At 40.2% G+C, this 115,664-nt stretch overlaps 1 protein-coding gene and 1 pseudogene across 13 annotated transcripts; both read left to right on the forward strand.

Moving 5' to 3' along the window:
• The first annotated feature begins 17,108 nt into the window (after positions 1–17,108).
• Positions 17,109–105,949, forward strand: TAB3 (TGF-beta activated kinase 1 (MAP3K7) binding protein 3). Of its 13 annotated transcripts, XM_072817133.1 has the most exons (13): positions 17,110–17,310; positions 48,068–48,170; positions 53,296–53,337; positions 54,522–54,598; positions 54,839–54,958; positions 63,165–63,268; positions 76,182–76,373; positions 81,264–82,725; positions 83,589–83,749; positions 89,448–89,541; positions 92,342–92,425; positions 98,058–98,159; positions 101,723–105,949. In XM_072817133.1, the coding sequence occupies exons 7-13, from the start codon at positions 76,272–76,274 to the stop codon at positions 101,869–101,871; spliced, it is 2,154 nt and encodes a 717-aa protein (XP_072673234.1). In that variant the 5' UTR covers positions 17,110–17,310; positions 48,068–48,170; positions 53,296–53,337; positions 54,522–54,598; positions 54,839–54,958; positions 63,165–63,268; positions 76,182–76,271; the 3' UTR covers positions 101,872–105,949. The 13 variants fall into 13 exon arrangements, with proteins under 13 accessions (XP_072673245.1, XP_072673234.1, XP_072673232.1 ...); XM_072817131.1 differs by lacking the exon at positions 63,165–63,268; XM_072817138.1 differs by lacking the exon at positions 54,839–54,958.
• Positions 51,574–53,259, forward strand: LOC140628137 (B-cell CLL/lymphoma 7 protein family member C pseudogene; annotated as a pseudogene).
• Positions 105,950–115,664: the final 9,715 nt, after the last annotated feature.

The following is a 115,664-nucleotide window of genomic DNA, read 5'->3' on the forward strand; positions in this document are numbered from 1 at the left end:
CCAATTATAAAAGAGATTAATAGGAGAAAAACAAACACACTGAATAACATGTGTACCCTCTGTACACAAGGGAGAGACCCAGGAAGACTGAGTAACTGACTGAAATGGCCAGAGCCACCCCCCTTAAATGCCTTCAGATAAAGACAAAAGAAAGACCTTGGGGGAGATGTGATGCCATTCATGGGAGGTGACCAGGAAAAGCACAGCGAACAAGGGTAAGGTTGTTATGCAGATTGAAATCTTTGCCTTCTCCATTGATAACAGTTTCTGGATTTTTTTTAAGATTATTTATTTACTTATTTGAGAGAGAGAGAGAGAGAGAGAGAGATCAAGAGAGGAGGGAGAGATGGAGGGAAAGAGAGAGAAGCAGACTCCCCATTGAGCAAGGAGCCAATATAGGGCTGGATCCCAGGAACCTGGGATCATGACCCGAGTCGAAGGCAGATGCTTAACTATCTGAGCCACTCAGGCACCCCTGAGTTTCTGCTTTTAGTCATCATCCTCTTCCTGGGAAAGAGAGACCCATGCTTATCAATAGAGATTTCCCTTATAAAGATAAATATCTCTCACAAAAGGGTAACCTCTACTAGGTTTTAGACCTTCTCCTGTATCTGCAGTTTTGTAAAAATAATTAGCTCTCAAGATGATCAATATGACCAAGAGGCATATTTTAGGGTGGCATAATCTGCTCCCCTTTGGTGGAAATGGGATCCTACGGGGGAGTTCTCTCCCTTAGCAATGGGTATGTTCTGTGTGTTGGAAGAAGCGTACACAGAAATGTTTGTGTCCAGAAAATCAGAACGGCAGAGGCTAATAGCTTGCCCCCCAAATCTGCTTGTCCCTCATATCATTATAGAATTTGGAGCTGAGTGGGATTCCTGGGTGGCTCAGCAGTTTAGCGCCGCCTTCAGCCCGGGGCGTGATCACGTCCCACATCAGGCTCCCTGCATGGAACCTGCTTCTCCCTGTGCCTGTGTCTCTGCCTCTCTCTCTGTGTGTCTCTCATGAATAAGTAAACAAAATCTTAAAAAAAAAAAAAAAAAAGAATTTTGAGCTGAGTATGTAGCACCTTAAAATAAGAACTTCATTTTCCGGTCTTCCTTGTAATCAGATGTGGTCATGAAACTAAGTTCTGGCCAATGGGATGTGAGATGGCATGCTGTGTGCAACTTTGAGGTGATACTCTGAAAGGGAAAGCACCGGACTTGCCCTCTCCTGCTTCCCATTACGTGGAATACGGAGGTGGGAGAGAGCCAACTGAGGTCAGGAGACTGGGATAGCATTCTAGAGATGGCGACCAAAGTACAAGGAGTCTGGTTTCCTGACACTGTAAAGCAACATACTAGCCTAGTCTTTTACAGAAGAGATTTTATTTATCTGTTATACACAAACTTATTCACTTATTAGTAGGCAATTATATATCATAATCTAGTTCTAGAAACCCAGAATGGAGTATTTTCCGGCTTTGTGTCAGAAAGGTAACTTTTGTAGCTTCAAGCAATATGAAATATGAAATGTGACAAAGAATTCATAACTCTACCATGTTAAGAAAGTCATTCAAGTTTATGACATCTCAACCCTGTAGTTAAAAGAATGAACAGTCGGCTAATAGCTGAGGAAATATATATGGTAAAGGAAAATCACTTGGAAAATGTTTACCCTATATAGATAACAAACAAGTGAAAATTAAACTGATCTACAGATTTCAGATTGCACTTCGTAAATTGTATTAGCTAGTATTTATTGAGAACTTCTTTCATGCTAGGCACTATGCTAAGTGTTTTATTTTATTTTTTTAAGATTTTATTTATTTATTAATGAGACACACAGAGAAAGAGAGAGGCAGAGACACAGGCAGAGGGAGAAACAGGCTCCATGCAGGGAGCCTGACGTGGGACTAGATCCCGGGTCTCCAGGATCACACCCTGGGCCAAAGGCAGCGCTAAACTGCTGAGCCACCCAGGCGTCCGGATGTCTGATTTTAGTCAGTACTTCAACTACTAAACAATATTGCCTCCCATGCCAAAAGAACATTTGTGATAATGACAACATACAATGCTAGAAAGACTAGTAAAGTAGTTGACTCATTCACTGCTGCTCAGTTGGCTCTCACTGCCTTCCTCCTGCTCTATTCTGTATCATAGGAAACCCAATTTCCCAGGTTCCTTTGTTCTCTGACTTCTGTGTAGTTTTACCCAGTGGACAGTAAATATTTGCAGAAGATTGGAAAGCAAGAACAAAGAGTTCAAAAAAAATTTTTTTAAATAAGAACAAGAACAAAGAGTTCAAAGTACTTTTCTCCCTCTTTCTGCTTCTTGTAGCATCTCTTTCATGGATCCAGCTTTGCTAGACCAAACCTCCCTAGATGGTTCAAGCTACTACTGGACAGTTCTGACCAGGCCTACCTAGCTGTGGTTCTAGTTCCCTTCAGATGGCTGGTTTCTGACCTTTGGTAATACTACCTCATCCAAAAAAAAAAAAAAAAATACTGCCTCATCCAAATGTCCCTTCATCCCTCGGGGTGGCAGCATGTTTCTGCTATTGCCAATATTTGAGTTAATTCATCATTGACTTTTCAACTTCTCCATTTTTTTGTAAAATCAATTTCCTGTTTTATTTTCCCTCTGTCAAAGGTACTAGAGTGTTTTTTATGGGCTTTTGATGGAACCTGACTTAATTACAGACAATAGACCCCTTTGGGGAATGAGAGCAATCTTGATGATCATACTTGTTGACCCAGTTTTCTACCCTCAAAAATTAGTTTTCTACCCTAAAGAAATAATTTAATAGAAATGATAACAGGGACACCTGGGTGGCTCAGCGATTGAGCATCTGCCTTTGGCTCAGGGTGTGATCCTGGAGACCTGGGATGGAGTACCACATTGGGCTCCCTGCATGGAGCCTGCTTCTCCCTCTGCCTGTGTCTCTGCCTCTCTCTCTCTCTCTGTCTCTCATGAATAAAAGAATAAAATCTTAAAAAAAAAAAGAAATGATAACAAAAATGTGCACACAGATGTCCATTTCAGCATTATTTATAATGGCCGAAAGTTGGAAACCCCCTAAATGTTCAATATTAGGATAACAGACTGGGACGCCTGGATGGCTCAGCAGTTGAGTGTCTGCCTTTGGCTCAGGGCGTGATCCTGGAGTCCAGGGATGGAGTGCCGGGTCGGGCTTCTTGCATGGAGCCTGCTTCTCCCTCTGCCTATGTCTCTGCCTCTGTCTCTCTGTGCTTCTCATAAAATCTTAAAAACAAACAAACAAACGGAAACAAACTAAAAAATTGGAATATATAACACAATGGAATAATTTGCAGCCATTATAATCATTGCATCAGTCAGCTTTTGCTAGATTATACCCCAGTAACAGATGATCCCCAAATCTCTGATTTATCACAGGTTTCTCATTCAGTTACCTATCCCTTGCAGGACAGCTGCAGCTCTGTTTCATTCCAGGTCACTAGCCTCATGTTGCTTTCAAGGTATTAGGGGAAAAAAAAGCAAGGACAGAATAATGTAATAGTTCTTAAAGCTTAAGCTCAGATGCGGGATATATCATTTCTGCATAAATTCCACTGGCAAAAGCAAGTCATATGACCAAACTTGGTATCAATGAGGCAGATACTGTTCCTATAGGGAGGCTCACAGGAACTGGCTTTGTAGAAAAAGTACCCTCAGGAAAGGGGCACCCAAATATTTTTGAACAATAATAAAATCTACTGCAATAATAAAGGCTATGAAGAAATATGGAAGGGCAGCCCCAGTGGCTCAGCAGTTTCGTGCCGCCTTCAGCCCAGGGCATGATCCTGGAGACCTGGGATCGAGTCCCACGTTGGGCTCCCTGCACGGAAACTGCTTCTCCCTCTGCCTGTGTCTCTGCCTCTCTCTCTCTCTCTCTGTGTGTGTGTGTGTGTCTCTCATGAATAAATAAATAAATAAATAAATAAAATCTTAAGAAAAAAAAGCTCTAATCAATGACACTATCTACCTGGAAATAGCAGCAGATCCCACAGGTTATGGGCTCAATCAGCAGGACTACTCCTTCCACCCTTGACACACCAATCACAGGTCCAGGTTGTCATCTGTGATTCTCATCAGCCAGCTATAGATCAGAGGTTTCCATGACTCCCCTTCTCAGGTTCAATTAATTTGCTAGAACAGCTCACAGAATTTAGGAAAACAGTTTACTTAACTGGATTATAAAAGGCTATAACTCAGGAACAGTTGATAGAAGATATGTGTAGAGAGTGGTATGGAGGTAGAGCTTCTGTACCCTCTCTGGAATGCAACCCACATGGCACTTCCACATAATCACCAGCCCAGAAGCAATCTAAGCCCTATCCTTTTGTGTTTTTTGGAGAGTTCATTAAATAGACACGATTTTTATAAATAAATAAATAAGTAAGTAAATAAGTAAATAAATAGACATGATTGATCCAATCATTGGCTTTTGGTGATTAATTCAACCTTTGGCCCCTCCCCTTCCCAGAGGTTTCCGGCTGGGGCTGAAAATTCCAAACCTTTAATTACAAGGTTGGTTCTCTTGGCAACCAACTCCCATCCTTAGGGGTTTTTCCAAAAGTTACCTTGTGGACATAAACTCAAGTGGTGGCTCAGCGGTTTAGCGCCTGCCTTTGGCCCAGGGGGTGATCCTGGAGACCCAGGATCCAGTCCCACGTTGGGTTCCCTGTATGGTGTCTGTTTGTGTCTCTGCCTCTCTCTCTCTGTGTCTATCATGAATAAACAAATAACATCTTAAAAAACAACAAAACAAAACTCAGGTGTGGTTGAGAGGAGCTTGTTATGAATAACAAAAGGCATGTTCACAGTTCTTTTGACCTGGGAATTCCAGGGCTTTTAGGATCTTTATGCCAGGAATGGGGAAAAAGACCAAATACGTATTTCTTATTATAAATTACAATATAAGGGTGCCTGAGTGGCTCAGTAGGTTGAGCATCTGCTTTTGGCTCAGGTCGTGATCTCAGGGTCCTGGGATGAAGCCCTACATCAGGGTCCCTGCTCAGCTTCTCCCTTTCTCTGTGTTCTCTCTCTCCCAAAAATCAATAAATAAAAGCTTTTTAAAAATCACAATATAACGAGGATCTATTCTCATGCACCCTGATTTATCATCTCGCAGCTATTCTCTCCCACATCTCTAGATTCACGACAGTGGGTTCAAAGCTTACAGAATGAGAAGTTTAAAAAGAATTCGTGTGACCTCATTGCTCTCTGATTGGGAGGATGAGATTTGAGAATAAACAAATGACCATTTTCGATACCAAAAAAGATGTTTTTTAAAACTATATATAATTTTTCTCTGGTAAAATTCAAATAATGATAAACTTTTATTTTGAATGTTTATTATTTATTTTTGTAATAACTGAACATATGTTCACTCATTTTCTTTTTTTTTTTTTTACAGTTTTTATTCACCTATTCATGAGAGACACAGAGAGAGAGAGAGGCAGAGACACAGGCAGAGGGAGAAGCAGGCTCCAGGCAGGGAGCCTGATGTGGGACTCGATCCCCGGGGCTCCAGGATCACGCCCTGGGCCAAAAGCAGGTGCCAAACTGCTGAGCCACCCAGGGATCCCATGTCAAGTATTTTTTTGTACTAGTCCATCTATGGTATCAAGGGCAGTTGGCCTCAAAATATGCTACTTTGGCATATTGATTTTTTTAAAAAGATTTTTACTTATTTATTCATGAGAGACACAGAGAGAAAGAGAGGCAGACACACAGGCAGAGGAAGAAGCAGGCTCCATGCAGGGAGCCCGACATGGGATTCGATCCCGGGACTCCAGGATCATGAACTGGGCTGAAGGCAGTGCCAAACTGAAGCACCCAGGGATCTCTGATTATTTTGAATTAACATTACTTAAGGGATGACTGACTGGCTCAGTTATTAGAGCATGTGTCTCTTGATCTCAGTGTCTCATGTTTGAGCCCCATGTTGGGTGTACAGATTACTTAAAAATATATTTTTTTTAATTTATGAATTAAAGTGACTTGAGAAACAGCCAATGCAAAAACACCCGGACCTTTGTTGGCAGAAAACAGAAAGTAAATCTCCCATGTGAAAGGTACCCTCCCTGTACCAGGAGGTAAAGAGATATTCTTATCACCAGAGATAGGGAATTCAGGTCCAAGAAGGCTGTCTGAACAAACTTAATTACTTTCACTAATTTTCTACCCCAGCCCAAAATCTGTTTTGAATTCCTTATTTGAAAAAAAAAAAAAATAAAAAAATAAAGAATTCCTTATTTGAAACTCTGAAACATAAGTTTTCTTTGTCCTGCCAATTTCTCCCAAATTTATTGTCTCTTTGTATAAAACTGGGTATAAAATATAAAAACTGGGCTGTCTAGCTGGCTCAGTTGGAAGAGTGTGTGACTCCTGATCTCAGGGTTGTAAGTTCAAGCCACAAATGGAGTGTAGCAATTACTTAAATAAATAAAACTTTAAAAAGAAAGTATGAAAATGGCCTGCTTTGGTCATTCTTTTAAGGTCTCAATTTTATTATTGGACCTCCATAGACACATAATTAAACTTCATTTTTTTCTCCTGTTATTCTTTGTCATGTCAATTTAATTCTTTTTTTTAAAGATTTTATTTATTTATTCATAGAGGCACACACAGAGAGAGAGAGAGAGAGAGAGAGAGAGGTAGAGACACAGGCAGAGGGAGAAGTGGGCTCCACGCAAGGAGTCCGACGTGGAATTCGATCCCGGGACTCCAGGATCACGCCCTGAGCCAAAGGCAGGTGCTAAACCACTGAGCCATCTAGGGATCCCCGTATTTTTTATAAAAGATTTTATTTATTTATTCATGAGAGACACAGAAAGAGAGAGGCAGAGACATAGGCCAGAGAAAGAAGCAGGTTCCATGCAGGGAGCCTGATGTGGGACTCGATCCCTGGACCCCAGGATCATGCCCTGGGCCGAAGGCAGGTGCTCAACTGCTGAGCCACCCAGGCATGCCTGTAGAATTACATTTAATTTAACAGATGCTTATGGAGCACTTATGTCTTAAGCAGTTGTATATTGAGACCTGAAAGTACTAGGAAAAGATAGGATTCATTTTATTAACACAGAATATAAATATTTTTGGTTAATTTGCTTCCCCATCTCAATCATGGTCTTGAGTGTTCCAACCATTCATTTCTTATACTCATTCATTCATGGTATATCAGTTTAGAATCTTTTGTTGGCAAGCAACAGAAAATTTACCTTAAACAGGCTTACTCAGGAAAGAAAATGTATTACTTCATGTAATTGAATGGTATAGGACATAGGGCTGGCTTTTTTGTTTTTTTAAGTTCTTAAAAAAATTTAAAGATTTTATTTATTTATTTATTTATTTATTTATTTATTTATTTATTATTTAGAGAGCTGGCATGAACAGGGGGAGGAGCTAAGGGAGAGGGAGAAAGAGAATCTCAAGCCGACTCCACGCTGAGCACAGAGCCCAATGCCACAACCCTAGAATCATGACCTGAGCCAAATCAAGAGTCAGACACTCCTCAGAATGAGCCACCCTGGTGCCCCTGGGCTGGCTTTAAGTATTGTATGAACAGGAGTTCAAATGATATCCTCAGACCTTCTTCCTTTTTTTCTCTCTTCATCTCTCAATTCACTTCCTTTGGGTTGTTACCATTCTTTAGACAGAAGTTCCCTCTGTAGTCATGAAATGGCTACTATAACTCCAGATCTTCCATCCTCTAGAAAAAAATGAGAATGTCTTCCCTGGATGTCTTTCAAAAGTCTTATTGCATCTGAGTTGCTCTGCATAAGTCACTTGCTCACTCCTGAACCAACTACTGTGGCCTAGGGATTATGAGGCTTTGATTAGCCGGACTAAATAATATTGATCACCTTTGGAACTGGAAGTGGAGGAATTTCATTAGAGGCACATAAACTAAAAAAAGGGGAGTAGTCTCCTTTATCCATCACCAAGGGAAATCTGGGACAATTATTAGAAGGGTTAGATACTATAAAAACAAGTCAGTCAAATACACATAGGTTTACTATATAGAGGACTTAGGTTGGCTTGTCTTTTGAAAGAGATTTTGAGACAAATAAGTGAGTGCAGGAGGTTCATTGAGAAATTCTCTTGGGAAACACACCAGTAAGGAAGAAAAACAAAATGGGACAGAGGGAAACAATGATCCATGATGACAATGCAACCAAGACTTCAGCCTATCTCATCTGGAGATCTGAAGCTGGAATGGTCCTTCAGAGTATTCCAAATTAATAAAAGGATGTTGAGTCTTTGTATTTCCACATCAGCCAGTCATTGGCTGTGTATCACCCACTAGGCAAGTGCATAACCTTTTTGAGGCAGATCCCTCAAGCAAAGGCAATTCCTAGTGAGATACATAGATGTCCACTGTCAGGAATCAATAGCTCCAGTAACTAGGAGATAGGTGCATTGGTCTGAACAGGGAATCTCAGTGGATTACCAGAGCATCCACTACAAATGCTCTCTACCATTGCTGTAATCTTTTTTTTTTTTAAGATTCTATTTTATTTTTATTTTTTTTTTAATTTTTTTGGGGGGATCCCTGGGTGGCGCAGCGGTTTGGCGCCTGCCTTTGGCCCAGGGCGCGATCCTGGAGACCCGGGATCGAATCCCACGTCGGGCTCCCTGCATGGAGCCTGCTTCTCCCTCTGCCTGTGTCTCTGCCTCTCTCTCTCTCTGTGACTATCATAAAAAAAATAAATAAATAAATAAATAAAATTTTAAAAATTTATTTATGATAGTCACACACACAGACTATCATAAATAAAAATAAATAAATAAATAAATAAATTTTTAAAAATTTATTTATGATAGTCACACACACAGACTATCATAAATAAAAATAAATAAATAAATAAATAAATTTTTAAAAATTTATTTATGATAGTCACACACACAGAGAGAGAGGCAGAGACACAGGCAGAGAGAGAAGCAGGCTCCATGCACCGGGAGCCTGACGTGGGATTCGATCCCGGATCTCCAGGATCGCGCCCTGGGCCAAAGGCAGGCGCCAAACCGCTGCGCCACCCAGGGATCCCAAGATTCTATTTTAAAAAAATATTTTATTTATTTATTCACAAGAGACACAGAGAGAGAGGCAGAGACACAGGCAGAGGGAGGAGAAGTAGGCTCCATGTAGGGAGCTCGATGTGGGACTCGATCCCAGGACTCCAGGATCACGCCCTGAACCAAAGGCAGACACCCAACCCCTGAGCCACCCAGGTGTCCCCATTGCTGTAATATTAGTGAGGTCACTCCACAAGAACTTTTCCTAATTTACCTACCCATTCATTCTCTTCTACCTGCCTAGCCAAACGTGGTGTTTACCTCTCCTGTTCTCCCCAAGCACTGTTACCTACCCACTGTATGTGTGTAAATCTACCTTACTGGCTCATTAGAGAAGAGATTTTTATTTATTTACTCACTTATTTTATTTTATTTTATTTTTAAAGATTTTATTTATTTATTCATGAGAAACACAGAGAGAGACAGGCAGAGACACAGGCAGAGGGAGAAGCAGGCTCCATGCAGGGAGCCCGACATGGGAGTCAATCCCGGGTCCCCAGGATCACGCCCTGGGCTGAAGGCGGCGCTAAACCGCTGAGCCACCTGGGCTGCCCCCTACTCACTTATTATAAAATACTATTTTTTTAGTAATCTCTATGACCAACACAGGGCTCGAACTCACAATCCCTGAGATCAAGAGTTGCATGCTCTGATGACTGAGCCAGCCAAGGCATCTCTAAAGAAGAGATTTTATTTTTTTTTAAGATTTTATTTATTTATTCATGAGAGAGAGAGAGAGAGAGAGGCAGAGACACAGGCAGAGGGAGAAGCAGGCTCCAGGTAGGGAGCCTGATGTGGGACCCGATCCCCGGACTCCAGGATCAAGCCCTGGGCTGAAGGCGGCGCTAAACTAAACCGTTGAGCCACTGGGGCTGCCCAAGAAGAGATTTTAAAAAGAAATCTATTTGCAAGTCTCTCAACTTGAGGGTTGAGGAAGGTGGGCAACTGGCAGCCTGTGCATTAGGATTCCCTCAGAGCACTGTTAAGCTTATCTAGCATTAAAGAAAGATATAAGGAGGGTTGTTGTGAATTTGTTTAGGAGTAGATACTGAACATGTTTTGTATTTGAAATTTACTTTTTTTGAAAAAAAGAATTAAATAATGTTTTTTAAGATTTTATTTATTTATTCATAGAGGCACAGAGAGAGAGAGAGAGAGAGAGGTAGAGACACAGGCAGAGGGAGAAGTGGGCTCCATGCAAAGAGTCCGACGTGGAACTCGATCCCGGGACTCCAGGATCACGCCCTGGGCCGAAGGCAGGAGCTAAACCGCTGAGCCACCCAGGGATCCCCAACTTTTCACTTTTAACAAGAAAAATACATTGAACCAATTTTGATTAAGTTGTATTTAAAGAGAGAGGTTTCTATTCCTGGGATGAAAACCTTGGTAGAGATGAACTAGCAGAGAGACTAGATGGGGGCATTGGTGGTTAGGAATGAGGACTAGGGCAGCCCTGGTGGCTCAGCGGTTTAGCACCGCCTTCAGCCGGGGGTGTGATCCTGGAGACCCAGGATCGAGTCCCACGTAAGGCTCCCTGCATGGGGCCTGCTTCTCCCTCTGCCTGTGTCTCTGCCTCTATCTCTCTCTGTGTGTCTCTCGTGAATAAATAAATAAAATCTTTAAAAAAAAAAAAAAGGAATGAGGACTAGCAAGGAGAGGAAGGATGTGAAAGGGTTGATCCTGGTCACCAGCTGGACTTGCTGAGATTGGTGTACTATATCTATCCAGTTCAGGTGATGGCCTGAGACCAATCTTATTTCTCTGGCTTGTTCTAAAAAGAGTGCTGGTGAGTATAGATGAGTCATGTTCCAGAAAGGGCACTAGCCCATTATCCATCACCAGATCACAACTCCCAAGTCAGAGAATGCTGAAACATGAGACAGTGAGTGTGTCCTGCCCTGGAACCAGGGGTGAAAGGGTGCTGGTGCTGGGCAACTGGTGTCTTTACCTTCTTGGACCTTTGCACTTAATTCATAATTTTATTTTTCTTTTTTAAATGTCTTGGTATAAGAGGGCTAAATCTTATTGTCCCTTGTGGTTATTTTCAGGACAATTAGATTCGGCTGCCTTTACTTTTTCCAGCAAGCTCAGAAAGCACTTTGACACTCTTGTTATTTAAAGTACTGGCCAGCACAGAGACAAGTGTTACATGAAGGCTAGGAGGGAAGCAAAACAGGAGGTAGAATGTAGGGTACAGTTTATGTTATGAGGAACTCTTTCCCACTGAGAATCACCAAATCACAAGGTAAAAAATCAATCAGGGGGTCTACATAGAACATTAACATAATTTAAAGAGGGTATTTTAGTACAAAGAGTCTGAAAGTCATTCTGAGAAATTATGCTGGTTTGCAGGTCAAAAGCTAACTAGAACCAGAGATCTGCCTTTCTCCCAGACAGATGGGTTGTACTCCAGCTTAGTCTCCCGTGGGACCTCCTCCTCTCACAAGAGGACCATAACATCCCATCAGCTTTAAGATCCTAGAAAATACTTCTATTTTAGAGACCAAATCCAAAATTGCCTGGTACCAAGCAGGCCAAGTAGTCCATCACCAGTAAGGTTCATCACGGGCTTGCTCCATAAGAAGGGTTCCTGCCAATGGAAGCCAGGCTCACCCTTCAGGTCCAACAAGAGTTCCCTCTCTAGAAGGCTCAATTAGTGACTACTGACCCAACCCACCACCTGCAGAAACTAACACTGAGCCACAGTATGGCACCATTTCTCAAGGAGACCAGCCAGCCACTTGGGCAAAATGATTACTTTGGATCTCTTCCACATGGGGTGTGTGTGACTGTGGGGCAGCAATTCATTCTTTCCAGGACTGATTCATACTTTAGTTATGAGTTTGCCTTTCCTATCTACAGTTCCCCCAGCAGGACTACCATTCAAGAATTTACAAAATGGTCACCCATTGACAAGGTATCCCATACAGTGTTGGCTAAAATCAACGATTGTGTTACTGCAAAGGAGCTGCACATGACCATTAGAACCAAGGGTCTCATTATATGCTTCATCATTCAGAAGCAGCCAGCTTAATGAAGTGGCCCCATTAAAGGCCCAGCTAACTTTTTAGCACTTGGTATATGTGCTGCCAAAGTGAGTACACTTCTTTTTTTTAAAGATTTATTTATTTATTCATGAGACATACACACACAGAGAGAAAGAAGCAGAGACACAGGCAGAGGGAGAAGCAGGCTCCATGTAGGGAGCCCGACATGGGACTCGATTCTGCGTCTCCAGGATCACGCCCGGGCTGAAGGCGGCACCAAACCGCTGAGCCACCGGGGCTGCCCGAGTATACCTTTTTAGCTCTTAGATGTACCCTGTGGAGCTGGGGTGACTTGGTGAGAGGGGCCCTTGTTTTTTTGTTTGTTTGTTTCGTTTTTAAAGATTTTTATTTATTCATGAGAGACAGAGACAGAGAGGCAGAGACATAGGCAGAGGGAGAAGGAGGCTCCCTGCAGGGAGGCCGATATGGGACTTGATCCTGGGACTCTGGGATCAATGCCCTGAGCCAAAGGCAGACGTTTAACCACTGAGCCACACAGGTGTCCTGAGGGGGCCCTTGTTAGTCCCATGAAGAGCCACTATTCTTGTCACTATGCGTTACCCTGGGTGATATCAGAAGAACAGCAGTCCAGCAGAGACCAATCTAAATTACTGACCTACTGGGGTGCCTGGCTGACTCAGTCGGTGGAGCATGCAACTCCTATAAATTCAAACCCCACAATGGGTGTAGAGATTACCAAACAACAACAACAAAAAATCCTTAAATTGCTGGCTTACTGTAAAATAAGCAAATAAAATGGTTATTAGTCTAGACTATTATGTTTTGGAATGGTTTGTTTTGTGGCAATAGATTATTGATACAAATGAGGCCAAAAATATCTGAAGTGGTACATAGATGGATCGAATGCAGCTGGAGAAAATACATGCTCAGTTCTATCACATTTCAGTGACAGCTTTGGCCCTTCCCTAAAGGCTCACCAAGATGCAGTAAAAACAGGATCTAGAACTATAACCCAAACATTTCTTCCAGCTGAAATAAGAGAAGAGAAGAAGGGAGATTTTGATTAGTTATTATCTCTCAGAGATTACCGTAGATTTTCTCTTCCACTGGAGAAGGCAAAGCCAAAGTGAGGGGACCTCTGAGAGCTGAGCTGAGTTAGGAGTGTCTTAAGGATGTATTACACTCCTGCTGCTTGACTGAACTGTAGCTATCTGAGAATTTTAGGGGAGACCCAGAGAATTTTAGGGAGGGCTGGCCACATATTTTTGGAGTTTCGAGAGCAGAAGCAGCACAGACATTGCTGCCTGCCTTTTGCCAGAAGAATTCTGAAGACAGGAATCTTGCCGGAGCAGTGATGACAGGGCAGCATAACTGTTACTCAGCATGGCAACGGTATATCTGTTTCCTATGGATCGAGTGATGGTCACAGAAAGCAAAAAAGCTTGAGCCTCTTGCTTGTGCCCTGCCCAAAGGCCCTGCTAATGGTTAAGAGGAGCCTGGCAGTAAGAAGCAGTGGGTATTCCACAAGGTGGTCTATATCAAAAAACTACGGCATGAGGAGGGTGTTGAAGAATCACACCTCATAAGAGAGCAAGCTTTTGGATGCCAGTCACACAGAAGGCATGGACAACCAAGAGAGGACTCTCAACAACATCAGACAATAAGAGTCCAGGGGTTGAGGAGAGAGAGGCCCAACAGAGGAAGCAGCATATGTGTCCTAGGATATGCTATCAGATCTTCCCAGTGGAAGCCTAAGAAGAACCTCCAAAAGCAACCAAGAGAGAAAGAGCCCATTTTAGGCATCTGCTGTGTCCAGAGAGGACAAAACCATCTTTTGACTGTAACCTGTAAAGCAGGACATCATCTACCTCCATTCCCACCCTCTTTATCCTTGGAGGAGAAGAAACTGTGGTTAGAAAAATGGGGACGGAGAAGCCTAAGGAACAGAAAGAGGATTATACTCACTTTGACTTTAAGCCCTTCACTGGTGGCAGAACCCAACTGAGAGAGAGGACCAGAAATAACTTTAAACCAAGTTCTGAGTTTTGATTATTTTATCTGGCTGCTGGCTCCTCCCTGTCCCCCAATCTTTTTTTAAAAGATTTTATTTATTTATTCGTGAGAGACACAGAGAGGCAGAGCAGAGGGAGAAGCTGGCTTCATGGAGGGAGCCCGATGAGGGACTTGATCCCCTGACTCGATCCCGGGACTCCAGGATCATGCCCTGGGTCAAAGGCAGGTGCTAAACCACTGAGCCACCCAGGGATCCCTAAAGTCATGGAATTTTTAGCTAGGTACAAGACTTCAGAGAATAAGAACACATTTCTCAGTCTCTCTCATAAGTAAAATAGATTAATGCGAATATGTTCTAGCCAACATGTTGTGAACATAAATGATGTTAACAACTTCTGGGTTGTACCCTAAAGGAAATGGGTAGATCTTTCCCCTTTCCAATGACTGGAATGTGATGTGGTACTGAGCCATTCGGGGACAGCACTCTAGGGATTGTGGAGCACAGAAAGAGACAAACTACAGCTCACTCTGTGGAACAGAGCTGCTCTTATTAGTCCACTTTTGCCTCGTAATAAGCAAAATCTCAGGGGCATACTACAAGGCACATTTATTTCTCACTCATGGGTTTGGGAGTGGGCTGGCCAGCTCTGTTTGGTATGGAACTCTCAATTCAAAACAGGTTTTTTATTTTTATTATTTTATTTTATTTATTTTTATTTTTTAAAAAGATTTTATTTATTCATGAAAGACACACAGAGAGGCAGAGACATAAGTAGAGGGAGAAGCAGGAGCCCCATGTGGGACTCGATTCCAGGACCTCAGGATGATGCCCTGAGCTGAAGGCAGATGCTCAACCGCTGAGACACCAGGCGGCCCAACAAAACAGGTTATTTACCGGTGCTTTAACACGACTGTGCCAGCTATGTGGGGTGGGTGACAGGTGTGAATGGACCCCTTTCTGATCACATCCAGTTTCTAAAATGAGTGGCTCTCAACACCGGAGCTGCTCTGGTCAAATTCAGCTCCACTGTAGTGTCTCTTTTTAATTCCTAGGTCAGAGGGAGAGTGCAGCTCTCAGGACAGTGCAAAAGTTCCTTCCCATAGCAGCAGTTGGATCCAGGTTGCAGTTTTTTCCAAATTTGCAAACACAGCATCTTGAGCCCTGATCCATCAGAGACACCAGCAGCCGTAGGGGCTGTTCCCTCCTCACAGGTCTGAGTTTCAGCTCCATACAGCTCCTCTAGAGTATCTAATTTTTTTAAAAGATTTTATTTATTTATTCATGAGAGAGAGAGAGAGAGAGAGAGAGGCAGAGACACAGGCAGGGGGAGAAGCAGGCTCCCTGCAGGGAGCCCGACGTGGGACTCAGTCCCAGGACTCCAGAATCACACCCTGGGCCATAGGCAGGCGCTCAACCCCTGAGCCACCCAGGGATCCCGAGTATCTAAATTTTAATAATTCAGGGACACCTGGGTGGCTCAGCGGTTGAGCCGCTGCCTTTGGCTCAGGTCATGATCCTGAGGTCCTGGGATCGAGTCCCACATCGGGCTCCCCGAGGGGAGCCTGCTTCTCCCCCTGCCTATGTCTCTGCCTCTTTCTCTGTGTCTCTGATGAACAAATAAAACCTTAAACAAAGAAATAAAAAAATAAATTTTAATAATCCCAACCTCTTCCCTTGGTCCCCCTAGCTCTGGGCATAGTAGCTACTATGCCAGTATAGCACAGTCGCTACGTCTGCCCCATATTGAGTTGTCTTCTTGCATTTTCGGTTATCTAATTATCACTTCTTTATACTAAATTCTGTTAGAATAATCAGGTGGTTTGTTTCCCGACATTCCCGACTGATTCAATGAACTAAATCCTATGCCTGTGAAGACTACCCTCAAGAATTTTCTCTTTAAAAAAAAAAAAAAAAAAAAGAATTTTCTCTTTGACATATTTCAAGATAGCTGCTCTCAGTACCCGTTCCTCCTCTCTCATTTTTGTTGTAGAATTTACTGTGCTGAACTGTCATCGTTGCTTTTTTTCTCATCCATCGCCATCCCAGGCTAAAAATTACTTGAGGTCAGAGCACATGTCCCTTTCTTCAGCACCTGGTACACAGGAAACTCTGAACAACACACATGTGAATGAATGAATGAATTCATTTTATTTTTCCGGCGAGGAAAAATCAAACAGGAACGGAAGCAGTTAATACTATGCGATCTGGGAGGCTCACATAGCGCCAAAACGAAAGAGAAAGTTAGATGGTGATGTGAGAAACAGGAGGGCTGTGGCTTCCAGCAGCAAGCCCGGCTCCGAGCGCCCGGCGAGCTCTCAATAAAAAACGCGAATCGACAATGGGATGAAAGGGCAGCTGAGACTTTGCAAAGAACGCTCGGGGACCGGGAGAGCCGGGAGAAGGAAAGGGTTAGCGGACTCCCAGGGACGCCAAATTGGCCGTTCGGGCTCCAGTGGGATGACCCAGCCTTGGGGGACGCCCCTTCTTCTCAAGCAGCCCTGCCCAACCCTTTCCCGGGTTTCAGTTCTGGTTTCTCCGCCCACTCCGTCTCCGCCCCGCGACTCTAGAAGGAAACGGGTAAAACACGGAGAACTGGGTCTTACTTCAGGAGCTGTTCTAGGCATGCGTCAAGCCCAGCCTCCGCGCAGGCGCAGTAACTTCCGCGGTAACTGGTACCACCCATTTTCGCTTTGGGGGAGCGTTTTCTCCCAGGCCAGCTCAGGCTGCCCTAATTGACCACTTTTCCTCTGGGCCCCCGCCCCCTAGTTTCTAGAGGGTGGGGTGGGGAAGTCTCGCGACATTGCCTTCGGCGGTCCCCGGCGGCGCCATCTTTGTGCCTGGCGAGCGACGGCGCCCGACAGGAGTCCTGAAGCTGGCGGTTCTCTTGCCGAGCTCTAGCCGAGACCGGATCCAGGAAATACGAGGCGGGCCTCGGTGGGAGGGACGCACTGAGGGAGGAGGGAGGAAAGGAAAGGGGGCGGCGGCGGCAGCGGCGGCAGCGGCAGCGGCAGCAGCGGCGGCGGTAGCGGCGGCGGCTCCGGCTCCGGCTCCGGCTCCGGCTCCTCTCACCGGATCCGGGCCCCGTGCAGGGCGCACCCGAGGGGGGTCGGGCGGGGAAGCGGCGCCAGCCCGGACCCCCCCGCGGGAGCAGGCGGCGGGCGAGAAGGCGAGGCAGCGGCACACAGGGAGCAGCGGCTGCCGGGTGAGTGTCCCCGAGGAGGGCCCGGCACCTGCCCGAGCTTGGGCGTCGGAGGTGGCTCTGGAGTCGTCTTGGTGACCCAGTGTCCAGGCGGTGGGCGTGCACGCAACTGCGGGAGTCCCGGGGGCTCGGCTCGGCCTGGGGTTGCGGTGGACACCGGGAACTGCGGGGCTGCCGAAGGTTTGCGCAGGGCCTGGCGCGCCCGCCCCAGACGCCCCGGGAGGCGGAGGAGAGAGGGAGTGGCCGGGGGCCTCGGTTGGCCTTCGCCCCTCGAACGCGGGGGATGATGTCTTTTCTCGCCGCACCCTGGACATTGCGGAGAGTGAACCTCTGTGGACGGGCTTCAAGCCCCCCAGCAAGGCGTTGGGGATGAGGACTAATGAGCATCAAGGTTGGGTCTGTTGAGGGTGTTGAGAGATGTAGAGGAAGATTACTAGTAATAGTAATTGTTTTATACGGGTTTTGTAAATTGGTGGCAGGTGTGGAGTAAGGCGAAAATATTTTCTTTCTTTGAACAAAGATCACCCAAGGAGCCCTCTGAGGTCCAAAGACAGAGTTATTCCCAGTTGGAGTTGTGTAGTTTAGTCCTGTGTGCCAGCTCATTAAAGTGCATAAAAACGATTTGGGGGGATAGGATGGGGGCAAGATGCGTTATAAAGTAGGGTGCATACAAAGCCAAAACCTCATAGTGTTGATGAAAAGCGTTTTTGTCCTTACTGTAACGTAATTTATTTAAATTGTTAAAAAAAAAAAATAAATTGTTTATGGACACTTGTCACCTTTGGTCCAGACAGGACTTGTCAATTCCATGTGTTCTTCAGTGACGTTTGTCAATCCGACAGTAATTTTGCTATCTGATGTATTCTGGTTTGTAAAAGAACAAGAATGAATGGAAAAGAACAATTTAACAAACGTAGCTTCCTTTTGCTCACTTTTTCATTTTGGAAGAATGAAAGAATTTTTTTTCTTTGCTTCGTAAATGTTTTGCAGTCATGTATCAGAACATTTGTAAGAAGAAATATTTCGATCAAGAAAAGATTTTTGAGATGAGAGTTTGGTTTTTCAGTGTTTTAAAGGGCATCATCGCCCACGGTAAATTTTGTGAGGGTGTCAAGAGTGCAAACAAATACACATACATATTTTTCTTAAAGATTATTTATTTGACACAGCACAAGCGGGTAGGTGGGGGTGGGGAGCGGCAGGCAGAGGGAGCCGCAGAAGCCGGCTCTCCTTTGAGCAGGGAGCCCCATGCTGGGCTTGATTCGGACCCCGGGGATCATGACCTGGGCTGAAGGCAGATGCTTAACCGACTGAACCACTCAGGCGCCCCCACATATATTTTTTAAAGCAGTGTCATACGAAGTTTTTCAGTTTTAGCCCCCTCTCCCCCCGTTTGCCTGTAACTGGCTTAATCAAAGGAAAGACTTTAGTGAAGATGAATATTAAATATATGACTTTGATCTTTACATTGGTCAAAACATAATCTTTGTTCTGTCACTGAGTTTTCTTCCATGTGTTGATTTGAGTCTTTTCAATTATCTAGATTTTTCATTACCAAATTCTGTACAATTTGTGTTTGAGCTAAGGGAGCTAATGTTGAGCATGTTCAGGCACTGGGTTTGTTAGGTTATGTACGTTTGCATTTAATCCTCATAGCCACCCTGTGCAGGTAATTTTATTTCTGCTGTACAGATAACCGCACTAACCCCCAGGATTCTTAAGTAATTTTTCTGAGGAGATTAAGCTGGAAAATTGCAGAGCTAGGACCCAAACTCATGTGTGTCTGATTTTACAATATGTGCGTTTTCTACTATACTTTGCATAATTGTGTGTGTTGATAAAAAAATTTCACGAAAAGAAATTTTTTATACAAAGAAACCTTTCAATTCTGTTGGTAATTTTGAAAGATTTCAGTGTTCTTCGTTGAAGATAATCTTAAGATTTTTTTCTCTTTTCTTTTTTTTCTTTTCTTTTCTTTTTTTCTTTCTTCTTTTCTGATGTGTTCATTTTCTAGCCAGAGGTAACATTTTAACAGAAGTCTGCTGATGAGTAAGAATTCCTAGTAGCTGATAGTGACCTATGTGAAATTCAGATGTTTTCAGTAACTTTGCCTCCAGTTTCAGCATGCTCAGGATAATTCAAAGATCAAATATTTTGTTTATTTTGGTCCTGAATAGTTTTTCAAATTATGTTATTAAAATAATATACCAGCTATTTCTAGGCATCTGAATTTGCTTTATCATAGCTTGGAGGTATACACACACACCCCCACCCACCTACTCACCCACCCACCTACTTTCTCCAACAAGTGGAGTACTTGATAACAGACGTTGTTTTTTTCTCTTTAATTTAGTACAGAGGTTTTGGATCCACTTTGTCGTTTGCAGAAAATACAGCAGCTATTCTGGGATCCAGCATAATCTTCTATGGGGCTAGGGAGTGAAAGATCTTCCAGGTTCCCAGGCAGTATCGGATATGTCAGTGAAACAGCAGGAACGTCTTGCCAGTGTGTGGCTGATAGTCACTTTTGTCCCCTAATGGTCTCTGCTCTTGCATCTTTGATGTGCTGCTGAGCTTGCCTCCTGGCCATTATCTCTGTTCAGGAGAGCATTCACCTGGAAGAGTAGCAGCTAAAATAATAGGGAAGAAAAACGAGTGCTAAGTGTCTGGCACTCATCATCCAGCTGGTCATTTGGTTAGGTTTACCTGTTGAATCATCCCTGGCTGAGAGTTCTGGAAATATAATTATGGAATTTGCAATTTACTGCGCCGTCCATTAAGAAGTAAATTGTTGGGGGCAGCCCGGGTGGCTCAGCGGTTTAGCGCCGCTTTCAGCTCAGGATGTGATCCTTGAGACCCAGGATCCAGTCCCACGTTAGGCTCCCTGCATAACCTGCTTCTCCCTCTTGCCTATGTATCTGCTGCTCTCTCTCTCTGTGTGTCTCTCATGAATTAATAAATAAAGTCTTTAAAAAAAAAAAGTAAATTGTTTGGGGGGGGCTCAGTTAAGTAGCCACGTCTTAGTAAACATGGGCTTTAGGGGCTGTATGTAAAAGAAGTCCTGTGCTCCTCTGGGTGCATTTGTGTGTGTGTATGTGTGTGGTTTGAATGAGCAAGTTTTTCATTATACCCCCAAGAAAGAGTTAAATATCCTTCCTTATTTGTGAAGGTGATTACTCATGATATTTGGGCTATTGGGGTGAAAACATTGACAAGGGCAGCCCGGGTGGCTCAGCGGTTTAGCGCCGCCTTCAGCCCAGGGCCTGATCCTGGAGACCCGGGATTGAGTCCCACGTTGGGCTCCCTGCGTGGAACCTGCTTCTCCCTCTGCCTGTGTCTCTGCCTCTCTTTCTGTCTGTCTCTCTCATGAATAAATAAATAAAATCTAAAAAAAAAAAACCAACAAAACAAAACAAAAAAGAAAACATTGACAATAATGTAAAGGAGTGCTCACTATAAATAAAAAAAGCCTTTCTGAAATGATTTCTATTGCCACTGTATAAAGAAAAGGCACCAGGAAATTATCTCACATGTATTTAGATGTATATTTTCCTATCTTCCACATAATAAACCTCAATATATTACCATGGCCATAAGTACTCGTTTGTTTAAAAGTGAAATGGAGGGATCCCTGGGTGGCGCAGCGGTTTGGCGCCTGCCTTTGGCCCAGGGCGCGATCCTGGAGACCCGGGATCGAATCCCACATCGGGCTCCCGGTGCATGGAGCCTGCTTCTCCCTCTGCCTGTCTCTGCGCCTCCTCTCTCTCTCTCTCTGTGACTATCATAAATAAATAAAATTAAAAAAAAAAAAAAAAAAAAAAAAGTGAAATGGACCTGCTGAAATAACTGGAAACTGTCAAAATGAATCAATCCTAAGTATTTAAGAACAGTTATGGTTTAATTCGTTGGCAGTTCTATTAACTTATTTATCTGATCCTCTGCTATCCCACTTCCTGCTTCAAATTTCCTTAGGTTCCTCCCTCTCTTTCTACTACTAGTTGTTCCTGCAAGTACCTGGAGCCCTTACTTTCCTTAGTTCTATTGACACGGAAGTCTTTGGCAAGGGTGGATGCTGGTGAGGAGGGCAACAAAATTCCGCTGAAGTCCATTCCCCTTCTCTTGAGTCTCTGTGCTCTAGGAGATCAAGAAGGATCCAGACCAGACCTCTTAACCCACTCCTTTCTTTGTTGAAAAGGAGAATGAGAGTGGCCAGAGTGAGAGAGGCAGCATCAAGATCCTTGCCGTGGTTTCTTTTTCCTCCCCTCTCCTAAGCATTCAGGAGGAAAGTTTGTAAAAGCCCATCTGCTCCAGGAGCAGGTCCTGCTCCCTTGTCCTCTTCTGCAGTCCACTCTGACCCCCACACTTTCCCCTGCTCCTTTCAGGTGCCATCCTGCTCTTCATCCTTCTCTCCCAAGTAGGTCTTGCCTTCCTTATCCCAGGATCTCCTCCCACTGCAGCTCTGCCTTTTGTCCTTCTAACTCTGAAGCCTCATGCAGTGCCAATTGCTGTCTTTCCTGCCTTTTCTCCTGCTCTGCCTCCATCATGGAAGCCTAGGCCTATGGTCCTAGGGGAGGGAATAATTCTACTCAAGGGCTGAGTGGGGCAGGGGTGGTTTTATTCTAAGTTGATTGCTAAATGAGTTTTCCCATAGAAACATTGCCCATGCAGGTTTAGCATTTTATTGTACTTCTGTACTCTTATGGGTGTTTTAGCTTTTGTGGACTCGTTTGGAATCCTGCCACATAGACCTTTGTTTGCTGGGAAGGCAAGTTCTGAGATTCAAATAGATGATTTAAAAAAAATCAGTGTGTGCTCCAGAAGTTGTTGGGGGTTGCATGCTTTTTGTTAATCACTCAGTGGGATGGTATGGAGCACACCTTTCAGCTGTCCAAAATTAGGTATGTTATGTGGATCAGGTGGCTCTTCTGGGAGACAAACTGATAGCCTTTTTAGATTGTCAGTGAAGAATTTTTGAATTTAGGCACATGTTTTGAAATGTAGTTGTTCAGTCCATCCCAAGTTAATATTTGTCCTTAAAGCAGTTGTTACAGTGTTGTGGAAAGAACAGAGTTTTGCTTTGTCATAAAAAGAATATCGTGTTCCCACTGTTTCTTGTTGCTGTTTTGAAACTTTTCGAGGGTATTTGAACTCTAGCAGTTATTTTATCCTAGTTTACTTAGTGGTAAACAGAGACGATGTGTTTGTTTTACCTTGATGATTTTAAAATAAAGCTTTATTAGTCTGTTGTTGAAGCTACATGACTTTTTACCACTGTTTGTAGTGTTCACACAAATTAAATGAGAGATTTCAAGCAAAATACATTTTAGATTTGTTCTAAGTGTGTTCAGTCTTAGCTTGGTCAAGAGACATACTCCTAATAAAAGGCAAGATAGGTTCTTTTTTTCTTTCTCTTCTCTTCTCTTCTCTTCTCTTCTCTTCTCTTCTCTTCTCTTCTCTTCTCTTCTCTTCTCTTCTCTTTCTTTTTTTCTTTTGTCTCCAAGCCACTCTTGTTTTAAAAATGGAGTAAGCACCCTTTGCTTAAGAGTTTGCCAGGTTGATTTAATAACACCCAGAGTGCAGTGGTTAAAAACATTTGTAGGGGTAAAATGCTTACATGTTCAAATCTTACTTTTGACACAAGCTCTGTGATTGTGGGCAAGTTGCTTAATCACTGACCTGTTTCCTCATTTTTGAAATTGGGGTAGTGTAATACTTACCTCACAGGATTTTTGTGAGGATTAAATGAGCCAGAGGATGTATAGTATATATTTAGAACATAACTAGCAATGATAAATACGCAGGAAGAGTTAGTTTTTCTTATTATGTTGTCATCATCATTGTTACTGCTGCTATTACTACATTCTGAGATGACACCCCTTCTGTTCTGGGTGTATGTATGTGTGTATGAAAGACACTAAGTAAAAGCATTTATTTATTCGGTAGTAATTTTTCATGCAAAGCTTATGGGGGGCCAGGGAGAGCAGTATAACTGCTGGATACATCAAAAATTTGCTGTAGGGATCCCTGGGTGGCACAGCGGTTTGGCGCCTGCCTTTGGCCCAGGGTACAATCCTGGAGACCCGGGATCGAATCCCACGTCAGGCTCCCTATATGGAGCCTGCTTCTCCCTCTGCCTTTGTCTCTGCCTCTCTCTCTCTGTGACTATCATGAATAAATAAATAAAATCTTAAAAAAAAACAAACAAAAATTTGCTGTAGTGCAGGAAATACATAAAGTATTAAGCTAATTTTTTTCAGTAGCACCATTCCTATTATGTTAAGAAATTGTGCCACTTTGATATATGAGCAAAACTGGATTATGTGAGTAACTGCAGTGTCTTTTATTAAAATTTGCTTAATTATCTTGGCATCTATAAGGCCAAATTCTGTGTAGAGGGAGCCTCAATTTTTAAATGGTCCATTTGTAAGATTTTCTTTTTGGAATTCACCACGATTTTCCCATAGAAATAATGTCACATATGGCCTTCAGATTCCCAGGCCAGTCCCACATATTTGAATTTGAAGACTGATAGTGCTACAAAAGCTAACTTGCATGTGTCACAGTATCTCAAGAAGAATATGCACTGAGTGCATCAGGTACTGCAAGGTTATGAGCACAATCTTGGAGAAGGGATGGGGGAGTCACATTCCTTCACAGTCCTCAGAAGAACTCCCAAGTCTTGGGCAGAGGGCTTGCTTCTCTAGTGGATGCTGAGGACAGGGTGAGTAGTGGGACCTGATCTCTAGAAGGCACAAGTGTTTTTCCCCGGTGTGGCTCCTCAAAAGGCTTTTTTATAGTATGGTGGTTGCCCTCAAACCTCTATTCCATCACTTACAGAACTTCTCATCTGTAAAATGTAGGTATTAGTACTGTGCTTCTTACTTTTTTTTTTTTTTAATATTTTATTTATTTATTCATGAAAGAGAGAGAAGCAGGCTCCATGCAGGAAGCCCGATGCAGGACTTGATTCCGGGACCTAGGATCACGCCCTGAACCAAAGGCAAACACAACCACTGAGCTACTGAGGCGTCCCTGTACTGCTAATCGTATTGGTTCTTGGGAAGGTTCAGTGTCTTAATATATATATAAAGCAATTAAAACAGCTAACTCAGAGGCAAGTGCATAAATAACATACATATATTTATTATTAAGTGTTACTGTTTTAGGACCTTTAGAATACCCCTCTCTCTGAGGTGCCTAGGTGGCTTAGTCGGTTAAATGTTTGCCTTCAGCTCAGGTCATGATCCTGGGATTGAGCCCGCTTCAGGCTCCCTGCTCAGCTGGGAGCCTGCTTCTCCCTCTCCCTCTGCTGCTTCCCCTGCTTGTGTGCGCTCATTCTCTCGGTCTCTCCCCTCTCAAATACATAAAATCTTAAAAAAAAAAACAACTAGAATACTCCTCTCTACTAGGCTGTCCACTCTCTGTGTCTCTTGTTCTTAAACAGTATTGTTCTCCTTTTCTTTTTTTTTTGTTTTTTTGTTCTCCTTTTCTAATGAGAAATGGCTTCATAGCTTTTCATTCTCATTCCTACCTAAAGTTAGCATTTTCGAAGCTTTTTTGAGGTTTATTTTATTTAGTAATATTGGAGAAATGGCATTTAAAGAATCCTTTTTGTGAACCTGCCCCCATCACCTATTTAAGTCATGTGAAGATACAGAATGAAGACATTTTGATTGTGTTAGAATTAAGCTACCAACTTTTGATAGTTCTTGGTGTCATTTCTTTTTCAATAAGCTTTTTATTTTGGAATAACTTTTGATTTACAGAAGAGTTTTGAAGAAAGTACACATTGCTCATATACCCTTCACTTGGATATTCATAACCATAGTATATTTTTCAAAACTAAGACATTAACATTGGTACATTTCTACCAGCTAAACTCCAATTTTATTTGATTTCACTGGTTTTCCAGATAATGTCCTTTTTCTATGCCAGGATCCAATCCAGGATACCATGCTGCATTTAGTTGTTAAGTAATTTTTAATTGTTTGTATTTATATCATTGAGGCCTCCCATTTCATTAAGGAATAAGTATCTGTGGCCATAAAACTGTTTTCCGTTTTTTTTTTTTCTTAAGATTTTATTTATTCATGAGAGACAGAGAGAGAGAGAGAGGCAGAGACACAGGCAGAAGGAGAAGCAGGCTGCATGCAGGGAGCCAGATGTGGGACTGATCCTGGGATTCCAGGATCATCATGCCCTGAGCCAAAGGGAGACACTCAACCGCTGAGCCACCCAAGAGTCCCTAAAACCATTCTCTGATTTGAATTTTCTGCAGATCCTTAGAAGGCCAGGTGTTTCCCCTGGAGATGGCAAGTCCAAGGATTCCTCTTGGCGTTGAACTTTATAGTTTGAAATAAAAGGACACCTGGGTGGCTCAGTCAGTTAAGTGACTGCCTTCTGCTCAGGTCATAATACCAAGGTTCTGGGATCAAGCCCTGCATCAGGCTCCGTGCTCAGTGGGAAGTCTGCTTATTCTTCTCCCTCTGCTCTCTCTTTCAAAAAAAAAAAAAAAAAAAAAAAAGTCCTATGACATGGAAAGAATGCTATGGGGATGGAGTGGAGAGTAAAGCATTTTTATAATTTAAAAATATGTTTCACAGGACTAAAAATGGGTTGTTTTATGTACTGTACACTTTTGATGGAGTTAGCTTCAGAATGACAAGTCATTCTTTCTTTTAAAAATGTTAAAGTTATGGGAGCCTCAGTGTCTTAGTGGTTGAGAGTCTGCCTTTGGTTCAGCTTGTGATCCCAGAGTCCCACGTCAGTTTGGGGAACCTGCCTCTCCCTCTTCCTTTCTCGTGTCTCTCATGAATAAATAAATCTTTAAAAAAAAAAAAACCCAACACAAAGGACCCTGGTTTCTTCATTTATAAGATTAGGAGATTTGGGGTGCGTGGGGGGCTCAGTCAGTTAAGTGTCTGCCTTTGGCTCAGGTCATGGTCCTGGGATTGGCCCATTGTTGGGCTCCCAGTGGGCTCTCTGCTTGGCGAGGAGTCTGCTTCTCCCTCTTCTTCTGCCCTTCCCCCTACTTGTGCATGTGCGCACGCTCTTGCTCTCTCTCAAATAAGTAAAATCTTTAAAAAATTTGGAGATTTGATTAGATGTGTGAATCTATTAGTTCATTTCTTAGATTTGAAAGACCCTCTTTAATAAAACCCTAAGATTACGTGGCTTGTGTTGGAGCTTTATGAATTGTTATGTCACTAAATCTGGATATAAATCAGTTTATCTTTTTGGGTTTGAATAGTTTCAAACCAATTTTACTGTGAGTTTCTAGTTAGTTTGACACCCCATGAGTATTTTTTTGGTAGTTAGCATGTTATCTAATACCTACTTTTTAAGTTCTGTTTTTTTAAAAGATTTTATTTATTTATTCGTGAGAGATGCAGAGACAGAGAGATGCGGAGAGAGATACAGGCAAAGGGAGAAGCAGGCTCCCCTAACGGAGCCCGATGAGGGACTTGATCCGGACCCCGGGATCACGTCTTGAGCTGAAGGCACTCAACCACTGAGCCACCCAGGCGTCCCATAAGTTTTGATAAGTTATTTGATTTGTGTGATTTGACCTAAAGCAATAGATTTCAAACTTTTTTGCTCTCCTATCCCCTAACAAATTTTGAAAAATAAATATTCCTTCATACTATGAAATAATTTATTAAAAGTTTATTAAATATGCAGAAAGCATACATCAGTAGTAAACAGCTCAGTTAATTTTCACCAACTGAGCACACTTTTGTACCAGCACCCAGATCAAGAAAGTGAACATTGCCAGCCACTTAGAAGCCACTTTTCTGATTGTTTACTACCCTACCCACCCACCGCCCCCCATTTCCCTGACTTTTTTTTTTTAACTGGAAGTTTGTACCTCTTCATCTCCTTCACCATTTCCCTGACATTTAACATAACATAGTTTTGCCTATTTATGTGCTTTATGTAAATGGAATCCTACTGTACTCTTGGGCAACGTTATGAATGTGAGATTCATTTATATTCTTGTGTATGGTTGTAGATGTTTCTTCTCATTAGGGTATATTCCATTGTGTGGCTGTATCACTATTATTCAGTTGATGGAATATGTAGGTAGGTTTCAGTTTTTGGGGAATGTCTTTGTGAACTTGGAGTAAGCAAAGATTTCTTTTTTTTTTTTTAAGCCAAGATTTCTTAAACAAGATTTTTTTCAGGGACACCTGGGTGGCTCAGTGGTTGAGCGTCTGCCTTCGGCTCAGGGCGTGATCCTGGAGTACCTGGATCAAGTCCCACATCAGGCTCCCTGCATGGAGCCTTCTTCTCCCTCGCCTTGTGTCTCTGCCTCTCTCTCTATCTTTCATGAATAAATAAATAAAATATTAAAAAAAAAAAGATTTGGGCAGCCCCCGTGGCTCAGCGGTTTAGCGCCGCCTTCAGCCCAGGGCGTGATCCTGGAGACCCGGGATGGATACCCACGTAGGGCTCCCTGCATGGGGCCTGCTTCTTCCTCTCCCTGTGTCTCTCTCTGTCTTTGTCTCTAAGAAATAAATAAAAAATCTAAAAATAAATAAATAAATAAATAAGTAAAAATTTTAAAAAAGATTTTTTCAATGATAAGTATTTCTTTTGGAGTTCACTGGAGAAGAGAGAACTGGTTTATTTTAATATGGACACCTGAAACATTTTTTAAAATGTTAATATATAGTAAAATCTTTTGCTTTAAATCTCTGGTAAAGTTTCAGTATTTACAACTAAATTTTCTAGGTGACTGAGGTTTGTACTTTTATAACTATTTTGGGCTGAATTCCTTCAAGAATGTGTCATGTACTTTGTTGACTATTTTGATTTGCTGATTTGTAGAAGTTCTTTATTATAGGCTAGAAATGAGCCCTTGCTGGTTGCATGAGCTTGTTTTTTTCATTTCTGATGTCTTTTGATAAACCAAAATCCTTTTTTTAAAGGTTTTGTTTATTTATTCATGGGAGACATACAGAGAGAAGCAGTCTCCAATGCGGGGAACCTGATGTGGGACTTGATCCTGAGACCCAGGGATCATTACCTGAGCCAAAGGGAGGTGCAACCACTGAGCCACCCAGGCGTCCGTAACCAAAATTCTTTGTTTTTTTAATTTTATTTTATTATTATTTTTTAAAAGATTTTATTTATTCACAAGAGACACAGAGAGAGAGAGACAGATAGACAGACAGACATAGGCAGAGGGAGGAGAAGCAGGCTCCATGCAGGGAGCCTGATGCAGGACTGGATCCTGGGACCCCAGGATCACGCCCTGGGCGGAAGGCGGCGGTGGTGGTAAACTGCTGAGCCACCCAGGCTGCCCTCCAAAATTCTTTATTTTAGTGTCATCTCATTCATTCATTCATTCATTCATTCAAGATTTTATTTATTTATTCATGAGAGACACAGAGAGAGAGAGGCAGAGACACAGGTGGAGGGAGAAGCAGGCTCCATGCAGGGAGCCTGAGGTAGGACTCGATCCCAGGTCTCCAGGATCAGGCCCTGGGCTAAAAGGGAGCACTAAACCGCTGAGCCACCTGGGCTGCCCTTAATGTCATCTTACTTAGAAATATTTTCCTTTGTATTTAACTTAGATATCAGATTCAGTTTATTTTTTTAATTTTTTAAAAAGATTATTATGTATTTATTCATGAGTGACACAGAGAAAGATACAGAGACACAGGCAGAGGGAGAAGCAGGCTCCATGCAGGGAGCCCCGAATCTCCAGGATCAGGCCGTGGGCTGAAGGCGGCGCTAAACTGCTGAGCCACGCGGGCTGCCCTCAGATTCAGTTTAAAATATCCTTCCCTGGGTAGCTCGGGTGGCTCAGCGGTTTAGCGCCGCCTTCAGCCCAGGGTGTGGTCCTGGAGTCCTGGGATCGAGTCCCATGTCAGGCTCCCTGCATGGAGCTTCCTTCTTCCTCTGCTCGTGTCTCAGCCTCTCTGTGTCTCTCATGAATAAATAAACTAAAAAATCTTAAAAAAAAGATACTCTGTTTTCTCTTCGGATCGTATAAATCTTTCGCCTTTCATTAAAAGAATAAATAAAAATAAATATTCTTCCCTGGGCAGTCCGAGTAGCTCAGCGGTTTAGCGCCGCCTTCCGCCCAGGGTGTGGTCCCGGAGATGCGGTATCGGGTCAGGCTCCCTGCATGGAATGGAGCCTGCTTCTCCCTCTGCCTGTGTGTGTGTGTGTGTGTGTGTGTGTGTGTGTGTGTGTCTGTCTCATGAATAAATAAATAAAATCTAAAAAAAAAAATATCCTTCCCTATCTAAAGGTCTTGAAGATACTCTCATCTTCCAAGAAGCTTTATTATTTTGGCTTTCACATATAGGTCTAGCTTGTACTTGAAATTGATTTTTGTGCATTGTGTGAGAAAGGGAATGTTATCATTGTTTTCTACATGGCTAATTGTCCCAGCAGTATTCTCTCTACTTTTGTCGGGAATCAAATATTCCTATGTTTGTGGTTCTGTTTCACAGCTGCCTGTTCTTTTCCATTGCTTCCTGCATTGATTCCACACTGTCTTCTTCACTGAAACTTTATCATAAATCTTGATGTTCAGTAGAACAGAATCTTCCACTTGCTTGTCCTTTTAGAGCACCTTGGATATTCTTGGCCCTTTGCACATTTATAATGTATTTTATTTATTTATTTTAAGAATGTTAAAAAAAGATTTTATTTATTCGAGAGAGAGAGAGAGAGAGGCAGAGACACATGCAGAGGAAGAAGCAGGCTCCACACACGGAGCTCGACGCGGGACTTGATCCCGGGTCTCCAGGATCACACCCCGGGCTGCAAGTGGCGCTAAACTGCTGCCCAGTTCTACACATTTTAGTATTGTTTGTTCAGAATACTAAACTGCCTTTGGTATTTTGATAGGGATTGCATTGACTCTATGGATTGCTTTGAGTGGTTATGGACATTTTAACAATATTAATTCTTCCGATCCATGAGCACATAATATCTTGCCATTTATTTGTGTCTTCAGTTTCTTTCATCAGTATCTTAACAATTTTCAGTGTACAGACAGATCTTTGACCTCTTTGGTTAAAATTTTTACCTATTTTATTCTTTTTTATATAATTGTAAATAGGATTGTTTCCTTAATTTCTTTGTCTTTTTAAAAAGAGTTTTTTTGAGAGGGAAGAGAGCACAAGCAGGGGGAGCAGCAGAGGAAGAAAGAGAAGTAGGCTCCCCGCTGAGCAGGGATTCCCAGGCTTAATCCCAGGACCCCAGGATCGTGACCTATGCTGAAGGCAGATGCTTAACCAGCTGAGCCACCCAGGCGCCCCTAATTTCTCTGATAATTTGTTATTAGTTAATCGAAGTGCAACACATTTCCGTGTTTTGATTTTGTTTCCTGCAACTACTGCATCTTTTAGTTCTAACAGTTTTTTGGTGGAGTCTTTAGCATTTTCTCTACATATATCAGGTCATCTACAAGTATTAACAGTTTTTCTTTTCTGTTATCAGTTTGAATGCTTTTTATTTCTTTTTCTTGCCCAATTGGTCTGCTAAGATTTCCAATACTATGTTGAATCAAAATGGTGAGAGTGGTCATCCTTGTGTTGTTCCTGATCTTAGAGGAAAAGCTTTCAGCTTTTTACTGTAGGAGTATGATGTTAACGGAGAGGCTGTTATATATAGCCTTTATTATTTTGAGGTATGTTTCCTCTATTCCCACTTTGTTCAGACTTTCTACCATAAAAAGATGTTGAATTTTTTGCATCTATTGAGATGATCATATGATTTTTATCCTTTATTTGGTTAATGTGGTGTGCAACATTGATTGATTTGTGTGTTTGTATCCCTGGAATAAATCTCACTTGATTCTAGCGTGTGATACTTTTAATGTATTGTTAAACTTGGTTTGTTAATTTTTTTTTAAAGGTTTTATTTATTCATGAGAGAGAGAGAGGGGGGGGGGCAGAGACATAGGCAGAGAGAGAAGCAGCCTCCATGCAGGGAGCCCGATGTGGGACTCAATCCTAGGACTCTAGGGTCATGCTCTGGGCCAAAGGCAGGCACTCAACCACTGCGCCACCCAGGCGTCCCAGTTTGTTAATATTTTTTTTAATGTTATTTATTTATTTATTCATGAGTGACAGAGGGATAGAGAGAGGCAGAGACACAGGCTGAGGGAGAAGCAGGCTCCACGCAGGGAGCCTGACATGGTACTCGATCCCGGGTCCCCAGGATCACGCCCTGGGCCGAAGGCATCACTAAACCGCTGAGCCACCCGGGCTGCCTTGTTAATATTTTGTTGAGGATTTTGCATCTGTGTTCATCAGTGATACTGGCCTTTAATTTCCTTGTGGTACCCTTGTTTAGTTTTGGTATCAGAGTAATGCTGGCCTTATAAAACAAGTTGGGAAGTGTTCCCTTCTCTTCCGTTTTTTGGAAGAGTTTGAGAATAATTAGTATTCTTTGAATGTTTGGTAGAATTCATTAGTGTCATTGTCCTGGTGTTTTGCTCTTTGGGAGGTATTTGATTATTGACAGTCTCCTTACTAGTAATTGTTCTATTCACATATTCTCTTCCTTCATGATTCAGTCTTGGAAGGTTGTATGTTTCTAGGAATTTATACATTTCTTCCAGGTTTTTCAGTTTGCATATAATTGTTTATTGTAGTTTCTTATGATTTTTTAAAATTTATGTGGTATCTGTTTTCTTTTTGATTTCTGTTTTCTATGTATTTGAGCCCTCTTTTTGTGTTGAGTCTAGCTAAAGGTTCACAATTTTGTTATCTTTTCGAAGAACCAGATCTTAGTTTTATTGATCTTCTTGACCTTTTAATTTCTATTGCACTTCTTTCTTTCTTTTTTTTTTTAAGGTTTTATTTTTTTTATTTTTATTTTTATTTTTTTAAAAATTTTTATTTATTTATGATAGTCACACAGAGAGAGAGAGAGAGAGGCAGAGACATAGGCAGAGGGAGAAGCAGGCTCCATGCACCTGGAGCACGATGTGGGATTCAATCCCGGGTCTCCAGGATTGCGCCCTGGGCCAAAGGCAGGCGCTAAACCACTGCGCCACCCAGGTTTCCCCGGTTTTATTTTTTTTATTCATGAAAGACAGAGAGACACACAGGCAGAGGGAGAAGCAGGCTCCATGCAGGAAGCCCGATGTGGGACTCGATCCCAGGTCTCCAGGATCAGGCCCTGGGCTGAAGGCGGCGCTAAACCACTGAGCCACCCGGGCTGCCCATGTACACTTTTTATAAGAAAAAACATATAAATGAAAATGAAAAAAAAAAAAGGGAAAAAAAAGAAAATGAAATTACAGGACAACAGTATGTACATCAGCAGGTGGTTAAATGGAACTAAGGAATTTTAATGTTCTTGCTTTCAACCAAGAGGAAAGTAAAAGTATCGCTTAACACTAGACTGTGATAAGTGAAATATACATGCTGTAAGTGCTGGGATAATCACAAAAAGAATTAAAGTGAGTATGTGGTATTTGAACCAATAATGGAAAAACTGATACAAAAAATAAACTAAAGGAAGAAACAAATACGTAACAAGCAAAACAGAAATATGGTGCTGTAAGTTATCCCAAAATACCAGTAATCAGGGATCCCTGGGTGGCGCAGCGGTTTAGCGCCTGCCTTTGGCCCGGGGCGCGATCCTGGAGACCCGGGATCAAATCCCACGTCGGGCTCCCGGTGCATGGAGCCTGCTCCTCCCTCTGCCTGTGTCTCTGCCTCTCTCTCTCTCTCTCTCTGTGTGACTATCATAAATAAATAAAAATTAAAAAAAAATACCAGTAATCATATTAAATGTGAATCAATCAAATGTCCCCACAAAAATGAAAGATTATCAGACTGGATTTTATTTTATTTATTTATTTTTTTAATTTTTATTTATGGTAGTCACACACAGAGAGAGAGAGAGGCAGAGACATAGGCAGAGGGAGAAGCAGGCTCCATGCACCGGGAGCCCGATGTGGGATTCGATCCCGGGTCTCCAGGATCGCGCCCTGGGCCAAAGGCAGGCGCTAAACCACTGTGCCACCCAGGGATCCCAGACTGGATTTTAAAAAAACCTACAGATATTCCTTTCAAAAGACCCATATAAAACCTAATACAAAAAGATTAAAATTAAAAGGACAGAAAAATACATCACGCAAACATTAGCCAAAATAAAGATGGAAGAGCTAGTTTCAGACAAAATAGGCATCAAAGAAAAATCGTCACTACAGTTAAAAGAGTCACTTCAAATACAATAAAATGTTTAATGCACCAGAACAATATAATTAAATTTGCATGCACTTGATAACATGGCCTCAAATTATATATATAGGTAAAGTGGATAGAATTACTAGGAGAAACAGACAAGTCAATATCACAGTGGCAGATTTAAAGATCTGTTTCAGTAGTTAAAAGAATAAGATGATAAGAAATCTGTAATGATACAGATACAACACAGTTAACAAACTTCACCAATGGGCACACATAGAACACTGAATCCAAGAGCTATAGAATATATACTTGTTAAGCACTTAAGTATTTACAAAAAATGACCACAGGTTGACCATAAAGCGAATCTGAAGAGATTTTAGACTAAAATCACTCAAAGGAAGTTCTCTAAGAAAAATGTGATAAAGCCAGAAGCCAATTACAAAATTTGCACACTTAGAAAATTCTCATATTACTAGAACTTATATACTATTTTAAATAACCCACTGATCAAAGAAGACATAACAATAGAAATTAGAAAATGATTCAAAATAATGAAAATATTACCTCCCAAAAATTACAGGATTCAGGTAAAGCAATACTTGAAAGTGAAATGATAGTTTTAAATCCATGTGTTAGGAAGGAAATAAGGTTGTGAACTCATACCTAACTATCCCTGTTAAGAGGTCAGAATAAGAAAAGCAAAATAAACCCTAAATAGCTAAAAGGAAAAAATGAACATAAAAGCAGATATTAACAAAATAGAGAAATATCCAAAATGGCTTTTTGGAAAAAGTACTGTAATTGCTAAACCTCCACGGAAATTATTTTTAAACAGAGGGGGGAAAAAGATCCATATACCCAGTAAAGAATGAAAAAGACCTAAGAGAAATAAAAAAATATATTTGCATGAAAACTTGTACATGAATGTTTATGGTAGTATTCGTGATAGCCAGAAAGTAAAAATCACACAAATGTCCATCAACTGATAAATGAATAAATAAAATGATACATCAATATAATACTTTCTGGCAATAAAAATATAATGTAAAACTGATACATGTTACAATATAGGTAAACCTTAACATCATGCAAAGTGAAAGAAGTCAGTCAGAAAAGACCAAATATCCCGACTCCATTGATGTGAAAATTTCAGAATAAATGAATCTATAAGGAGAAAAAAGACTTGTGATTACCTAGGGCTGATGAAGAGGGAAAGGGCTGGGGGATAATGAGGAGTGACTGCTAATGAAAGCAGGATTTCTTTTTGGGGGATGAAACTGTTCTAAAATTGATTATGATGATGGTGGACAACTCTGTGAATGTATTAAAAACCACTAAATTGGGGACGCCTGGGTGGCTCAGCAGTTGAACACCTGCCTTGGCTCAGCGCGTGCTCCCGGATTCCGGGGTTGAATCCCACATCAGGCTCCTTGCATGCAAGTCTGCTTCTCCCTCTGCCTGTGTCTCTGCCTCCCTCTCTCAGTCTCTCTCTCTCTCTCATAAATAAAATCTTAAAAAAAACCCCACTAAATTGTACACTCAAAGCTATTTTTTAATAAAAAAAAATCGAAGAATAAAAGGGAGGCCTATCACTAAGGAACCTGAACACATTAAACAAAAGTGTAATTGTAATGCCAATGCATTTGAAGCTTCAGACAAAATAGACAAATTTCTATAAATATATGATTTACCAAATGGTTCTAAGAAGAAATAAAGCCATTTTAAGCATCTTTTCCCAACTACAATAGTATGGAACTAAAATCAATTACAAGAAGAAAAATAGAAAATTCACAAATATGTGGAGATTAAACATGCTACTGAACACTAATGGGTCAAAGAGAAATTAAAAAATACACAGAAACAGGGGATCCCTGGGTGGCTCAGCGGTTTAGCACCTGCTTTCAGCCAGGGCGTGATCCTGGAGACCCGGGATCAAGTCCCACATCAGGCGCCCTGCATGGAGCCTGCTTCTCCCTCTGTCTGTGTGTCTGCCCCTCTGTCTCTGTGTCTCTATGAATAAATAAACAAAATCTTTATTTATGAGAGAGGCAGAGACACAGGCAGAGGGAGAAGCAGGCTCCATACAGGGAGCCCGACGTGGGACTCGATCCAGGGTCTCCAGGATCACGCCCTGGGCAGAAGGCGGCGCCAAACCGCTAAGCCACCGGGGCTGCCCTAATAAACAAAATCTTTAAAAAAAAAATGAAAGTCATCCCCCTAACCCCATGCTGTTCAGTTTTTCTTTGTTGATTGTGAGCTTAGAATTCACGGAGCATTTGTTTTTAAGATTTTATTTATTTGAGATAGACTGCTCTAGCAGGGGGAGGTACAGAGGGAGAGGGAAAAGCAGACTCCCTGCCTAAGGGATCTTGACATGGGCTGGATCCCAGGACCCTGGGATCATGACCTTAGCTGATGACAGATGCTTAACCGACTGAACCACCCAGGCACCCCCATTGAGAATCCTAAGTTTGTGGTTTGACATCATATATCATTTTTGGAAAATTTCAGCTACTCAGATACTGGTTCTGCCCAATACTGTTTTCTCTTCTACGATTCCAATTAACTGTGTTGTATGGTATATCTTCTACTGCATTCCAAGCTTTTTTTCCCTCCTGATCTGTATTAGTTTACAGTCTCAACTGTTGGTCTGATTTCTGATTTACTATCCCACTGGCTGTTAAATTTGTTTGTTGAATTCTTAATTTCAGTTTTTGTATTTCTCAGTGAACAGAATTACTTTTTGTTTCTTGTAAAAATGTGCTATTTCACTTTTTATGGCTTTTTTTTCATTGCAGAGATCAAGTTGTAATTTAAAAATCTCTGGTTATAATTCCAATATTTGGAGTCCCTATGAGTCACTTTTTGTTTTGTTTATTATTTCTGTGGGTTTTGATCTTGTTCTCTTGTCTCCTCAAGTGCCCAGTTGTCTTTAATTGTATGCTGGGCATTGGATTTCAAAAATTACTTGACAAATTATTTGAGGCCAAGGATATCTTCCAGAAGGGATTTATTTTTGTGGCATCTGCTTGCTTGCTTGCTTATTTATTTATTTATTTATTTATTTATTTATTTATTTATTTATTTATTTATTTATGAGAGAGGGCAGAGGGAGAGGGAGAAAATCTTAAGGCAGGTTCTACGTCCAGTGTAGATCCTGACAGAGTGCTCATTCTCACAACCCTGAGATCATGAACTGAGCTAAAATCAAGAGTTGGACACTTAACCGCTTGAGCTATCCAGGTATTCCATATTTTTGTGTATCTGCTTGAGAGAATCCAGAATTGCTTAGTCTCATTTCAACTTTTAAGATTTTTCTGGGCCAACCAGATGACTCAAGGCCAAATTGCATTCAGTGTATGGACCGATTCATTTCTATTTCAGCCTTACTAATAAGGTGCTGCTCTTCAGGTTCCTAACCTGAATGTGGGAGAAGAGGATTTTCCTTTTGTCTCTCAGCCTGTCAGGCTGTCAGATATAGTTTAACTTCTAGTTTCTTCTGGATTGTCCTCTAATCAATCCAAAAGCACTATCCTGTTGGTTCTTCAATCCATTAACAAAGTTATTTTTTGGATGCCTCGGTGGCTCAGTGGTTGAATGTCTGCCTTGGGCTCAGGGCGTGATCCCAGGGTCCTGAGATCAAGTCCCACATCAGGCTCCCTGTGGGAAGCCTGCTTCTCCCTCTGCCTGTCTCTCTCCTTCTCTCTCTGTGTCTCTCACGAATAAATAAATAAAATCTTTAAAAAAAAGTCATTTCTTAAATTCTGTGCAGCTCTATTTACTTCCGCAGGAAGATTGGTTCAAATCACCTAAAGTGACATACCCAAGAGAAGTCCTGTTGGCTCTTTATGGCAGAATTTGATTTTTGTCATGTTTCTTTAAGACTTCAGACTTAGCCCCTAGTTCTCTTTAAGTTTTGTCTTATGTAATTGTGCATGCTTGGATAATTTTGTACGTTTGTATCAAAAGGTTATGTGTGTGTGTGTGTGTATGTAGATCAAAATAAAATTTTACCAGGATACTCAGCATTTTAAGTCTCTTCAACTTTAGGCAGTTTCTAGACCTTGACAATGGACAGATTTGTTGTATTTAAGTTTCAGCTAAAAATAGTGTCTGGAATGACTCTCAGAACATGAAATCCCTCTTAATTGCTATTGAAATTGGGATGTACAATATCAGGTAAATTTTTTTTTCCTGTCATAGAAAAGAGTGCTTTTCTAGCTACACTTTTACCATAATTACATTGGTATTAGGTTTATCTGTTTGTAGATAAAATATATATCTGTCCTTTTGAAATAGAAAAATGGATGCCGTTCTGCAGAGATTCCTTTTTGCTGTTCTGTGAGAGCTCTCAAACAGCCTCATGAATTAATAAGGTTCTTTACAAGTGAGAACCATTTTCCTTCTTTGTGTAATTTCCACAACAGCCTTGTGAGGTGGTGCGATAGTTATATGGTATTACATAAAGGATGAGGAAACAGGGCCTGAGAGAAGTTAAGTGACTTGTCTGTGGCCCTACACCTGGTTAAAGGCATATGTCCTTTGTGCCCATTAGAGTGTTTTTTCATCTTTTATGACCTGTTAATGCTTGCCTATGGATACTGATTGCTTAGTTTTGTCATGTTATGCTTTTTTGTCTATAAAGTAAATGATATAATGACTTCATGTTTCATGTCCTAAGGAATGAGATAGTTGGGAGATGACTCCTTCATATCCCATGCTCATTGCCACCCCTCCACCCCCTGCCATTTCTAGAACATGGGTCCAGTAGCTCTGGAATTTGCCAACTCCTCTGTGCTGTTGGAAAGCTTGTTTTGTTACCAGTCCTTTCTCATCTGCACATGTATAGTCAGTCCCTTTCCCTGTCTTTAGACATGCTTCAGTTTTTCCAGTTTTGAAAGATAACTCTTTTCTTTCTAACACATTTGCCATCCTTGTCATTCTTATGATTAAAATCAAACTCTTGGGGCACCTGGGTGGCTCATTTGGTTAAGTGTCTGCCTTTGGCTCAGGTCATGATCCCCCATATTGGGTTCCCTGCTCAGTGGGGAGCTTGCTTCTTTTTCTCTCATTGCCATTCCCCTTGCTTGTGCTCTCTTGGTGTTGTCTGTCAAATAAATAAAGTCTTAAAAAAAAAAAAAGTCTGGGCAGCCCCCATGGCTCAGCGGTTTAGTGCCACCTTTAGCCCAGGGTATGATCCTGGAGTCCCAGGATAGAGTCCCACTTTGGGCTCCCTGCATGGAGCCTGTTTCTCCCTCTGCCTGTGTCTCTGCCTCCCTCTCTCTCTCTCTATCTCTCATGAATAAATAAATAAAATCTTTTTTTTTTAATTTTTTAAAAAATTTTTATTTATTTACGATAGTCACACACAGAGAGAGAGAGGCAGAGACACAGGCAGAGGGAGAAGCAGGCTCCATGCACCGGGAGCCCGATGTGGGATTCGATCCCGGGTCTCCAGGATCGTGCCCTGGGCCAAAGGCAGGCGCTAAACCGCTGCGCCACCCAGGGATCCCAAATAAAATCTTTTTAAAAAATAAAATAAATTTTAAAAAGTCAAATTCTCTCCCTTACTGGATATCTTCTGTAAGGCTTTTTTTTTCTTGCTACTTCGGTCACTCTTAATTAAGATCCTAGCCAAAATCTTGTTTGCTCTGATCATCTGGATCTTAAGGAGAACAAACTTTTCTGCCTTGGACCCTTTTTGCAGCAGTAGAGTTGGTGTTTCACCAGAAGTATGGTGGTGCTTCTGCTTCTAAATGGTGCTCACATCTCATTTTCAATGCTCTTGTTCTGGTAACCTTGATCTCATAGGTCTGTAAATGTCAGATGGCCTTTTTACTTGGAAGTATATTCAGTCACATAGCATTTAGTTACTATGCATTTAAGGGTATAAGAATGTGCCCTCAAATTCAGTATTACTCCATTTTTTTTCAAGAACTATATTTTTTTGATCCCTGTCTAAGGATTCTTTTCTTGGAAGTTCATTTATTAGTTTTACCTCCTGTCCCACTGACAGATCTATCATACTTTGAAATGTTGATAGAGGGACGTCTGGGTGGCTCAGTTGGTTAGGCATCTGACTCTTGATTTCAACAGTTCATGGTCTCAGAGTCCTGAGATCAAGCCTTGTGTGGGGCTCTGCACTCTATGGGGAGTTTCCTCCTCTCCCTTACCCTCTCCCATTCTGTCCCTGTTTGTGCATATGTGTGCATGTGCACACATCTCTCTCTAGTAAAATTTTTTAAGGTTTTATTTATTTATTTGGCAGAGCGTGTGTGCACACGCGTCGGAGCAGTAAGTAGAGGGAGAGGGAGAAGCAGGCTCCCCACTGAGCAGGGAGCCCACTGTCGGGCTCGATCCCAGGACACCGGGGTCAGGGCCATAGCCGAAGGCAGATGCTCAACCTACTGAGCCACCCAAGTGCCCCTCTCAAGTAAATCTTTTTTAGAAAAACAAATGTTGGGATGCCTGGGTGGCTCAGTGGTTGAGCATCTGCCTTCGGCTCAGGACATGATCCCAGGACCCGGGATCGAGTCCCATGTTGGGCTCCCTACAAAGAGCCTGCTTCTTCCTCTGCGTATGTCTTTGCCTCTCTCTCTCTCTCTGTGTTTGTGTGTCTCTCATGAATAAATATATTATTTATTCATGAGAGATACAGAGAGAGGCAGAGACAGATTTATTTATTTATTCATGAGAGAGACACAGAGAGAGAGAGGCAGAGACACAGGCAGAGGAAGAAGCAGCCTCCACGCAGGGAGTCCGATGCGGGACTTGATCCCGGGACTCCAGGATCATGCCCTGGGCCAAAGGCGGCAATAAACCGCTGAGCCACCTGGGCTGCCCCCCCTTTTTTTAATCCTCTATCTTTTCTATTGTTTATTTTGATTATTTTTCTTCAGTAAACTTGCTTACCTGAACCCATCTCTCCCTTCTGTGAACTGTTTGTTGTTTGTTACTAGGGTATGGAGTATGTTTTTTTTCACCAGCTCAGGTGGAAGCTTTAAAACAGGGCATGGGATTCACAATCTTTCTGTATCACTTATTGCAGAACCTTGCATATGGTAACTTTTCAATAAATACTTAATATATGTAATTTTATCATTTGTAAATGATACTGTGATAATTATAATTAATAGGGTTGGTAATTTTAATGCTAATATTAAATTGATAGTTAAATAGAATAGTGTTGGCTTTTTAAGGATTTTATCTCTGGACTGTCTCCTTAAGAACCTTTGCATTAGTTTTATATCCCCAGCTTCTTTTTCTGCAGTCTCTGTACAAAATAATGAAAACGGTCAACTTTATTTATTTAAAAAATTTTTTTGATATATTTTTTTTACTGGAGTTCGATTTGCCAACATATAACACCCAGTGCTCATCCTGTCAAGTGCCCTCTTCAGTGCCTGTCACCCAGTCACCCCATCCCCTCGCCCATGTCCCCTTTCCCTACCCCTTATTCGTTTCTCAGAGTTAGGAGTCTCTCATGCTTTGTCTCCCTCTCTGATATTTCCTACTCATTTTCTTTCCCCTATAATCCTTTTCACTCTTTTATATTCCCCGTATGAATGAAACCATATAATGTTTGTCCTTTTCCGATTGATTTACTTCACTCAGCATAATACCCTCTAGTTGTATCCGCATTGAAGCAAATGGTGGGTATTCATTGTTTCTAATGGCTAAGTAATACTCCATTGTATATATAGACCACAGCTTCTTTATCCATTCATCTGAATTCATTGATGGGGATGCCTGCCTGGGTGGCTCAGCGGTTGAGCATCTGCCTTTGGCTCAGGTTGTGATCCCAGTCCTGGGATTGAGTCCTGCATCAGGCTCCCTGCGGGGAGTCTGCCTTTCCCTCTGTCTGTGTCTCTGCCCCTCTCTCACTGTCTCTCATGAATAAATAAATAAAATATTTTAAAAATGAATTCATTGATGCTTTCTTCTTAAAGGACTCAGTAGTGACTCCTAGTTGATTACTTTTATTTTTACCTTTTTTATTTGTGAATATTTTGAGATGTACACAAAGTGAACCTCTGTGCTGTAGTCATCGACATTTCACCATTCTTGTGTCCTCTTCCTCCACCCTACTATTTTGCTGAGAGTTTATAGCATACCCAAGACATTATTTTATTTCTAAATATGTCTCTAAAACACATTTTCTTATATTACTGTAATGCATTATCATATACAACACACCTGATAATTTCTTTTTTTTTTAAAGATTTTTAAAATTTATTCATGAGAGACAGAGAGAGAGAGGCAGAGACAAAGGCAGAGGGAGAGGAAGAAGCAGGCTCCATGCAGAGAGGCCCACGTGGGACTCGATCTGGGGTCTCCAGGATCACATCCTGGGCTGAAGGCGGCGCTAAACTGCTGGGCCACTGGGGCTGCCCTGATAATGATTTCTTAATAGCTTATATGATATTTAGTCCATGTTGAAGTTTTCCTGGTTCTCTAGAAAAATTTTTCATATAGTTTGATTTGTCAGAGGGCTCAGGTGATAACGTCTTGATCCCTTCATGAAACCCCACTTTATACCTGATTCTTTTACCATCCATTGATTACCAATGCATGGATTAGTTATTTTAATTAAAAGATATAAAATTGAGGGGGCTGACTGGCTGAATTGATAGAGCATGCAATTCTTGATCTTGGGGGTTTGAGTTTAAGCCCCACATTGGGGGTAGAGTTTACTTAAAAATATATACATACATGCATGCATGCTACAGTGTAGTTATTGTTCTAATTTGGTCACTTCTGCCATTATTAGCTGTAATCTTTCTTTGCAAAAGAATTTTTCCTCATTCAGTGGGGCTACTTGGTTGACCTGAAATATCTAGTCAGTTCTTGTATTGTTAACATAGCCTCTTAGGGAACTGAAGACTGCATTCTTTTTCTTTTTTAAATTGAAGTATAAGTAGCATATAATGTTACATTGGTATTTATTTTTTTTAAAGATTTTATTTATTTATTCGTGACAGACACAGAGAGAGGCATAGACAGAGGGAGAGGGAGAGAAGCAGGCTCCATGCAGGGAGCCTGACGCGGAACTCGATCCCGGGTCTCCAGGATCACACCCCAGGCAACAGGCGGCGCCAAACTGCTGGGCCACTGGGGCTGCCCTCAATGACTTATTTTATAACTAGAAGTTTGCATGTCTTAGGATGCCTGGGTGGCTCAGCGGTTAAGTGTCTGCCTTTGGCTCAGGGCGTGATCCTGGAATCCTAGGATCGAGTCCCACATCGGGCTCTCTTCATGGAGCCTGCTTCTCCCTCTGCCTGTGTCTCTGTCTCTCTCACGAATAAATAAATAAAAATCATTAAAAAAAAAAGTTTGCAGGTTTTACTCTTTGTTTCACCCAGTCCTGCACCTGTCTCCCTTATGGCAACCATCAGTTTGTTCTCTGCATTTTTAAGAGTCTGTTTGTTTTGCTTTTTAGATTCTACATTAAATTAAATCATAGTAGTATTTGTCTTTCTCTGACTTCACTTAGCATAATACCTTCCTTTTTTTTTTTAAAGATTTTATTTATTTACTTATGAGAGACACAGAAGCAGAGACATAGGCAGAGGGAGGAGAAGCAGGCTCCCTGCAGGAACCTGATGCGGATTCGATCCCAGAACTCTGGGATCACTTCCTGAGCCGAAGGCAGATGCTCAACCGCTGAGCCACCCAGGTGTCCCAGCATAATATCTTCTTGGTCCCCATCTATATTGTCTCAAATGGCAAGATAGCTTTTTTTATGGGTAATACTCCATTATATATGCACATGCACACATATACATACCTGCCATATCTTCATTCATCCATTCATCTATGGTTGGACATGTGGATTGCTTCCTTATCTTGGCTATTGTAAATAATGCTTCAGTAAACATAAGGGCACATATATTTTTTTGAATTAATGTTTTCATTTGCTTTGGGTGAGTACCCAGTAGTGAATTATTGTGTAATATCTCTTTTTTAAATTTTTTGGGAAACTTCCATACTGTTTCCCACAATGGCTATACCCATTACATTACAAGCAGATCCTTTTTCTCCATGTCCTTGCCAACACTTGTTATTGCTTGTCTTTTGGATAATAGCCATTCTGATAAGTTTAAGGTGGTATCTCATTGTTATTTTGATTTGCATTTTCCTGATGACTAAGCATCTTTTTATGTATCTCTTGGCCATTTTTATGTCTTTGGAAAAGTGCCCATTCAAGTCTTCTCATTCTTTAGTCAGATTATTTGTGTATTTTGCCATTGAGTTTTTAGAAGTTTTTCTAATATTTTGAATATTGGTTCCATATTATTATTTAGTATCATTTGCAAATATCTTTTCTATTCAGTGGGTTGCCTTTTCATTTTGTTGATGCTTTTCTTTGTTGCCTAAAAGCTTTTTTTTTGGTGTAGTTCTAATAGTTTAATTTTGCTTTTGTTTCCCTTGCCTGCAAGGGGGATATCTAGAAAAATGTTGCTAAAGCTCATGTCAAACAAATTACTAGCTATGTTTTCTTCTAGGAGTTTTATATTTTCAGGTTTTACATTTAGGTCTTCAATCCATTTTTAGTTTTTTTTTTGTGTGTGTATGGTGTAATAAAGTGGTCCATTCAGCATGCAGCTGTCCAGTTTTCTAGCATCATTTATTAAAGAGACTCTAACCCTAACCCTATTGTGTACTCTTGCCTCCTTTGTCATAGATTAATTGACTAAGTTTAGGTTTATTTCTGTGCTCTTTTGTTTCTTTGATCTTTGTGTCTGTTTTTGTGCTAGTACCATAGGGTTGATTATTACAACTTTATAGTATGTCCTGATACCTAGGATTGTAATACCTCCAGCTTTATTCTTTTTTAAGATTGCTCTGGCTATTCCAGATCTTTTGTGGTTCCATGTAGATTGTAGTATTATTTGTTCTAGTTCTGTGAAAAACGTTCTTGGTATTTTAATAGGGATTATATTGAATGTATAGATTTCTTTGGGTAGTATGGATATTTAAAAAATATTATCCTAATCCATGAGCATGAAGTATCCTTCCATTTGTTTTTTTTTTTTTTTTCAGTTTCTTTCATTGATTTTCTTTTTAAGATTTTATTTATTCATGAGAGACGCAGGGATATAGGCAGAGGGAGAAGCACGCTCCCCAGAGGGAGCCCGATGTGGGACTCGATCCCATGACCCTGGAATCATGCCCTGAGCCTAAGGCAGATGCTCAACCACTGAGCCACCCAGGTGTCCCATCTTTCATTGATGTTTTATCGTTTTCAGAGTATAGGTCTCTCACCTTCTTGGTTAAATATATTACTAGGTTTTTTTTTTTTAAGATTTTATTTATTTATTCATGAGAAACACAGAGATGTGTGTGAGAGAGGCAGAGACACCGGCAGAGGGAGAAGCAGGCTCCCCTCAGGGAGCCCGATGCAGGACTTGATCCCAGATCCCAGGATCATGACTGGAGCTGAAGGCAGATGCCCAACCGCTGAGCTACCCAGGCATCCTGATTACTGATTCAATTTTATTGCACCTATATTAATAATTCTGTTCAAATATTCTATTTCTTCCTGATTCAGTTTTGGAAGATGATCTGTTTCTAGGAATTTAACCATATCTTCTGGGTTGTCCATTTTCATGCTGTATAATTTTTTAAAAAATATTTTATTTATTTATTCATGAGACACACAGAGAGGTAGAGACATAGGCAGAGGGAGAAGCAGGCTCCATACAGGGAGCCTGATGTGGGACTCTATCCCGGGACTCCAGGATCTCGCCTTGAGCTGAAGGAAGGCACTTAACTGCTGAGCCACCCAGGCGTCCCTCATGCTGTAAAATTTTTGGTAATAGTCTTTTAAAATCCTTTGTGTTTTTGTGGTGTCAGTTGTTACTTCTCTTTCATTTCCACTTTTACTTATTTGAGTTCTCTTTTTTTTTTCCCTGATGAATCGGGCTAAATATTTATCAATTTTATCTTTTTGAAGAACCAGCTGCTGGTTTATTTGATCTTTTTGTTATTGTATTTTTTTTAGTCTTTGTGTCATTGATTTTTACAGTAATCTTTATAATTTCCTTCTTCCTACTAGTTTTGGGCCTTGTTTTTTTTTTTTTAATTTTTTTATTTATTTATGATAGTCACACAGGGAGAGAGAGAGGCAGAGACATAGGCAGAGGGAGAAGCAGGCTCCATGCACCAGGAGCCCGATGTGGGATTCAATCCCGGGTCTCCAGGATTGCGCCCTGGGCCAAAGGCAGGCGCTAAACCGCTGCGCCACCCAGGGTTCCCTGGGCCTTGTTTTTTCTTGCTTCCTTAAAAGTAAGGTTAGGTTGTTTATTTGATATTTTTCTTGTTTCTTGAGGTAGGCCTGTATTACTATACACTTCCCTCTTAGAAGTGCTTTTGCTGCATTCCAAAGATTTTGGACCAGCATATTTTCATTTTCATATGTCTCCATGTTTTTGATTTCCCGGTTCCATTGTTTAGTAGCATGTTTGTTTGTTTTTTAAGATTTTATTTGTTTATTCATGAGAGACACACAGAGAGGCAGAGACACAGGGAGAGGGAGAAGCAGGCTCCCTGATGTGGGACTCGATCCCCGGGTCTCCAGGGTCAGGCCCTGGGCTGAAGGTGGCGCTAAACCTCTGAGCCACCCTGGCTGCCCCTGTTTAGTAGCATGTTGTTTAGCCTTCATGTATTTGTGTTTTTTCCAAATTTTTTATAATTTGTAGTTTCATACTGTTTCAGTTGGAAAGGATGGTTGATGTATTTTCAGTCTTCTTGAAATTATTGAGACTTGTTTTGTGGCCTTACGTGATGTATTCTGGAGAATGTTCCATGTGCACTTGAAAAGAACGTGTTTTCTGTTGTTTTTGGATGGAATGTTCTGTGTATATTTGTTAGGTCCATCTGGTCTAATGTGCCATTTAAAGCCATTCTTTCGGGATCCCTGGGTGGATCAGTGGTTTAGCGCCTGCCTTCGGCCCAGGATGTGATCCTGGAGTCCCGGGATCAAGTCCCACATCAGGCTCTCTGCACAGAGCCTGCTTCTCTCTCTACCTCTCTCTCTGTCTCTCATGAATAAATAAATAAAATCTTTAAAAAAATAAAGCCATTCTTTCCTTTTCATTTTCTGTCTGAATGATCTATCCATTGTTGTAAATGGGATGTTAAAGTTCACTACTGTTACTGTATTACTGTTTCTCCCTTTCTGTCTTTAATAATTGGTTTATGCATTTTGGTGTTCCTATGTTGGGTGCATAGATGTGTATAATTGTTATATCCTCTTAGTGTGTTGTTCTCTTTATCTTTGTGTAGTGCTTTTCTTTGTCTCTTGCTCAGTCTTTGTTTTAAAGTCTATTTTGTCTGATACAAGTAATGCTACCCGGGCTTTTGTACACAATAAGCTTTTTAAATTAATTATTTTTAAAAAATAGGCTCCACACTCAATGTGGAGCCCAACATGGGGTGGAATCCATTGTCCCTGAGATCAAGACCTGAGCTGAGGTCAAGAACTCAGATGCTTAACTGACTGAGCCACCCAGGTGCCCCACTACCCTGGCTTTTTTTCCCCCCACTTGATTTGTAGGATAAATGATCTTCCATCCCTTCACTTTCAGTCTGCAAGTGTCTTTAGTTCTAAAGTCAGTCTCTTGTAAGCTGCATATAGATGAATATTGTTTTCTTATTCATTGAGTCACTCTGTATCTTTTCTTTTCTTTTCTTTTTTTTTAAATTAAGTAGGGCCCACACCCAGCATGGGGCTTGAACTCATGGCCCTGAGTTGTATGCTCCACTGACTGAGCCAGCCAGTCAGGCAACCCTTTCCCTGTATCTTTTTATTGGACCTTTAGTCCATTTACATTTAAATTAATTATTGATAGATATATACTTATTTCTGCTTTCCTCTGTATGTAAGACTGTTATTTCACTGAGTCTTATGAACAAGTATTTTTCTTTTTTCATATTTTTGAGTGATGAGTGATTTTGTGAGTTGGGTTATGGGGAGGACCTCCCAGTCTTTAGTGAACAATTGTAATTCTGCTGAGAGGGTATAGTAGGTGACAAAGAACTATATATCCTCTTTGTTGTTGGGTTTTGCAATGAGGGTGTAGTGCTCATTTGAAGTGTGGAAATTTAAAAATTCCTTTACTAGAGAATAACTTAGCCTGTGTATGGAGTTATTTAAATTTTAAGACCTTTGGCTCTTAAAGAGCCTGAAACCCATTATGCTTAATGACTAGAATAAATGGGGAGCTGCAGGAATCACTGGTGGTGTGCCAGGGATGCAACTAAAGGTCCTCCAACTAGCCTCAGTGAAGATGAAACCTCAGAACAACTTGGCCCTAACCCTCACCCTCTGCTGTTGCTAGCTCTCCCTTAGCTACTAGCAGTGACTTAGTGGCAAGAGAAGCAGGGCGGCTGATAAAGTCAGGTGACCTTTCCATTATATTGATCGAGCATAAACTTTATTCACTGAAATTTCAGGTAGTGAAAGGTATACAAGCAGCTGCTTTCTGTTTCATGAGCTTGTATTTATATACTGTATAACTTGCTCACGCAGTTTTCTTTAAACCTTTCGTAATTGAAATCTTACCTGTTTGGTCTCTCATTTTTTTTAGGATAGCGCTTGCAACCTTTGCTCAAGTTCTTCACCGTGAATTTGTTGTGTGTCAGACTGGACAAGGTATCTTAGTTGAGGCTTCATTTTTTGAAAAATTCAAGGTAAGGAGTGTGTATCTATGTATATGTCTTTATTTCTGTAGTTTTTGCAGCAAAAAAACCTTTTTGAAATCTTATCTGTATTACTGTTAACATGTTTGTTTATGCCATCCCCTTACTCCCATACCTTTTGTGCATTGAAGAGCAAGGATGAAAAAAAAGATGTCCAGGTAGCTTCATGTGTTTATTTATTTATTTAAAGACTTTATTTATTCATGAGAGACACATAGAGAGGCAGAGACACAGGCAGAGGGAGAAGCAGGCTCCCTGTGGGTAGCCCGACATGGGACTTGATCCTGGAGATCCAGGATCACGCCCTGGGCTGAAGGCGGTGCTAAACTGCTGAGCCACCAGGGCTGCCCACTTCATGTTTAGATTTAAGCCCTATATCAGGACCCTAAGAAGGTCTTTGTACATTTCACTTGTTATTAGAAACCTCCCCAAATGGGCAGCCCGGGTAGCTCAGTGGTTTAGCGCCACCTTCGGCCCAGGGTGTGGTCCTGGAAACCTGGGATCGAGTCCCATGTGGGGCTCCCTGTATGGAATGGAGCCTGCTTCTCCCTCGGCCTATGTCTCTGCCTCTCTCTCTCTCTCTGTGTGTGTGTTTCTCTCATGAATAAATAAATAAAATCTTTAAAAAACAAAAATAAAGAAACCTCACCAACCAACAGAAGGGTAACTTAGCATTTGGTTTTGAATTAAAGGGGCAAATCCCATCCAGGCTCCCGGTGCCCAATGGTTGTGGCTGGAGCTGGTGGTAGAGCTTCAAAGATCTGCCCTAAGGAGTAACTGAGTATGGTGTGTGCATATGCTGGTCTTCCAACTTCCTATTTTTTAAAAAAATATTTTATTTATTCATGAAAGAGACAGAGAGAGAGGGAGAGACATAGGCAGAGGAAGAAACAGGCTTCCTGCAGGGAGCCTGATGCAGGATTTGATCCCAGGACCCCGGGATTGCAACCTGAGCCAAAGGCAGATGCTCAACCACTGAGTTACCCAGATGCCCCCAACTTCCTAGTTTTTATTGTAATTTTTCTTTCTTTTTAAAAAAAACATTCATTCATTCATTCATTCATTCATTCATTCATCAGAGAGAGAGAGGCAGAGACATATGCAGGGGGAGAAGCAGGCTCCCTGCAAGGAGCCCGATGTGGGACTCGATCCCGGAACTCCGGGATCACACCCTGAGCTGGAGGCAGAAGCTCAACCTCTAAGCTACCCAGGCATCCCTATTGTAATTTTTCTTACAGGTCCATGTTAAATAACCAAGTTGTAAAGATGGTAAATCTAGTATTATAAACATAATACTATATGTTATTTGTAATCTAAATATATTAGATTTACCATCTAGTATTATAAACAAATATGGGTATAATTTTTAAAATGTAGCATAATTCTTGCTCTGAGCCATTGGTAGATCTGTTTCAAGAAAGATTATATAATACTATCATCTTTGATTTTTATCTAGATAGTTTGTTTTTCCACTTTATACAAATGTTCCGACTCTTTTAAAACATCTGTTTCCGAGTACAATAACATGTGTGGGTGTGTGTTGTGAATTAAACACTGGACAAGGTGTTATGAGGCCTGTTTTATGAACTTACTAGCTTTTTAGCAAGTTTTAAAAATCCCTGTAACCTTCAGTTACCTCCTGTGTAAAATAAGAGGATTGTACTGAGGTTGTATTCAGGGTTTCTCTGCGTTGGCACTATTGACATTTGGGGCCAGATAATTCTTTGTTGTCTGGGGCCGTCCTGTGCCCTGTACAATGTTAAGCAGTGTCGTTGGCCTCTGCCTACCAATGCCAGTAGCATCCCTCTTCAGTATGACAACTAAAATTGTCTCTAGACACTTCAAGTGTGCCTTTTTGGGCAATGTCATCCCCACTTGGGAGCTACTTGGTTACATGATGTGTAGAATTCCTACCAACTTTATATTTCTTTTGTTTTTTTTTCCTTTTTTTCTTTTGTTTTTATTTCAAAAAATCCTATTCTTTGCAACCTAGCTTAAATGTCATCTCTTCTGTGAAGCTTTCCTTTGTATTTTTTCCTTGTCTTACTTTATTTCTGTATCTGACAGCTTATTATAGGACTTAATGCATTCTACTACAATTGTCAGTGTGTTTCTTTGAGGGCATGGGTCTTCTGTACCTCTTAGCTGTGTGCTCAGATTTTGTTAAATAGTCAACAGTGGATGTGGGAGGATTGTCAGGTTTGACATTGTTAAATAAATAATTATAAATGATATTTTTGTTCATCTTTCATACCTTTCCAGTAGGAAATTTCCATGGTTTGTGATCTTGAATTTCTGGGTTTAGGAAACTGATTACTTTAAAAAAATCGTTTTAGAAGGCAGGAACCTCTGGTAGTTCGTGAGGAAGCCACAGAAAACAGACGACATTTGAGAAAGATAAAATCACACAGAAATTCATAACATAAAAGGTTGTTTTAGTTTTTAATCCAGATGTTTCTCAAATCCACTTGGTTAATTATTTTTTTAAAGATTTTATTTATTTATTCATGAGAGACAGAGAGAGGCAGAGACATGGGCAGAGGGCAAAGCAGGCCCCCCGCCGGGAGCCGGATGTGGGACTTGATCCTGGCATCACACCCTGAGCTGAAGGCAGACACTCAACTACTGAGCCACCCAGGTGTCCCCACTTGGTTAATTGGAAACCTGCCATCTATTCAGATACAAGTAAAATGGGACGGTGGTAAATATTTTTTCTTACATTACCTATAATACCTTACCATATTCTTTTTTTTTTTTTTTTTGAAGATTTTTATTTATTTATTCATGAGAGACAGAGAGGCAGAGACCTAGGCAGAGGGAGAAGTAGGCTCCATGCAGGGAGCCTGATGTGAGACCGGATCCCAGGACCGCGCCCTGAACCAAAGGCAGATGTCCAACTACTGAGCCACCCCAGGCATCCCAACCTCACTATATTCTAAGTCACTATTTCTCATAGCAGCCCGCAGTAAAAAACAAAAAACAAAAAACAAAACAAACAAAAAACAGAAGAAACCAAACACATTTTAGTCTTGATCTAATACATATCCACACCTCAAACAAGTTATTTGAACTACTGTTTATCATTACTATGTATAAAGCACTCTTATGTTTTCTGTGACATTTCTTTTTTTTCTTAAATACTTGTCATTACCCAATAAATTTATTACACACTCCACTAATAAGCGACAACTTACCATTTGAAAAACACTGTTCTAAGTAATCTCTTTAATAAAATGTAGAGGGTAGCCCTGGTGGCCCAGCAGTTTAGCACTGCCTTCAGCCCAGGTTGTGATCCTGGAGACCCAGGATCAAGTCCCAGGTCGGGCTCCCTGCATGGAGCCTGCTTCTCCCTCTGCCTGTGTCTCTGCCTCTCTCTCTCTCTCTCTGTCTCTCTGTCTCTCTGTCTCTATGTCTCTCATGCATAAATAAATAAAATCTTTAAAAAAATAAAATAAAATGTAGAGATGATCTGCCTCTAGCATATGTGTTACCAGTCAGTTGTCCTGTCTTTCTTTTTAAATGATACCATTTAAGAATTGACCTAATTAAGACCTTGTGGGGAGGGACAGCCAGCCAAGAGAGTGGTACCTGGGTCCTTCGCCGAGCCTGAGACCGCTGGACAGGAGGCGGCCCAGCCACAGCCTCAACTTTGGCTCCACCACCATGGCCGGCTGGACCATGTGGACTGAGACCCAGAGCTGGGGTAACGATGACATCAAGAAAGTGATGACAACCATCGAGAAGGTCTGGAGGTGGGGGAAGTGTGGGCGACACTTCTTCGTATCTTCAAGTGGGTGCCTGTGGTGGACTCCTAGGAGGAAGAATGACAGGACGCACGCAGAGAGATTCTCAGGCCCAGAGTGGCAGGACAAGGGTGCCAGTCCTTGAGGGTGGGGGATGGCTCTCTTGCTGGATCACGATGAGAACAATAATCAGTTTCCATTTGGAAGGCTCTCTGCAGAAGGGCACTGAGCCCAGCCCTGGGGGCACCTGCTAGCCCAGCTGCCCTGTGTCACCTGCCAGACACCAGAAGGGGTCTCAGTAAAGAGAGAGATTCTGGGGGTATAACTGATGAACCCCCAATGCTGACCAAAGACGATCCTGTTCCAGAATTGCTGGAGGCTGAGACCCTCAAAGTTTATGGTCTTTGAGCTAGTGCCACCCATCCCGAAGGCAGCCCAGGGTGACACAAAGTACTCAGAGAGTACCCTCTCTGTCTATTCAAGCACATCTGCCCACATGCCTGTGACTCCTGAGAAGCTGGCCTGCCTGCCTGTCCTGTTGCCCCCGGAGCCCTTTTGGTTTTTTACAAATAAATGCCCTTGGGACACCTGGGTGGCTCAGCGGTTGAGTGTCTGCCTTTGGCTCAGGGCGTGATCCTGGGGTCCTGGGATTGAGTCCCATATCGAGCTCCCTGCATGGAGCCTGCTTCTCCCCCTGCCTCTCTCTATGTGTCTTTCGTGAATAAATAAAAATAAAATCTTAAAAAAAAAAAACAACCCACTCTTTTGTTAAAAAAAAAACAAAAACAAAAAAAGACCTTGGAACACCTCAACCAGATTAATTAATTGGAAATCAATTAATTTAAAATCCCATATTTTGTCATTTATAGTAAGTATCTATGTACAAGACACTGTTGGTTTTTGTACTCAACATTTACAATGATAAAACCTAGGGGAGAACAAAAGATTAGTAAACTATTTCAGGGGCTCATAGTGGTGACAAATGCATGACTTTTTGGGCATTTGGGGGAGAGAGGAAAGCTGTGGTGATTTAGGTCACTGGGAGAAAGCATGAATGTGGGGTGGATTTTGCATTGACATCAGAGATTTCTACATGGTAGAAAACAGCATTTGTGTAGGTGCCCAGGACTTTTGCTCATTTTTTGGGTAATGTTTAAGATAAAGTAATTGAGAAATTTTTAAAATTTGGTAAAGTGCTGAAAATATACAGTATAAACAGGATATGTTAACTTCCATGTGGTTATAAAATGAGGTTCAGTCAGGAGATTAGAGACTTCTATCCATGATATAAGCCATTATTTGCCCCCAAAGTTAACATTGGATTATTAGGTTCACTGGGATAAAGATACAGTATTCCCCCCCTTTATCCACAGGGAATACATTCCAAGACACCCAGTGGATCCTCCAAACTGCAGGTAATACCAATCCCTATATACACTACGTTTTTTTCTGTATAGAGATATTTATGATAACGTTTATAAAGTAGGGACAGGAAGAGGTTAATAATAAAATAGAACATTTATGACGATATACTGTAATGAAAGTTAGGTGAATGTGGTATCTCTCTTGAAATAGCTTATTTTACTGTACTCATCCTTATGATGATGCGAGATGACAAAATGCTTACATGATCTACAGTGACATGAATGACGTAGACATTGTGACATAGTGTTAGGCTACTATTGACCTTCTGATGATATGTTGGAAGGTGGATCATCTGCTTCAGGACTGCAGTTGACCACAGGTAACTGAAACTGCAGGAGGCAAAACCATGTTAAGAGGGAACCATGTACTTTCTGAAGGAAGGGGAGAGAGAATGCTCATCTGTCAAAATAAGCCAGTAAGGTTACTGTTCTTTATATAAATTGCTCTTCATGGAACAGAAATGGGTTATATTTATAGTCAACATTTTTAAAAAAAGTTATTATTTTGGCCATACAATTTATTTATTTTTTATTTTTTTAAAAGATTTTATTTATTCATGAGAGAGACACACAGAGGTAGAGGCAGAGGCAGAGGGAGAAGCAGGCTCCATGCAGGGAGCCCGACGTGGGACTCGATCCCAGGTCTCCAGGATCATGCCCTGGGTTGAAGGCAGGTGTTTAACCGCTGAGCCACCCAGGCGTCCCTAGGTTGAAGGCAGGTGTTCAACCGTTGAGCCACCCAGGCGTCCCTTGGCCATACAATTTAAAGTTTCCTACATGCTTTCGGGACCCGGGCTTCATCCTTTCTTCTGTAAATGGATGGAGAGGTTCAGGATGGTACGTCACAACCAGGTGTGCTACAAAAGCGTTAAGAAAATAAATGGTGGATTATTTTTTAGTTTTTCTGAACTACTGCTCTTTTCTTGGGATAATGTAGAATTTAATTAATGTAGAAAATATGTGTGACCTAAAAAAAAAAAAATGTGTGACCTAAAAGAAAAGAATATAATTCAGCTTGTGATGAAACTTGGGAAAGAACCACCTGTCCTAAAAGTGTGGTCTAACATTCTGTGTGCTGTTACTAAAAGCATCAGAAGTCAGAGTTTTTGTCATGTTTACATACTGAGTTAGGAAGTTAAGCAAAAGGATAACTCCTCATTTTGTCACATTTCCAGACTACTGAAAAGAAGGTGCTTTTAGAGCTGGAGATGTGAATACGACTCCTGTGCCAGAGATCATTAATCATCTTGAGGTAAATTTTTTTTAATTAAATAGATGGTTTTGTATAGTTTTAATTTTACAGAAAAATTGAGAGGATAATACAGAGAGTTCCCATATACCTGGCACCCGGTTTCTTCTATTATTGATAGATGACCTTAGCTTGGTACATTTGTTACAGTTAATTAAGCAATAGTGAAACATTGTTATTAACTAAAGGTCCATAGTTCACTCACATTTCCTTAGTTTTTACTTAATGTATTTTTTGTTTCAGGATTCCGCCAGGATACCACATTATATTTAGTCATCATGTCTCCTTAGGCTCCTCTTGCGGTGACAGTTTCTCAGACTCATTGTTTTGATGACCTTGTCAGTTTTGAGGAGAACTGATCAGGTATTTTGTAGAATGTCGCTCAATTAGGATTTGTCTGGTGTTTTTCTTGTTGTTAGACTGATCTGGGTTTTGGGGAGGAAGACCACAGAGGTAAAGTGCCATTCCCATATTCTTGTCATATCACATCAAGAGTATGTAGTATCAACATAATTTATCACGGTTAGTGTTGGCTTTGGTCACCTGGCTGAGAAGGTTTATGTCTGCTTTCTTCATTCTCCACTCTAATGTTACTTTTTTTTTTTTTAAACACTGTTGTGGTATTAGATTGAAGGCACTGTGTAGTCATCACTTAAGGAGTGAGATGTTGCACTCCATCTCCTGGAGTGTGTTCTACATAAATTATTGGGAGGTTTTTATTTTATTTTATTTTATTTATTATTATTTTTTTTAATAAACTAATTTTTTATTGGTGTTCAATTTACCAACATACAGAATAACACCCAGTGCTCATCCTGTCAAGTGTCCCCCTCAGTGCCCGTCACCCACTCACCCTCACCCCCACCCCCCACCCCCCTCCCCTTCCACCACCCCTAGTTCGTTTCCCAGAGTTAAGAGTCTCTATGTTCTGTCTGTATTGGGAGTTTTGAATGGAAGATTATCTTTCCTCCTCTATTTGCTTATTTACTTAGTCATTTCTTTGTATCATTATGAATTCATGGATACTTATTTTATACTTTGAGTCATAATCTATTACTACTTTATTTATTTTGTTGCTTAAATTTTTCTAGCCTTGACCATTGATGATCTCTTTTGGTTGGCCCCTATGTTACTTTATTTTATTTTATTATTTTTTAAAGATTTTATTTATTTATTCATGAGAGACACAGAGAGAGAGAGAGGCAGAGACACACAGGCAGAGGGAGAAGCAGGCTCCATGCAGGGAGCCCGATGTGGGATTCGATACCCGGTCTCCAGGATCACACCCTGGGCCGAAGGTGGCGCTAAACCACTGAGCCACCAGGGTTGCCCCCCCATGTTACTTTAACATGCCCCCATCGTCATAAGGGGGGTTCCTTTTGAGCACTTCCTTCCTAGTATTATAAGATACTCCAGACTTACCCTGTGTATCCTCTGTTTTAGTTCTATAATCAGCCATTTCTCCCCAAAGCCCTAATTCCTTTTATTAGAGAATTACATTAGAAATCAAGATCTGAGTACAAGTAGGCTCACTGTTCCTTTGAGGGAGTATTGCTTCTAGGCTCTGTTAGCTGAAATCCCATGTATGTGCTATCTATATGTTTATGCATCTGTATGAATGTTTCTCTGTATCTGTTTTTATGTATCTGTATCAGTATTAAACTAAACGTGAGTTTTAACTGATGACTCCAACCTAATCCATTACCACACAGATCATTCTAGCCTTCTCCCCTTGCTTGTCTGTAATCTCTGACTCCCAACAGTGAGACACCTGGCTTTCACCATTCACTGTCCATGTACTTAATTGTTCACTCCAGTGTATGGATAGATAGATGTATAACAGTTTTGTTGACTTCTACACTCATGGGAAACAACTTTACCAACTAGAGTACAGTGCTTATATACATTTCTTTTTGCTTTTACTTTAGTCTTACAGATGCTACTCATTTCCAGAGTTAATTTCGGTCAGCACCATCCGTCTGTGGCCCCGCCCCCCCGTTATATTGTTTCATATGTTTGTAATAGTTAGATTATATCATAAATGGTGTCTGTTCCCTCCTGGGATCCTCTGACCTGAATGATGTTTTTATTTTTTTTATTTTTTTTATTTTAAAAACATTTTTTAATTTATTTATTTATGATAGTCACAGAGAGAGAGAGAGAGAGAGAGAGAGAGAGGCAGAGACACAGGCAGAGGGAGAAGCAGGCTCCATGCACTGGGAGCCCGATGTGGGATTCGATCCCGGGTCTCCAGGATCGCGCCCTGGGCCAAAGGCAGGCGCTAAACCACTGCCCCACCCAGGGATCCCCTGTTTTTATTTTTTTTTTAAGATTTTATTTATTTATGAGAGAGAGAGACAGACTGACAGACACAGGGGCAGAGACATAGGCAGAGGGAGGAGAAGCAGGCTCCATGCAGGGAGCCCAATGTAGGACCCAATCCCGGGACTCTGGGATTACGCCCTGTGCCGAAGGCAGATGCTCAACCACTGAGCCATCTAGGTGTCTCTAAATGATGTTTTTAAATTTGCATACTTGAAGGTTCACTCTTGGGGCGCCTGGGTGGCTCAGTTGGTTAAGTGTCAGACTCTTGATTTTAGCCCAGATCATGATCTCAGGGTGGTGAGTTTGAGCCCTGTGTCAGATGCCAGGCTGGGCAGGGAACCTTCTTAAGATTCTCTCCCTCCTTCTCCCCTCTTCCCCTCAAAAACAAAAGGTTCACTCTTTGTGTTACAAAGTTCTGTCGGTTTTGACAGGTGCATGATGTCATGTATCTACTATTAGAATATTGTACAGAACAATTTCACCACCCTTAAAATTGCCTGTGCTTCACCTATAAACCCTCCCTACAAACCCCTGGAAACAACTGATCTTTTTACTCATTCTCTAGTTTTGCCTTTTTCAGATTGTTATTGAAATATTTAAGGTCACTTTATAAAGGAAATCTTTGGTTCTTCTAACCTAGATACCATTTTTCCTTACCACCAACTCAGTATTCTTAAATAAACAAAATATTTCTTTTCTTTTTTTTTTAATTTCTTTTTAAAATTTATTTATTCATGATAGTCACACGGAGAGAGAGAGAGAGGCAGAGACACAGGCAGAGGGAGAAGCAGGCTCCATGCACCGGGAGCCCGACGTGGGATTCGATCCCGGGTCTCCAGGATCGCGCCCTGGGCCAAAGGCAGGCGCCAAACCGCTGCGCCACCCAGGGATCCCAACAAAATAGTTCTAATAAGAGTCAAGGCTTTCCCATTTCTTTCTTCATATTCCACTGTATAAGGTCATTTTGCTTTATTTTTTTATTTTTTATTTTTTTTGCTTTATTTTTTAATATTCTACTTCTTTGGGGGCACTTGGGTGGCTCAGTCGATGGAGGATGCAGCTCCTGATCTTGGGGTCATGAGTTAGAGCCCCACATAGGGCATAGAGCTTACCTAAAAAAATAATAATTGGGGCATCTGGGTGGCTCAGTCATTTGGGGGTCTGGCTCCTGGTTTCGGCTCAGGTCATGATCTCATGGGTCATGAGATTGAGCCCCAAGTCAGGCTCCTGGCTTGGCTGGGAGTCTGCTTCAGGATTCTCTCCCTCTGCCCCTACCCTCACTGGCTCAAGCTCCTTCCCTCCCTCTCTCTTTCTCTCAAATAAAGACATTTTTTTAAAAAGATTTTAGTTATTCATGATGAGAGAGAGAGAGAGAGAGGCAGAGACACAGGCAGAGGGAGAAGCAAGCTCCATGCCGGGAGCCTGACATGGGACCCGATCCCGGGACTCCAGGATCATACCCTGGGCCAAAGGCAGGTGCTAAACCACTGAGCCACCCAGGGATCCCCTAAAGAAATTTTTTTTAAAAAAAATTCATTTATTTATTTGAGAGAGAGAGTGTGCGTGCATGCATAAGCAGGGAAGGGGCAGAGGGAGAAGCAGACTCTCCCTTGAGCAGGGAGCCAGACATGGCACTAGATCCCAGAACTCCAGGATCATGACCTGAGCCAAAGGCAGACACTTAACCAAATGAGCCACCTAGGTGCCCTATAAAGAAATATTTTTTAAAAAATAAAAAGCTAATAATAACAATACCCTACTTTCTTGGTATCATAGTCAGAATTGGGAGAAGATTCCAAGTACCTTCATTTTTATTTTCATTGGGGAGGTTAATGGGGAGAGGCAGGAGTGGCGTGTCTTTTTTTTTTTTTTTTCCCAGGATTTTATTTATTTATTTGAGAAAGAGACAGAGTGCGAGAATGAGTCAGGAGGAAGGGCAGAGGGAGAGGATGAAGCAGGCTCCCCGCTCAGTGCAGGAAGCCCGTTGTGGGGTTCTCTCCTAGGACCACTTGATCTCAGAACCCTGGGATCATGACCCGAGCTGAAGGCAGATGCCCAACTGACTGAACCACCCAGGCACCCCAGAGTGGTGTGTCTGATAGTTTCTGTATAGGTGGCATCTGGCTAGCAGATACTTACTTGGGAGGAGGAGTGCTAATTTTATTTTTATTTTTATTTACTTTACTTACTTATTTATTTATGTATTTATTTATTTATTTTATTTATTTATTTATGATAGTCACACAGAGAGAGAGAGAGAGGCAGAGACATAGGCAGAGGGAGAAGCAGGCTCCCTGCAAGGAGCCTGATGTGGGACTTGACCCCAGGACACCAGGATCATGCCCTGGACTGAAGGCAGCGCTAAACCGCTGAGCCACCCAGGGATCCTCAGGAACCCAAGCTCTTGACACCTGCAGCATCTTTGGTTTTGTTTACCTTGTTGCCTTTTCTTCTTTCTCATAAAAAGGCAACTGTATTATCCTTATATTTTAAAGACTTGAAACTAGGGTTCAGAAGTGAATAAAACTTCTTTAGAACCAGTAGGGAAGCTTGAGTAAGCTTTTGGGTCCTTTAGAAGCTCTTTGTTGACAACAATTAAATAGCCATCGAGTGTTCTGAATTTGGTTAGCCTCTCAAGTATGGAAGTATCATTTCTTGGTGGGAAAGTTGTCTTCATTTCTGTAAATACAAGATTTGATGACTAAGGTCATTCTTACCATTAAATTCAGTGAATTCCATTTTTCTTTTCTTATTTCATCCAGCAAATATTCATTGAATACCTAGTCTGTGCCAGGCCCTGTGCCTAATCAGTTGTATACCCTCACAGGAGAAATTGAATTACAGAATCTAAGAGTTGTAGGTCTTAGCCTTTTATTTTTTTATTTTTTAAAGACTTTATTTATTCATGAGACACAGAGAGAGAGAGAGAGAGAGAGAGGCAGAGACACAAGCAGAGGGAGAAGCAGGCTCCATGCAGGGAGCCTGACATTGTTCTCAATCCTGGGTCCCCAGGATCACATCCTGGGCGGTGCTAAACCGCTGAGCCACTCGGGCTGCCTGGTCTTATCCTTTTAATTAAATGAAAATACCAAAGCATTAGAGCTGTGCTGTCCAGTAAGGTAGCCATTGCTAACTGCAGATAGCTGCTGACCGCTTGAAATGTGGCCTGTCTGAATTGTGATGTGCTGTTAGTATAAAATACACACTGGATTTTGAGGAGTTAATTTGAGAGAAATAGGTAAAATAGCTCATCATTGATTTTTTTTTATTGATCATATATTAAAATAATACTGTTTTTGAAATACCAAATTAAATAAAATATATATATATATATTTTTTTTAAATTTATGATAGTCACAGAGAGAGAGAGAGAGAGGCAGAGACACAGGCAGAGGGAGAAGCAGGCTCCATGCACCGGGAGCCCGATGTGGGACTCGATCCCGGGTCTCCAGGATCGCGCCCTGGGCCAAAGGCAGGCGCCAAACCGCTGCGCCACCCAGGGATCCCTAAATAAAATATATTAAAATTGTCACCTGTTGCTTTTTTCTTCACGTGGCTACTAGAACATTTAAAAGGACTTGGGTTATATTTTTATTAAACAGTGCTGTCTTAGACCTTCAGTGACTTGGCAGGGTTATTCATCTAGTTGGGACTCCTGTGGCTTTTGCAAATTATAGGTCACCTTACTGTGAAAATGGCAGATAATGTTTGTTTTGATGAAAATCGTGAGTAATTCAAACAGGTTTAAATATTTTATTTATTATTATTATTTTTTAAATATTTTATTTGACAGAACGAGAGCACAAGCAGGAGAGTAGCAGGCCCCCCGCAGAGCAGGGAGCCCGATGTGGAGTTCCATCTCAGGACCCTGTGGTCATGAACTGAGCTGAAGGCAGATGCTTAATCTGCTGAGCCACCCAGATGCCCCTAAAAGATTTTATTTTACTTGAGAGAGAGCACACAAGCTGGAGGGGGAGAGAGAGAGAGAGAGAGGGAGAGAATCTGAAGTGGACTCCTCAACTGAGTGTAGAGCCTGATGTGGGGCCCTGATCTCATGACCAGGAGGTCATGACCTGAGCCAAAAACAAGAGTTGGCTGCTTGACTGGCTGAACCACTCAGGCACCCCTACACAGCTTTGAATTGACTCTAAGGACTAAAGTTAACACTAAGGACTTTGAAATAATATACATTTTAAATTAAGCCTGGAATGTTAATCTGGTAGAATATTTTAGTTTTTCAGATTGAGAGATTTTAAAAGTGGAAAACTGGAAAAATATACAAACTGAGTAGCTTAAACCTGTTTTTCCTTTTTCCTAAGCATTCATCACTTGCTCTACATAGGTGATCCCTGATCCCCCAAAATTTTATTGGAGGTGTGTGCAAGAGGTGGGGGGCAAAATTCATCTCTGTTTTTTTTTTTATCTTATTAGGTAGATTTTTTTTTAATTTATCTACGATAGTCAGAGAGAGAGAGAGAGGCAGAGACACAGGCAGAGGGAGAAGCAGACTCCATGCACCGGGAGCCCGACGTGGGACTTGATCCCGGGTCTCCAGGATCGCGCCCCGGGCCAAAGGCAGGCGCCAAACCGCTGCACCACCCAGGGATCCCGGTAGATTATTTTTTTTAAAAGACTTACTTATTTACTCATGAGAGACAGAGAGAGAGAGGCAGAGACATAGACAGAAGGAGAAGTGGGCTCCCCTCAGGGAGCCCAATGTGGGACTTGATCCTGGACCTTGGATCCTGAGCCAAAGGCACACGCCCAACCACTGTGTCCTGGTAGGTTGGTCTAGTAGTAAAAGTGACTCTTCATTATGGAACAGACATTTGAGCAAGTATAAGATCAGGCTCTGGCAATGCAAAGGTGAACAAAGCATAGCCCCTGAATAGAACTACAGGCTTTTTGTTTCATTTTGTTTTGACTTTTTATTTGGAAATAATTCCGCAAGTACAGAAGTTGCAAGGTAAAAATTACATACAAGAGCACCTTAGGGCAGCCCCTGTGGCGCAGTGGTTTGGCGCCGCCTGCAGCCCGGGGCATGATCCTGGAGACCCGGGATGGAGTCCCGCATCGGGCTCCCTGCATGGAGCCTGCTTCTCCCTCTGCCTGTGTCTCTGCCTCTCTCTCTCTCTCTCTCTCTCTCTCTCTCTCTCTCTCTCTCTGTGTCGCTCATAAATAAATAAAATCTTAAAAAAAAGAGCACCTTATATGCTTTATCCATATTCCTCTCTTGTTAACGTTTGCCGTTTTTGCTTTATTCCTCTCGCTCCGTGTGTTTGCGCGTGCACTGTGTGTGTGCATGCACATATACACGTACACATGTCATATATGTTCTTTCCTGAATCATTTGAGAGTAAGTTGTCATGCCCTTTACTCCTAAATATTTCATTGCCTAACTTCCTAAAACTAATGTAGTCTCATATATAGCCATAGTACAGTTATCAATTCAGTATACTTAGTAAATTCAATAAATTAAACATAATGGAGTACTTTTTATAATCTAGCATCTGTGTTTCTATTTTGTCAGTTGATCCATTCTTTTATAACATTTTCCCCCACTTAGTAGGGGACCCAGTCTAGGATCAGTTATTAGCTTTAGTTTCATGTACTCTGTCTCCCTTAATCTGTGATATTTTTTTTTTGCCTTTTTCTTGTATGACTTTAGCGTTTTTAAAATGACAGTTTTACCCTGTCCTCACCCCCCTCCTTTTTTCAGTAGAATTTTTGTCGTTTTTGCTTTGTCTCTTATTAGACATTTCAGATTCTGCGTTCCTGACTGGAATACTATAAAGTAATATGTTTTCTCAGGGTGTCACATCTGGAGGTGTACGTTCTCCATCTTTCCCACATTGATGTTAATTTTGATTAGCCAATCACAATATTGCTTGATTTATCTACTGTGTAATTTTGCCCCGTTGCAACTGATAAGCAGTTCTTTGGAGAGATACTTGAAGACCATTCATACATACTACTCTTTATCCAAATCTACTCCTAGATTTAGCATCACTTGATTTTTGCTTGAAGCAATCTGTACTGTGATATCTGCACAGTGATGATTTTTTAGGTTTCAGCACTCCTTGCATGTTTACCAATTGGATTCTACTGTAAATAAAAGCCCACCCTTCTCCATTTATGTATGTATGTATTTATTTCATACTAATGGCAACTCATGGGTTCCTCTTTTCTACAGGCCTGTAATTCATTAGTGTCCTTAATTATTTTGGTACTCAAATTATCACAGATTTGGCCATTGGAAGCTTCTTCAAGCTGGCTCCCAGGTCCTTATGACAAGCTCCCATCATTTTTGAGTACTTCCCCACTTCGTGGTGTAACAACTTGTTCCAGGTAAAGCTACAGTTTTATCTGAAAGACCTTTATTTTTTATTTTTTTTAAGATTTTATTTATTTATTAGAGAGAGAGTGTGCACAAGCCAGGGTAGGGGTAGAGAAGCAGACTCCCCACTGAGCAGGGAGCCCAATGAGGGGCTCGATCCCAGGACCCTGGGATCATGACTTAAGCTGAAGGCAGTTGCCTAACCCACTGAGCCATGCAGGTGCCCCTCTGAGAGACCTTTAGATACACAAGTGGCTAAGCGTAGTGTGCTTGGTGTACTTATGAGGATAAGCACAACTTGCTGTGACAGCATAGTGGAGGGTCCTCTAGCATGGTGTGGGTGGAGGAGAAGCATGGCAGTAGGACTCAAGGAATGGGGTTGTCAGTGGAAGCTTCCTTTGAGGAAGCGCCATCAGTACCAACATGTGTAGGATCAGTGTGGCTTAGAGAAGCAGTGGTGAGGGAGGAAAAAAAGCATCTCAGACAGATGGATGATCATGGTCTAATGCCCTAAGAGGAGGCAGCACAGGATCACACCTGGCTCTGTTCTGTTGGGATGCATTGAGTGGAGGGGACTGATCAGATCTGCATCTTAGAACACAAACACTCTGGCACTGATGTGGAAGAAGGCAAGACCAGAGGTGAGAGAGCAGCAGGAAGTTGGAGCTGTAATGTTGATGACAATATTCAGAAATGCCCTAAATAATAGTAACAAATGCTTTCTGACTTATTAATGTTTGCCATTTAAATTTTGCTACAACTCAGGATTCCTGGGTGGCTTAGCGCTTGGGTGGCTCAGCAGTTGGGCGTCTGCCTTCAGTTAAGGGCGTGATCCTGCGGTTCCGGGATCGAGTCCCTCATCGGGCTCCCTACATGGAACCTGCTTCTCCCTCTTCCTATGTCTCTGTCTTTGTCTCTCATGTCTCTCTCTCTCTCTGTCTCTCATGAATAAATATATAAAATCTTTTAAAAAAATTTTACTACAACCCTACTATTATTTCCATTTTATAGATGAAATTTCAAAGGCATAAGGATTGAATATATTTCTCAGACACTCACAAATGGCAGAACTGGGGTGGAAACCACGAGCACTTCATTTCACTCTCTAGTTGGTTGTGCAAGAGTCGAAGTCCAGGATTACACCTTGGTTTCTAGTATCGTTGAGTAAATAGTGGTAACATTCATGGAGAGAACAGAGCATTTGGGGAAGGGTTGTGGTGAGGATTTCCTTTTTGAATATATTGACAATTATCTTTGGGCATATCCAGATGGTGCTCTGTAGTAGGCAGGTGGTTATGTGTCTGGAGCCTTAGAGCATGATGTTTAAGATACCAGTTTGGGAATCATCAGCCTTTAAATGTTATTGAATGCTTACTAGTGGATAGGATGGCTGGTTACAAGGTTGTAGAATGAAAAGAGGAAGCAGCTTAGGGCAAAAACCAGACAAATGTTAATGGGACAAAAGTGGGAAAGGGCAGCCCAGGTGGCTCAGCGGTTTAGCGCCGCCTTCAGCCCAGGGCCTGATCCTGGAGACCCAGGATCAAGTCCCACGTGGGGCTCCCTGCATGGAGCCTGCTTCTCCCTCTGCCTGTGTCTCTGCCTCTCCTCTCTCTGTGTCTCTCATGAATGGATAAGTAAAATCTTAAAAAAAAAAAAAAAAGAGGTGGGAAGAAACCAGACTAGTATATTGTTAAAGAGGCTAAAAAAAGAAGTAGCAATGAGTATTGTCAAATGCTGCAGAGGTTAAGGGGGCATAGGGACCAGAAAATATATCCTCTGGATTTAGCATCAGAGAGATGGTTAAGTATGTCAGTGGAACAGTGATAAGAGCCAGATTAAAGCAAACTAAGGAATGAATTGCAGGGAGCAGAAGAGTATAGGGTAGATAGAAAGTCTGCATATATGCCAGTCATATTCCCCCATATTTTAATTTTTCTTTTAAAAAATATTTAAATTCAATTTGCCAACATATAGTATAACCCCCAGCGCTCTTTCCAGTAGGTGCCCTCCTTGGTGCCCATCACCCAGTTACCCCATTAATTTTTCTTCATGTTTATTAGACGGCTTTTGTGTGGTGATTGGAAGTCATTAAAAACAGTTGCTAATAGCTCTTTTTACCTGTGGTTAGCTAATCTCATAGCTATGGGCTTTGTGGCCACTTTGTTAGAGTGTGCATAATTCTTGACAGTCTTGGCTTGGAAGGAAGAAGAGAACAAGCCAGATGCCCAGTAGAAGCCAACAGTTTGCATGCAAAACGACATGACCTGCCCATAATCAGTAGCAAGTTTGAGATTCCATGAGGATTGTTTTTTAAGTATCTCCTTAATTATAAACCAACAAAAGTAATTCATTATTTTCCTTAAACATTTTTAGTTCATTTTTTCCAAAGATTCATTTAGTTTTTTTAAAAAAATCTTTTTTATTGAAGGATAGTAGTCTTACAGGGTCATATTAGTTAGAGGTATACAACAGACAACAGAGTAATTCAATAATTCTAGACATTACAAGTGCTCACTACAATAAATGTAGCTACCATTTGTCATGACACAACATTATTACAATATTATTGACTGTATTTCCTATGCTGTACTTTTTATCCCCATGACCTATTTTATAACTGGATGATGGTACCTGTACCTCTTCATCCCCTTTATGTATTTTGCCCATCCCTCCTCCCCTCTGGCAACCACCAGTTTGTGCTCTGTGTTTTTGAGTCTGTTTCTGTTTTCTTGTTCATCTGTTTTGTTTTTTTTAGATTCTACATGTAAGAGAAATCTAATAGTATAAGTCTTTCTATGATTGGTTTATTTCACTTAGCATAATACCCTGTAGATTAATGTTGTGAATGACAAGATGTAATTTGTGGTTGAGTAATACTCCATTGTGTATATATACTAAATGTTCTTTACCATTTAGCTACCAGTGGACGCTTTGGTTGTTTCTTTCTTTTTTTTTTTTAAGATTTTATTTATTTATGTATTCATGAGAGACAGAGAGAGAGAGAGAGGCAGAGACACAGGCAGGGGGAGAAGCAGACTCCATGCAGGAGCCCGATATGGGACTCGATCCGGGAACCCACAGATCATGTCCTGAGCTGAAGGCAGATACTCAACCACTGAGTCACTCAGGGGTCCCTCTTTTTTTTATTTTTTAAGATCTTATTTATTCATGAGAGACACAGAGAGAGAGAGAAGCAGAGACACAGACAGAGGGAGAAGCAGGCTGCATGCAGGGAGCCCGACATGGGACTTGATCCCAGGTCTCCAGGATCACACCCCAGGTTGAAGGCGGCGCTAAACCACTGGGCCACTGGGGCTGCCCACTTTGGTTGTATCTATAACTTGGCTATTGTAAATAATGCTGCGTTAGAAATGGGGGTGCATGTAGCTTTTCAAATTAGGGTTTTCATTTTCTTCAGGTAAATACCTAGCAGTTGAATCACTGGATCATATGGTATTTCTATTTTTAATTTTTTGAGGAACTGCCATACTGTTTTCCATAGTAGCTGCACCAGTTTACATTCTCATCATGAGTGCATGAGGGTTCATTTTTCTCCACAGTTTTGCCAACACTTACTTTGGTCTTTTTGGATATTAGACATTTTGACCAGAGTGAAGTGCTAATTCATTGTGATTTTGATTTACACTTGCCTGATGATGAGTAATGTTGGGTGACTTCTCATGTGTCTCTTGGCCATCTGGATGTCTTCTTTGGAAAAATGCCTATTCAAGTCTTCTGGCAATGTTTTAATCAGAATGTTTGGTGTTTCATTGTTTCTTTTCTTTTCTTTTTTTTTTTTTTTAGTGTTATACGCATTCTTTATATACTTTGCATATTAGCCCTTTATGGGATATATCATTATCATTTGCAGATATCTTCTCCCCCTTCAATACGTTGTCTTTTTGTTCTTTTTGATGGTTTCTTTCACTGTATAAAAGCTTTTTTGTTTGATACAGTCCCCATAGTTTATATTTTCTTCTGTTTCACTATCTAAGGAGACATACCAAAAAAAAAAAAAAAAATGTTGCTAAGGCTGATGTCCAAGACATTACTGCCTGTTTTCTTTTAGTTTTATTTTTGCAGGTCTCACATTTAGGTCTTGAATCCATTTTGAGCTTCTTTTTATGTATGTTTTAAGAAAGTGGTACAGTTTGATTCTTTGGCATGTAGCTCTCCAGGTTTTTTATTAGCACCGTCCATTGAAGAGACTATTTTTCCCCATTGTATATGTTTGCTTCCTTTATTGTAGATTAATTGACCTTGTGAGCCTGGGTTTCTTTCTGGGCTGTATGTTCTGTTTTATTGAGCTATGTGTCTATTTTTGTACCAGTACCATACTGTTTTGATTACTATACCTTTTTAGTATAGCTTGAAATCTGGGATCATGATACTTTGAGTTTTGTTCTTTCTCAAGTGTGCTTTGGCTATTTGGGATCTTTTGTGGTTCCATACAAATTTTGGCAGTATTTTGTTAATTTATTTATTCATGAGAGACACAGAGAAAGAGAGGCAGAGACACAGGCAGAGGGAGAAGCAGGCTCTATGCAGGGAGCCCAATGTGGGACTTGATCCCAGGACCCCAGGATCACACCCTAAGCTGAAGGCAGACGCTCAACTGCTGAGCCACCCAGGCATCCCAGGATTATTTGTTCTAGCTCTGAAAATGCTGTGGGTATTTTGATAGGGATTGCATTGAGTCTGTAGATCGTTTTGGGTGGTATGACATTTTAATGATAATTATACCATTCCATGAACCTGATGTATCTTTCCATTTGTGTCATCTTCAGTTTCTTTCATTAGTGTCTTATAGTTTTCCAAGTACAGGCCTTTCATCTTGGTTAAGTTTATTTCTACGTATCTTATTTTGTTTTGATGCACTTGTAAATGGGATTATCTCACTTTTTCTTTCTCCTTTGTTATTAGTGTATAGAAATACAACGGATTTTTGTGTATTTTGTATTATGTAACTTTACTGAATTTATTTATTGGTTCTAATAGGCTTTTGGTGGCATCTTTGGGTTTTTTTCTATATAGAGTCATGTCATTTGTGAATACTGAAAGTTCTATTTCTTCCTCACCACTTTTGATGCCTTTTATTTCTATTGTTTGATTGCTGTGACTAGGACTTCCAGTAGTACGTTGAATAAAACAGATGAGAGTGGACATCCTTGTCTTGTTCCTGATTTTAGAGGAAAAACTCTCACTTGTTCTCTGTTGAGTGTACTGTTAGCTGTGGGATTTTCATCTGTAGCCTATATTACGTTACCCTCCCGCTGAACCCACTTTGTTGAGAGTTTTTATCATGAATGCATGTTCAATTTTGTCAGATCTTTTTTCTCCATTTATTGAGATGATCATATACTTTTTATCCTTTCTTTTGTTAATGTGGAATATCACATTCATTGATTCTTGGATATTGAACCATCCTCACAGTCTTGGAATAAACCCCACTTGATTGTGGTGAATGACTTTCAGTGTACACCATTTAGCTCATATTTTGTTGAGGATTTTTGAATCTGTATTCAGGGATATTACTCTGTAATTTTTAAAGATCATTATTTTTTTAAGAGAGAGTGTGTGAGCTGAGGTGGGAGGGGTAGAGGAAGAGGAGAGAATCTTAAAGAGACTTCCGTGTGGAGCCTGATGTGGGGCTTGATATCACCAACTTGAGATCATGAGCTGATCTGAAACCAAGAGTCAGATGATGCTTAACTGAGGCAGCCCAGGCACCTTTGTAATTTCCTTTTATTGTAGTGTCTTCATCTAGTTTTGATATCAGGGTAATACTTGTCTCATAGAATGTGGCAACTTTCCTTCTATTTCTTTTTTTTTTGAATACTTTGAAAAGGTTAAGTAATTTGGTAGAATTTACCTGTGTAGCCATCTGGTCCTGGACTTTTGTTTTTTGATTATTGATTCAGTTTTGTTACTAGAACTAATCACTCTGTTCAAGTGTCATATTCTTTCTGATCCAGTCTTGGGAGATTGTATATTTCTAGGAATTTAGCCACATCTCTTCTATGATGTCCAGTGTTTCGGCATAGAATTTATGGTAGAAGTCTCTTATAATCCTTTGTATTTTTTTTAATTTTTATTTATTTATGATAGTCACACAGAGAGAGAGAGAGAGGCAGAGACACAGGCAGAGGGAGAAGCAGGCTCCATGCACCGGGAGCCCGACGTGGGATTCGATCCCGGGTCTCCAGGATCACGCCCTGGGCCAAAGGCAGGCGCTAAACCGCTGCGCCACCTAGGGATCCCTCCTTTGTATTTTTGTGACATCAGTTGTTATTTTGCCTCTTTCATTTCTTTTTTTTTTTTTTTTAAGATTTTATTTATTCAAGAGAGACACACACACACACAGAGAGAGAGAGAGAGAGAGAGAGAGAGGCGCGGAGACACAGGCAGAGGAAGAAGCAGGCTCCATGCAGGGAGCCCGACGTGGAACTTGATCCCGGGTCTCCAGGATCATACCCCGGGCTGAAGGCAGCGCTAAACCACTGAGCCACCTGGGCTGCCTTTCTTTCTTTCTTTTCTTTTTTTTCCTTCCTTCCTTCCCATCCTTCCCTTTCTTCCTTCCCTTTTCTTCCCTTCTAGAGCACGCAGGGAAGTGGCGTGGAGGGGCAGAGGGAGAGGGAGAGAGAATCTTAAGTAGGCTCCATTTCCAGTGTCAGCTCTATCCCATAACCATGAGATCATGATTTTTTTTTAAAGATTTTATTTATTTATTCATGAGAATACACAGAGAGGAGAGAGAGAGGTGGGGGGCAGAGACACAGGCAGAGGGAGAAGCAGGCTCCATGCAGGGAGCCTGACGTGGGACTCGATCCAGGGTCTCCAGGATCAGGCCCTGGGCTGAAGGCGGCGCTAAACCGCTGAGCCACCAGGGCTGCCCATGAGATCATGATCTAAGCCAAAATCAAGATTTGGATGTTTAACTGACTGAGCCATCTGGGCACTCCTCTCCTCTTTCATTTCTGATTTTATTTATTTGAGTCTTCTTTTTTTCATGATGAGTCTGGCTAAAAGTCTGTCAGGTTTTTTGTTTTGTTTTGTTTTGTTTTGTTTTGTTTTTAATATTTTCAAAGGACCAGTTCCTGGTTCACTGATCTTTTCAGCCTCTATTTCATTTATTTTCATTCTGATTCTTACTTTTTTTCTTTCTTCTAGTAACTCTGGGCTTTGTTTGTCCTTGCTTTTTCTAGTTCTTTTGAGTGTAGAGATCTTTCCTTTTCTTTTTTTTTTTTTTTTTTTTTTTTTTTGAGATCGGCCTGTATCCCTATAAACTTCCCTCTTAGAACACTTCTGGGGATCCCTGGGTGGCGCAGCGGTTTGGCGCCTGCCTTTGGCCCAGGGCGCGATCCCGGAGACCCGGGATCGAATCCCACGTCGGGCTCCCGGTGCATGGAGCCTGCTTCTCCCTCTGCCTGTGTCTCTGCCTCTCTCTCTCTCTCTCTCTCTCTCTCTCTCTGTGACTATCATAAATAAATTTTAAAAAAATTAAAAAAAATTAAAAAAAAAAAAAAGAACACTTCTGCTGGGACACCTGGGTGGCTCAGTGGTTGAGTGTCTGCCTTCAGCTCAGGGCATGATCCTGGTCCGGGGATCGAGTCCCCCCATCAGTTTCCCTGCGAGTAGCCTGCTTCTCCCTCTGCCTGTGTGTCTCTCTGCCCCCCCCCCCCATAAATAAGTAAAATCATTAAAAAAAAAAAAAAGCGCTTCTGCTGTGCTGCAAAGATTTTGAACTGTTGTGTTTTCATTTTTATTAGTCTCCAGGTATTTTTAAATTTCCTCTTTCCTGTCCTTGTTGACATATTGGTTGGTTAGTAGCACATTTTTTTAGTTTCTGCATGGTTGTGTTTTTCCAGTTTTTGTTGTTGCTGTGGTTACTGATGTCTAGTTCCATATCATTGTCATTAGAAAACATGTTTGATATGATTTCAATCTTCTTAAATTTATTGCGACTTGATTTATGACATAACATGTGGTTTATCTTGGAGAATGTTGCATGTCCACTTGAAATGAATTATGTATTCTTCTGTTTTGGGATAGAATGTTCTGTATATATTTGGTTCTTTGGTCTAATGTGCCATTCAAAGCCAGTGTATCTTGATTGATTTTCTGTGTCATTGATCTATCCATTGATATAAGTGGAATGTTAAAGTGTCTTATAATGATTGTATTACTCTGTTTCTCCCCCACTTTTTAAAAAGATTTTATTTATTCATGAGAGACACAGAGGCAAAGACACAGGCAGAGGGAGAAGCAGGCTCCGTGCAGGGAGCCTGACATAGGACTCGATCCCGGGTCTCCAGGATCACACCCTGGGCTGCAGGCAGTGCTAAACCACTGAGCCGCCTGGGCTGCCCTCTCCTTTTGTTTATTAACATTTGTTTTATGTATTTAGATGCCCTAATGTTGGGTGTGTGTTTACAATTGTAATATTTATTCTCTTGTTGGATTGATCCCTTTATCATTATGTAATGCCCTTCTTTGTCTTTTGTTGCAGTCTTTTAGAGTATGTTTTGTCTGATAGAAGTATTGCTACCCAGCCTTTTTTGTTTTTATTTCATTTGCATGGAATAGTTTTCCATCTCTCACTTTCAGTCTGTCTTTTTGTCTGAAGTTAAGTCTCTTGTAGGCAGCATGTAGATGTGTCTTTTTTTTTTTAATGCATTCGGTCACCCTGTGGCTTTTGATCATAATGTTTAGACCATTCACATTTAATTATTAATAGGTATGTACCTTTTGTAATTTTGTTAATTTTTTCTGATAGCTTTTGGAGTTAGGGATCTTTCTTCTCTTCTTTTCCCCATGATTGGGGACATTTAGTTTTTTTTTTTTTTTTTTTAATTTTTATTTATTTATGATAGTCACACACAGAGAGAGAGAGAGGCAGAGATATAGGCAGAAGGAGAAGCAGGCTCCATGCACCGGGAGCCCGATGTGGGATTCGATCCCGGGTCTCCAGGATCGCGCCCTGGGCCAAAGGCAGGCGCCAAACCGCTGCGCCACCCAGGGATCCCGGGGACATTTAGTTTTATGCTTGAATTCCTTTTTATTTTTTTGTGGTCTATTACAGGTTTTTGTGTTGCAGTTACCATGAGGTTCATATATAACATTCTAAGTATATAGCAGTCTGTATTAAGTTGATGGTTGCTTAAGTTCTAACACACTTTCAAAGACTGGATTTTGGGATGCCTGGGTGGTTCAGCAGTTTAGCGCTGCCTTCAGCCCAGAGTGTGATCCTGGAGACCCGGGATCGAGTCCCACATTGGACTCCCTGCATGGAGCCTGCTTCTCCCTCTGCCTGTGTCTCTGCCTCTCTTTCTGTGTCTCGTGAATAAATAAATAAAATCTTTAAAAAAACAACAACAAAGGACTGGATTTTTACTTTCCCCATCCATCTTTTATATGTTTTACATATTTTTATTTTGTGAATCCCTTAATTTTTTAGGTACAAACGATTATTACTACTGTTGCCTTTTTCCAACCCCCTTACTGTTGCCTTTTTACCTTCTTATAGCAGTGTAAATGATTGATGTACTGTGTGTTTGCCCTTACCCTTGAAGTTTTTTTCCTGTCATAGTTTTCTTACCTTTTGTCATGGCTTTTTCTTTTCCACTTAAAGAAGTCCCTTTAGCATTTCTTGTAAGACTGGTTCAGCGATGATGAACTCCTTTAACTTGTTTGTCTGGGAAACTGTCTCCTTTGATTTTGAGTGATAACCTTGTAGTGCAGAGTATTCTTGGTTCTAAGTTTTTTCCTTTCAGCACTTTGAATATGTCTTACCACTCTCTCTTGGCCTGCAAAGTTTCTGCTGAAAAATCAGGTAATACCCTCATGGGTTTTTTTGTTGTTGTTGTACATAACTGTTTGGTTTCCTCTTGCTGCTTGTAAGATTTTCTCATCTTTAATCTTTGACATTTTAATTATTACTTGTTTTGGTATGGGCCTTTTTTGGTTCATCTTATCTGGGGTTCTCTGCTTCCTGGATCTGGATGTCTCTTTTCTTCCCTAGATTAGGGAAGTTTTCAGCTATTATTTCTTCATATGAGTTTTCTGCCCCTTTCTCTCTTAGCTCCTTCTAACAGCTGCATGATGTGAATGTTGACTTGCTTGGTGTTGTCACAGGCCCCTTAACAATCTTCATTTTTAAAAATTTCTTTTTGGTGTTCAGCTTAAATGTTTTTTGTCACCCTGTTTTCTGGATTGCTCATCTGTTCTTCTGCATCCTCTAATTTCCTGTTAATTACCTCTGGTGTATTTTTTATTTTAGCTATTACCTCAGATTAAAAAAAATAGTTTCCTTTTGTTGAAGTTCTTATTCTTAGTTCATTCACTCTCAAGTCTGGTGAGCAACTTTATGATCGTTACTTTGAAATCTTTGTCAGGTTGATGGCTTATCTCATTTTGGTTTAGTTATTTTCTTGAAATTTTGTCTTTGTCTATTCCTCTGCCCCCTTTTTAAATTTGATTTTGTGTTTGTTTCTATGAATTAGGTGAAAGAACTACCTCTCCCAGTCTTAGAGGAGTGGCCTTACATAGGCACATTGCCTGTGTGGACTGTGTTCCTCTTGGGTTTGGGTAGCTGGCTGGCTCGAGTTGTAATGGGTGTGGGCTCTGGGTCCCGGGAGCAGAACCTGGTGCGGATGGAGGTGTCTCAGGGTGGTTTGCACTGTGCCCCCTTGGTGAGATTACTGGAGCCATAGTGTGTGTGGAGCGATAGGCCTGGTGTGTGCCCCCACTGGGGCTTCCCTGCTTGGAAGACTGGAGCTGGTGTGTGCTTGGGGCCCAGGACTAGCTGAAGTGGCGGGGTGTCTAGAACACCTGGTCCTTGTTCTGTGTGAACTTTCAAGGTGGGAGAGGGAAGGTAAACATTGGCACTCACCAGCACCTCTGACTCCACTGTTTGGCGGATGTTCTGGGGTTAATAAATGGTTTTCCTTCACTCATCGTCTAGTTACCCTTTAAACTGCAGTTTATTTTCTTTGCCCCGGGCAGGTGAATCTGTACACGCGTCTGTGAGTGATACCTTCCACTATTGGAGTTTGTGGTGTCAAGGTGGCGTTGCCCTTACTACTGGGCTTCTCTTTCTCTTGCCGTACTGATTGAGGTCCCTCTAGCCTTGTACTGTGCACAAGGTGTTCTGTCAACCCTCTGTTCTTCAGGAGGAAGTGATTTATACGTAGGCATAAATGTGGTGAGTCCCTGGCAGGAGAGGAGTTTAGGGTCTTCCTCTCCTGCCTTCTTGTACCCATCCAAACACTTTTTATTTTTAAAATACTGATTATGGAGGCACCTGGGTGATTGATTCAGTGGTTGAGTGTCGACCTTTGGCCCAGGTTGTGATCCTGGGGTCCTGGGATGGAGTCCTGCCTCGGGCTCCCTACTCCCTACTCCCTTGGGGAGCCTGCCCTTCCTCTGCCTTCCTCTCTGTCTCTCATGAATAAATAAATAAAATCTTTTTTTTTAAATAAAATCTTTTTTAAAAATTAAAAAATGGGAAATATATGCAGTTGAACCCTTGAACAACATAGGTTGGAACTGTATGGGTCTACTTATATGCAGATTTTTAAAAATAAATACAGTGCCCTAAATGTGTTTTTTCTTTCTTACGATTTTCTTAATATTTTTTCTCTAGTTTACTCTATTGTAAGAGCACAGTATATAATCATTTAACATGACAAAATACATATTGATCTACTGTTTATGTTATTGGTAAGGTCAACAGTAGGCTGTTAGTAGTTAAGTTTTGGGGGAGTCAAAAGTTAAATATGGATTTTCGACTACACTGGGGTTGGTGCCCCAAACCCCCGTGTCTTTCAAAGGTCGTATGTGTTAAAATGTTTATCAATTTATTGATCCTTGATGCTGCCAGTTAATTTATGATTTCATCATTATTTCACTAGTTGCCTTATTTATATAGGCGTGGTTAACTTGAGTAGTGCCAGTGAGATTGGATGTTAATGTTCTCTACTCAAACCATAACCTCAAATCCTGCTATCTTAGCACCTCTGCCAGTGGCATCAGAAATACATGAAAGCCTAGCTATTTAGGTCTGGCTGATGATGGACCACGAGCATCATCTTTTTAATTAGTTAATTTATTTTTCTTCTAAGATTTTATTTAAATTCAAGTCAGTTAACATATTGTGTACTCTTGGTTTCAGGAGTAAAATCTAGTGATCCATCACTTACTTACAACACCCAGTACTCATCACAAGTTCACTCAGCAAAATGCCTGTTACTCATTTAGCCCATCCCCCACTCACCTCACCTCCAGCAATGCATCATCCTTAAAAACAAAGGATTCTACATTTCCATTTTTATTTGCTAGTTACTTCCTTCAGACATTGGGTTTCCTTTACTTGTACTTCAAATTCAAACGTTTTGGCCTCAAAGTCCAAGTAGAATGTAAGACCGAAAGGACAAGTAATGCTTTGTGGTGTGATCATTAAGTCCTTGTTGTTGTTGTTGTTTTTCAGACATCAAAATGATTACTCTGCTTTAGAATGATATGATAGCCCTTGGGAGAACATGAATGATTATACTTAAGTAGCATTTCTCAAGGCTAGCAAAATACAGTTGCCAAATAGTAATATTCTGTAGTTCTAATCTAGCTGCTGCTTTATTTTTTTAAGCATTAAAATGAAATTGAGGTTTTAGGAATTTTTTGGCTTGTTTCTAAACCAGCGATTGTCTATATTACATCAGAAAAGTCTGGCTAAGTTGAATTTGTCAATTTTACAACTTTGGAATTAAGTATACTTATTTTAGGTTTCTCCATTTTAACATAGTGATCATTTGTATTTGAATAAAGTGAAATATGTAATTAACCTATACTTTATTGAAGTATTGTCATACAATGTTACATGAGTTTTAGGTGTACAACACAATGATTAACTTTGATTTCTTTTAATAGAAAATGAATGTGGTGTTAGAAGATCACTACTATTGGAAGGCTGGTTAGCATCGATTTCCTAACAGATACTTGACCACCATTTGTTCTGGCATGGCGCAAAGCAGTCCGCAGCTTGATATGCAGGTTCTCCATGACCTCCGACAACGTTTCCCGGAGATTCCAGAGGGTGTTGTGTCTCAATGCATGTTACAGGTAGATTACCCAGCAATGATAGTGATATTAAGCTACGGTTTTCCTTCTTAGATCTGGCTTTGCTTTGTAGTGACTAGAAGTCAGTTAAGTTTCCTTGTCTTTGTGGAGGGCAGTGGGAGATATCTAGAGCAGGATTTCTCAGCCTTGGGCTGGGTTATCTTTGTTGTGGGGCCCTGCCTTGTACTTTGTAGACTGTTTAGCAGCATTCCTGATCTCTACCACTAGATGCCAATAGCACTCTTGCAGTTGTGACAACCAAAACTGTCTCCACACTTTGTTAGATATCTTATGGGAGGTAAATCTACCCCATTGAGAACCAGTGATTTAAAGAAAAAAGTAAAGGCATGTAGCAAAAGAAAAAAACTGGTTTTGTTTACATTTTAGTTTTTACATATTTGGAGTTGTGTGATCAGTCCCAAATCCTTAGATTTGAATTTTTTTTTTTTTAAAGATTTTATTTATTTATTCATGAGAAACCGAGAGAGAGGTAAAGACACAGGCAGAGGGAGAAGCAGGCTTCATGTAGGGAGCCCGACATAGGACTCGATCCCAGGTCTCCGGGATCATGCCCTGGGCTGAAGGCAGCGCTAAACCTCTGAGCCACCCAGGCCACCCTAGATTTGAAAATTTTTTTTAAAGATTTTATTTATTTTATTCATGAGAGACACATGGGGTGGGGGGAGGGCAGGCAGAAACACAGTCAGAGGGAGAAGCAAGATCCATGCAGGGAGCCTGACGTGGGACTCGATCCCGGGTCTCCAGGATCACGCCATGGGCTGAAGGCGGCGCTAAACCGCTGAGCCACCAGAGCTGCTCTAGATTTGAATTTTGAATCTCAAAATTATCATTATAAGTTTGTAGGCTATATACTTATGAGCCAATTTTTTAAAGTCTAGAGAGTCCAGTTTGTTTCTTACTGGTTTTCTAGTTGATAAATGCTTACTAATCTGTAATTTTAAGTGTAAGGCCACTTTCTCTAGTTTAATCATATTCCTTTGGTTTTGTTGTCTTGTAGTGAAATAAATCTTTAACATTCAGTATAATGTGTTTTTTCCCATTCAAGGGACAACAGAGAAACCGGCCTAATGTTCCTTTTTTTTTTAATTTTTATTTATTTATGATAGTCACACACAGAGAGAGAGAGAGGCAGAGACATAGGCAGAGGGAGAAGCAGGCTCCATGCACCGGGAGCCTGACGTGGGATTTGATCCCGGGTCTCCAGGATCGCGCCCTGGGCCAAAGGCAGGCGCCAAACCGCTGCGCCACCCAGGGATCCCCTAATGTTCCTTTCGTTGAATTTTGCATCATCCTCCGCAGGATCTCATGTTTTGGGTTATAACATTTTCCTGTTTGGTTCACTTTTGGGTACAGTATTTTTGTCCACTGGACTTCCTCACACAGTTCAGATTATACCATACTGCATAATATGCAAACTCTACCTTACTGCAGTGTCAGTAGCTCAGGTTATCACCTAAGCCTATATACAGTTGAGGTTAATTGCAAATAGAGACTCACAGAACAATTGTGGTAAAAGGTGCTTCCTGGCCCTTCTACTAGGTCTAGACCATAATGCTTTTCTTACTCAGTCTTTTCAAGAGTATGTGTCTATGTGTATGTATGTGTATATTTTATATATATATATATATATATATATATATATATATATATATTTTTTTTTTTTTTTTTAATCTGACCTCTTGGGGTACCTGGCTGGCTCAGTCAGCAGAACAATTTTTGATCTCAGGGTCATGAGTTCAAGCCCCACATTGGGTGTGGAGCCTACTTAAAAAAAAATTCTGACCTCTTTATCCAACTAAATTTTTATTTCTTCATTCATATTTACTGTTTGATAAATTCTGCATTTTTTTTCTTTTGAAGCCTTTGTGTACGCTAAAGATGATACTAGAATTTATTTTGGTGATACTCTTTTAAAAATGCTTTCATAAAGGGCAGCCCTGGTGGCTCAGCGGTTTAGCACCACCTTCAGCCCAGGGTGTGATCCTGGAGTCCCGGGATCGAGTCCCATGTCTGGCTCCTTGCATGGAGCCTGCTTCTCCCTCTGCCTGTGTCTCTGCCTCTCTCCCTCTCTGTCTTTCATGAATAAATAAATAAAATCTTTTTAAAAAATAAAAATGCTTTCATAAAGATAATACTTAAATATCTTATATTACTGGTTTAAATTTTTTCTTCAAAGGAAAATTTACTTACCTTATCACTGTAGACATGCATTTGAATAGGCTTACCAGTCAACTTTGTAACATTGTGAATTTGGGTCCTCTTGTGAGAATACTATTTAGGCTATCTAATGCACTGTAGAAAACATGAAATTTCAGCAGTGTTAATACAAATGTCAAAAAGTGAAGTTTCCATGAGTGCTTTAGGTTTCATGTAAAACTGGCTAATTTTTATTCTCCTTTTAGTCTAATTCCAGAGATACTTTATTTTCATTTTTCAGTTCTTTTCTTTCAGATATCTGTCAGTGACATTTTCTAGTTGGTGATCAGTTTGAATCCTTTGGATCCAAATTTGCTTAATATCTAGCTTCTCTTCCTTGATCAGAATGATTTTTTTTTTAAGATTTTATTTATCTATTCATGAGAGAGAGAGGCAGAGACACAGGCAGAGGGAGCAGGCTCCATGCAGAGAGCCCGATGTGGGACTCGATCCCAGGACTCCAGGATCATGCCCTGCCCCGAAGGCAGGCGCTAAACCGCTGTGCCACCCAGGGATCCCCCGATCAGAATGATTTTGAAGCAGGATTTTTAAAAAGGCCAAACTTTGAGTTCTAATAATTTTCTTCTTAAATTTCAACAAGTACTTGTCTCCATGGCTCAGAATTTTAGTGTCAAAGCTTTATATAAGGAAAGAGAATACAAGTTATGTATGCAATTTTGATAAAGCCAATTCTTTAAGTTTCTGGGAATTCATTTTGCAAAGATTTGCCTAACTGAATCTTTGTTTACTTCCTAAAGCTTTCGTATAGTAATTTACTCTTGGCCTAACGTCCTCTCCCTTGAAATTACTGTGTTATAGTTGAAACAGCAGTGAGAGTTGGGAGACCGAGAATCTAGAATTGGCTCTCCTGTTAACTAGTTAAATGCTTATTGTCAAGCCATGTAACTCTGCGGGCACCTCTTTCTTCATCTGTAGATGAGTTTGAGTTCAAATAGATGAACCCTAAAAGTTATTCCTGCTCTAAAATTACAGCAGTTTATGTTCTCTTTTAGGTTTCACCTTATTTGTCTCTTAGCAGAAGTGAAAGTGTTTCATTTTTATATAAAATGTGCTTTTTCCTAAAATCAGTATGTAGTAGTAGATATGTATGTGCATATCTGTGTATTTATGAACTACAGAGAAAGTCACAGTAATTGAGAAATTTATTTTTATTTTTTTATAGATTTATTTTTTATTGGTGTTCAATTTGCCAGCATATAGAATAACACCCAGTGCTCATCCCATCAAGTGCCCCCCCTCAGTGCCTGTCACCCAGTCACCCCCACCCCCCCTCCCACCTCCCTTTCTACCACCCCTAGTTCGTTTCCCAGAGTTAGGAGTCTCTTATGTTCTGTCTCCTTTTCTGATATTTCCTACTCATTTTTTCTCCTTTCCCCTTTACTCCCTTTCACTATTTTTTATATTCCCCAAATGAATGAGACCATATAATGTTTGTCCTTCTCTGATGGACTTACTTTACTCAGCATAATACCCTCCAGTTCCATCCACGTCGAAGCAAATGGTGGGTATTTGTCGTTTCTAATGGCTGAGGAATATTCCATTGTATATATAGACCATATCTTCTTTATCCATTCATCTTTCGATGGACACCGAGGCTCCTTCCACATTTTGGCTATTGTGGACATTGCTGCTATAAACATCGGGGTGCAGGTGTCCTGGTGTTTCACTGCATCTGTATCTTTGGGGTAAATCCCCAGCAGTGCAGTTGCTGGGTGAGAAATTTTATTATTTCAAAGGCAGTGGATAATAGTGCTTTAGGTTAATAAGGTACTTCAGGATTTTGTATTTTAATGGAAAACTATCTTAAAATATTTTCAAATTTAAAAAGAACCTCCTTTATTTGATTATTGTTGGAGTGTCTAAAATGTCACTTTGGTGTTACCATCTTTGTGTGTAAACTCAAAAAATTTAAATCCTACGTTGACCAAATTACCTTTCAGTGGGTAAAAAAAAATTTTGACTGTGAGAGTGTGAATGAATTTCATTAAGGCAGTCAAGACCTGTTTTTCTGTTAAATAACCTTAACTTTACCAAAGTTGTGGAACCATTGTTCAAAAAGTATACTTGTTTTTACTGATTTCTTTGTTTAGCTTAATCTCTCTTAATGATAGCTGAAGTTATATAGGGATAAATTTGGTTAAAAGAAAGGGCTGCTTTAGAATTTTTATTGTTTTGACTCTAGGAATTAAAATTTTTCTCCTTTTGTGGTTTCAGTACCTTTTGAAAATTAAAGCATGGTTATTTTCATGTTTTTCAATTTAAATATTAATAATGAATATTGCCTTAACTTGTATGTTGGAGCAGTTGTGGTGAATCCAAGATTGGCTCAACATTTTAATTTGTTGACATTCAGCAGACCTAAAATGAATCCTGGATTTGGACTGAGAAAACTTGGAGTTGAGTCACAGTGTTTGTTAATGGGTTCTTTCCATTTCTGTAGCAGTAGTGGTAGTACTAGTCATAGGAACTAAATGTCTGTGAAACAGTATGAATTGTTGGGGATCTCCTTATCAGGGTAGATGACTATGAAGCTGTTCGTGCTTAAAATACCATCCTCTACTTTTGACAGTCGTATTTGTGTAACCTGCAACACCTGACCTACTATTAGGATTTGTTCATCTTGTCAATGTTGCTTTTACCATTTTTCTCCCCTAGAACAACAACAATCTTGAAGCCTGTTGCCGAGCCCTTTCCCAGGAGAGTAGCAAATACTTATATATGGAATACCATAGTCCAGATGACAACAGGATGAACAGAAATCGCCTTTTGCATATTAATCTGGGTATCCATTCTCCTAGTAGCTACCACCCAGGAGATGGAGCACAACTTAATGGTGGTCGAACACTGGTACATAGCTCAAGTGATGGACATATTGATCCACAGCATGCAGCAAGTAAACAGCTGATATGTTTAGTTCAGGAACCACACTCAGCTCCAGCTGTTGTGGCTGCTACTCCGAACTACAATCCATTTTTTATGAATGAACAGAATAGAAGTGCAGCTACTCCTCCTTCACAGCCACCTCAACAACCATCTTCCCTGCAAACAGGAATGACTCCATCTGCTATGCAAGGGCCTTCACCGCCGCCGCCACCACCTCCTTCATACATGCACATACCTCGGTATAGTACAAATCCGATTACTGTTACAGTATCCCAAAACCTCCCTTCTGGACAGACTGTACCAAGAGCTTTACAAATTCTTCCACAAATTCCAAGCAATCTCTATGGGTCTCCTGGTTCTATTTATATTAGACAGACATCTCAGAGTTCATCAGGAAGACAAACTCCTCAGAGTACACCTTGGCAGTCCTCACCACAGGGCCCAGTGCCTCATTATAGCCAACGTCCTTTACCTGTTTATCCACATCAACAGAACTATCAACCTTCTCAGTATTCTCCTAAACAGCAGCAGATTCCTCAACCTGCTTACCATTCACCACCCCCTTCTCAGTGTCCTTCACCCTTCAGCTCTCCACAGCATCAAGTGCAACCTTCCCAGTTGGGCCACCCAAGTTCCCACGTCTTTATGCCACCCAGTCCTTCAACTACTCCACCCCATCCATATCAACAAGGACCTCCTAGCTATCAGAAACAGGGAAGCCATTCAGTAGCCTATCTCCCATATACAACATCTAGCTTACCCAAAGGATCCATGAAGAAGATAGAAATTACAGTTGAACCCTCTCAAAGACCTGGGACAGCAATTAATAGGAGTCCTTCACCTATCAGTAATCAGCCGTCTCCACGAAATCAGCACTCACTGTACACAGCCACCACACCACCTTCAAGTTCTCCTTCAAGAGGAATATCCAGTCAACCAAAACCTCCATTTAGTGTTAATCCTGTGTATATTACATATACACAGCCAACTGGACCTTCATGTGCTCCATCACCATCTCCTCGAGTGATACCAAACCCAACTACCGTTTTTAAAATCACTGTAGGTCGAGCAACGACTGAAAATCTTTTAAATTTAGTGGACCAAGAAGAACGTTCTGCAGCCCCAGAACCTATTCAGCCTATTTCAGTGGTACCAGGCTCTGGGGGAGAAAAGGGAAGCCATAAATACCAGAGGAGTTCTAGTTCTGGATCAGATGACTATGCCTATACGCAAGGTAATTTTAGCCTTTTTATGAAATTTAATCTTTGTGGTGAGGTGGCAGTCTGTTTAAAATAAATTTATATTAGCTGCTTGGTTTAGTTAAATGATTAGTATTTATTAAATATTGGGCAAGTAGCATTGCTATCAAGGATAGGGTTAGGAAAATAAGGTTAGTGCTTCAGAGTTCTCCATAGGCTTTGTTTTAAAATATGAAAATATAGGCAGGATAATAGTGACCCTAATAGGGGTCATTCATTAGGGGGAACATTGATTAGGATAAAAACATAGGTGAAATTGATATTGTAAAAAAAAAAAAAAAACTACAGAGTGGGAAAAGGACATTCATTCACAGAGGGTAGGCCGAAGTTCATCAAGGTTAAAGAATTGGAATCTTTTCTAAAGAGATTGGCCTGGAGGGTGTAATATTTATAAGTGGTATATAGTTATAAGTGGGATTGGTGATTAAGACTAATGTTGGATTAGTTAATGATGGACCTAACTAAAAGGAGGACAGAATTTTTTAAAAGTCTATTCAGATTTCAAAGTATTTGAGATTTTAATATTCTTTCAGTATATAAGAAGAATAGTAATTATGATTGTAATTTGGTATGCCTAGTATTGAGCCTGTTTAAAACCCACGCAGGTATAGTTAAAAAGACCATCTTAGGGGAAATGAAGGATGTACAGATGGTATTATTTTGGCAGCAGTTACAAGAGCCAAATTAAAAACAGCCTTAGCAAGACACAAGAGTAAATGCCAACTCAAATTGGAGGACAGGGTTTCTTTTGAGTATTTTGTGCATTAGCAATGCATATAGAAATTTCCCAGTCACTTCACTGTTACCTTCTGCAATGACTTTGTCTGTAACACTATAGCCTTGCTGTTACATCAGCGAGCAAGGATGGAGAGGTTAGCAAAGCAGTTGAAACTTGAGAAAGAGGAGCTAGAGCGGTTGAAGGCTGAAGTTAACGGTATGGAGCATGACCTGATGCAGAGAAGGCTCAGAAGGGTCAGCTGCACCACTGCAATCCCCACGGTAAGTCCTCTGTTGGCCTGTGTGGACAGGAGGGTGGAGATGATGGCTGTCCAGGTCATGTGTTTTCCTTTTAGGTTCTGTTTCTGGCAGGGTGATTTCGTTTTTTAAACAATGGATGAGAGACTTTGATCTTCAGTAGTTCTCATAAGAATAATTCGATGCTTCTATTTCTTCTCACATGTACGAATTCCATAGGTTTACCAATATTTTCAAATAACTGGTAGTTATAATGAAGTTATGGCATCTCATTTACTATGAATTGCTTTCTGTGAGAATAGAAAAGTGCACCCTGCCCAAACATCTTTTATAATTTTCTCTCATGTTTTTTCTTTTAAGCATATAATACACATATAAATTCCAAAGATTTAAAAGTTATTTTCTTAAGTATATTGATTCATATTGATCTTGTTCTAACTCATTTGAATCTGGGAAAGTGTGCACTATAAAGTATTTTAAGGCACAGCAATTTTGTTAAGTATAAATAATTGTAGAAACTAAGGTAACAGTATTGATAGTGGTCCTTATAGAAACTGCCCTAATGAAAAGATGTGGATGATATATTCTTAAAACGTTAAGTACTACTAATGCGTGCTAAAAAAGTTTAACAATTCAGAATGTTTTGAGACCATTCTCCTAAAACCTTGTGACAGTACAAGCTTCCTGTGATCTGACCTATCGCTTCACCTTTCAACATTCATTGGTGCAACAGGCATTGTTTAGTTTATGAATGTGGTCCTGTGCTAGGTACTTAGTGCATACCTGCTAGTGAGAGAAATAGACTTATCAACAGAGAATTATAATTCAGGGTGCTAAGTGCTATTAATGCTCATGAGTAATGAGAGAACTCATACGTCAGCTAGTCTTTGTATGTACTCAGTGCACTTCTGCTGGGATGCCCTTCTGCAGCTCTACATGGGTAAGTCCTGTGTATTCTTCAGGGCTTCACCTTAATCTTTACTTTGTCCATGGAGCTATTCCTTATTTTCCTGACCTCTCTAAACTGAGGGTGATTTCTCAGCGTTTATAGATTTAGAGAAGTGACCATGTATGTCAGGCCCCTTTAAGGCAGCCTGTCTGCAGCTCTGCCTATATAGATAATTTCTTAAAGGAGGGTTGTGGCTTCAAAGGAAATCTGTGAACTCCTGAAATTATGTGCAGTTTCATGTGTTTTTATATGGAAGCAGATCTATAGTTTTTTTTTTTTTTTTTTAAAGACTTATTTATTTATTTATTCAGAGAGAGCGAAAGAGAGGCAGAGACACAGCCAGAGAGAGAAGCAGGCTCCATGCAGGGAGCCCGACTTGGGACTCGATCCCGGGTCTCCAGGATCACACCCCAGGCTGCAGGCGGCACTAAACCACTGCGCCACCGGGGCTGCCCCAGATCTATAGTTTTCATCTGATTTTCATCAGGTTGACAGAGTGAAGGGGAAGAATGTGAAGACCCACTGCTCTAAACAGTATAGTGTTGCTGTATAGGCAGAGGGGAAAGGGGAAGACATTTTAGAAGGGCAAAGGGGAAAGAACATTGAGGGAACAAAGGCATGAAGTTAGGATGGAGACAGACTCTCAGGAGGCAGCAAATACAGGTTTCACATTTCAGCTGAGATTTCTGGTGTCTTAACAGGTTAATGTGCATCTGTCAATTGGAGCTTAGACCTTAAGGGTGAAGTATTTGAACTTTACTCTGCTGATAGTGGGGAACCAGTGGAATTTTTCTAAAGGAAATTATTGATAAACAGACATATAATAATTTAATGAAATTTTTTTCTAATATTGACTAAATTCCTAAGTATAGCCTATATTAGAAGTAAGAAGGGAGGGTTTTACTTAAAACACTTAGAAATGTATTGCCTTTCAGTAAAAGATAGCTTTATAATTTTCTCTTTGTTTTCTCCAGTTGAAATCTTATTAATTCTCTGATGGGGGAAGTATTGAAGAACATAACCCACATAGGAATCTACCCTGGTGGTTGGGCAGTTTGGAGTCTTTTAGGTACTTATGGAGCAGAAACAGATTTTCTTAGCATAAAAGTCATTTCCCCTAACCTAAACATCTAAGTTTTGTTTAGTAACCTTTTGCTGTGTGATAATTCCTGCTAAAATAGGCCCTTTTGATTTTTGTTGTGTTGGAAAGTAGAGAACTGTTAAATGTAACATAAGTTAGTGCTTCAAAAACATCTAGATTTTAAAGGAGTGCTTTTATTGATGAGAGTTACTTTTAAAAAGAAACAAAATAAGCAGAAGAGTATAAGGAACCTGCTATGTAGCCATCTGCCAGCTTCAGAAATTGGTAGAGCATATGGGTGACAATATTTGAGAGATGAGAAATATAAGTGTTTGATTCCTTTGTGTTTCTGCCTAGAGTAAAATGAAGAACTATTAGCAATGTGTGGCTGAGGGACAATTATACATGGAGAATCAGTGCCTCTCTATTCGGGCGTGAATTTGAATCGTCCTTTTGCTACTTACCTGTTACTCATATATTCTTGGAGAAGTAACTTTCTCTGCTTGTTTTCTTACCTGTAAAATTTGTGAGTACTCATCTTGTGGGATTAAATAAGATAATATCCATAATCAACTTATGCCATCCCCACCAAATAGTAAATAGTAATGTTGGTTGGACAACACTGGTAAAACCTGCTCGATACAAACACCCCTGAACCATCTTGCAAAATTTCGATTTAACTTGAGGAACATGTATAACATATGGGTATATTATGTAGGAAATTAATCAAGAAGTAAAACATTTTGTCAGAATTCCCTTTTGTTGATAAAGGCTCATTCGAGGCACCATGACATCTTTTTAAAGAACGCCTACATAGGGGTTACCTGGGTGGTTCAGTCCATTAAGTAGCCAACTCTTGATTTCAGCTCAGATCATATCAGGGTCATAGGATCAAGCCCCACATTGGGATCCATGCTCAGTGGGGAGTCTGCTGGAGATTATTGTTCTCCATCTCCTTCTGTCCCTCTCCCTCACTTGCTCTGTCTCTAAAATAAATAAATATTTTTAAAAAAAAGTGCTCGCATAGGCTCTGGAGGCAGAATATTGTGGCAATCACTGGCTGTGCCTAATTTATCTGCATTTGATTTTCTCTATAAAAGGGAATTATAATAAGTATATTTTAATACTGTTGTCAAGATAAAGACAGTGTAAGTCAAGTGCCTGGCGTGGAGTTAGGTGCTCAGTAAAATGGCTGTCTTTATCTTTGTCCCAATCACATGTAGGATTACACGATAGAGAATGGGTTTTTTTTTTCCTTGCTATTAAGCACATATTTCTACCTTCAAGTTTTCAAATTTCTTATCAGGCAGTGTATTAAAAAATGTGTGCACCTCGTGAGATTGAAATGTGCATTTGTTAGCAACTGTATAAGCTTAGAGCAACAGCTAATCTAGGGAGGGCAGAAGTGCAAGATGGCCATAATCTGCTGTTCACAAAGCACTGTGTTAAGTGCTGTCGAAGAGGTCATCTTATAAAGAGATCTGTATGTGAAAGGATAGGTGTGTGTGTCTATGAACCTATCTGTATTTGTGAGAGAAAAAAAAATCAGGTAAATTGATATTCAATTAGAAGTGTTGGTCAGCTAAATGGTAAGGATATTAAGTACTTTCAGAGTTTTGAGATAGAAATGTTAGCTTTTTGCTTATAGGGTTCAAAGATGAGACAGTTTCATACTGGAGGGGAAATTTACGTTATACCTTAAAAGATAAATACGGTTGGATGAAGCCATGGATTACCCCCTCAGCCAAGTTTTTCCTGTCATTTGTCTTGTTCTAATTGGGTTTTTGGACTACCCTGCATTTTTTTAGTCTCAGGTGCATAATTAGGGCCAAGCCACCAAACAGCAATAGTGGTATTCGACCTGGGTCTCTGTGATACAACTTCTTTAAGTTCTCAATTGCGGTAGGTTGTTGTTTTGCCACCTTTTGGAAAAAAGCTAGAATTTTTCACTTTGAAATGTCAGATCTTTTACAAACAACTCTAAATTATACACAGCCAATCTTGAAAACCCTCTTCTCTGAAAATACAGTGTACTTTTTGGCAAATGGTACTGACTTTTCAGATTTTTTTTTTTTACCGTGGTAAAATTAAATTACCAGAGACTCTGAAAAAGGACATATTGATCTTACAGGTAAACTAATCCTTTGGTGAATTCCAGTGGTTCTACTGTCTTTGGAAATGATCCTGTTGCCTAGATCTGTTATAAGCAAATGTGCTGTAGTTTCTAGACTATAAAGTGTATTATAGTACTTCCATACTTCTAGAGAACATCATTATTTAGGACCATTGTGGCTAAACTCCACGCCCCCTCCCCCAAACATAGGAAGAATCAACTCCTTTAGGGACTTTCCCATTATGATTCTACAAAGAATGGGTTCTTTTACATATTCCTTGGAAGGCAACACTGATCTTTGAAACCCCTGGACAAGTGCTTTATTTTTAATATAAATGCTCAGATATATTTTAAACCTTTTTAATAGTGCCTGATAGGCAGGGTGTAAGCATTTTACATGGCAGTGTCCCATATTTTTGCAAATAGGAAAAAGGAGAGCAATCCCTAATAAATATTTCTAAATGACTTTTGTGTTCCCATAGCATTCTAAAGGATTGTAGCTCTTACTATAATTTTGTTTTATATTTGCTTAACGTAAGGGGCAGTCTCAGTTATTCTAATAACATGTCCTAACAGTGTAAGAGTTTGCATTATTATGAATTAAGAACCTTTTGGCTCCTTTTTCTTTGCTCTTAAAATTAACATAATTTGTAGAAAAATACAGATTTTTTAACAGAATTGTATTTTGTCATAGCAGATATTTATCTTTATATGGTTGCAAGCACGTTAGTAACTGAATTAATATCAGGGCTGTGCTGAAAGCTTTAGTACCCATGCCTTTGGAATTCAACTCTAACTTTTTGAGTGTGTGTGTGTGTGTGTATAAAAATAATAAATCTAGAAGGTCCGGGGAAGTCAAGGCTTCCAAAAAACTTTAACTGAAGAATTAGGGCATTCTTTATGTTTCAGTGTCTCCTGTATTCGCCTAAAAGGCCTAAGGGATAGGTAGGCTGGGCTCAAAGTCAAGAAAGAAGGAAACAAAGTTGGAGGAAGAATGGAATTGTTGTGTAATAGATTGTTTCCTTTGCTCTAAATTCTGGTTCTGCTAATTACTGTTTACTAACCTTGGGAAAGTTATATGAATTCTGGGTACATCAGCTTCCTCATATATACATTGGCAATGATATTAGTACTTGCTTTGAAAGATGGTTTAGAGGAAAGAGTAAGAGACCTCTGGTGAATACAGTGCTTGACACTTAGTACGGTTGTAATTTTTTTCAAGCCTGGACAACACTAAAATCATGGACATTGCCTGTTTTATAGATTGATTTTCATAGTTTCCCTTACCATGAAAATATTTTTAGTACTGATTAAAATGGTATTTTGTATGATAGAACAGTCTAGCACTGTAGTTTGCCACGTTTTATGCAGATTTTGTCTTCATGTGGCCATATTGATGTCCCCATTTTACCTGACTGTTCCTTTAAATGTTTAAGATTTCTTAAACATACCCTCTTATGGACTAAGGCCATATTGTTGGTAATAACCAATCAGAACGATTAACATGAATAGCAGTTCTTAAATGTTGGGCTTGATAATGACTTTCCCACAATTGCTATTTTGGGTCCTTTCTTACTAGCCTGAGGAAATGACAAGATTGAGAAGCATGAACAGACAACTCCAGATAAATGTTGACTGTACACTGAAAGAAGTTGACCTCCTTCAATCTAGAGGTATAGACTCGATTATTTGGTAAACCATAAGTAATAGTGTGGTGTTTTAAGCTGCTTAAGTAGCAATCATTTTGCTTTTATAGATTTAAGAGATAGTTTTTTATCCATTATAATCCTACTTAAAGAGATCCCTCCACCCCATGGTCATAGATTTGGGGGATCAAAAATTAAGTTCTTACCATTTAGACTGCTCTGTGTTGTTACTCTGCATTTATCCTGTTCTATTTACTGTGAATATTTTATATTGATGGGTCTTAATTATAAAACTTACATTGATGTTGTGATAATCATCAAAAGTATCTGTAAAAACAGGGAATCACATATCAGAATACCAGATTTCTCACTTTTAAAATAAATTCCATGTCATTTTTATGTATCTATTATATGAAAACATCCACCTACATCTTAGTCTTTACAGATTATGGGGTTTTTTCGTTTTTGTTTTTGGGTTTTGGCTTTCTTATATAATTGTATTATGGTAGAAGCTCTCTTAACTTTCATTTTACCCAGCTCATCAGTTGTTCTTTATTTCCCCTGTAAAATATTGTGACCCTGTCCGCAACTGCTGCACACTTGTGACTAGGAGGGGGCCCACATGCTGGCATGTTTATGTACTATTGCTCCTAGCAATTGCATTGTCTGCTCAGAGAGAGTTAATTGTACCTGTTCCCTAACCTGTATGCCAGTTACTCTCCTGTAATTTGATGTTTTTTAAGCTGACAAGAATGCAGGAAGGAGCTGTTCTTCCTACCAAAACAAAAAACAAAACAAAAAAACCAAAGGCAAATCACTTAAAAAAAAAAAAAAAAAGGTGGTGGGGTTCAGGGATGGTCTGTGATTTAGATACGGGTGAAAACTGTAAAAATTTAAAAGGATTCTTTCCACCTAGTTTTTTTCAAATAGTCCCGCCCATTTGTTTACATATTGTCTGGGGCCACTTTTATGCTTCACTGGCACAATTGAGGGCTTGCAACAGACTATTTCAGGCCCACAAAGTGTAAACTGTTTATTTTCTGGACCTTTACATAAGAAAAAGTTTGGGTGGAGGGGACTTTGCCCTCTCCCCCTGTAGGTCATCACAGGTGTAGTTTATGTAAGAAAGACAGTATAAAACTTCAGTGAACACACATTAAAAAAAAAAAAAAAAGTCTTGGTCCAACATTGAAGTTGACAAGTAATTTTTCCCAAAGGTCTTTCAGTCAGCCTCTCCCATTACTTAACACTGTTCTTGATGATGGCAGCTAAGAGAGCTTCTCCTCTATTTTCAGAGTATATAATAAATCTTGACTAAAAATGGCAATGGGGTAACTTTAACAGTAGAAGCGGGGGAACCTAAAGGATCTGCAACAATCTGAATAGAAGCAAATGTGAATGTGAAAGTTGAGCAGTCTGGTCACGTACCCTTCACTTTTTCAGAATGGAGTCCCTCTAGAGTCTGCTAGATTTAAGCCATGGAACACCTGCTCTACATAGTATGGAGGTCATAACAAATTATTGTTCATATATTAGAAGACTGCATCAGGTTTTGCCAGGGTGTTCTTTAAAGCAAAAGACACACTTAAAACATTTGGTTAGGGTATTTATAGTAATCCTTCAGAGATCTAGAAATTAAAACATCAGCCGTAACTTCAGTAATTGAAGAAATACATATGCAGCATCTTATAGCATTGTGGCTTTGATTATCTTCCAAATGGATAAAAGCATTTGTAATAGGACCTGCAAGGGAAACCACTATTAAGGTTCTATAAGCAAAGAGCTGTGTTTTTGGTCTCCATTGGGCAACAAAGAGCTCTTTTTGGTGCTTAAGGATTTCTAAATCTTTCTTTCTTTTTTTTTTTTTTTCTAAATCTTTCATAAGGGGTCCAGATATATCCATTTTATACTGAATTCCAATGTAAACTCGGATCTCGCTGCAGATCATCATTTGATTTGTTGAAAAGCACAGCTGTATTGTTGGTTTTGAAGAGGAAAACTGGGCGGGGGGTGGGCGTGGGGGAATAATATGTAGAAATCAAGACATCCAGTATTTTTGAACTATTAGTACCCGAGATAGCATTCTCTGTAAGCATGAGTAGTCCCAATGTTTAATTGGAATTAATGCAGAAGAAGCAGCTTACAGTGATAGGGTCACAGAAGTTAAGGTAGATAGTGAGGCTGACACTGTATCAGAACCCACCTTGTAGGAGTCATGGCAGCAGTTGGGACAAATTGACACTAAGCCAGGGGGTGAACTTTTTAAGAGATGAAAATTTTGTGGCAAGACAAAATTCTCAGAGATCATTGTATTTATTATTCTGAAATTGGCACCTTATCTTTGTTAAATCTGTAGGCAACATTCCATATTCTCCTTTTCATGAAGATAGGAATCTGAGTTGCTATTATAACCTGATTCATCCTTGTAAATTTATACGTTTTACTTGCACCGTTGGATTTATAGTGGCTAACTTTTTAAGGTCAATTATGCAGGACATGAAAGAAATCTTAGCAAATAGTCAAGCCATCCTTTAATTTCTCTTCTTCATTTATCTCCCTAAGTGTACCACGTACATAATCCTGCTGAAAGAGACTAGCTTTGCAGTTAGAAAACTATTCCTTCAAGTGATATAAACTAACACTAATGTGGTAGTTTGCGTCTTTTCTCATGGTGATAAAACATTTTCAGTGGGAAGGTGGTAGAATAGGAGTTTTGAAACCCTGCAGACCGTTTCCTTTCTTACATATTTTATTTCTATATATTCTTTAACAAAAAAAGTCAAGTAGGAGAAAGAGCCTTAAATGCATGGTGATTTTTTCTTTATAGGAAACTTTGATCCAAAAGCCATGAATAATTTTTATGACAACATAGAACCTGGCCCAGTTGTACCACCCAAGCCATCTAAAAAAGGTGAGTAGGGAAATGACATAAACATCATAGAAATAAATGAGAATTCTTGGAGAGGTCACCTCTTTAGCTGGAGAAATTTCCATGAGATTAACTTGTTCAGCATAAAAACATTTAACCATATTGATATTACTGTGCCACATGTCCCCCATACTTTAAAAAGCACTAAAATTAGTAACTTCTGGAATTATTATGAAAGTCAATTAAATGAGAGATAAAATTTAATTTTTAATTTATTTATTCATGAGAGACACAGGTAGAGGGAGAAGCAGGCTCCACGCAGGGAGCCCGACGTGGGACTCGATCCAGGGTCTCCAGGATCAGACCCTGGGCCGGAGGCGGCGCTAAACCACTGAGCCACCTGGGCTGCCCACAATTTAATTTTTTGAATAAGAACTTAAATTTATAATGTTGGCTATGCAACATATTCTTTAAGGTCTTTAAAATGTTTGATCTGCAGTAGATCTGAGACTGTTAAATTAGGTCATGGAAGAATCCTTGTGTGCCCAACAGGTGAACATCATAATTAGTTAGGGACTACATTTTTTTTCATGAAAGTCAAAATAAATCCTTTGTAACCAAGATTTGGAGGAATCATTTTTGTATCTCTTCTCTTTGTTTTATGTACTAGTGTTTAATTGGCATTTCAGTGTCTTAAAAAATTAATTTGAATTATTGAAGGCTCTTGTTCTTTTCAGAACTGAGCTGAAGTATGTTCATATCTTAATCTATTTTGCTTGAAGCAGCTTAAGGGTGAAACATACTAAAATCTTGTCAGAGTTACTATTCATCAGGTAATGTGTAAATTTTAGCACCTGAATTTTAGTTGAATAGTTTCCTACCTATTTTAAGGTCAGCACAGTATTTTATTTTATTTTTTAAAGATTTTATTTATTCATGAGAGACAGAGAGAGAGGGGCAGAGACACGGACAGAGGGAGAGGCAGGCTCCATGCAGGGAGCCCGACGTGGGACTCGATCCGGGGTCTCTAGGATCACACCCTGGGCCTAAGGCAGGTGCTCAACCACTGAGCCACCCCGGCTGCCCCAGTACAGTGTTTTAAAGTATTTGAGTGACAGGTTGCAGTGCAGTATTACTACTACCATAGATGTTTCATCTGATTTGGCACTATGGCAACATTATATGCGGTTTCAAGCTGAAAATCACTGAATTACATATATTACTGATCACTTTAACCATTTGGGTTAACAACAACACGAATCTTCTTTTTTTTTTTTTAAGATTTTATTTATTCATTCATGAGAGAGGCAGAGACAGGCTCCATGCAGGGAGCCCAATGCGAGACTCGATCCTGGGTCCCCAGGATCATGCCCTGGGCCAAAGGTGGCGCTAAACCGCTGAGCCACCCAGGCTGCCCCAACACATGAGTCTTTGAACTTGATGTTGCCTGAGTGTCTTCCAAAGAAACATTATCTATTAATAATCCAACAGATAATTGATTCAAGGGCTGTTATAAAAGAATCAACCCTATTTAAGACCATATGTTGAAGAATTGTTAACCTGGAAATAGAGGATAAAGTTGATGAGCTGAGCCATCTTATTAGCATAAAACTCTGAGGTACGGTCATGGACTCACCGGAAATAACAAAGACACTCCTATCACTTGGGAAATTTAAAGATTTTAGTGGTTATCTCCCAGGAACTAGGGATTAAAGCTAGACCTGTCTTTTAGACAAGGTTAAATTATTTACTTCCACATAGTTTACACATAGCAGTGGTTATGAAGAAATTTGCAAAACACAAGACCTAAAGATTAATAATCAGTGACCTAAAATTCTACCTTAAGCTAGGAAAAAACAAAGTCAAGGAGATTAAAAGATAAGTAAAGCTTAATAGTTTGGTTTTATCTAGAAAGAACACAGATTATCAAAATCAGAAATGAAAGATGGGTTATCCATTAAAATAATAAGAGAATGTGATGAACATTATGAACTCAGCACTGTGTTTGAAATGGACACATCTGCTCAAACTGAAACGACAGGATATAGGACCTAATAATAGCTATGTATCTTTTAAAGACATTGAATCCATTATATTAACATTTTTCCCCACAAAGCGAACTCCTGTTTTTGTTTTTTTTTTTGTCTTATGGAGTCAGCAGAACCCCAAAAAGAAAATTACAGAGCAGATCAATACAACTCCTGCACTTAAAGCAAAAAAATCCTTAATATGTGAGTATTATCATGACTAGGTTTATTTTAGCTTAGGAAAAGGAGAAAAAGCTCATGACCATTTTACTAGATGTAGGGAAAGCATCTGACAAAAGTCTGTGGCCATTCCAACATTATTTGCAAAGAAACCCTTAACGATACTAAAAAACAACTATTAGAACTAATAAGTGAATTTAACAAGATCTTGGGATGGAAGGTCAGTATATAAGAACCATATTTTTATTAAAAAAACAGTTTTGATCCTTACCTCTTACTGTACACAAAATCTGAGCTAGGTCATACGCATTTAAATATCCTTGCAACTTGGGTTTAGCTTAGAATTTTTAGGACACAGAACACTTGGTACATTAGCCTTCATTAAAATTCAACACTTTAAGAAAGTGAAAAGGCAACCAGGGGCTGGGAGAAAATATTTAAAAACCTATCTGGTTAAAAAAAAAATTCTGCTATCTAAAATATATAAGGACCTTCTATAACAGTGATGATAAAATGACAATCCAATTTAAAAAAGGTCAAAACATTTGAGTTGACACTTCACAAAGAAATACATATAAATGGCCAATAAGCACACATGGAAGTGTGTTCAACTTGAGTAGACATTAAGAAAATGCAAATTAAAATCCTGAGATTCCTGAGGAGCAATGATAACGAAACATTAATGAGGATGTAGAGCACTCAGATTCTTAAAAGTTTAAGATGGTGTGACCATTTCTTATATAACCAAACATTCATTCACCTGCCGTGTAGCCCATCAAATCTTAAGATTTAGCCAACAGAATTTAAAGCCTATGTCCACAAAATGGTTTGTATTGGAACACACCAAGAAGCCATCAACAGATGAACCGATATTTTCAAATCATGGAATGTTACTCCGCAACACAAATCAACTATTAAATTAAACACAACATAGATGAACCTCAATGCTAAAAGAAATAAAATACAAAAGAATGCATACTGTATGTTTATATGCATTTCAAAACTACATTTCTTAAAAAACAGAACAGTTGTTATGTCTTGGATTAGAGGTTGGGGGGATTAACTTGGGAAAGGGCATGGGAGGATTTTATGAGCTAATGATAATGTCTGGATAGGGATTTGGATTATTCAGGTGTATAACTCCTCAAATGGCACACATATGGTTTGTGTATTTCATTGTATAAGTTTTACCTTGAAAACTCAGAAATAAAAGCCAGGAGCCCGTAGACAAAGTGTTTTAGCAGTGGTGATATTGGCATGATTGACAGGTCATTCTGCCTGCTGTCTTTGAGACCAATACCTATGTGTATTTGGCTCAGCTAGGAATGGTGTGTTACTAGGATGCTGTTAAAGCTTCATCGGGCTCTCTACAAGTACCTTTATACTAAAAAAGCTCTATTCTGTGGGACTTTGAATTTAAACAAATTTTGCTAAAGCTGATAATTGGATAGTCCCTCAGAGTTAGCTATAATTAAATTCCGGTTGCAATCGACTTCTAAATTATGTATCAATTGCTCAGTATGTAGATGCTTGATGCTACAAAGGTAAGACATGACTCCTACCCCAAGCAGCTCATCTTCTACCTATACAGTTTTAATACAGAGACTAGAGAACTAACATCTTCACTGTAAATGAATTTCTACTATACAAATCCAATTGAGCTTTCATTACATATCTTGTTGGTGAAGAGTATAAATTATGTACTCCTTTAGAATTTTTAAACCTTTCACCTCTTAAAATTTGTGAATAGAACTTAATTCTATAATTTCTTGGGAAGCCCTTTCATTACATTTCTAAAAGCTATTTGATTTTCTCTATGAAGTCAAATTTGTTCTAAGAATTTACTGAGTTTTTAACTAAATTGGCCTCTTCTAAAAAAGTTTATGTAGTTTAACTGATACTGCAAGAAAATCTACATTAGAGTTATTACAGACATATAAGAAAAAGGAAAAATAGGGAGACCCAAGAAACTCTTGGATTAAACTCTGCATGCCATGTGCATGTAAGTGCTTCAGCTGAGTTGGCAAGTCCTTCCCCAGCTGTCATTGGTAACAAAGCAGGGAGAGCATCGACCTTGGTATCCCACTACTGGAGTGTGGGTCTCGGTTGTTTTGGCCACCTGACCTTGTTCAGCACATCTAGTCTGTGCACCAGGAAGGTGATAAGTCCAAATACTTGATTGTTTCTGTTCAACAGGGCTGTTGTAAGGATCTGTGAGAGTAAGTATGTGACACTATAAAAGTGCTTTACAAATTTAAGAAATAGAACTTTTACACTGTTCTTTGGAGCCTAAGGAGACCATTTACTCTGCTTTTGTTTACTCTGATACTGGAGTGTTTAAGTACCTAGGCACCACACTTAGAATTCTGGAGCAGTGATTTCCAAAGGTGGATTGTACTAGGGGGTTGCATATATGGGCTCAGAACTAATCAGAAAATACAAGATTTTTTTTGGGGGGGGGGGAGTGTTCTTAATGGCAGATGTACCAAATCTTTTTTTTTTTTAATTTTTATTTATTTATGATAGTCACACAGAGAGAGAGAGAGACAGAGACATAGGCAGAAAGAGAAGCAGGCTCCATGCACCAGGAGCCCGATGTGGGATTCGATCCCGGGTCTCCAGGATCGTGCCCTGGGCCAAAGGCAGGCGCCAAACCACTGCGCCACCCAGGGATCCCTGTACCAAATCTTAATACAAAGAAAGAACTAATACAAAGAAAGAACTACCTAATAACATAAATTAATAGAAATAAAATTCTAGCAAGAAATTGGGATGCCTGTGGTCCCTACTATTTTTTAGTTCTGATTTTTCAATTACTGCTACTCTTACTCTTTAAGTACTACAGTTTATTTTATTTTTTTTAAAGACTTTGTTTATTCATTCATGAGAGACACAGAGAGGCAGGCAGAGACATAGGCAGAGGGAGAAGTAGGCTCCATGCAGGGAGCCCGATGTGGGACTCGATCCCGGGACTGTGGGATCACGCCCTAAGCCGAAGGCAGATGCTCAACTGCTGAGCCACCCAGGTGTCCCAGTACTACAGTTTAATGTTATTATTATAATGCATTCTTTGGCTAGCCTTACGGATCACATATTTTCAACCCATGATTTTCTAATAACTGTTGCTTAATAAGGCAATTGCTCAAATATAATCTTCCAATTTTGCCTTTACATTGATATTTAATTACTGTGAGTTTGCACTAGGAAGGTGGGCTGGTGAAATTAGGCATTGATTCCAAGTAATTGTAGAGGATGGAAAAAGTCATAAGAGCAATGTTCTATATAGGTTGTAAAGGCAATATTAAATACGGCACTTACCCTCACAGGAGAACTAAAGGTAACATGAAGTAATAGAAAGGGTAAACACGCAACCATGCATGTCCCATGAGAGATCCTTGGGAGCCTGTCCACTCTTCTCATGGATGGCTTTAATCCCTTTTCTCCTGGCTTTGCTTCTTTTCATGCAGATTCGTCAGACCCTTGCACAATTGAGAGGAAAGCCCGAAGAATTAGCGTGACCTCCAAAGTACAGGCAGACGTCCATGACACCCAGGCAGCAGCTGCTGAGGGTTTGTACTTGTGTGTCCGGATTTTGTGCACAAAGTCCAAAGACACGTGTTTGCCCATGTGGCGTTACCACAAGTAAAGGCCGACTCCTTCCCCCGCCACCCCCCCTTAAAAGATTACTTTCTCCAAGTGCCTGGCTGGCTCAGTCAGTGGAACATGTGACTCTGAGTTTGAGCCCCACGTGGGAGGTAGAGATTACTTTTCTATTGGTTATTTTTAACGCAATAGAAATATAATACAAGCCAGATACATAAAATATTTAATCTAGTATATATGCAAAGTATTATTTCGATATGAAGTCATTATAAACTAGTGAGATATTTTACATTAGTTCATACTACATCTTTGAAATCTGGTGTACATTTTACACTTAAGAGCACATTTCAGTTCACACTAGTTCCATTTCAAGTGGCAGTAGTCACCATATTGGGTAGATGGCTCTAACAATAGCATCTAGAAAGTAAGGCTAAGTGATTAAATAACTTGAAAGTTCTGGACTTTATAACTTTTCACTGCAGTTTTCTAGTGTTTCTTGAATTTTACCTTGGGATTCAGTCGAAGTAAAGGTTCTAAAGATACCGTGTATGTTTGAGTTTATGTAATATAAACAATATTGGTGAAATTATTGATGTCTGATATTTATGAGGATGGTTAGTTTTAGGGAAATCTGGCCTACTAACCCATTTAAAAGTAGTCCTTTTTTAAGGTTTTCTTTTGTTTTTAATGAATCTCTACACCCAAGGTGGGGCTCAAACTCATGACCCCAAGATCAAAAGTCGCATGTTCTTCTGACCGAGCCACCCAAGCTCCTTAAAAATAGGTTTTATTCATCAGAGAGAGGCAGAGACATAGGCAGAGGGAGAAGTAGACTACATGTGAGGAGCCTGATACGCAGGACTCTGGGATCATGACCTTAACTGAGCCACCCAGGTGTCCCAAAAATAGTCCATTTTTTCTTTTCTTTTCTTTTTTTAGTCCATTTTTTCTAAAAAAGATTTTGTTTATCCATTCATGAGAGAGACAGAGTGAGAAAGAGAGAGGCAGAGACACAGGCAGAGGGAGAAGCAGGTTCCGCGCAGGGAGCCTGATGTGGGACTTGATGCCAGTGCCGGGTCTCCAGGATCACACCCTGGGCGGAAGGTGGCACTAAACCGCTGAGCCACTCAGGCTGCCCCCAAAAATAGACTTAAAGGAAAACCATACTGACTTCAGTTTTCATTTGTGTATAAATATGCATATTTTAAGGTTCTTTTTTTCTGTGAGGCCTGAAATACTGCTTTTAAATCAGTCCATAAAAAGACAAGATTTTACAACTGTAAATCAAATGAAAATGGACATCTAAAATGTCTTTCGAGTTTTAGATGCTTCTATTTAAACAGTACTTCTCTGTGATGAAATGAGCAGGGTCTTAAGCAACAATTCTATTAGGTGCTTTCAAAATTTTTTTGATAAGTTACTTCAATGATTTTATTCCAGATGAAATCATTACGGTGCTGAAGGAGCAAATAAATATGCCTCTTTGGCATAAGGAATATTCTGAGAAACTGCAAAGGCAGGAGAAGCTCTGATAACAGAGTAGAAATTACCCTTTGTAAGGAACATCTACAATTATAAAAGGCAATCTCCACCTAGCTGAGAGCCTTGTGACTAAAATGGATAAGGGAAGGGACTCAAATCTAAGTAACAAACCTTACTCGTATTTACTGTGCTGTCAGGTAACCTCCCCTAAGTTGTTTCCCCTGCCCCCCAGCCAACATCCTTCTTTTGTCTGTAGCTGTAGAGGGTATTTTAGGTTGCGGTTTGGCCCCCTTTGGGGAGTTAATTTTCCTAGGCCTCTGCCCTATGTGAGATACATATGTTAGTGAACTTTGTTTCTTCTCTTGTTTATACTTTTATTACAGGGGGGTCTCAGGTAAGAACTATGAAGGATAGAGGGAAAATTTTTACTTTGCCTACAGTATTAGACAATGAAGAGGAGCCCCAAGTTTTCTGTATTAAGTTATAAGAGGTTGTGCAGTTACTTACGGAGTTTAAGAAATAAAGTAAAAACTCGCCTGCTCTAGGAAAGTATAAAAGTGAGTTTTTAGCACCTATTTAGGAGAACCTAAAGAGTATCGTATGAGAGAGAACCTTTTCCACCTTTTCCAGAAATGGCATGCAGAATGTTTTTCCTCTAAGAAAAGGCTGTATCAGTTAAATGTGCTTTTTATTCTTCCATACCGTACAAAAAACTATCAAGTCTCTGTATTTTGGAGTCATGAGCTAAAAGATACAGGGTAGGTGATAATTGTCACTCAGATCACCATTGAAGGCCAGAGAAACAAGCCCATTCCCCCCTTTTTATAGTTGGAGGAACAGGTTGACCAACCCAGTGGGGTTTTCTGTTGTGTTGTTAGCTTTACATCTCCTTCCTGTTTCAGCCTGAGCCTTACTGTCTGTATGCTGTCCTAAGTTTCGAGGTCTCAAACTCAGCGCTCTCTGCTTTTTGGGGAGTGTTCACATCAGCCATCTGTCATAAAAGATGAATTGCTAACCCCAAGTCAGCTCATTAATTTCCAATGGAAGATAGACTTAACCCCAAATGGTAACTGCTTAAAGCCTTCCATCTTAGTTTTTGTCGTTACCCGCTGAGGTAGGCTGCTTACTTTCTATCTTAATCTCATTTCCAGTTCACAGTGATGATTTCCAGTTTTACACACAGATTTTCCCAGCCTCCTGGCCACGCTCCGGATTCCAGGGGCAATTCCATCTAACCATCTTGAGCCTCCAAATCACTGCTGCCAATTTCAGTAGGGACTGTTCCTAGAAAGCAGGATTTACAAATTAACTCCCTTAAGCAGAGTCTTTTTGAGCTCAAGGTGAGAGGGACGAGGATCTAGGAGGAATCTAAATTTTAAAGATTTTTAAAGAAAATCCTAAGGATTGACCTAAGGATGCCAGCATTTCGTATTGCCAGATACAGACATTTTAAAAATCTGGAGGATCTCATAACCCCAAAAAGGTGGTAAAGAATCTGAGAATAAAAAAATCTTTCATACTGAATGAGTTTAGCTTTTATGAAAAACCATAGAGTGTCTCTCTTTTTACCGTTCTGGGAACAGCTGTGTTAGGAACAGTCGCTGTCATTTTGAACCATTATTATTAAAATAACACATGCATATTGTGAAGCTGCAGGGCTCCTGAAAGGAGGCAGACGTTCCAGCAGGTGTTGAATACAGTACAGCTCATACTACAAGGGGGTGTGTTGGGGAGGGGGCTGAAGTTGTCAGGGAAAACACAGGAAGGAGGCAGAACTTCACTTGCAGTGTGACATTTCTCCTGTTCATTTGTCTAGAATATAGCATAACCACTACCTGTGGATAATGAATAAGGTAATCTTTCCTGAACTTCTATTTATCTTAAAGTAGAATTTTTATCAAACTTGCTGTTGTAGTAGCTATGGACATTCATTGGACGTTAAGTCAAGTAGGAAGCTTTTTTTTTTTTTTTAATGTAATTTTCCAGTTTGGATTATAGTTGGAAGAATTCAATCTTTTTTTTCTCTCTTGATCCTGACTTCCCCCAGAGCATCTAACTGGCTCCAAACAGAGTCCCCGGACACAACCCCGCGATGAAGACTATGAGGGGGCCCCATGGAATTGTGATAGCTGCACCTTCCTGAACCACCCCGCACTGAACCGTTGCGAGCAGTGCGAGATGCCACGGTACACTTGAACTTCGAAGAGTCTGCATCGACTTGAGAGCGAAACTGGGAGCACCCACAAGAAGAAAAGGAAGCCTTGGGAGTCTGTGCATCTGCCCAGCCTTTTCATTTCCAATTCCACCTGGGGAGGAGCAGTGCCCCTGGAGGGCTTGTGCTCATTCAAGAAGAATGGGGAGTTCTCTGTGTTTAGTGTTTTTGTTTTTTTCCTTTCTTAACTCATTGCAGAGTGAGATAGAAAGGGATACTTGAAGCTGGGAAAGGATTCACTCCTGAAAGAATGTACACATAGAAGTCAAAAGCTCTTCTGTGGAATCCCAGTTGTTAAAGTTACTGCTGAGTGGCCCTTACTTTATAAACTAGAACTTTAAATCATGGTGTGACATGTGACAGCTTATACAGACAAACTGTGAATTCCTAGAGCAGACTTACCTGGTCATAGCTCTCTGGAAAACCAAGGTTCCCCATGCTTCTTCCCGTTGTTCCCTACTGAAGGACGACAGGAAAAAGCACCCAGAATAGGACCTTAATTTTTTTTGAGGGGGGGGGGTGCAAAATAATAAGGGTCTTTGTAATTGCTGCTTTTTTCAGAGGTAATTTCAAACACACAATGGCTTAAAATGTGATTTGTAGCAGTCAGGAATTAGGCATATCATGCCCTTCATTCAAAAGTACAATCAGAGGTGATAAAATCATTTTACTTGTACAATAATTCATCGAGCTAAATCAACACTGGTAACTAAGACCTAATTATGCCACATTAATAGATATAATTTTTAAGTTACTGCATGCTTTTATTAGGCCATTGGCTTTAAAAATAACAAGTCCTTACCAAGTATGATTTTATGAATGACCTTCTCGTAAAACTGCGCTTTGCCAATAGCACAGTGAATGTATGCCAAATGTAAATCCATTCCAAAATCCATTCAGAAATCTTGAGCTCAGCTGTGGTTCTGTAAGAAATGTTTGCAGTCCATAGGGCCTTTTTTTCACCTCCTTCCAGTTTTGTGATGAGTTCACGATGTTTACAGCACAGTGTTTTGTGCCAGAATCCTAACTTAGCTGAAAAAACAAACAAACAAAAAAAACAACAAAAAAAACATTAGCTGTTCAATACAGATTGATTTGCACACGTTAATAAACCACTAGAAGGGAAATTACAGTTGGCCAATATCAAAATAGTACACTGCGTTGTTACTTGGGAAGAAGAGAAGGCTAGTCAAGGGATAGGATTAAGACAAAGGTGAATACAAAGGACTTTAAAACTAAGAACTGTTTAAATTTAACATACTGTATTCAGAGATAATTACTGAGTTTGTTGAGGTGATACTAAAGCACTCCCTGTTTATGAAACCCCAACTTTAGGGTATGAATAATGAAGAGATAGAAAGTCCTGTGACTCCTAAAGGTGTACCACTAGAAAATTATTAATAGGACATTTATTTAAGGTCTCCATCACTATTGAATTTCCGTCCTAGTTCAGAATTGGATTTTGGAATCTTCCCATTACTTGGGTGAATATAAACAGCAGTAGAACCAAGGTTTCTGATCCTAACGGATTTTACCAGAGGTTTTAATTTGAGGAATATCCACTCTCACATACCGTGTTCTCCCCCCACCTCCCCCCGCCCACACACACACACACACACACTCTTGAAGCTGTCATTGTATTATTCTACTTTAGAAGTGATATCTGGCAGACCTGGAAAAACAAGCTGCACTTAATAGTATAATGAAACCAAAGGCATAATAACTCATCATCATTTTCCATCAAAAGCATCTACTTTCACACTCGACCTACAGCTTTGAAAATGTTTTTTCCAATGTGGAAAATCCACGCCACACCCCACACCCCCCATCCACTTGTTTCACAAAAGTATGCGTGGCTATGTGATGACACTGATAAAACATCTCATGTAACTGTGAAAATAATGGTGAGAAAACAGATGGGCTTAAAAGCATTGACCTGAAAACAGCCTTCTTTAAGGTTTCTGTGACACTGGTATGTCTCTCCAGTAGCCGTCTCTCAGTCCTGCTGTTGTGTAATACGCCAATGCCTTCGCCTTTGTATGGTTTCGTATCTCTTTCGTGATGATCAACCCCACTTGGTATTAAATAACAATTTAGGGGAAAAAAATATATATACTGCTTGGTGTTCTAGCTAAAGGTTTACCAGTATTCTTAGATATGCTGAAGTGGCAGCAGTTAACTTGGCACTTGTCAGTTGAGAATGAAAGTAGCATGTATGGAAACAGTTGGATGCTTTATTAAAACCATGTAGATGACTTTACAACTATTGCATGAACATACATCCAGGTTAATAAGCTGTTAACATACAGTAGATGCATGGTTCCAGTCCATTGGTGATCTATCTAGTAAATCATTATTTTCACCTGCCAGGAAAAAGAAGAAACCAGTCTCTTTGATAGGTGTAGAGGGTGGAGTAGGAGACATCAGAGCTGGGTTTTAAAGAAGTTTCCTAGGTGTTCATTTCTGGTTGTACACGAGTTTCATATGCCAACATAGGCTGTATTCAGTTTTTAAAATAAGAAAAATTGTTGTACACTGACAAATTTGGTATGTTTAACTGTGTCCCCAATATAGACTTCTTGCCCATAACCACTTTGAATAAGAATACAGTCAACTTTCAAGGTGCCTTTTCAAAAGGATCTCCTGGTCAGATTGATGTGTGCGCACAGTTGGCATAGAAGTGGGAGGATAGAAATCGGGTGGTGCCTGTCTGCTGAGGTACTTATGCTCTTTGGGTCAGTTGGTGCACTTGGTGTTTTTAGTAAAAAGATTTTTTTCTTAAAACATGACTAGTTTGATGTATCTGGTAACACATAGGCCTGACTATACATGTTACACTATTTCATGGTTTTGTAAACTGGGTTTTTAGAAAGCACATTTGTCGTTTTGTTAAAAGTACATTACCCCTTAACTTTTGGAGTGGGTCAGAAGAGTTTAAAGTGGGAATAGAGGAGCCAGCAGCTTTCTAAGCATTGTAAAATGTTTGGAATTGACAATGACCTTGTATGGGAGAGCAAAGAGGCAGGGGGTTTTAAAGAAACTAAAGAACTGCATTGTAGGAAAGGTAGTTTTAGAGAAAGGATGGTGGGGAAAGTGTTGCTAATTTGTTTATTTCCCTGAACGAAATGGAAAGTGTGATGAGCAGTTTAATTTTTAAGGAGCTGGTCTCAATTTTAGTACTTTTTAATTATTAAAAGAAATTATCGTTTCCGTAAATTTTGTCATTGTTTTGTCCCAGTTATCTAGGGTTCATATCCAACTTTGTGGCAACTCAATTTTATATAGTATTTTAAAAGGTAATTGTAATGTCTTTGACAGTATAAGCAAAAAGCAAAGGTATAAGGCATAGAAAAATTGTCCTTTGAAAATATCAGTGACATATCCTGGAATGTGAAGATGTTCCTTCATAGTTAAAATTGATTTATTTTAATATTGTAACCACTGTTCAGACTTTGAATGAATCCATGTTACAGTTGTGTGTCTGTATATTGGTCGAGTAAGAAAAATGACCATTGAAATGTTACTATAAAAAAATCAGAATAAATTGGGCACTGTCTGTTGCACCACTACTGTATCTTTTTGAAAGAATTAACAGTATTTTCGTATTGTAAAAGTTAAATCTGATCACATTTTCACATTCACTAGACCTGCATTTTTTTTCTTTACTATTTGCATCCCCAAGTATTTAATACAAGTAGATTTTGCATGGCTTGGGCATTCAGAGATTAATAGGATGACGATTCAATCTTAGTTTCTAAAGCCATGAAAAGTTGCTTTGAGACTGAACAATTCTGAGTTATTATTTATAATGACACCCAATGTCCATGTTTCCCTACTGTAAAAGAATTGATCAGTTTCTTCATTAAAACAGCAAGAACCTATTAAATCTTGTAAATACCATGTTTCTTTTAGATTTCTGTGTATGCTGTGAATCATTATTTTGAGGTGAAATTGTACAAAGGCATTTTAAAAGGCTTTGCATGCATCGTACTTCCAAACAGTACATATTCGGAAAGTCAAAGATTCCTGCAAAATAAATTAATAAACTAAAAGCAAACACTACATTCTGCATCTTTTCTGTGTAGTTAGAAATAATTTATAGTATCAAACTAGTCCCAGTTCCAACAGATAGATTTCTAGACTGAAATACGCTGCCTCAGAAACCTAGTCTTTCATTCATAGTATTTTTGTGCCCCTTGTAGAACATGTCATAATATGAAATTTGGGGTATTAAGGGTACATTAATTCTACAAATTGGGTAGAAGTATATATAAGGAAATTTTATGAAAATGGTGGAATGTGTTAAGAACTTAGATAATGAGGGATCCCTGGGTGGCGCAGCGGTTTGGCGCCTGACTTTGGCCCAGGGCGCGATCCTGGAGACCCGGGATCGAGTCCCACGTCGGGCTCCCGGTGCATGGAGCCTGCTTCTCCCTCTGCCTGTGTCTCTGCCTCTCTCTCTCACTGTGGGCCTATCATAAATAAATAAAAAAAAAAAATTAAAAAAAAAAAAAGAACTTAGATAATGAGTGGTTTTCTTCATCTTTTTGTTGTTTATAGCTTGAACAGTATGGGCTTGAACTGCATAGGTCCACTTATGTGTGGATTTTTGCAATACAGTACAGTACTACAAATATGTTTTGTCCTCAGGATTTTCTTCGTATTTCCTTTTCTCTAGCCTGCTTTATGGTAATAATATAGTGTGTAATCCATAGAACATACAAAATACACGATAAATGACTATGTTATCTGTAGCATTTCCAGTCAACGTTAGACAAGTTTTGGGAACCCAAAAGTTACACGTGAATTTACACCTATGCAGGGCATCAGTGCCCCCCTAACCCCATGTTGTTTGAGGGTCACCTATCCTTCCAAGGCAAATTATCAAAGGACTTGACCCTCATCTTGCTAGAGTCTGTAGTCAGCGTTCCAAATTTGCACAGCAATCAGAACAGATTGACTTTTCAGCAAGTGAGTATATTTGAAGTCAAAAGAATTTCTACTTTTTAATACATGAGAATTTATAAACCTACCTAAATACAGAAGAATTGTAGAATGATCCTTTGCTCATTACCAAACTTCCAAAATTATCCTTATAGAAGCAATTGTATTTCATGTACATTCTCATTCCCCCCACCCGGTTATTTTGAAACAAGACAGATCCTAGGCATCATAGCAATAAGCTTTTTACCATAAGCACCATATATTCCTATCACAGCTTGTGAAATATTAGCAAATATCCAGGGTTACATTTTCCACGTAACCTTTTTTTTTTAACAAGCATGTCTCAATTCGAGTCTGAGTAGAATACTTGAAAATTGTTCTTACATCTTAAATCTTTTTTTTTTTTAAAGATTTATTTATTTATTCATTCAGAGAGAGCGAAGAGAGAGGCAGAGACACAGGCAGAGGGAGAAGCAGGCTCCCCGCAGGAAGCCCGATGTGGGACTCGATCCCGGGTCTCCAGGATCACACCCCGGGCTGCAGGCGGCGCTAAACCGCTGCACCACCAAGGGTGCCCCTTACATCTTAAATCTACATGTATTTTCTCTCCATATCTGAAACCATAAACCTTTCCCTTATTAATATCTGGCTACCTCCCCACTATATCTTACAGTAAGTAATGCACTGCAAGAAAATCCAAGACAACTTTAAAAATAGTAGGTGGACTATTTTTCTTATTCCCCTGTTTCTCTTCTTCTCACATCCTAAGTTGTCCCTTTTCATTAATGGATTTTTAAATAGAAAATGACTTCAGGGATCCCTGGGTGGCTCAGCGGTTTATCGCCTGCCTTTGGCCCACGGCATGATCCTGGAGTCCGGGGATTGAGTCCCACATCAGGCTCCCTGCATGGAGCCTGCTTCTCCCTCCTCCTGTGTCTCTCCTTCTCTATGTCTATCATTCATTCATAAAGAAAGAAAAGAAAGAAAAAAAAAATGACTTCAAATCTGTTAACACAATACTGATCATGGTGCTCATTTTTGTAATCAAGAGAGGCATCTGTGGGAACTACATATCTGCCTATAATCCTGCAATCTTGATCATAATTTCTCCCTAGGTATTGAGTAGCTCAGTTTTCCACAGAGAAGTCTGGAGCACTGCTGGGGGCAGGGCATCTGGTGTTTGTCTCCTACCTGCATTCTTCAAAGACTCCCTACTTAACTTTGGTCTGCTGGCCTTTGCTTAGGACACTGCCCAGGCCGTGTTTTGTGATAGCGGTTTCAAAGGTTTTAATGGGATATATAGTATGTGGGTGATATTATGGTTCGCGAGTTCCAGATTCTCATATCAGGCTAACCACCTCACTCTTCTTGTCTCGTGAAATGTGATGGGTATGCTTCTGACCACCCTTTCTTGACTTTCTGGTGGTTAAGAAATACAGGGTGCCAAAAAAATCAGGTGCTTTTTACACAGCCTGGTTTCAAGTTTTGTGTTGTGATTTGGGAGCAAAGTGATCATTGTATGTTACTTCGCTTGGTTTTTGACTTATTTGTGCATTTGCTCTCTTGGGGACCCAGGTGCTTTTCAGAGAGTAGTGTTGCATTAGTCAAGAAGCACTAACATTTGTAGCCTTTTTAAAATCCCATCCTCCAAAAAAAAAAAATAAAATAAAATAAATAAATACATACATAAAATCCCATCCTCCAATTTTGATTTCTCTTAAATCACTAATAGTCTGCCTTGGTTGGGTAGGTTTAATTAAAAAAAAAAATCTTTATTTGAATGGCATTTGGGGTTAGGGAGCCAGGGAAAGAGACAATTGGGTTTTAAAGCATCCTGAAATTGCTTGCATTCCCTGTATACTTCAGCAAGGAATCAAATGGTCACACGTGGCAGGGGAACTCCTATTTTAAGATTATGATTTGACTTTCTTTTTCCAAGTTCTAAAATAACGAAAACATCTTTAATGGTTGGAGAACAGGAAACTGTGCTGGGGGTCAGAAATGACAAGGTGCAGATGGGGACATACTGAAGGCAGTAGCAACCAGGATCAGTCAGCCCACAGTTCCAGTCATCCATGAAGGCCATCAAGGAAAACCTGCAAAGCATGCCTATGGGACTCCCCAACTCTGAGCAGCAAACAAATGCAAGGGTAAGTGTGCTAGATAGATAGATAGTCACTGCGACTGTGACTTTTGTCTTTGTCTCAATGTGCACTATGGTTTCATTAAATAAGCAAAGCCCTGTAGGGAGTGGTTTGTCCACGGAGATAAAGGGGCACGATGCCCCGAGTAACTTCAAGCTACCACAACAAACAGAGGAAAAACTTTGCTTGGCCTAGCTGAAGATTCCAGGGAACAATCTTCAACTCCCTAGGAAATATATAAAGCAGTACCCACCGGTGCTTGCTTAGCAGAACGTGAAACATCCCTGACTTTCCTATGCTCTGTAGTCAGGCATTTTCTAAGAAACATGCACAGAAAAAAAGTAGAAGGCTTCATTCAGCTTTCCTTTTCCTTAAGGATTAAAATATTTGAGCATTGTCACCCACATAATCTTTTTTGTAAAATTCCTTAAAAATCAGTAAATATATGGAAAGGTTTCACACTCTAAAAAGAAGGACCTCATCCTACAGAATCAGAGCAGAAATCTTTAATTTCTAATCTTAATCCCAAAATTTACAGCAACTTGGTATCTCTCAGAAAGCATTAGATCAGAAATGGTTTCCTTCAAATGAAAACTAAGTTTTACAAAATCCTCAACTACAAATACAAGTAGTGATACTCAAGAAACCTGAGTTTCTGATACAACAAATGGGAAATCTAGATCTAGGAGGAACAAAAATTAGGAATACAAGAAGGAATGAACATAAATAGGGGAGAAGCAACAAATAGAGACATGGGGAGATGTTCAAAAAAATACTACCCACAAAGGTAAGAGTGACATCAGATTTCTGCATTTCTGTCAAACTTGAACAGAACTCTGTGAAATGCAAAACAGACAAAATAAATAGTATTAGAATCAGCTTAGCGGAGTCTCCACGTAATAACATTAGATATCTCACGTGAACTAAATGTTCTTTGAAATGTTTACCAAACATTTACAAAAATATATATATCAAGAAAATCATTATTATACAGGCCACATTTTTCTGAGGGACATTAAATCTAAAAAATCAAGCCCCCAGAAACTAAAAACTCTTCTAAATAACCTCTGATTCAAAATTGGAATTAAGACTAAAATCAGATTTAGTTCGGGCAAATCCTTAACAAGGGGCGTTAGCAAAGATGTTATCTGATACTAAAAAGGCAGCTTTCAACTCCCAGAAAACGGCAGAATAAAACAGTACAGTATCTGTGTTTTAGAGAATGCATCTGTTGAAAAATCTCCACATGCAAATAAATTGTCTACACCTGTAAAAGAACAAGTTGTACAAAAAAATGTTAAGTCAGAACTCAAAGAAATACATTTCTAGTACAAGATGTCTTTGTGCCAACTCCAACAATGAAAGAGAAATGTGGAAAATCGCAGCTCGACTATACTCTGAAAGAACCTGCTGTATGGAATATGGCCAGTGTCAGGAATCCTGATGACATGGTGAGCTCCAGGGAAAAGCTAGACCAGAGACACAGGTTTCCCAGCTATCCAGAAGTAAAGCATTCCCATAAAAAGTTCTGTAAGCAGAAATGGCATAAAGAAGCAGTTACCATTAATTTATATAAAACATTTGAACACTCATAGATTCCCCTCCCCGCAAAAAAACCCTCTTTAATGGTTTTCCTGTTACCTTAGGACACATCTTGCTAATAAATGCACACACACACACAAATCAGGATCAAGCACGGATGCTCACAGAGTGAGTTTAAAGCAATGGCAGCTTAATGCTGAGATGCTCAGTGTAGTTCCCAGGGAGGGAGCTTGGTGGGGCCACTCTCCCCACTTGGGTTGCATGCTGCTCAACACCTTTCACTCCCTGCCTTTTTTGGTAAAAGTGAAAGTCCTCTTCTGATTTCTTTCGGTTAGCAAAAACACGTATGAATGTAGGTCTTTCATAAAAGTGAAGTGTTCTATCCCAAACTTTAGAAAGGCCAGAGATACCCATATTCCAAGGCCAGGCTGATGTGTAATATATATGGAAAAGTGTTTATCAAACCAAGAGCTTGAGAAGGTTTGTCAGACTCTATGGCGGCCACATAAGTGGAAAGATATTCACCCTTGTAACCAGCTGAGAAGTTATGTAATGAGTCATACAGGTGAGAAGCCATACAAAAGTGAATTGTGTGATCAAGTCTTTGTTCAAAATTGCATAATCACCCATAATCACAAGTATTCTGGGGAGAAAAACACTATCAATGTGATGTAGGTGATTTAGCATTTACAACTTCTGGTAATCTCCAAATTCATGCAGGGACATGGAGCAGAAAGTCAGCATACTGACCTATCCTGGTCATAGGAACACTGGAGCAAAGTCTAAAATGTGTCATACCTGTGAACAAGCATTTGCTGTGTCTTGTTTTCCTATCAAACACAATTAAGGAAACATACAGGAGAAAACCATAAATTGGTGGTTATCTGTGGAAGACAAAATCAGAGAAGAACTAGATGAAATGGAGATAAACAATATGCTCAAAAAAATTCAGATTAATGGTCATAAAGATAATCAAGGTCCTGAGATCGAACCCACATCGGGCTTCCTGCTCAGTGGGGAGTCTGCTTCTCCCTCTTCCTCTGCTACTCTTCCTGCTTGCGCTCTCTCTGTTAAATAAATAAATAAAATCTTAAAAAAAAACCTTCAGAGATGAAGAATTCAATAAATGAAATAAATACACTGAAAGGAATTAATAGCAAATTAGAGGATGCAGAAAAACAGATCAACAATCTCGAAGACAGCATAATGGAAAACAACCAAGCTAAAGAGTACAGGGGAAAAAATTTAAAAAATGGGAACAGGCTGAATGAACTCAGCAACATCATCAAGTATATAACATTTGCAATACAGAAGTCAAAGAAAGAAAGAGAAGAGGGCAGAAAACTTATTTGGGAAAAAAAATATCTGTAAACTTTCCTAACCACTGAAGAAGGAAAAAAGCACAACCAGATCCAAGAGGCGGGGAGAGCCCTCAACAACATCAATCCAAGGTGGTTCACGCCAAGACACATAATACTTAAACTGGCAAAAAGAAATGATAAAGAGAGAACTTTACAAGTAGCAAGAGAAAAGGAAAACTCAGTTACATCTAAGGGAAATCCCATAAGGCTATATAAGCTGATTTTTCAGCAGAAACTTTGCAGGCCAGAAGGGAGTCACGGGATATATTCAGAGTGCTGCAAGGAAAATCCCTATAACCAAGAATATTCTTCCCAGCAAGGTGGTCATTCCCAATTGAAGGAGAGATAAAGGGCACCTGAGTGGCTCAGTCAGTTAAGCATCTGCCTTTGGCTCAGACCACAATCCCAGGGGCCTGGGATGAAGCCTTGCATTGGGCTCCCTGCTGGGGGTGGGGGTGAGGGAATCTGCTTCTCCTGCCCCTCCCCCCAGCTCCTGCTCCCAATCCGCCCCCCTCTCAAATAAAAATCTTAAAAAAAAAAAAAGTTTCCCCAAACAAAAGTTGAAGTAGTTTATCACCACTAAGCCAGCCTTACAAGAAATAGGAAAGGAAATTCTTTAAGTGAAGTCTGTAAAAAGAAGAAAATAGCAAAAGGAAAAAAAAATTTCACAGGTAAAAGCAAATATACAGTAAACGTAGTAGATTAATAACGTATAAAGCTAATATGGAGGATAAAACACAAAGGTAGCAAAATCAGTTGTATCTAGAAAATGTAGTCAAGGAATACACAAAAGAAAAAGATATAAAATATGACATCATCTACATAAAATGTGGAGAGGAGAGTAAAAAACGTAGTGTTTTTATTTATTGTTTGTTAAGATTTATATATTGGAGAGTGAGCAAGAGAGAGAGCACGAACAGGGGCAGAGAGATGGAGAGGGAGAAGCAGGCTCCCCGCTGAGCAGGGAGACTGATGCAGGGCTCCATCCCAGAAACCCAGGATCATGATTTTTTTTTTTAAGATTTTATTTATTTATTTATTTATTTATTTATTTATTTATTTATTTATTTATTTATGAGAGACACAGAGAGAGAGAGAGAGAGAGAGAGGCAGAGACACAGGCAGAGGGAGAAGCAGGCTCCATGCAGGGAGCCCGACGTGGGACTTGATCCCAGGTCTCAAGGATTAGGCCCTGGGCTGAAGGGAGGCGCTAAACCTCTGAGCCCCCCCCCCCGGGGCATCTCCAGGATCCTGATCTGAGTGGAAGACAGGTGCTCCCAAAATGTAGTGTTTTCAGAACATGTTCAAACGTAAGCAACCATCAACTTAGTACAGGTTGCTATACATTTAAGATGTTATATGTGAACCTAATGGCAACCACAATCAAAAACCTTTAATACATACAAAAAAAGAGAAAGGAATCAAAATGTAAGACTAATAAAAGCCATCAAACTACAAGGGAAGAGACCAAGAGAGGAAAAAAGAAACAGAAAAGAACTACAAAAACAACCAGAAAGATGCACCTGGCGGGCTCAGTTTGTAGAGTATATGACTCTGGATCTAGGGGGCCATGAGTTCAAAGCCCCACACTGGGTGTAGAATTCATTCACATGCACCAGAAAAAATTTATGAAACAGCAGCAAATGAAACCTATTAATAATTACTTTTTGGGTAATTAAAAAAAAAAAAAAAGTAATGCCTTTGGCTCAAGGTGTGATCCCAGGGACTTGCAATGGGGTCCCCGCACTGGGCTCCCTGCAGGGAACCTGTTTCTCCCTCTGCCTATGTCTCTGCCTCTGTGTCTCTCATGAATAAATAAAATCTTTAAAAAAAAATGATTACCTTTTAGGGACGCCTGGGTGGGTCAGCAGTTGAGCACCTGCCTTTGGCTCAGGACGTGATCCCCGAGTCCTGGGATCAAGTCCCACATCAGGCTTCCAACATGGAGGCTGCTTCTCCCTCTGCCTCTCTCTGTGTCTCCCATGAATAAATAAATATTTTTTAAAATAAAAATATATTTTAACAAGTCTACTATCTATTTATTGAGACACACAGAGAAAGCAAGCAAGCCAGAGGGAGGAGAGGCACAGAGGGAGACAGACATTTTTTGTTTTGTTTTTTAAAGATTTTATTTATTCATGAGAGACACAGAGAGAGAGGCAGAGACACAGGCAGAGAGAGAAGCAGGTTCCATGCAGGGAGCCCGACGTGGAACTTGATCCCAGGAACCAATCTCAGGACTCCAGGATCACGACATGACCTGAAGGCAGATGCTCAACCACTGAGCCAGCCAGGTGCCCTGTAGAGAAACACTCTTAAGCTGACTCCACTCCTGATGCAGGGCTCAATGTCACAACCCTGAGATCATAATCTGAGTCGAAATCAAGATTCAGAGGCTTAACTTGACTGAACCACCCAACTACCGCAATAATTACTTTAAATGTAAAGGGACTAAATACTCCAATCAAAAAACTGAATAGGTAATAAACAACAAAACCCATGTATATGCTGGCTACAAGAGACTCACTACATACCTAAAGACACACAGACTGGTAGTACAAGGTTGGAAAAACATATACCACAGAAATGGAAATGAAAAAAAAAAGTAGGGGTAACAATGCTTAGTTGGGGAAAAAAAAGGCTTTAAAACAAAACAAGTCAAGGTGGTTCAGTCAGTTAAGCAGCAGACTCTTGATTTCAGTTCAGGTCATGATCTCAGGGTCATGATACTGAGCCCCACGATGGGCTCTATGCTCAGCAGGGAGTCCGCTTCAGAATTCTTTCTCTCCTGCCCCTCCCACCACTCACACATTCTCTCTCAAATAATCTTTTTTCTTTTTTTTTTTTTTTTTAAGATACTATTCATCAATTCATGAGAGACACAGAGAGAGGCAGAGACACAGGCAGAGGGAGAAGCAGGCTCCATGCAGGGAGCCTGATGCAGGACTCGATCCCTGGATTCCAAGATCACGCCCTGGGCTGAAGGCAGAAGCTTAAACTACTGAGCCCCCCAGGTGTCCCTCAAATAAATAATCTTTTGAAAAAAATAAAAGGCTAGTAAAAAAAAAAGGCGGCCATTATGTAATGACAGAAATATTAATCCATATACCCAACAAAGAGCATCTAAATACATAAAGCAACTTTTAACAGACATAAAAGGAGAGAGTGAAAGTAGTAGAAGAACAGCAGGAGACTAATACCCCACTTACATCAAGGAGTAGATCATCCCAACAGAACATCAAGGAAACAGTGGCGTTGAATGACACATTAGACCAGATGAATTTAACAGATGTATATTCCATCAAAAACAGCAGAAAACACATTCAAATGCACAAAGAACATTCTCCAGGACAGATCGTATGTTAGGACACAAAACAAGGCTCAATAAATTTAAGAAGCCTGCAATTATATCAGGCATCTTTTGCAACCACAACAGTCTTTTTTTTTTTTTTTTAAGATTTTATTTATTTATTCATGAGAGACAGAGACAGAGAGAGGCAGAGACAGAGGAAGGAGCAGGCTCCCCACAAGGAGCCCGATGCGGGACTGGATCCCAGATCCTGGAATCAGGACCTGAGCCCAAGGCAGACACTCAACTGCTGAGCCACCCAGGCGACCCAGCAACCACAACAGTCTTAAACTAGAAATCAACTATGGGGGGAAAAATCAATTTCTACAGCATGAAACTAGAAACCAAATCTGGGGAAAACACAAATACATGCAGGTTGAACAACAGGCACTAAACAACAAATGGGCCAAACGTAAATCAAAAAGGAAATTTAAAAA

The sequence above is a fragment of the Canis lupus genome, chromosome X (genome assembly GCF_048164855.1).
Source record: "Canis lupus baileyi chromosome X, mCanLup2.hap1, whole genome shotgun sequence".
In the NCBI taxonomy this organism is placed as follows: Eukaryota; Metazoa; Chordata; class Mammalia; order Carnivora; family Canidae; genus Canis; species Canis lupus.

Excerpts from the sequence above, each read along its gene's own strand:
- TAB3 (XM_072817133.1), top strand. The coding sequence starts at position 76,272 with ATGGCGCAAAGCAGTCCGCAGCTTGATATGCAGGTTCTCCATGACCTC. Across the intron at positions 89,542-92,341 it reads TGACCTCCTTCAATCTAGAG|GAAACTTTGATCCAAAAGCC; the intron begins GTATAGACTCGA and ends TTTTCTTTATAG. Across the intron at positions 92,426-98,057 it reads ACCCAAGCCATCTAAAAAAG|ATTCGTCAGACCCTTGCACA; the intron begins GTGAGTAGGGAA and ends CTTTTCATGCAG.